We start from the raw sequence: 144,179 nt of genomic DNA, 5'->3' as shown, positions 1-144,179 counted from the left end.
CAGGAAGAGGTTAAGAGTCTACTAATGTAGGACGTACAGCACACAGTTATCCACAAAGGGGATTATATCCCTTCAGTCTGATTGCAATGGCTCTCAGAATAGAAGCTTCTTTAAGACACCGGTTACTCAAGATTCTGAATCTGTCATTAAGCTTGAACAAATATGTCAAAGTCATGCTTTCTGTCTTCTGATGGTGACTGTGATGATGTCGATGGTCAGGACCCAGGCTCCGGCAAGAACAACTGGACACCTGCAGAGTCTGATTTCTGTTAAGTAGACTTTTTAGTTCAGCATAAAAAGTCGTTCACTCCCTTGGGTTTTTTGGCATTCTGCTCAATTAGACTTCTTGAACGAAGTGCGAGCAGCAAGTGGAAACACAGAATCACAAACACACTTCAGGGGTCACCTTTTCACTCCAGTTCTCTCGCTTGAAATATTTATTTTATTCTGTGTGTGTGAATATTTTGCATGTATGTATACAGTCATGTGCGTCATGTATGTGTCTGGTGCCTGCAGAAGTAAAAAGAGAACATCAGATTTTCTGGAACCACAGTTTCAGATGGGTGTGGGTACTGGGAACTGAATCTGGGGCCTTTGCAAGGTCCGTCACTCCAAAATTCTGGTCATTTTTAATTAAAGGTTACAATGTCATCTGTACTTACAGTAAGATCAGAGAAGATATTTCTAAATATCAAGGTTAGAACTTACCACATGGAGGAACTAATTATGATCGGCCATAAAAAATGAATATTGAGGAGATGAACGCATCCATCCCTGTGGGTTCATTTCCAACTGCAAACATATTCTTCAAACTGTTGCGTCCCAGGACCTTGAAGAAATGTGGTCTCATTCCAGCTCTAGAATGATCCTGGTTGAGCAATGGGTTTGAAAACACCATGAGGGTAGACCATGCCAATGTCCTCATATTCTTTCCCAAATTTCAGGTTTAATATTTTTTATTTAAGTTCTCTTTGATTACTAAATATTAAGCATAGATATGTACCATAGGACAATATTTGGTCAATGACAGACCTCAAATATTGTGGTATTCCCATAGAATTATAATAACTGGAGTCCCCAAAGTTCAATGACATTGTGGACATGGCAACAGGTGTCACAACACATTCCTTAAGGCTGTAATGATGCAGAAGTAAGTGACCCACCCACTGGCAGCTGAATAGAAACACAGTAGTAGAATTACATATAGCAATGTCTGATAACAGTAACAATTTATTGTGCTTAGGGTTGTTGTATTTCCTATATATTGCTTTTCATCATTTCAGAGTATACTGTTTCTTCAAAAACAAAAGAAGTTAACTATAATATAGCCTTAGCTTATGTGGGTTCATGAATGCAAAAGCTGTGTCATGTCAGAAAACAGCATATAAAGCTCTCTCTCTCTCTCTCTCTCTCTCTCTCTCTCTCTCTCTCTCTCCTTTCTTAAGAAAGGGTTTCTGTGTAACTTTGGAGTCTGTCCTGTCACTTACTCTGTAGACCTGGCTGACCTTGAACTCACGAAGATTCGCCTGCCCCTACCTTCCCAAGTGCTGGGATTAATAGGCCTGCACCACCAATGTCCAGTGCTATTTATGTTTCTAAGACCCTTTTTTTTAGTCTTCTGAAAATGTTCATTAAGCCAATGAGTACATGTCGCACTGTAATAGATTTTTATTACAAAAACATCAAGAGAATTTGATGCATACGTTTGAGGATTTAAGATTTTTTCAAAATCCACAGTGAAAGCAACTGATCGGAATGTAACAGGGAGGAAGTTGTAAGTGCATGAGAAGAGGTGAATATATCTGAGACAATGTGTGGAAGAAGAGCCACCAAGCAGTAGAAACAGAAGACAATTTGTGGAATAGGCCGTCCGGGAAAGGGTCTTCAAATTGTCATTGCATCTCCGGCTTGGTATATATCCAAAGAAATCCTAACAGGGACATAAAAAATAGCAACACTCTTGTGGTTTTCATCCACAAAAGCTAAGATATGGAAGTGACCAAAGTGGCCACAGATAGATGAACAGACCCAGCAATATACTCAGTGGAAGTCCGTGTACTGAATTCAGCCATAAGGAAGAAATTGAATCATACACCCTACCATAAATACACATAGGGAAATAAGTAAAGGAAGAAGGCATATATCAGGTGAACCTACTTAAGCAAAAATCTACAATGCTGATCACAAGGATATGGAGTTGAAGATGACCAGGGGCATTGGAGTGGGGTAGAGGAAAAAGAATTTGACCAAAAAGCATAAAATCTAGCCTACCCAGTAAGTATAAGCTTTAGTGGTCTATTGTCCTGCATAACTACTGCCTAATTTCTACAAGGTAGTAAACATTTTACAGTGCTAGAAGAGTAGACCCTTAGCATTCACCAATAAATTAGTAAATAAGTAAGTGATGGATTGTTCAGGTGATATGTGTGTTATTTGGTCTTTATGTTAGTTTTCTTTATAAAACATACACATAAATCAATGCTTTTCCTTATAGCCCATAAACGTACATAATTGCTATTTATTGACTTAACAACAAATTTTTTAAACTGTCATTATGTGAATTAATGTGTAAGTTTATGTGTGATTAACCTGTGAATACAATGAATCACTGTCTCTTCTCACCAAGAGCGGGCACATTTAGGGCTGCATTTTCATCCTGTTCTCTTTCACCGGTTCACAGGCCTTATTACATGACCTTGTGAGTTGATTGATCAGATTCCTGGTCACCATGGATTGATGTTATCCCTGTTTTTTTTTAATTTCTTTATAGTAAATGACAGAATCTCTGTAAACATCCTTTGTTGTGGATTATATTTCCCGACAATTTTATTCATACCTCAATCTCACCTGGAGAATTTATAAATTCAGTGAAATGGACTCTCAAGAGGACAGAAGAATCAGACATGGCCCATCCAACTTGGTTTCTTTTATTCTTTATGACAGGTGGTTGAAATGAACATTAAGAGAATCTATGTGGCAGAGACCCAGAAGGAAGATCTCACAATGGTGTGGGAAGTCCTTCTGTATATGTGTTGCTTTTATTGGTAAATGAATAAAGAATCTGTTTCAGCCTGTAGTAGAATAGAACAGAGCTAGGTGAGAAAATTAAATGCTGGGAAAAAGAAAACAGAGTTTGGGAGATGTCATGAAGGCCCACCAGAGACAGACGCCAGATATGGAACTTTACCCGGTAAGCCACAGTCACATAGTGATACACAAAATAATGGAAATGGGTTAATTTAAAATGTAAAAGTAAACCAGAAATATGCTTAAGCTATTGGCCAAACAGTATTGCAAATAATATAGTTTTGTTTCTTTATTGTGGGACTAGGCAAACAGAAAGCTATGCCAATATCACAAAGTCCCCCAAATCACCAAGACAGTGGCCTGTTTCTTTAGTGCAAAGGAACACATGGTGTCCTTTCTATCTTCTTTCCCTGAGCTTGTCTTATCTGCAAAACAGTCAAACGATGGGCACCTGCCTACACTAAATTTACAGCCATGAACTTGTCAATCTTGTCCCCCTAGACAGAACACAGGAGCCTAGGTTACTGAATGGAAATAAGGATATGTACAAGCCAAGGCACAGTGCAGACTGTCATCGCTTCTGCTGTGGGATTTTTGCAATGGGAATCAGGAGAAATCAAACAACTTCAATGTGACCCACATTCATCACCCTCTCCTTCTTAGCCAGCTCTCTCTACAATAACTTCAACGGACAAATTGATGCTATATGTAAGCCATTGCTTACATTTTTGTTTTTCCCAAGCACACCTTGTTTCTAACCCTTTACCTGTCTAAGAAACAGGATGGCAGAATGGCCACCAACCTACTAGACCATTGGTTCTACCTTCTTCATTAGCTCACCAAAAGGTTGGCAGTAACTCACTCCCAATATCCTCTTTCAGGAATTCAAGGAAGGAACATTCCACCACTTTCAAAGAAAGGCGATTTTCCTGTGATTTCAAATATATGAAAAGAAAAATCTTTCCTGCAACATTGGCAGTAAACTGTACAAACAATAAATTGTTCTGAAGATTGATTTTGCTCCCAAGTGCTCCCATGGCCATTAATCAACGGCATCAGCAACTTACTACATTACCTGTCATAAGCAAGTAAATGGAAAAAAAGAAAGAAAGAACAACAAACACAGCTAAATTTGCTGGTAATTCTTTCAGGCAGTCTAAGGAATTCCCTGAAAATGGAAAGCAAAGCAGGTCCTAGATAAAACAGAAACCTGGGCTCTCCCAGTCGTGTTTTTATTAAGGCATCAGCAGAACTTGATTTTCAATTGTAAATTTTATGATAGACTTTGAGTCCCAATGTGTTCCAGTTTTAAAAGATGTAGGATTTGCTATGTGCAAGCCCAGTCTGTGGTTGCTATCATCCTCCACTACTGTTATGTGTCTTTGAGAAAAAAATATACCTTATTTCTCTATTTTTCTACACCATCTTTCTGGTTATAGGAATAAATTTAAGCTGAATATGTAATCTAGTCTCTTTAGCAAGCCACTTCAATCATTACAAAGTTGATATGAGAGTAGTTGAATGTAACATGAGAAAACAAAATGTTTCAGTATAGTCAAATAAAGCTGGTCTCTCTCTAGCCAGAGGTTGTCCTTGCTCTCTGCTGCCTGTCTTCACAGGTTCTTGGACTTTCCAAAGTTCAATAGCAATGAGTATTTCTTCATTATGCAGATGAGATGCAGTAACTTGTATTTTGTCATTTCCCTCTAAAATCATGGTCTCTGGGGAGGTTAGAAGCTATCCAGCTTCTTGAGATTATGCCACAAAAACTGGACTTGCTGAAAGAAATGTCAATTGGCCATTTGTAAGATCAAAATGCTTTAAAATGCGAAACCTGTTCAATGGCTGAAATTTAAAAAAAAAAGAGCCTCTGAAAAAGGAATACAGCACAGCAAAAGAAACACTGGTTATTTCCTTTTATTAAACTTAGCCTATTGAAATATTCTTCTATAAACAAATGAATGTGAGAAGTAAAAGTCTTTAATAATAGCTTTTAATAGTTATTTAGCAATAATTAAAATAATATCGTGGTGAAATAAGATATCTTATTTGAGTCCTTGAATAAGTTCTCATCTTTTCCCACAATCTTTGTCCCACTTTCTTGCAGTAATAGTATCTTTGCGACAAGAACACATTTGTGCAAGTGTATGATGTGGAATGTCCTTCGGTATATGCATTGCTTTTGTTGGCTGATGAATAAAGCTGTTTTGACCAATGGCTTATCAGAGTAAAGCCAGGAAAGAAATTAAAACAGATTTATAGAGAGAGAATAGGCAGATTCAAGGAGACACCATGCCAGAAACATCACAGGTAAAGATGCCAGAACATTACAAGTAAGTCACAGCCTTGTGGCAATATATAGATTAATAGAATGGGCTAATTTAAGATGTAAGACCTAGCTAGGAATACATCCGAGCCATTGGCCAAACAGTGTCATAATCAATATAGTTTCTGTGTGATTATTCGAGTCTGGGCAGCCAGGAAATGAAAGCACATTCTCTATCTACAAATGGTGCCCTAACATTTGGTAAGAATTTCTACATAAAACCTGAGATAGCTTAAAAAAAAAAAAAAGAAGGATTCTAGAGAGAAAAGAACAAAGTCAAGCACAGCTTCTTGATAGCAGCATTGTCTTTGGTGAGCTCTGTCTGGGAGAGGCAAGCAGAGGCTTATCTTCTTTAAGAGAGGCTTCCTGAGTCAGTGTTAGTGACAGAAACATTGCAGCTTTCTTCTAAAGCTCTGCCACCAAACACTTAAATGATGTTTATGAACATCCAGCAGCAGGCTTCTTGGTGGTGGCATGGACCTTGAAACTTCACAGAGTTGTGTCGATAAACACGGCTCTCATCAGTACCTCCACAATGAAGCTAGACTCTCAGAAAGCTAAGGAATAGGTGAAGCCAGCTGCCAAACCATGCTGTTTAGCAGATTAAAAACTCATGTGCTCAGAAAAAAAAATAAAGATGTACAGTAAAGACAGATTCAGATGGAAATAAAGAAATAAAAATAAAATTTAAAATGCCCTCTAAATAGTTTACAGTGTGTTTAAAAATATACATAGGTTTGGGAGGAAAGAAAAAAGATAGTGAAAGCCCTTTAAAAAAGAGAACTAGGGTAACCAGGTGTGTTGGCACACACCTTTAATCCCAGCACTTGGGAGGCAGAGGCAGGTGGATCTTTGTGAGTTTGAGACCAGCCTGGTGTACAAGAGCTAGTTCCAGGACAGGCTCCAAAGCTATAGGGAAACCCTGTCTCGAAAAAACAAAAACAAAACAAAACAAAAGCTAAAGAGTGGGATCTAAGACAGCAAAAGATACACAGAGAAAACTTGTCTTAAAATTAAAAAATAAAAGTAAAAGAAATAGAGTTAAAAGAAAAGCCTCATAAAGGTAGAAAATGCAGAGTCTGGATTATGTATGTTATTGTATTTTCTTTTAACTTTTTGACTGTGAATGACCTAACTACAGAGAGATATTTCATTATACAGGCTGCTAAACTAAGCCAACATACATATTTTTAAAGTACCTTGGCTTCAAAATTTGAGTCTAAGGCTAGGTTACTTTCAAAAGGAAGTTCTGCTTTTGTTTCCATAGAAGATGAGAACGTGTGGATTCCTTACAGGATAACGTGGCTTGATCGAACAAGACCCCCCAAAAGGTCTCCATGAACCCTAAAAATACTTTGCCCAAAAAACAGCAGGAGAAAACTATGCTCAAATTTCCAAAATGAATGTTTACTTTCATTTAAAAGAGGTAGATTATAAGTGGTTAATGGTTAGATCAATCTCTTTCCAAACAAGAGAGGGAATGATATGATATAGAAATGAATACATTGGTATGGACTTTGGTTTCTTGATACAAATTTAAGGTAAGTTTTGTTATATGTATATTTTCACTCTTGTTTAAGGTATTATGTTTATACAACTCATTTTAAAATGAAATGTATAATTAAAATTATGGATTAATAGATAGTCATCTATAGTAGTCAAACTTTTAGTCATATTAATTAGGTTTTCTAGATGTATAGATATCTATTTCAAATGGATGGGTATTCTTCAAATCTTTCAAAGACTATAGAATGTGGCATTTAACATGTTTTAAGAACTTAGACTTTTCTTGACAGTGAGACATGTCAGCTTCTGCAACACCAAATACTTCAGAGAGGTTGATGGGCATTGAAGAAACTCATTATGGAATTTTCCTTCAGTGAGACAAGGATAGCCATTTGGGCAAGAAACTGTTCCTGCCTGGACTCTTAATGGTTTGCTGTATGAACTGGACATCCAGGATTCACAAAAAAAAATGACTGCTGAACTTTCTAAAAGACAGGATGGTCCTTCAGGGTTCCTGTTTCACAGAATAGACTGCCAGACATTCTCCAGGATACAGAAGAAGGCAACTGGCAAATTTTGTCATTACAAGGAAGAACAGATCTTCAAATTTCCTGCTTCACTGAAAAGTCTGCCAGATATTATTGGGCACTAGGCTTAATATGGATGCCCCAATATTACAAATGAACTTCGGATGAATGTCCAGACAGCGAGATATCTGTCATTTCTAAAACTTTAGAAGTTGCTTACAATGCACTTCCTGTTTACTTAGGTAATATATCGTTCTGGAGTCTTGATGGAGTTGAAGACTAGATAGCTATGATTATAGTTTTTCTTAGTTATGACAAAAGGTAAATTATACATAAAACTTTAGGTGCACAAAGGTAGGATAGATGATAGAGTATTTTCCTTAATTTGTCAAATGTAAATAGACTAAATATTGTAAATATAATTCTTGTTTAATAACTGTTTTGCATATGGAATTTTAGTACGTTAAGGTTAAAGTCTTCCTCTTTAATTAGACAGAAATGGGAAGATAATGTGGGATGTCCTTCTATCTATGTGTTGCATTTTTTGGTTGATGAATAAAGCTGTTTTGACCAATGGCTTAGCAGAGTAAAGCCAGGAGGGAAATCCAAACAGAGCTTCATAAAGAGTAAGCAGAGTCAAGGAGATGTCATGTAGCTGCTGAAGGAAAAATACACCAGAACATTACCAGTAAGCCACAGTCTCATAGCAATACATAGATTAATAGAATGTGTTAATTTAAGATGTAAGAACTTGCTAGGAACATTCCTGAGCCATTGGCCAAACATTGTTAAAATTAATATAGTTTCTGTCTGATTATTCAGGTCTGGGAATTCGAGAAATGAAAGCACTGTTTCCAGTTACAAGTGTGGGCTTCTGCTTCAAGTCCTATGCATGCCAGGGTTCCTCCCTGTACAGAACACCACCTATGCATGAATGATTCTTCACAATTATTTCTCTCGTCTCAAAACTTTCCAGACCTTGACTTTCACAGTGGCCCCACTTTTATTGTAGTCTAATTTCACTTAGAAGTTCTCTTTTATGCCTGCAGAATTATAGTGGCACTTTTGCTAAAACCTGGCAGTACGATAGCCTTAAATAGCAAATTGACCCTCAATTACTTTCAATCTTTTGAGCTTCACTTTAGTCTGAACTTCCACAATAAACTAGACAAATATAGCATTGCTGCCAATCTATACATCTATTCTTCTCCAGAAAAAAAAATGCCAAAGTCTCAAACCCTGCCTTTTTTTTTGGAGGGGGGGGGGCAAGGTGGATGAGATATATTTATCCTGTCAATAAGAAAATAGAATTTTAGGAGAAAGAGACATGTTTCAGGGTTACTAAACATGTCTACTAAAACTATTCCAGAAGAAGGAAAGAAGACAGAGAAAATGATTGGCAGGTAACTGCCCAGGACTCACAAGGGATTTTCAAATCCAGTCTTTGTCTCCTAGGAAAATTTATATTCAAACACAGAAAGTAATTAAAAAAAAAAGCTGCACAGTAGGAAGGGAAGAAGATTCCACTATACATATAAGTATACATATGAAATAGTTACAGATTAAAAATAAGCTGTGTTTTGACCATCCAAAAGTTAAGCAACACTGGAAGCATGCTTACTACTGGAGCTAGAGAAGACTTGACCAAGAATTCCCCTGAAAGGCAAGACCTAACCACTCTGTCCTGCTTCTCTGATTCACTTCAAAATGGTGCTGCCCTTCCACATGCTCACATGCAAACAACTGTCAACGATCATCTGCACTCTTTTTCATTCCCCCTTACTTTGTAAATCACATTTATTTCATAACGTTAAACTCAAGGCAGATGAAATCCCCTGACAGAAGAATCGAACAAGTCCAAATTGATCTCTTAAGTGGATCAATAGAAACTTAACTGAAATGGATTGGGGATTTTATCAAACTTGATGTAGTAGAACACTAATAAAATCACTTCCAATTCGCACATATGGAGTTAAATTCTCCACACAAATTGATCTGATTACTAAGGATGAATGGTCACCTTTAATAATGGATTAAGGTGGTAAAGAATTCTTTCTCAGCACACAAATGCTTTCCTTTTTTAAACTCAAGACAAAACCTTTCTCTTTTCAACTTCCATGAAACTGTATTCACATCTTACATGGTCAGATCTGGATTTAAAACCGTATCAACTTTTAAAATTTGGCTCAACTTGGAAGTGTTTTCAAGAGAGAATTTTGGAGCAGCTAAAGAAGCTATGGGACTTGTATTGTCTTAGGAAACCATGTTATCCCTAAAAGCTACTTGTAAAATAATATAAGTAATAAGAAATGTATTAATATAGCAGAAAACTACCTGTTGGAAGTGTTTGCTTTGCCTATTCTATTGATTAATTTGATAATTCATGCTTGCATTTTTGAACGTGTTATATATTACAATTTATCAGTATTCCCCCAAAAGCATTTATACAAGAAAAATTCCTGATTATTTTGACACTATGTTGGTGTAAAGATTTAACACAGTAATGAATTAAGTCTAAGGACTGCATTTCTTCAAGAAAGAAAGCCTCTATCTGCTTCCTCTCCCTTTGAAATATCAGAAGACTCCATCTCTTCAACATTCAACAACTATATCAAGTGCTGGCTTCAGTCTTACAAGCAAGCTTCACTTCTCCAATGGAGACCAAGAGTATTCTGGGCTATCTTCTCGCTCAGATTCTGGGATATCTTCTCGACCCTGGGCTAGTGAATGCATTTGAATGCAAGCCATTAAAAATCTTTTCTTTTCAGGAATCGTTCTCGGTGATGTCATTGTTTTCTGAGTCTCTGATTTTTCTCTTTCTTAATCTTACCTCTGTTAAGGAAATAAACCCCAAAGTTGAAGGCTCCTCTGTCCAAGGAAACATCTGAAATAAGAAGTCAAGGTTGAGCATAAGCCTGTGTTTCCAATGAAAGCAAGACCCTCCAAATCAACAAGGAACAATGCACATATGAGCTCACAGACACTGAGGCAGTATGTGCAGGCAGACAAGGGTCTGCAGTAGATGTGGTCCTAAAACTGAAAGATGCACACACATGCCTCCATCCTGAATGCAAAAGCAATCTCTTGTTGCAAATAACTGCTTGCAAATACAAATTTAGTTTTCTCGGAGGGAGTCTCTTGGGGAATGAAACTACTTTTAATTTAGGGTAGGCTACATACCCAGCAGTAGAAGACTACAGAAAATAGACTCAAGAGCACCTTGTTTTGTAATGTTGTAACAGGACTTTAAAAAATCTTATCTTTTAGTGTGTGTGTGTGTGTGTGTGTGTGTGTGTGTGTGTATGTATTTCTCTCTCTTTATACTACAGGTCCTTTGGGTATATATTATGGCTTCCAGATTAGTCATTTTATCGGATACCTGAGTGTGTGAATAAGTGGATCTATATCTGTTTCTTGTGCCTTCTTGGCTTCTTCCCTTCTGTTGGTTTGTTTTGTCATATTCCAACATGTTAGCTTTTATTTTCTCTTATTATATTTTAAATAACTATCCCACAGAAGTCTACTTGCTTTCTAATGATAGCTAGAAAGGAAGTAGATCCAAATGGAAGCCGAGGTAGAAAGAAACTAGGAGGAACAGAGAGAAGGAATACTATAACTGTCAGTAGTGCTTTGAATTAGAAATGTTTAAACACTGTTGTACCTTGTCAAAGGAAGAGCATAATAGGGCCATGTAGACTTGCTGATGTTGTTTGGAGTTTCGTGATAGAGGGCTATGTAGCCCTGGCTGTCCTGAATTCACTCTATACACAAGGTTGACTTCAAACTCAGAGATCCTCCTGCCTTTACCTCTAATATGCTGGGAATAAAGGCATGTTCCACCACTACTTAGACTCCCCTTCCCCACATATATTCAGTACTGTTTCCAAATGTTCCCCATTCTTTCAGCTCAGGGTGACTCTGGAATTTTTCCCCATAATGTGGTCTTTAGAAACAACTACAGCACTTTCTTTTGCATTTGTTTCTCTATTCATCTGCACAATAGAGTTGATTGGTTCAGCATAGATGCCAAACACCCTGACTCCATGGAACTAAATCACTAAATAGTTATGTGCATACCTTTCTACCTGAGAACCATGAGACACAAAAGTGATGAAGCTTTTCTACAGACTCTAAAATGGTTTCAAACTATTCCCAGCTTCAGTAAAAACTGTCTCTTCTAGTCAGTGTCTTCATTTTTTCTCTTGTTGTATTTTAAGTAACTACAGAAGTGGTTAAAAAAATTTACTGTAAAATAAGTATTTGGAAAACCTGGAAAGTCAGAAAAAATTAAGTAAAATCTCAAATTCTCAAACCCATTTTTAAATCTTCAAATATTATCACTCATATCTTTAAAAGTATGTAATCTTTGCCTAAGATAAACATTTGGAAATGGGGAGTTAAATAGGAAATCTTTAAGTTTTAAACTGAATCACAAATAATTGTCAAGTTTTTTTGGTTTATTTTTGCCTTTTTTTTTCTTTTTGACAATCAGAAATGGGAAAATAGGAGGTAAAAAACAAAACAAAAGCAGGCTAGAGAATACATTTAAGAAGTTCAAGGGAATGGGTCCTTAGTGGTTGCCTCAAAAGATAACTGGTTCTATTCTTAGTACAGGAAAGGATGGAGAAGAGAAAGCAGGTAAGCATAAATGGTCCTGGTATCTATGAGAAAGAGAATGGATGGTTCAGACTACAGCTACTGCCAGACCACACTAGCTCAGAGAATGCCTTTTAGACATGGTTCATGGGACATCTGCAACTTGGAACAATAGCTCCCAGATCTCATTCAAGTAAGGTGCCACCTTCTTCCTGAGGAAGAAGTCAGGAGATTTTGTAGGGAAATAATATGACCTCCTGAAAGAGGCAAAAATTATACTGCAAGATAACAGAATGGTGGACTAATTTCTGAACTTCAGGCACTGTAAGAGTACAGGAATGCACAAACATCTGGAGACGGGCATGGGGAAGTGGAGCCTTGGTGTGCACTACCCAGTGTGACCCAGGGGCGAATGAAAGCTGAAAGTGCTTGTTTATTTGAAGATCAAATACACTTACTTAGTTGGGTGGTGGCACATGGCTTTAATCCCAGCTCTTGGAAGGCAGAGGCAACTGGACCTCTGGGAGTTCGAGGCCAAACTGATCTACAGAATGGGTTTCAGGACAGCCAATACACAGAGAAACCCCGTCCTCAGAAAAAAAAAAAACACAGCAAAACAAAACAAAATATAATTAGTCCCCTATCTTTGGGACAAATGTTCTACATGATGCCCTGCAAAGTTTGGAAGTTCATGTCCAACATGTAAAAATGCAATGTGGATAAAATCCGAGTTTATAGAGGTGGGGGCTTTGAGCATTCATTTGGTCTATGTCTCTTCTGCAATGACAAAATTCCAGCTGTAATGGCTCCTTCTCTCGGAGAAAATACTGTAGGGACTAACCAAGGAGAAGAGCCAGAGCTAATTCCTGAGAACATTCATATGAGAGAAACACTTGTCATCATAAGTCAATATGATTTTAGGGCCTTTCACCCACAATGTGACAAAACCTGTTCAGCCAAATCTCCACTTGCCAAAATTTTCACCAAAGGATGGAACAAACTATGCCAACAAAAACTGCCTACTGGAGCTGCAAGGACCACACTATGAAAGAGAGTTGAGAGAGGTAGTTTGCTATGTGAGGTTGAAAGTTGAATATCAGGAAGCTATAATGCAGAAGCTCAGTCTGTTTTTTTCTCACCTGATTCATGTTTGAAACTTTGTAAATTATTATTTTAATAGCTTTGATGATTTATTATTTCTTATTATTTATCGTTGTACCACTGGCAAATAATATATCCCCTATTAAATTTTCCCTGTCAATGAAACTATAAAACTTAACTTTACTCTGATAATCAAGTTTTTGATGCATCATCTTAAAAGCTTAGATGGCTGTAAATTGACTGTTTTAAGGTGATATTTTTGTATCACCCTTTGAATTAGCTGGAAGCTTGAATATTTTCTGTTGATATTCTTCTGTATTTACTATGGTAGATTGCACGGAGCTAGTAATAATTATACTAGCCAACTGCAAGTGTCTCATAAATATATTTTCTCTGACTCTTAAAGTGGTAACTGACAGGAGACAGAATAAATTCTGAATGGTAATTGCATAAATATTTAGATTCTATCTATAAGAAATTTAAGTCTAGCATGTGCACTTCATTTTATTCTACATTTGACATATATGGCCAAGCTTTCTACAGAGTTCATTAGAAAACAGTGAAAGAAAATGTCAAGAGCCAATATTTTAATATACCCAAATTCATTCCTTACTTTCATATCCAAGAAAGAAAGCTATTAAGTGTGATATGATCTTAGAAGTCAAGATTATGACTGAACATCGTAGACATTGTCCTATTGCTGCAAAGAGACAACATGACCATGGCAACTAGTAAAAAAAAAAAAATTTGTTTTGTGTCTTGCTTACAGTTTCAGAGGCGTAGTCAATTGCCATTAAGGCAGGAAGCATGTTGGCAGGCAGGGTATTAGAGTAGTAGTTGAGAACGACATCCTGCTCAGCAGGCAGAGGGAGACAGGGCCTGGCATGGACTTTTAGGACAGCAAAGCTCACCCCACAATGACACATTTCCTCCACCGGAGCCTCACCTCCTAATCTTTCTAGTCTCATCAATGATTTCCACTCTCTGGGGACTAACATATGAGCCTAAGTGTGCCTGTCTCGTTCAAAGCACCACACTGACTTAACTGTGAAAAATACTAGAAATTAAAGAAAAATAAAAGCATGCATACTTCATCTATAGATGATAAATTATCATGCATTTTATCTAGAGAATTATGAAAATAGGTACAGGGAGAAATCTTAACCATCACAATGGTCTTCTCTGCAATATAGCTAAATTCCAAATTTACAAATGATTATATATGTATAGAGTTGGAGGGTAGTTAAGAAAATAGCCAAATTCTGGCTTGAGCAATGAGATAAATACTCATATGATTCTAGAGAGAGAGAGAGAACAGTAGAGAGACTTGAACAGAAAGGGGAGAGTCTCATAGAAAGATGGAAGCCAGAAGGAAAATCAGACGTGGGAGCTGACATGTATATATTTGTTTGTGTGTCTGTAAGTGCAGGGGTAATGTCCTACACTTACCAAGTCAGTCGGAGCAGTGCTAATACCATTTATTAACTTGTTCCATTCTGTGATTTAAATTTCCGAGAGAAGAGAAAAGCAAAGGAGAAATCGGAAAATGTTTTACCAAGACAGTGAAGTAGTGAAAATAAATGCTTACACAATAACATGCTTTAACTCATTTGGAGGAAGTGCCGGCCATTAAATATAGTCAAAACAGACACCGTGCTGAGAATTACAAGGTCGTAAACATCCCTTTAACTGGTATTTGACTTGCTAGAGTGTAATGGTGGGTGGAGAGAAGTATCACAATAAATAATAGAAGACAAATTCTGGGCCTGTCAGCAAGGATTTCTTATGTGTTATTTTCACTTAAACATGGAAGGAAATGACAAAGGCCTAGATAGAGTGAAAGTCAGCTTAATGAAGTTGTTATACAGCTCAGAAATAGTGAATCTAACCCGTTTTCCACACAAGACAAATTTAAGTAAAATCTCAGCCCTGTGTTTTTGGGATGAAAACTTAGTCAGAGATCTTTCTTGCATAGTATTTGTTCTATTAAAAGGTTCAAAATCTTCATGTCATGAACTTTTTGCATTTTTCTCAATGCCAGAGTTGTCTGCAAAGTCCCTTAATATTTGTTGGATTTGCTCCGTGGTGAAGATGTGCTGGGGGTTAACATTGACTTAGTCATGCTGAAGTTTTGAGTGCAGCAATAAATCTAAAGCAAATAAACACTATGAACTTCTGAAGCTTGGGAGGCCTTCAGACGAGGTAACCTGCCTTTACCTTCTAAAGATGAAGCTATTAGAATTGGAGTTGATCCAAATTTATGCTGTCACTGTAAAATCAAAGCATGTCAAAGACGGTCTTACATTCATTTCTACAGCGCAATGGCTGTCTGTGAATGAACACGCTTTAAGAAATTCTGTTGTTAATGGATTAATACCTCTTACCATATAACTCATACACTAATAGCCCAAAAATTCAAATTCATCTTTCCTGTACATCTTATGGGCATAGCTATATGGCTTGAGTTGCAAATCCTAAAACAGAAAAAAATGCCAATTGTTATTCCACCATTGGTGTAATCCCAAAGACTTGCTAGATCTATGTCATCAATTCTTGCAGATGCATTCAAAATAATTGTTTATTGGGAAATGAACACACTCCCTACACATCTTTGCCAATTCTCTAGTTTAGGAATGCTGTTGAATGTATATATTCACATAAATGAAATATTTGGGCAAGATGTCCAGCTTTTCCCCATTTCTTACAGTCTCTGTGTCTCTGTGTATTCTACCCTTCTCCTCTCCTGTATTCATCCTCCTTTCTCAGGATCAAACAAATTGCTTTCTTACTTTCATATCTGACATCTCTGCCATATTTCACTAGAATGCTCTAACTGGAAATAAAGTCTTTCTTCTAGTTTGCAGCACCTGGGGCAAGCTCTAATCTCTAGGACAGGAGTTTTCAACAGCAGCTTCTGAGATAACTAAATGATCTATATTCCTCTCATGCACACAACAGACACAAGGCATGTGTGGTACCTGAGCATTTGAAATGTGGGCTAGGGCAATGAAACTCTGAATTTTTAACAATTTAAATTTAAAGACATTATTGAAGACATCCCAAGTGGTCAGCCATAAATATATGTACATATGGGCAACACTAAAGGAACTCAGCAGATGTATTTATAAACTATATATATATATATATATATATATATGTATATATATATGAACACAATATTAATTAAAGAATAAAAGGCTATGAATATGAGAGGAAGGGGCAATGTATGTGGAGTTGGAGGAGGAAAGGAATGAGAAATCATGCAAATATAGTACTAATGTATAAAATTCTCAAAATAAATAGACATAAATGTAGAAGGGAGGCTACTAGTCAGAAAATGAAAAGGATTAATGGCAGTGGATAAGAAATGATAATGGGGTGAATGTGGTACATATAAAACAAAGTCACTGCCCCTGAAGATAAAGTACTTCCCCTCTACTAAGTACTAAGTACTTACCTAATAGCCAGAGCTTATTTGCAATCAAACCATTAAACATACCTCCGTAGGATTCATTTTCTCCGTATGAATTATGAAACCACGCACGATCACACCATTTCTGTCGTATCTATTTAAAGTATTTCATAGGTAAACTTCTGCTTTTCTACATAGAATCGCTGTTATTTCTCAATAAGTCAATAAGTAAGAGGTTTATCTTGATAAGAAGTCTTGAAAAATCTCACTTGTGCCCACCCCCCGGAGGTATTTCATAGATAAAGAATGAGAAGTGAATTGAGGACCTGGTGTTTGACTATTTTCTTGACGTGAGAAACCACGTTCACAGATGTTAGGTTGAAGCAACCACTATTAGACTATAATGTTTCTGACTGTCATTCAAGATAGAGCTCACTGTTTTGTTGAAATAAGGAGCGGCGGGCTGCATCCCCAGCATCCGGCCGCCCCCATGGCTAGCTTTACCCAAAATAATTACACGGAAACTGTATTCTTTTAAACACCACTTGGCCCATTTCTATCTAGCCTCTTCTAGGCTAGCTCTCGCACCTGGACTAGCCCATTTCTAATAATCTGCTGTAGCCCACGAGCTGGCTTACCAGGAATGATCTTAACCTGCCTCTGTCTGCAGTGTGAGAATCATGGCGACTCTCTGACTCAGCTTCTTTCTCCCAGCCTTCTGTTCTGTTTACTCCTCCCACCTATGCTTTAACCTATGAGGACCAAGCAGTTTCTTTATTGCTTAACCAATGAAATCAACAGATTGATATATGACACTCCCACATCACTGTTTGGTCCAAGTCCACCCATCAAAAAGGAGACCTTAAAGTGAAATCTTAATATTCAATACAAATAATCTATGTTATAGAGTTCTGCAGTTTTAATGTTGCAAAGATTATCCTTGTATGTATAAACTATATATCATATCCCCAAGGCAGAATGTAAGACAATTTTTTCCTTACAGACTATATAATGAGACAATGTTTTAGATATTGTCTTAGTTTGATTTCTATTACTATGGGGGGTGGGTCCCTGTAGATGCTTTGATCTATAGGGAAAGATTCGTGGAAATTAAGAAGGAAATTCTGTTCAGCATGACTTAGTTAGCCAATGCTGATTCAAACTTCTAGAGTCTAACCCAGAGTAGTTTATTTTTGACATGCTTAAGCATAATACAGCTTTGAAAAGAGTTTCCTCATGCCAATTATCACAACAAAGCTTTAGGCATGACTACATCAGATCTTTAGCCAAGAACCTGCAGTCTCCTCCATAATAATAGGTTCTATTGACTGACAATGCTTAGGATAAGCGTTAAAGGAGGGAAAACTGGAATAAGCCTGATAGTAGACTTTTTGCAAAAGTACATGAGACCTCTTTCATAAGAATGAGTTCTATTTACTGAGAAACAGTGCTCAAAAGTCTGAGGGATTCAGATGAGGCAAGAGATCACCAGGTTATTAACAACATCCACTCCTAAGGTTCTAAGTGGAAAACAGGTGTGAATTCCTTCTGTTGATGAGAAAAGCCTGTTTAGCATTCCTGGTTTCTCCAGTGTTTATCTGTTTGCATGAGGACCTGATGGCCTCTACATATTGCTGTGATAAACACATGACCTCATGCAACTTGGGAAAGAATCAGTTTATTCCATCTTACAGATTATAGTCTATTATGAAGGGAAACCAGGGCAGGAACTCAAAGCAAGACCCCAAAGGCAGGAACTGAAGCAGAGGCCATGGAGGAATGCTATCTACTGGCTTGCTCCTATGGCTTGCTCCCTCTTATTTTTATACGTGCCAGAGCCACACACCCTATCTATGGAGGGCTGGGCCCACCCACCTCACACCCACATCAATCATCAATCAAGAAAATGCCCCCAGGCCGGGCGGTGGTGGCGCACGCATTTAATCCCAGCACTCAGGAGGCAGAGGCAGGCAGGCGGATCTCTGTGAGTTCGAGGCCAGCCTGGTCTACAAGAGCCAGTTCCAGGACTGGAACCAAAAGCGGAGAAACCCTGTCTCGAAAATCCAAAAAACAAAAAAAAAGAAAGAAAGAAAGAAAGAAAGAAAGGAAGAAAGAAAATGCCCCCATAGACTTATCAATAGCCCAATGTGATGGAGGCAATTGATATTTCTCAATTGATATTCATTCACTCTTCAAATATATGTCTAGGTTTGTATAAATTGACAAAACCAACCAGCACAGTAATATTGTATTAAATTAAAATTTTCTTAAATTAATTGTCATCCATTTATTTTGATTTTAAATGTGATTGGCAGAACACTTAAAGTGTATGCTTGGTTTATATTTTGTGGGTCACTTAGAACAGTAGAGCAACTGTTCTAGATTTTCTTTCAAAGACTCATCATACAAGCCAGTTGAATATCTCTTTATGGTTTATTTCAATTCCTAGCTATTCTATTTTTATGGAATATTTTTCAGATATCTGCTCTTTATACACACAACCTTGGTTTTGTTTCAGCTCAACTAAAACCTCAGAAATCTTGACTGGGAGGATAGCTCAGTGGGTTAAGTGCTGTCTACACAATGGATCCAGAACCCAGGTAGCGTTAGGTGTGTCATGCTCATCTGCAATTTTCTGCTTTTGTTGCATGCTGAGAAGAGGTGGAAACAGCAGGATTGCTGGCCAGCTAGCCTAATGGTTACAGGGTGGAAGATAAAGACTGGTGGCAGGATTTGTCCTCTAACCTCCACGTGTGTGTTCAGGTCCATGTGTGCTCTAATCCATTTGCATCTGCACTCACACATCACAGATGCACACACACACACACACACATGCAAGACTTTAAAAAATTATCATAGATGTGTTTGCCATTGACAGTGAATAGAAGTCAGAGTCATGAAAGCTTCTTCCTCTTTGATTGCCATTCTCCCTCTACCTCCCACTCCTCAGGAATGTACCATCCTTCCTCCCACACAGTAGCTTACTAAACTCCCTCTGTGAGCCTCTGGTTGACAACTGCCTCTCTCTTCGGAAGACAGACAGTTTTTTCTTTGTAAGAGAGTCTGATGAATAAAATTTCCCTTGCATTTTTATGCTTGTGATACAATGATGAAAACTTTGAAACATGTTCAGGGTCTAGAGAAGTGAAAACCCAAATGAACAAGGAATACCACGGCAGTGAAGTGGGTGCTCGCCACTGAGGGTTGGGACTGTCCAGGGTCATCGGAAGCCCATCTTTGTATCCATGGTCACACTGTGCTGTAGCTCAGAGAGAAGGAACATTTGTCTCTCGTTCCACATCAAATTGCCTGAACAAGAAGTTTCCAAAATGTAAATATAGTTTGGGTAGAAAATGCAGCAATTAGACAGAGTGCCATAAAATTACATACTGATCACACAAAACAGAGCATCTTTCACGTTTGTAAGTGATTGCTCTGATTCTTCTCTGTTAGCAAATGTAGTTATCCCAAAGGGGACTTTGGGAAGCCTGGCATCAAATCACTTCCCTGGCCTTACCTGTTTAGCTCCTCACTCCCTACTGCCCCAATATCACAGTCCTCAGCTGTAAAAGAATTTTTCCACGCATTGTGATCATTGGATGGCACCACCATTTTTGATGTCAGTGAAATTAAATACCAGAAAGTGATTTTTGTTGCTTCATTTGGTTTTGGTTTTGTATTTACTTTCCATCTCAATCATGACGTATATAAAGTACTAATCCCTCCCAGATATTTTTTTCAGCTCATGCTTTTTGGTAGATATCATATTGGTCCATCAAAGATCTCTGCACTCTCATCCCCTAATACTATTAGTGTGTTGCCTTGAACAAGAGAAGGCTCTGCAGATGCAAATGATTGAGTTCAAGCTATTGAGATGAACTGTCTTTGAGGTCCAGGTGGTGAGCACAACTTAGGATGACTCCGACGGCCGTTGTAAGAGAGGAAGAAGAGTTAGTCAGTGAACGAGTTGCTACCACATAAGCAGGCCAGAGTATGCAAGAATGAGACCATGAGCCAAGAAATGGAGAAACTGGAAAAATAGCCAGCAAACAGAAGACACAAGTCCACTGAAACATTGATTCTAGCCCATGGACTTACTTCAGAATTCTAACCCCCAGAATTGCAAGAGAATAAATCTGTACTGTCTCAAGTCATTTGACAGATACTAATTTATTATCAAGGCAACAAGAAAGGAATATATTCTCTTATCTCAATTTCTGTGTCCATAGCCCTGGTTTATTCTGCCTTGCCCAGAACATCTGCCAGTCTTTTCATTGCAATGCTTCCTTTAAATGCTTGTATGTTTGTTTATTTTATGTGTCTGAGTGTTTTCCCTGCATGTGTGTCTGTGCTCCACGCACAGGCCAGGTGCCTGCAGAGAACAGAGAACATGAGAGAAGAGAACATGGTGAAAGACCCTCCAAGAGTGTCTTTCCTCTGGGGAGACCCTTCCCAAGGAACAGCGAGACCACTTGTAGGGATGCAAACAGCAAGAGGTTTATTCAGATACACAGGACTTGTGTGCCTCCAGGTCGGGGTAATGGGTTTATATATGTTTTGGGGAGCAAAAAGCGCGGTACAGAAGCGAGAAGCGTAGTTACAGGGTTTTTATTGGTTAGTTTGAATGTGGCCAAGTTCAGGTCGGGACAAGGTCCCTAGTTCCCGAGAATTCAGATATAGGCTGCCTTGGCTCTTATCTAGGGCAGACAGGGTGTCTTTCTCGGTATTCACCGTTCCTCCCCGCCTGGGACAGACGATGCCCAGCCACATTCTCGGTATTCCCCGTTCCTCCCCCGGCCCAGCCACAGGTGTCTCTATCTTGTTTTGGCAGCTTTTAAACTGCCCTTTGTTCAAACCCTGAATATTCAGTACAAGCCTTGTAAAATGGTGTTACCGGTGCTAAGTTGTTTAACAAGCTGGGCGGGGGGGTCTTTCATCTGGTGCTAAGCTGCTTAGCAAGCTGGATGGGGGTCTTTCAATGGAAATTACAGATGGCTGTAAACTGTCATGTCGATACTAGGAATCGAACCCAGAACCTCTGGTAAAAAAAAATGTTTTCAGCCACTGATAGATCTCTCTAGCCCCACTGTAAACATTCTTAGCATTAACAGTGATTTCTCTATAATCAATGGTCTCAGTAAATACTTTCTGAATACTTTCTCGTGTATCCCACCCCGAGAAATCACACAAGGATTCCTCATGACCTCCCTTTGCCTGCCTCAGCAAACTGTATCTTCCCTTTTTGCTTGCGAGCCCATTATACGTTCCTGTTTGATTTTCCAAGTGGGGCTAGGATTTTTTCACAATACAACCCTTCATACTCCTTTGCACAGTGAGTCGCCAAGGCCTTGATGAATAATCACCCCTCCAGGGTCCCATGTCTTGGTTTCTTAGATGCCATGAGGTATGAACAGGTGTTCCCACGTATGCCGCTCTAGAGCCTTCACCATGTATACATATACATAAGGGTCTGTCTTTTGTCGTTACTTAAGACATGATGAAACCATTACTGTAAGGGGGGGATGCAGTTTATCTGCAATTGCATGGCATACATCTTGACACATAACAGTTGTTTTTTATTTGTTGAAATGAGTTAAATTATTGAATTAAACTTTATAGGATTGCGCATCCCTTACAAGATTAGTTTTTAGCAAAGGAGGGGGTATTACTTAACAGTTAATTGAAATAATACTGAGAAACTGTGATAGACTTATCTGTCGCCAGGGAAATGAATTTTAATGTGTGTTATAAAATGCCACAATTCATTCTGGCATTTATATCCTGGTAAACCTCCGCAGGACGAGAGGTGGTGGGAAAGAAATCAGGATTCAGTGTCAGATTTTTGAGCTCAAAAAATATAAATTAATAGGCTGGGGAGATGGCTCAGTGAATAAAAGGTTTGCTACACAGGGATAAGGACTGAGTTCAGATGCCAAGCATCCTTGTAAAAGCTGAAGGTGGCAGTGAAAACCTGTTTCTCAAACCTTGGGTGATGACAGACGAAAGACGATCCACGGAGGTCAAAGGCCAGGTAATCTAGCCAAAATAACAAGCCTCATGTTCAGTTAGAAAAAAAAAATCCCTATCGCTTTTGCACATATATGCACAGGTATACATATACACGTGCACACAATACATATCACACACATACATACACACACACACACACACAGAGACTGAGGCAGAGACAGAGAGGTTTTGTCTGACGCTGGTAAGATTGATTTAGCAAATGAAGGGGAAAGATGTTGCAGGATAATGCATAGTTTAAAATCTGCATTCATATTGAAATTCAATGAAACTTTCCATAATGATCGCCCATTGCCACACTCATTGTATTATACGGCTAAAAGGTTAATAGGAGCTTCTAGAGCCTTATTTTTGTTGCTTCATTTACTGCAGAGCTAGAAATAAATTGTGGGTGATATCTTACTTGAAAATTACTCTACCTGGGCACTGTAGATTATTAGGCCATAGATTCTACCAGAAAAAGCTGGGAAGTGAGCAGGGCTAAGCTTTTCTCTATAGCCCAGAAAACACTAGCAAATTCCCTGAACAGGGAGGGAGGGACTGGCAGTGTTCCACTGGTGAGATGGACTTTTTGCTAAAACAGCGGACTAAGCATCTTGGTTCTCTTTTCCTTTATGGCCCCCTCTTTCCTTTTTAGCCCTGAGATGCACAGACAACTGAGGTGGTCAGGTCTTTTACAAGGTTTTTGAGGATGTTTCCACTAGCATGCACACACTTCTAAGGGCCTAGTGCTATTCTCTTTTCCTGTTAAATTCTCTCCCTTCCTGCCCAAAACCTGGCATTAATGCAGTGCACTCTTAATGCACTTAGCTCAGTTCCTTCCAGACAATTGCCTTTAAAGTATTAAAAATACTACCTAGCGGTCCCTTGGCCCGTAACCGTTCTTCTTGATGAACTCACTCAGTCTTTACGGTGTTGTCACCATTGTTCTTTACCCCATAGCCACGCCTCCCTCTCTATGCCTTCCAAATTTCTCTGTGCAAACAGTTCTAATTATAGCTTAAACATGGAAGGTTGCCATTTTCTTCATTGTTTTCTACTTCTAAATATTTTAAGGGTTCATATGCCCCCTATGACTTTCTTAACATTTATTTATAAACGTATAGAAAAGCAAAACTTTAAGCCATCCTTTTAAACATATTTATAATTCTGCTATATTTTTGCCATCGTCTCTATAATATCAGATCAATGGCACTGAATATCAAACCTCCAGCACAATTCTTGTACATGCTTCCGGTTTAGATAGTAACCTGCCTGCTAGATTCCTGTCTTGACAGTTAGCCTGAATTGTCAACTTAGCTAGATTTAGAATCACACATGAGGTGAGATACATCTATGAAGGTGTTTCCAGAGAGGTTTAATGCTGTGGGCGGTACCACCCCGTGGGCTAGGATCCTGGGCTGCAATAAAGGAAAATGATAATAATTTAAGTGTTCAACTTAGTCTGCTTCCTGACTATGGTTTCACAGTGACCAGTCACCCTACACTCCAGCTGCTATGTTTGTCTTGCTGTGACGGATGCATGCTCTCAAACCAGGCACCAAAATTACCCCTTCCTTCCTTCAGCTGCTTGGTCGGGTATTTTGTCATAGCAACAAGAAAAACAGCCAACACACCTAAGTACCCATGGGAAACACACACACACACACACACACACACATTTTTTATAACTGGCCTATGGATACTTAAGTTAAATTTATTTGGGTATTAACTATACAGACTGTGTATTGGTAAACTTAATTAAATATGTGCAGACACGCAGTTAAACATTTTGTACTTTTGTGCTTTGTCAGTTTTATCCAAATAATTTCTGGAAGTGCTAGAAGCTCTAGTTCCGATGGGTAATGCATGCCAAACTCCCCACTATTCTGGCCTCTTCTCCCTCCTACTTGTTCTTACCATCAAAGGAAAAGAGAAACCAAAGCCATTATAATTGCTCATTAGAAATTAAATCATTTTTGTAAGCTACAGTTTCTTGGTTGGGGAATAAAAATAAAAACTGTAATTTGATCTCAATGTCCTGATGTGAGAAAACTTCCCAAATTACAAATCTATCTTCCATATCGCCCAGAGTTCCATGAGCTGAGGTCCCAGTAAACACTGACATGCCCTGGGACCAGTTCAGGGCTATACAGCCAAGAGGTCACCATCAATCTTATCATTTAATAAAGTTCTTTCTGCTCTTCCACACTAGTAAAAACTTCCAATATTTATGAATAAAATGAAAATTAAACGTTTATGTGTAAGAGAACAAAATTTAAAATCTTCTAAACCATTTACCCAGCTATTTGTATAGCAACTTTAGAGGCTATACTTTGGGGATTCAAATTAAGTACTTGTAATTATAACTGTAAAATTTGATTTTTGAGTCATTTTTTCAATTAGAAAAAATACATAGCCTCAGGCACTGTGTAGAGAAAGTAGAACCTGTGTTGTAGAATATTATTTTAAGATGTGTTGCATTTGGTTATACTGTGAAACATTTGTTTAAAAGTGCAAAGTTGTGTTTCATTCTTTTATGATTTATTTAGCTCTGTGAAACTGTTACTTTGTCTAAAACAACTGATTGGTCTAATAAATGCTGAACGGCCAATAGCAAGGCAGGAGAAAGAATAGGTGGGGCTCGCAAGCAGAGAGAATAAATAGGAGAATAAATAGGAGAAAAAATAGGGAAAAAAGAGATTGAGGAATGAGAGAAAGAGAATGAGAGGAGGACCCCAGAGGCCAGCCACCCAGATACACAACCAGCAACAGAGTAAGAAGGAAAGAAAGGTATACAGAAATAAAGATAAAAGCCCAGGGGCAAAAGATAGATGGGATAACTTAAAAGCTGGCTAGAAATAAGCCAAACAAAGGCCAGGCATTCGTAAGAAAACATAAGCCTCTGTGTGATTTATTTAGGAGCTGGGCGGTTGCCCCCCAACCCAAAGAAAAAAAAAAGAGTCAAAAGAATTTAAAATATAAACAAACAAACTTGTGAGAATGGAGTGTAATAATCACACAGACACATAAAGGTATGTAGAGAAAGAGACTGTGGCCTGGTTTCTATTTCTGTATTTGGAGCCCTTTCCCAGGCCAGCCTGCATTGCTTCTCAAGTCATTAGTGTCCTCCAGCTCCATACTTGAATTAGGTTGGGCATACAATGGGCAAAAGACACATTTGGAAGCTAAATTCACTTCTATACAGGGGTACTCGTAAGTATGATAAGGTAGGGAAAGGAAAAGATGGTGTTGTGTGTAGTATCGACTTTCATGTAGAAAGAGGTGCATTAAGGGAAATCCCATGACTTCTTTCTAGAAGAACATCAGCTTAACTGTGTTAGTGACTTTGGAAGAAAGCAAAACAAACTATCTAAGTGGTTTCTGCTCCCCAAAGCAGCCCTGATCCTTTGTTTCACTCGGATTGAACATAGCATAAGGTTTATAGGGTTGGGAATCTGTGATGGAAAAGTCCTGAGATGTTAATCCTAGAATTCACTGTTAGGATCCTTGCTTGCCCAAGACATTGATTGTCACGTTCTCCTGTCTTCTGTATCAGCAATAAAGGTAGCGTGTTTTTTCTCCTGCTTGCCAAGCAATGTTGACATATGTCTTAATTGATTTATAATTTGAACCAGAAGGAGAATACTAATGAGAGCTGACTGAAGAATATTGCCAACGCATATGTCAAGCCCTGCCCTCTTGCCCGAGACCTTGCCCTGTCATCTAATAACAAGAACGTGCATCTTGTGGACTAATAATCACTACCTCCAGTTCAGCACTTCACAAATAAGAGTATCCTCTAGTAACCAACTTCTGCATGAAAGACAAAAGGAAGTTTGCTCCAAGTATTTCTGGGGTAGCCAAAAGGTATCATTTCTCCGATGTTTTAGGTTGGTGCCTGACTATAATTAGTCACTGATGACACTGTCTCATCTCTCCACACTGTCATATTAGTTTTCAACTTAGACTTCTGCATGCCACACCCACTCCCATCTTTCAAGCTGGAGATTTGCAGATTCCAGACGCCAGTTTGACTACTCCATTCCCTTCCAAATTGCTTTCAGTGGCTGCCCTCTCCAAGTCTAATCCTTTTTCCTGATATGAAAACACATCTGGACGTGGAAATAAACCTTGTTTCCTCTGAACAGAACATTCCCTCCAGAGCGGGAGCTTCTGAAGATCCAGGATTGAAACTTCTTAAAATTAGAAGTGAATGAAACCTAAAAGGCCTGGAAAGCAAACATAAGTCACAGGTCTCAAACTGTTCTCAAAAGCTGCAAAATTTGCAGGTCTTTCCCAAAACGTACACAAGTAATAACCCTTACTTGGGAGAGGAGACACTCCCAACTGCTGAGCAGCCTGGAAATGAGACATGGAGCTCCAGAGCTATAGCTTTCCCGAGCCATCTCTCATGCTGGGCTGGGCATTTTAATTATGTAGTTGCCTTGAGCGTCCTGCAAGTAACTTCTTGCCCATATGCCTAAAAGGAACCTTAGCGAGCCCACCGGCCCGGTAAGATAAGCTCAGGTGGAATCATTTCTTTGGCTGGTTATCAGTACTCTGACTGGGATAAGATGTTTGTTCCCACTGTCATAGGAAAGTTCACCCAGTATTTTCCTATTCTGCTGTATCTGTTATCCTTTGCACTTCATCTTAACCAAAGACAGAGGCGCGATTAGCCCTGTTCTACAGACTGAACTATTTACGAAGCCATGTTTCTCCTATATGGCTTTGCTCAAGTTGTAATCCACCCACACATCATCACCCCAAAGCAGCCTCTCCACTCTGCCTCACTCCTCCAACTATTGAAGGGCAGATGGGAAGCCCAGCATTCTATGCTTAATGTTCCTTTTATAGCTGCAATGCAGGTTTTCAGTTAATCACACACTATATGAAATTGAGTGTTCCTGTGGTTTATTACAGCATCATCGTCACCCAGGATGTAGTAATGAGAGTTTCTGTGGCTGAAGACTCAAAGCCTGCATCCCACATCATAAAATTTGCTGATGATCACACAGTGGCTGTAAAAAAATTTAATGATTAATTGACTTATAAATAAAAACAAAGTAACTGTCTTCACCAAAAATGATGGCTTGGTTCAGAACTCTGAAATTTCAGAGTAATTTAATCATCAGTATTTCTACTCTGACCTCTTTGACTTTCTCTATTGCTCCGGGCAGGCCATTTTAGTGATTTTGTATTCATTTTCTTAATCCAAAAGTGAAAGTAAGGCCCGTCATCTGTCTTATTCGTAGAGAGTGGTGAGGAGTGTCCTAGTCGATGCAAGGCACATGGCTAATACAAAGTTTAATAAAAATGATAAATAACATCCATTATAAAATTGAACCATTGTTCAATTTCTACTGCCCTTTCTGTGCTTTGATTCAATCCTCCCTCACTGAAATTTGAGAACTTTAATCTGATGAAATGTTTTACTAATAACCATCGGCTTCTTGCATTAACCTTTTCTTATCATTAGGTACACCTGGATGGCATGAAATTTTTCTTTTAAAGAAATCAATACATCACTGGAAGTGCATAGAAAACAGCTGGCAATGAGCTTCGGGTGAGAGAAATCTGTTTTAACACAAAATGGAAGAAAATCTGAAAACTTTAATCAGATGGAATGAGCTTCATGGAGTAACACTTTAAGTAATCTCAAATAGTATTTTTCTTTAAATATTTCTATAATTCCTTTAGGCAAAATTCTTGTTTTCTTGCCAGAGAAGTTAGTTTTCTTTTTCTGTGAATTTCAGAGTGCAAAACCAAAAACAGATCATGCTTTTTATATTTTTACAAAAAAAGCAAAAAATAACTTCTATTAGATGACTTTATTACCTTTAAACTGTTTATTGAAAAGCACTGGTCAAGTAACAATCTCTTGTGATAAATCAAAAGACCCAAGACGGAGTAGATTTTGGAAGTTAGGATGAGACTTAACAAGGCACCAGATGATTCTTTCTAGAGAGAATAGTTGGCAAGTACTCAATAAAATCAATTAAACATCACCTAGCCTGAAAGGAAGAAAGCAAATGTGTCAACAGAGACAGCTGTAAACATCTGGGGAGCAGATCCCCTACAGTTGTTGGTTATGTAATTCTTTGGGTTACATCCTCTTTCAAATGTATATCTTAAAGCCTATTTCAGTTTATAAACATTTTTGACAGTGTGAACTAATTAAGCAAAACATGGGAGTAATTAAAAAATGAAGCCTCAAATCTTTTTTTAAAAAGAAATAATTCTATTTAGAGGCATTGGGAAAGAGAAAGATGTGAAGTTTGTTGTTGCCGTTGTTGTTGAAAATAGATTCTTTTCTCATGTAATATATCCTGATTGTAGTTTCCTCTCCCTCCATTCCTCCCCACCTACCTTTCCTTCTGGATCCACACTCCCTTCCTGTCTCTCGTCATAAAACAACAGTGACAGCAACCAAATATAACAAAAATGAAATGTCATAAGATGAAGCAAAAAACCCATCATATTGAAGTTGGACACAGCAGTTCAACAGGAAGAGTCCCCAAAGCAGGGACTCTTTGTAAGAATCATAAATCATAAGAATCAGAGATCCACTCATACTCACAGTCAAAAGTCCCATAGAAATATTAAACTAATGGGTATAATATATACCTAGGGGACCTGGTGCAGACCAATGTAGGCCCTGTGCTGTAATGTCTGGCTATGGATCTCTTCATCTGCTCTCCTCTGATGATGGCTGAATAAGGTACCAATCTATGAGTATAGCAGAAAGTTGTTAGGAGTCAATTTAAAGATTATGTGTGTATATGTGTGTATGTGTGTGTATTGTGTTTATGTGTGTGTGTGTGTGTGTGTGTGTGTGTGTATAAATTTTTGGTTTTAACCTAGGTCTCTGTGCTGTCTAGTCTCTGGTTCTTATTATCCAAGAAATGTCAGGCATGTGTTCCTTCGTGTGGAATGGGCCTTAAGTTAAATCAGATATTGGCTGGCTATGCCCACAAGTTCTGTGCCACCGTTACCCCAGCACATCTTGCAGGCGGGACAGATTGTAGGTCAAAGACTGTTGTTGCTTGGTTGGTTTCCATGTTTCCCTTTGGTAGCCAATGGAGTACCTTCCCTGACTAAAGAGTCTAGGATGTAGTGGGGGAGACTCCATGTAGGCACCACCTTGACTTCTTCTAGTTCAATGAATTGTGTGAAGGCCATTCTCAGCAATGGGGACACGCTGTCAGTTTGTGGAATGTGACCTTTTGTCTTAGCGATGACCAGGGTTATTTGTTTGAGTATTTTTATGGAAAACGCTTGACCAACAATTCCATTGAATGCAACCTATCCCACCAAAGAAGCCTCACCTGGTGATAAGAGATGACCATTTGAGGTTCCATCCCCCGTTACTAGGAGTCCTCATCAGGATCACATTCATGGAAGATGCCGGGAAGTTTCTACTGCACTAGGTTTCCACACACCCCCAAAGGCCTCTCAAGTCTGTCTCTCCCCACACTCTTTCCCTCTACCCACCCCAACCACATCTGATCCCCCATCTCTCGTCTCCACCTGCCCCAACCTGCCTGTGAAGTTTTGAGACAGTTCAGCATCTCTATCGTATGTGAATTTCATTCTCCCTGGCTTCTCTCCCTTATGCTGGATGCAGGCTCGAGTCTAGAGCATCTTCTCATGAGTCCTCCATGATTGTTCGTCTTCTAGGCACATCTATCCCTTGTCCCAGGACTCTGGCTGCCCTGGGATTGCAGTTATTTCTTGGTAGAAAGGATAACACAGTCTGATCCATATTGGTTTGTAACTTTTTTCTCTATGACTTTCTTGTATTGTTTGTTTTCTGGAGCCCTGGGGTTCACACCCAGAGCCTTGAGCGTGCTAGGCAAAGGCTTTATCACTGAGCCCACCCTCCCTAAACAGTCTTTGCTTTCTCTGGCACACAGCCTTTGCCACACACTTTGCTGGTAACAACCCTCCCTAACCTCCTGCTTGTTATCTGGCGACGGGGACCCACCCTTCACTGTCAACTCAGCTTCTCCCAACTCCAAGACCAAGTCATTTCCACCTAGTTACACTGACTGAAAGCACCCAAGACTCACTCTAATTCACAACAATGCCAATTATTTTCATTAAGAAACATTGTTTCCCCAAATATTTATATTCATGAGCAGAAAAAGTATCTCAGCTGTTAAGTACTGAGCTCTGGTAGCCATTGTGGACTAAAGGTCAGGGACTTGGTGATTTGCGTTAAATCAAAAACATACACAGCTCACTAAGTAAAAAAATTATAAAGGTAACCTAGCAGTGTGGGAATAAAAAATAACCATAAGTGAGTTTAAAGCAGAATTCAGACATGAAAAAATAGAATGGTTTTAGAATTTAGGAAATTAAAAACACACAAAAATTACATTATGTAAATACTATGCTAATTATTATGATAAAATAAGATTAATACCCTTACTAAGAAATATTCAACACGGGAGCACCGGACAGAAATCTCAAGGTCCAAATCAGGAGCAGAAGGAGACGGAGCACGAGCAAGGAACTCAGGACCACGAGGGGTGCACCCACACACTAAGACAATGGGGATGTTCTATTGGGATCTCACCAAGGCCAGCTGGCCTAGGTCTGAAAAAGCATGGGATAAATCCAGACTAGCTGAACATAGCGGACAATGAGGAATACTGAGAACTCAAGAACAATTGCAGTGGGTTTTTGATCCTACTGCACGTACTGGCTTTGTGGGAGCCTAGGCAGTTTGAATGCTCACCTTAGGAGAACTGGATAGAGGTGGGCAGTCCTTGGGCTTCCCACAGGTCAGGGAACCCTGATTGCTCTTCGAGCAGATGAGGGGGGGGGGACTTGATCGGGGGAGGGGGAGGGAAATGGGAAGCGGTTGTGGGGACGAGGCAGAAATTCTTAATAAATAAATAAATTAAAATAAAAAAAAAACAAAAAAAAAAAAAAAAAAAGAAACATTATAAAAAAAAAAAAAAAAAAAAAAAAAAAAAGAAATATTCAATAGGGGGAAATCACTAGTATTCTTATATTATACAGAATAATAATAATTTATTAAGTTTTTATTATAGCTGGAATGTATTTCAACTTTTATAGTGTTTAGCCTGCATTAGAAAATCCTCTTTCATGCCTTTCTGAATTAATAAAATTCAAAGGACCTTGAATCCTAATTATGTTTGATTTCAGAATTCTTTAAGCCCCAAACATTTCTTAGACCATAGTTTTAGTCACTGCCAGCTGGTGACCAGGTATTCTTAAAATTAGGACTGTAAAAACCAATAAAAGGAGACAGAGACAGAGACCCACACGGGAGCACCGGACAGAAATCTCAAGGTCCAAATCAGGAGCAGAAGGAGACGGAGCACGAGCAAGGAACTCAGGACCACGAGGGGTGCACCCACACACTAAGACAATGGGGATGTTCTATTGGGATCTCACCAAGGCCAGCTGGCCTAGGTCTGAAAAAGCATGGGATAAATCCGGACTAGCTGAACATAGCGGACAATGAGGAATACTGAGAATTCAAGAACAATTGCAGTGGGTTTTTGATCCTACTGCACGTACTGGCTTTGTGGGAGCCTAGGCAGTTTGAATGCTCACCTTACGAGACCTGGATAGAGGTGGGCAGTCCTTGGGCTTCCCACAGGTCAGGGAACCCTGATTGCTCTTCGAGCAGATGAGGGGGGGGACTTGATCGGGGCAGGGGGAGGGAAATGGGAAGCGGTTGTGGGGACGAGGCAGAAATCCTTAATAAATAAATAAATTAAAAAAAAAAGAGGGTTGTGAGGTTTCGACCTTCAAAATCAGAGTTCTGGCAAAGCTGAAAATGTAATTTAAGATGTGAAAACAGAAGGAAGGGTACATTTACTTACTCAACACCTGCCCACACATGATTGGCTCAAGCCCTTCCTCCTTAGATGTAGCCTAGACTTCAAGTTGAAGACTGTGAACCTGAAACAGCATATTCAAAAGCTACCTGAGAGTTCCCAAACAGAACGTTGGCCATTGGGAATTTTCATTAGACACACATTCAGTCATATTCACTGTTTTTTGGTTTTTTTCGAGACAGGGTTTCTCTGTGGTTTTGGAGCCTGTCCTGGAACTAGCTCTTGTAGACCAAGCTAGTTTCGAACTCACAGAGATCCGCCTGCCTCTGCCTCCCAATTGCTGGGATTAAAGGCGTGCGCCACCACCGCCTGGCCATATTCACTGTTTTTAAAGTCAGAATAGACTGTTGCCACAGCATCAAAGGGATTACTTAACATTAGATGTGCATAAAAATATTGCACAACCTCATTCATGTTTTCATCATCTTATTAATTAAATTCGGTTTTTTGATGGTTTCAGAAACACATACACACTAACCTGTAGTGATATTTTGTTTTTGCTTTAACAAATAAAGCTTATCTGAATATCAGAGTATGAAGCTAGCCACACTAGTCAGCCATGGAGTTCAAACAGTGGTGGCATACACATTTAATCCTAGAACTTGCCTCCTACTCCCCTCTCCTCTCTTTTCTGGCCTTCCCTTCTGTCTCTTCCCTTTCTTTCTCTGTCCCTATCCTTTCCCTTCCTCTCTTTCTCCCTTTTTTTTTCCTTCTGTAGGAACGAAGAAATTCTCATCCAAGAATACACTATGAATTTTTTTCTGTGAATATAAAATCAGGCTGTCTTTGGGTATTCTGTCCATGTATGTAATAGAATAATATATTTTAATCACAATAACTTGAAAATGTTATAATCTGAAGTGTAGAACAGAAGAAAGCCTAAACTGTGGATGATCAGACTTCATTATGAAGAAGATGTAAGACACAAAATAGAAGTTCCCTTGCTTGTTAATGGAAAATAATGCTGAAGGAATCTAATAATTTTGGCACCTATAAGATTTATGGAATTTTACATTTTAAAAATAAATGCGTACGCACTATGTGATCTCAGTGATGTAGGTAGGGAGTGGTATGAGAGTGGTTGGTATTGCTTGAATCTAATTGGTCTTAATAATAATAAAAACCCAGAGTCAGATATTAGGGGGTGAAAGCTGAAAGATCAGAGAAGCAGAACAGCCAGTCACTAAAGTTCTTACTTCTACAAAACTTTCAGACTGAAAAGGACAAGATGCTGTCTTTACAAAACCTTAAGATTGAATGCTGTCTCTACAAAACCTCAGGCTGAATCCTGAACTCCTGTCTCCTCCCACCTTATACTCCTCTCTCCAGCCATATCATCTCCCATCTCTGCCTCCCTAGTGCTGGAATTAAAGGTGTGAGCCACTAACCCCTTGGTTCTGTTTATCTTTTAGACTGAGTCAATCTTGGGTAACCCAGGTGGCCTTGAACTTACAATTGTATACACTTACAAAATACATACTGACTACTCTCAACTCTCGTCCTCTTTCATCTTTCTGCTGCACCTTTGTATGCCTTCTTCCCTACAGATACCTTCCTTACATTCATGTCTCTGATCAAGGCTGAGAGTGGCCTGTATCCACTCTAATGAAAAATGTTTATCTACTCTAAGAGTTTTCCTCGGGAATCCTAATATCTTTTCATGTGGATATCTTTGCTTCTTCTTTTCCTATCTATATTCTTCTTATTTCCACCTCTTGTCGAGTTGTTCTCCATAAGACTTCAGGCAATTTAGTGAACAGGAGAGGCAAGTGGGCATCGTTGCCTTCTTCATAACCTTAGGGGAAATGCCACTCCACATGAAGCTGGTTATAGGCTTATTGCACACAACTTTCGCTATACTGAAATACACTCTCTATCCATAGTATATCTCCATGAAATTAAGTATGTTAATTTTTAAGTATTACATTATTGATTTGTGTATGTTGAACTATCCTCGACTCATTATTCTTTTATTTTTACATATTAATTAAACTCAACTGAGTTATTATTTTTTTTTATTTTGCAGTTTTTCAAGACAGGGTTTCTCAGTAGCTTTAAGCTGTCCTGGAACAAGCTCTTGTAGACCAGACTGGCATCAAATTCACAGAGATCTACCTGTCTCTGCCTCCTGAGTGCTGGGATTAAAGGCGTACACCACCACCACCTGGCTCCACCCCAGTTTCTTAAACTGTGGTTGCAATTCCATATAAGGTCATATATCAGATGTTATGATTATGGGAAAATCTGGCCAGAGTAAAAGTTTTCTGAGTGCATTACAACCAACAAATGATTCAAAATCAAATGTGTAATGAACCCATTCAATTGTGGTTTGGGCAGTATCCCCATTCTGCCTCACACAGCTTCCCTACAGCTTTGGTTATGAACACACAGCACATGCACCTTGCACTGGGCATTGTCCTGCCACGTAATGCCAGCTCCTCCTCTATGAAACAACTCAGCTCAGAATTGTGATTGCTCTGTGTTATGAAATGCAGTGCTTTTGCTATCTATACAAGACTTTGATTTGGGAGAAACATAATGGCCTAATTATAGAAGTTTAAATTTGTATTGTGTTAAAAATGTTTGGCTTTTAAAATTGCAGACTTGATGCAAAATTCGAGAAGTCATTGTTTTTTACCGCAGCGTAGTACTCTAGCGTGTATATATTCCATACTTTCTTCATCCATTCTTCCATTGAAGGGCATCTAGGTTGTTTCCAGGTTCTGGCTATTACAAATAATACTGCTATGAACATAGTTGAACAAATGCTTTTGTCATATGATAGAGCATCTCTTGGGTATATTCCCAGGAGTGGTATTGCTGGGTCCAGGGGTAAGTTGATCCCGAATTTCCTGAGAAACCGAAACACTGACTTCCACAGTGGTTGCACAAGATTGCATTCCCACCAGCAATGGATGAGGGTACCCGTTCCTCCACAGCCTCTCCAGCAAAGGTTATCCTTGGTGTTTTTGACTTTAGCCATTCTGGACTGTGACCGAAAAAGCATGGGATAAAACCGGACTCTCTGAACATGGCGAACAATGAGGGCTGATGAGACGCCAAGGACAATGGCACGGGGTTTTGATCCTACTTAATGTGCTGGCTTTGTGGAAGCCTAGCCAGTTTGGATGTTCACCTTCCTAGATATGGACGGAGGGGGGAGGACCTAGGACTTACCACAGGGCAGGGAACCCGGACTGCTCTGTGGACTGGAGAGGGAGGGGGAGAGGAGTGGGGGGAGGGGGAGAAGGGTGGGAGGAGGGGGAGAAGGGTGGGAGGAGGGGGAGAAGGGTGGGAGGAGGGGGAGGGAAATGGGAGGCTGGAAGGAGGTGGAAACTTGTTTTTTGTTTGTTTTTTTTTTCTTCTTTTCTTAATAAAAAAATTGTATCAGTAAAAAAAATTGTAGACTTGAAATTTTATTTTTAAAAAACTCAGTGATATCTGCTTGGGATTAAGCTAGAATTTCTAATGTGTTCTTAAACTCATTTATATCATGTAGTTATATGTATTTATGTAAAATGGCATTTTCAGCACTGGTGTTTATAAAGTCAAACTATCAGTCAACTCTGAAAACATTAAAGATCCTCTAAATTCTGCAATATCAAATATTTAGGAAAGATTAAATTCTTTATGAAAACATAAACAAGCATGTCTACCTTATTAGTATGCAAGTTTGCTTTCACATTTAATAAGTAGTAAAATCATACATGTGCCTAATTATTTTTGAATTTTATTATTAACAGTAAATATTTACTTAATATACATATTTCATTCACCTTTATACTTAGAATTATGTAAGACTTCATTGCAAGGAATGTAGCTTTGAGTAGAAAAAGATGAAGCCCTACTTTAGTCCATGAAAGACAAAGTAGACAAATCCAGCCAGAGAGAAAGTATCCAATCAAACAATTTGAGTAGTATACAGTGAGTTCTAAAGAGAGACATCCAGGATGATGACAATCAGAACCAGAGTCCTGAACCTACTTCGTGAGCGTTTCTGAATCAAATCATTTTTTTAACTCACTCTGTAATGTTGACTAGAAGTTTGCTCTGTATGAAAAAGAATATAGGTGTTGGGAAGTAGCATATAGTTTCTGTAAGAGTTTGCATTGCATTAAGAAATAATAATATTGATATCTGCTCTTCATTGAACCTCTGAGAAGATGTTTAATATGGTTAGAGATTGTAGGAGGTGGAGTAAGAACAGACTCTGGAAAGTCCTATACACTACAGAAAGCCCAGCCATCTATGGAAAACTGTATATACTGTGGAAAAAATCTATACACTATGGAAAGCTCTATACACTATGGAAAGGCCTACACATTATAGAAAGCCCTACACATTGTGGAAAACCCTGTATTCATGAAAAAATCCTACAGACTATGGGTAAAACTATGTAATATGGTAAACCCTATACACTATGGAAAAACATATATGTTATGGAAAACCCTATACACTATGGGAAAACCTACATACTGTGGATAGCCCTACATCCTATATGAAGGAGTTAATAGTTCATTGAGAAACAAGTAGTTAATTGTTTTGAAAATGTGACCTGATTTCAGTTTCACACAGAATATTCTAGTGAAACACATGATTCTGAATAAGAAGGAAATGAGAGACAACACTCTTGTCAAAGGAAACAAATAAAGACACTTTGTCCCACATGTGAACATCAGACATGAGGTCAGAGAAAAGGTCAGACATGGACCATGAAAATGTTGCGGAGATAGGATCTTTCATTGTTATTTTACATGCAGAGAATTAATGTCAAGATACGGTTCAACACATGCACATAATCAGTGGGACAAATTGAATAAAAAAAACCCAGAAACTTCGGTTTAAAGCAGTATTTATTGTTGAAAAGAAAGCAAAACATAATGTTTAATGTGTAAACTATCAAATAGCTATTAAAATGTCCATTTAAAGTATTTTCAAGTAAAAATATGTACAAGACAGACATACAAAGATATAATCAGCCAAAAGCACAAGTGGGCAGCTCCACAAATACAAACTGAAATAAAATTCAATAATGTGAATTGGAGTGACATCATATTGCACCAAAATGCATTCCATGTGAAAAGATGAACAAGAAGCATTTCCATCAGAAGGCACACTTATTCTGCTGCGCTTTCCCACTTACACAACTATCCCACAAAGAGCATCTAGCAAACTTAACTACTGCAGAACTCTCCCTAGAGGGAAATCATTTAGCTGTAGAAGAACCCACTTTATTTCACATACCACATGTTGTTACAACACCAGCGCCAAGGAATTCGAAGACACAACACGATCCACAAACAACAGTTTCTCTGCACTACTCACAGCTCATTATTCAGCGTTTCTGTAGCAAAGCCATCTTCCCCTTTAAGCAAGTATTCACCACTCAACATCAGACATTGTGTGTAGTTTGTGCAAACTATGGCCATCACCTGGCCAAGGTTCATCATCACAACGCCAGGGTAAAGAACGCTGCCAGAGACGAGGAGTGCAGAGAGCACAGGGTATCACTCTGACTCAGCAGCATGCTCTTAATCCTGTACTGAGATCACCAGAACAAAGCTGCCTTGCTCCTTCCATGTGGACAGTGCTCCAAGGTCATGAGGATCACAGTCTAGATCCAACTTGGGTCTTAGCATGTTTGTAAATGACATCTGGAGCACAGATCAGATGACATTTGTCACTCGGCTCAAGGGATTCCCCCAGAACTACTTAATGACGTCTGCAGAAGAATGCAAGAAAGTTAAATATGTTTATCCACAGTGCCTGATACGCTAAATGAACAAACCAACACGCAGAAGAATTTTTCTACTCCTTGACGAAAGAAGAAAAACTTAGTATGTCAAGTATCTCGATAAAATTGACAAACCCATATTTTAGCAAAGTAAATCCAGATATACTAAAATAAAGATGCATGTAAGTGACTAAACTGATGGAATTCTGAATTAGTAACTCCAACTTCCCCTTCCCAGTGCATGACTACCAAGTATGTCCCACTACAATAAGAACGACTCACTATGAAACTCAGGGTTATAGTCTTATCTGAGAGGGAAGACAATTACGTTCTCCAAGAACCCCGCACAAGGGGCCAGTTGTAGTGCGTTCTCTGGAATGTGCTTAATATAAAACCACAGGCCACCTGCTCAGCATTCAGTAATGGCATACTTTTTCATCCTGTTGGCACAGGTAGAAGACATGCCTGATGTTTATGCTTGCAAAATTCCTACATGTTGAAAAATACTACTAACCTTCATTACTATGGTGCTGAAACCCACTGACAGAAACAGAAACTCAGGGCCAGTGTCTGCCTTCAAAGTATACATGCTGCTATTGCACTAATCCCAGGACATTCCTAAGGGTGAAGCTCTCTGGACATGGGTCATATCAAGAAGAACCTAGTTAAAAATGTCTTTGCAGATTTTACAGCAGCAGCGATGAAATTCTCAGAGAAAAGGGCTGGCTAGTAATCCTTTAAGATGGTCAGGTGACTCAACATAAGGGAATTCAGGTGGTTTTTCAAATAATCACTGTCCTATATCTACATAGATATAGGAAAATATAGGTTTAATGATACAGGACTTTTTTGTTTTCAGAGTGATAAAAAGTGATATTGACAAGTACCTGAAATAATCAGAACGCAAAGTAATTCAATGTAAGTGATCTCTCCTGCTATCAACTTTCATTCATTGCAAATAAAGTGGTTGGCTGTGTTTTTATTCTCCACAGTACTTTTCTACTTTAAGATAATATTCGATTATATTGCTTAGTAAGTAGAATAATAGAGAACTTCTAGGAAAAGATTAATTTGTAAATTCTTTGAAACAAGACCGTTCAATGCAGGGACTCATACTGTCTCGTCATAAGGTATGGCTATAGTTCTGAGTCTGCGGTTCCTAAGAGTCATTAGCAAGAATGTGTAAAATCTGTCTTCAAAATACACCTTCTAACCAGACCACGCACAACCCACTTAGAGCTGTGACATCCAAAGACCTAACTCATTTTCCCACAAGACGCTGTGAAAGCACCCCACAGGAAGTGCTCAAAACACAGTTATTGCTACAAAAGAGGTAACTGTGCATTAGTCTTCTCGTTCTCGCCCTGGCCTTGAACACTGACGTCAGAGGTAACAGGGACATAGCAAGCAGGTCTTCGAAGCAATGATTACTTCAGTTCAAAACTCAGTAGTGTGCATGCTAAAGTGGGCGAGCGTGTTTACTTTTGAATTACTGCAGCCATCCCCGTGACTCTCAGATGCTTAATGCGTCTCTATTTCTTTGAAAGTATCATCTATAAACCTGTGTGGGCAGGGATTGATACTATAAAAGTACCTTTGATCCAAACTGAAATACACACGTGTAGCCGGTAGCTACTTAGAGGCTGAAACCACCTTCTGCATTTAAAGCCAAGTGGAAAAAAAAAAAAAAGAGTAGTGGGTGATCCCAATAAAATGAATAAAAGTGGAAGATTTTCCCCTACTGAGAAAATCTTGGGACCTGAGTTTTTCTATAGTTATCATCTTAAAGGCATAGTGTCAAAAACTGAAACAGAAACCCAGGGAATTGCTACTATGTAAATTAGGCAGAAATGGTTTTAAAAACAGAAGAAAAGAAAAAAATAACACTAACAGTATTGTCATGAGTCGGTAAGAAGGACAATGTCTCGGGATATAATAAAATGGTGAACTATGTGGCCATAAGTCATGCTTTTGCACCAATATGTGACATAAAAACAGACAAAGTATTTATATTTAGATACCTAGTGATTTTAAAATTCAATAACATAAAAGATTACATATAAAAACGGGCTGTTAAATCATCTGTTTTAGAGAACAGTACTAGCAATCAGTAACCTACCTTGCCATCACACTTTTAGCTATGAAATATATTGAAATAGACTTTGGAAATACTATTTATGGGAAAATTTAGCTAAACTATATGTGCAGGCAATAACTCCTTTACCCACATGTAATGTAAACAGAAGCTATGCAAATGACTCATTATTGCTCTAAATTATATCCTCCATGAGCTTCTTCCCATTACACCATGCCATGACTTAATGCCTGCCTTGATGGATTAGGGACATAAAACATCATCCTGCACTCTATGAGCACTGACACACAGAACGTTTTGAAGCAAATGATATTCAAATCAAGTAAGGTTCTTGAGTCATCTTCATTGGAAGCTCAAATCTATTTCTTTCCAAAGTAAGAGATGGAGCTACAAATAAAGGTTCATTAATCGCCTTTCTGTTACTCACAACCTAGCACAATGGAAACCATTGCTTTCTGAATCACATAGACCTTATGAAAAAGCCACCAATAATAGTTTTTATGTGTACATTTCAACTAATATAGCATTTTAAAGTATTTTAAAATATGTTTACAAATAGTCTATGATTACTTTCAATGGAAAAATAATAGAAACTCTTTTTATCTTATTTACAAAAATGTAGCTATCATAGTATGTATTGTATATGCAATTTTCTTGGTCTTTAGAAAATTGCATACACTTATTTTATATATATATATGTGTGTGTGGTGTGTGTGTGTGTGTGTGTGTGTGTTTTGTCTGCATGTATGTGTGTGCACCGTGTGCATGCCTTGTGCACACAGACGTCAGAAGAGAAACTGTAGTCACCCATGGTTGTGAGTTACCCTTTGGGTTGATGGGAATTGAACTCAGGTCCTCTGCAGGAGCAGTCAGTGTTCTCAGAAGCTGAGCCATCCCTCCAGCCCCAATTCTGGGTCTTTTTTTCAATAACACAGTTTCCCTAAAGGAGAGTTAGGACCTTGGAAGGAGCTTGGGTGCACAGGAGACACCAAAGCCACTTAATCAGCTTCTCAAGGTACCATTCGCAGACAACAGACATGCTTTGTTGTAAGACAGTCAAATTGCCACCTTCTGTTATCCTGACCCTGGGTTGTCTTTGCACATCTCACTTATAAGATATCCACACAAGCCAGAGATGCTCGCTTTCTTTGCATCCCATTCACCTGTAAATTGAGATGAAACAGGGAGTTTGCCAAAGGCTGATCCCAGCTTATGAGGACTCCTGCTATGTTATTGTCTTCATGAAAACCATCTGTTGCTGTTCACATGGCAATTGTGGAAACAAGTTAAGCAGATGCATAAGTGGAACTGGACCCAGCCATGTTTGCTAGGACAACTGTTCAATCTTCTGAAGAAGGAGAAGTGCTGGTCCTGCTGCCAGCTAAGCAAACCCACCATTTATAAGAGCCACTTGGAATCAAAGGGGAGAATCCAGTGCTTTAAAAGAAGAGACAAAATAGCACTGTTAGAATGCCAATCAGTGGAAAACTTATAATTCTGTGAGAAAAAGAAAATTGCACCTAAATTTTGGAAATCTTTAAAAGTTGCATGTTCATGGCTTTGTGTACTAAACAAAAAATATCTGAAAATAGAGTATTACATGTATTTCTTAAACTGTTTAGGTTTCACAAGCTTTGTGTTATAGTAATCAAATCATATTTTATGTAAACATTCAAATATGTACACCAGCACAAACATTAACACATGTAATCACATGTGTATATATACACACATTAATCTACAAAAAGATAAAAGAATTTACTTTGTATAAAAACACACAAGTGTGCAACACTATTTCTAAATAAAAAGATATGATTTACAAGCTCTTGCTAGAACAATTAGGGACATGAATTCCATGACTAAAAAAAAAATGCTGTGCTCTCTTGAGATATAATTTCAAAGTAAGTGGAAATGCAACTCCGTGAATTGTATTTTAAAGAAATACTGATTGGTTATTTTTTTCCTGTGCTTGGTTAAAATAGTATTACAATGCCATTATAAATCTAACACTATCAAAAAGTCTTTGAAAAGAGAGGACGGGCAATAAAGTGTACTCTGATCAGCTTGCACAAGGAAAGATACATAGCACAATGAGACCAAGCAGCCAGGGAGCACAAGAGCCTCAGAAAGAACCAAGACCTGTGGGACTCTATCCATGGCTTCACTCATTTCGTAGGTAAGAAGACGCCACCATGTTAAATCTGTGGGTCTAGCATAAAAATAGCAATATAAAAATATGCACTCCCCCCAGTGGCATCTGCTAGAAATAGGTGTATTTTGGTAACACTTTTAATTCTAGAGACCAGACATATGGTTAGTATATCCATGTTAGTAAAAACAGAAGGAATTGTTACTGACTCACTTAAGAAAATAAACACTTAATTTGGTCTTTTTTTTTAAAAAAAAAAAGTCAACTTTCGATATACATAAAATGTCATTAAGGCTTTAAAAAACTGAACTGGTGAATTGTTCTGGATTAAAATAATCATTGGTACTTTGGGCAATTAACTATAAATGCAACGGTTTTATTACAATAATCTTTTAAACGTCTCATTTTTAAACAGTCAGAATGCAAGAGATGAAAGTTACTGTGGCCATGCTGAGAATCTACTCTTTGGATGTTAGAAATAAGGGTTTTAAAAAATCCCACCATTACCTTCATCCCATTTGAAAATTGACCAGTGTTCTCTGACTCTGACCTAGCACCACCTCGCTGAACACACATACCGAAGACGCTCCTTCCAATACGTTTGCCTGCAGTTAGCCCTTTTGCAAGTTGAATCATAACTCAAGTGAGGAAATGACTGGAAAAGCCTAGATTTAGAAGTAAAAACTTTTTAAAAGCTAAGTTGAAAGTTGAACTATGCAGTGGCATTTCTTCCATAGTTTTTATGTAAGTCTGTGTTTTTCCTAGTTGATGCAGATAGTTTTGTCCAGAGACATATCTCAACAGAACTGTAAAGGAAATGTAGACACTGTCAAAAGTCATCACCATGGAAAAATAGCCACAAAGGAAAAGGAAAAGTGATTAGAATTACTAACACTAAGTATAACTGTGGTTATAGAGATAAAGCCCGACATTTAGAGTTTCGTGGGCAATTCCTCCCATGTTGATGTTGTGCCGTAGTGACTAAAATTTAGTTTTATTCGTGAAGAAGTAAAGAACCAAAGAGGTGGTCCATCAATGGGTGTCAGAGCAAAAATTACACATTTTCCAGAACTCGGGGACCAGGATGAAAACGAAGTGACATTCCAAACCTCCTCACAATAAGTGAGATCATATTTCACCTAACACAGTCTCCATGATCTTTATTCAAACATAAATCCTAGGATTGCCTCTTAATAACAGCCTCAAGGAATGCTTCTTTAATGCGTTCAAGAAAAGTAAGGCATGTGGATGTAGCTTGATGGTAGAGTGCTTGCTTGGCTTTTGCAAAGCCCTGAGTTTGATCTCAAGCTACATACACACACACACACACACACACACACACACACACACACACTACTCCCCCCATCTTTTGTTCTGATGCTCTCTGAGTACAAGCCATTGAAAGATAAGTAACAGTCATGTTGGTCACTAGAGGAAAACAATCCAAGGTCTATGTAAATTAAAGTTATTTCTGGACCCTTTGCCACAATAATGACATTTTTCTCCAGTAAGACAGAAAACACTTTTCACAGTATAGATGTCCCAGTAGTAAAGCTATGTTTACAGACCTCCCTTATATACAGAAAACACTTTGGTCTTCTATTTGAAGGTTCTCAGTCAGGATAAGAAATGTTGCAGAGAATGATACCCCAGTTGTCAGTGCCCTTTCTTTCTTACCTCGATGGGTAAGCACCAGGCTCAAGAGCTGAGCTTGCCTCACTGTACGACTTGCATCTTTGCTTTCTACAAATACATTGAGTTACCAGTAAACTGTTCAGAGACTACTCTGAATACACTAGAGGATATGGATAGAAATAATCACTTCCTTTAGTCCGTCACCAAAGCCGTGTCTTCTTGAAATAAAGATCCACTTTGTATCTTGGTCCTGGGCAGATGGCCAGGATTTTGATGCATTAAGTTCACAATTCTTTAGAGTCTTCCGGTACAACTTCTAGTATTATCTGCAATGTTCTGGTTATTCTGTCTATAAAGAGATAAGAAGGGATTAAAATGCATGAAAATAAGAACGGCATAAAAAGAGCAAAATGTGAATTATTTGGGGAGGGAGACTGAGATGCACAGCCACCTTCTTTGTAGTGCACTTTCGAGAATTATTTACTTCATTATAAACCTATCATGCTCAATTAATTTACTTGTCACTTCTACAACTTCCCATGATGCCTCTTCAGTAAGAATATATTAATGTTTTGCATTCAAATGGGAACATTTATTTATGAACCGGGAGGCTGAAAATATTTTGAGACAATGGAACCAAGATATAAATAAATGTTTACAAATATGCTCCTTGTTCAGCTCAAGATGGGTTTGTTCTTTTCTCACATAGGGGATGACAACCAATTTCTCAGACAGTCAGGAGAAGAATATTATTTCCAGTGTCTAATGTGTAGTATTGTTGAGCAAATTACCATATTTATCAAGGCCTCGGCTGTCTCATAAATAGAGGCAGAACTTGGACTAATCTGGGTCATTGAGGTCTGGTCCTTAGACCGGTTACATTCAGCATCGTCCACAACTCTGAATTTGCTTCAAATTCAACCTTTAGTCTCTTAATTTAGAAGCTGAGGGTTTAACACAGCAAGAGGCAACTGTAACACACTAAGATAGAAGAACCCCTGAGCTGTATCACTTCTAATGATGCTTCCTAGCCACAGCCGTAGAGTGCAGAGCTCTGTGGAGATGGTTCCAGGGACATTCTTGCTTTCTCATTGTCACTAACGCCCATAGAACATCTTCAGAAGTCTCCTAATCCTAGAGAACCCCAAGTTCTATCCTCTTAAAGGTTTAAGAACCAAATCATCTCTCCTCCAGGTATGCTTTCTCTTTTCTGATGATTCATCCTAATAGGTCCTTGCAAATAATATTTAACTACATTTTTTTAATGTATTTTCATCTTTGGCTCTCTGATCCTTGTAGCTTCAATGCTAAATGTCCCCCAGAGACGCATGCATTTGAACACTTGGTCACCATCTGTTGGTGCTGCTTATTTAGGAAAACTCTGGAAGGTTTAATGACTGCGGAATGTGAGCTAACCATGGCTGGCATGGAGACTATAGCCCAGCCTCACTTCCTATGGAGTCTCTATGTGGTTTTGGCTCCCTCATTGCAGATGGTATGACCCCTGCAGTCACGCCTTTTTCTGCCACGATGGGCTGTAGTCACTCAAACTATGAGCCAGAACAATCTCTTCTCCCTTAAGATGCCTCGTCCCAGGTATGTCGTCACAGTACAAAGAAAAGTAACAAATATAATCATATTCCCTGAGGGAATTTCCTGGGCACGTTTTTATTTAATTCTGTATTTATTGTAAGGGGTCTTATGTATACAATTGTCAAGTAAATTAAACCTTCTATGATTTTTAAATAAATTGTATTTTGTAACCGTCCACTCTGCCATGAAAGCAACAATCAAACAAGCACTGTAAAGAAAAGCAATGCAAATGAAGAAACAATAACGCAAGCCCATCTCTAAAAGGTACCCTGTGTAGTTCCCTAAGCTAAACCCTAGTTTCTTGTCTTCTCGCTTAGCCCCGGTCCTCCACACCTGACATCAAAGTTTGTCCTAGTGTCTTCCCGTAATGTGGGATCCCAACTGTTGTCTTCTTAGATCTCTTGATGGTATGGGAACTTTACAGCCACTCCAGATACACGGGAGCCTCTGGGATGCTCATGTTTGCATGTGTCTTTTATTTATGTATTTATTTATTTATTTATTTTTGGTTTTTTGGAGATAGGGTTTCTCTGTGGCTTTGGAGGCTGTCCTGGAACTAGCTTTTGTAGACCAGGCTGGCTTCAAACTCACAGAGATCCGCTGCCTCTGCCTCCCGAGTGTTAGGATTAAAAGCGTGCGCCACCACCCCCCAGCTGCATGTGTCCTTCTGAAAGCACAGTTTGGATTCTCCTTTCAGCAGAGAGGCGAGGAAGCTTCTAGAAACGCTGCAGAACACGTGACTTTGCAGTGCCATATATTCTATTTACATTCGCAGTAAGATTAGTGGCCAGACAATGATCCATCAATAACGGTGAGCCAATGACTGACAATTGGAAGTTTCCATAATTGAAACCTATGGGACTTTACAGGAATGCAGTGTTTTCAGTTTTGTTTTTCATGTTCCCTGGTTATTCTTGAAAGAATCTGGAACAGCCGACTTTGCAAAATCTCACTCACCCCATCACACCTGGTATCCACAGGGGAGCAACAGCCAAGACTGAGTGAGCTTGGGAAACAGGGCAAAGTCACTCTTACCCCAGAAGCTATATTAAAAATAATAATATGTTCTCTTAAAGCACTTTCATATGCATGATATTTATCTAGTGGAACATCTTCTGAGCTCCTACGAATATAGGCAAACTTAGTGGATTAAATAAGTACACTCTAATCTTTGGGGAAAGACTGCAAATGCATTAGTCAGCTTTCAGTGGCCCATGCCAGATGAAGCTATCCTGATACATTTTGGCCAACGTATGCTTCCAGGCTCTCAACTTTCTAGCTTGCGTTCTAGAAAGATGGATTTTAGGCATTCTGCTCATATCAGCCAGAATGGGTTTTTGTTTGTTAATTTTTACAATCAAAGATTATATTTAAATAGAGCTGCCTTCCTATCTCCACCTGAGCAAGGGGGGCCGGCTGCTGGCCATCCCACTGCCTCTCAGGTGAGCTAAGGTTGGATAGGTAACTATCAAGTTCAATGGCTGTCACTAGCCAGCCTGTGTTTCCAGGGTCTGTTACCTCCGTGTCTCTGTACACATCAGCGTGGAACCTGCCCTCTTTTCCTCCCCTGGGAAGTTTGCCTGTCTGTAGATAAATAAATCATATAAACAACCAAGCAGAAGAATGAACTGCCCTCTTAGAGACGTGGAGAAAGCTGTCGGCATATCTGACTACCCCCTTAAGAGAGTGCTCTCTTGCATCTCTGGAAATACTATAACATAAAAAGTGGTTCAATACTGGCATCCTGTGGCCAGAGGTATTCATCAGAGCTCTAGAAATCTCACATCCTTGGGCTAAGAGACTAGGAGCACCCCCTGGCTGTCTGTACCAACTAGCGTTACACCGGTTTCTGAATGGTGTCTAGATACAACTTCTAGGAACAGCCCCTGCGAGGGGCATTTTGCTAGACTGTCACTGTCACATTTTCCCAGGGTGGATCCATTCATACATACTGAGATTTAAAAAAAAAATCAAACAGCATAACATAAAAACTAAACAATTTACCAAGCAAACATGATATTAAACTCCTGAACAAACTGCTGGAAGCAAGGCTCTCCTGCCTCCACGCTCACGTGGAGTTTCCTCTCTAACAGAAAGTACATCTTTGGGGGAAGGGCCCAGTACTGCTTGCTGTAGGAGGCTTTTGCTTCATCTCTGTGTGTTTTGTTTTGGCCAAAGGCTACAAAAATACTTCCTACTGCAGCAATAAATACTATGAATTTTCTTTATTTTACTACAAGAATGCTGCCTAAGAGGAAAATCAAACAGAATTACAGAGGACTGTTGTTTTCCCTAGTCCCTTTCACAGCGTCTATAAAGATAAAGAGTTGTGATGATCACAGTATAAAGCAGAGTGGCTGGGGCCCTGGTAAGATGGCAGAGCGTCCCCGAGAACCAAACCACCGTCGTGGGTCTCGGCCACCACAGTTCGTTTCACAAAAGACTAACACTAAATTCAGCCGCCTTGAATATGTTCAAAACATCATTAGAGGCAGAAAAATAGCAAAACCTCCAAAATTACAAGAGCACAGAAGGGCAACAAAAAAAGATCGTGTATGAAAATTCCTGATCTGAACTGACTGAGCGGCTTCAAGCGCGCCTGTGGTAGTGAGACGAGAGACCAGCTAGAACTGGCTGCACAGGGAAGGACAGAAAACCTTCTGGAGGGGATAAAATAATTTTTCACTCCAGGCTCCTCCCAAAGGCTGTTGGCTCTTTCTTCTAGGCCTTGGGCAAGACATAAAGCCCTAGTCTCAGGGATGACTCCCCAACTCAGTCCTAAATGGTAGCAAGAAGCCAAGCGACATTAATCCCAATTTTTTTTTAATTTGGTTTTTTATGACAGGGTTTTTCTGTAGCTTTGGATCCTGACCTGGAACTAGCTCTTGTGGACCAGGCTGGCCTTGAACTCAGAGATCCACCTGCCTCTGCCTCCAGAGTGCTGGGATTAAAAGTGTGCACCACTACTGTCCAGCTAATCCTAAATATTTTAACAAAAGTTCTCCTCCCTTCAGAAGACCTATAGTCAGTGTCTCCAACATAGAAAACCCTAACTAAATATGGGTTTGCTTGGAAGAATTAGCTGATGGAGGACTGCATTTATAAGGCATTTGTTATGCCTAGTCCCTCATTCTGTGCAGTTCTCTGCATTCTGGTTACAGCTTCGCCTCATCAGATACTCCCTGGTCGCTAAAAGCAATAGCCATCACCATCAGAGTGACGTGAATCCTCTGGGGCCATAATTCAGCATCTATGTAGTAGGGACAATGGCTTCTACTCCTTCAAATGGTTGTCAGAACTGAAAGCGGTCTCACGTGTGCAAGCATATAGAAAACATAAAAGAAATCCAAGTTCTCATCCTCCTCATGGCTTGTGCTGTCACCAGAGCCTTCTGCAGCGCCCTTTCCTAACAAGGTGGTGCTGTAGCCTTGCTGCTTAAGACATTTGCAGGCTTCCACCTCACTCACCAAGAAATCTCACGTCATTGGTCGATTTAATGCTATGATAGTCACTTGACTTTGTTCCACCCAGGAGAACAAGCATTATGTCACTAAGGGATTCCAACGAGCAGTGAGGCCATTTGCAGCACCGGAAAGACTCTGCCTAAAGAAGCTATTCTCTAAAATGCCAGTGGCTACAACCACCCAAATGAAATGCCCAACTGGATGCAACGGGGCTGCACTCTAAATGCCCTTTGCTGCCTCTCTCCTCACAACTGCAATTAAAATGCAGTAATTTAATGACAATGGTACCACACGTTGTTTTAAAGTTTAAGAGATGCATACTGGATGTGTGTACCTTTATGGGTTCTCTATAGCAATTTATTGCCAGGTCCAAGGGGCTTAAAAGTCTTACCTGATAATTGTCTGAACCACTTGGGTTTCTTATCCCACACAATGAAGAGATAATATGCAGGGACTCCAGTCAGTGTGATGAGGAAGCCGATCCCGGTGCTAAATGGGTCCGAGTAAAGGGAGAGAATGACCATGAAGAGGCAGGTGAAGGAGAACAAGGCCGGGATGAACAGAGGCACCTGGAACATGGCCAAAAGAAAACAGCATCACTCAAGTTCAAGAGACCAGGGGCAGAGGGTACCAGTCATGTGACCAGGCCATGGGCCTCCACCCATGTGAGCAGCAAAATCTCTCCAAGCAGCACAGAGCCTGTATTAGGTGCAGTTTCTTAACTTTACCTCGTTTTTAGGATATCTGAACCAAGTCTAGGGCTAGTAGATGATCTCTTAGGGCTAGTCAATGATCTCTTCAAATTCTTTCACTTGCAAAGGATCATTAGGATTTATGTTTTTCATCTGAAAAGATTGCCTACTTGGTAATCGTGATTAGAACCCACTCTCACAGGGAGTCAAGAGCACCAGTGGCTTTGCTATGTGTTAACACCTGTCAGTGAACATTGATTTCCTGCTGAGAGTCACACTCCGACCCCACGGGAATAAAGCAGGCCGACTCCTAGTCAACAGCTAATAAAGATGCTGCAGGCATGCGGCCGCGAATACTATCAGAAACAAACCCTGATGACATGAGTGCAACGTTATCAGTGCTTTTGTCTTAAGAGCAAATAAATCGGGACATGGCATTGACCCGTGGACAGCTGAGGCTGAGGAGACGACAAGCCGGCTCTCCAGCCCTCCCAAAGGGAAATGCTGGGCACGGTAAATGGCCCTCCCGCCTGGTGGCAAGCTCTTCCTATTTCATGTTTCTTTAGAGCAGTCGTTCTCAACCTTCTGAATGCTGCGGCCCTTAAGACATTTCCTCAGGCTGTGGTGACCCCCCCCCCAACATAAGATTATATATAATTTTGCTAGCGCTAAGAATCAAAATGTAAATATCTGTGTTTTCCAATGGTTTTAGGAGACTCATGTGAAAGGGTCATTCAACCTCCTAGTATCCCAGGTTGAGAGCCATTGCTTTAGCATGTTAATGTTATAATATAATATATAATATAACATAAAGATTATGATGTTAACAAGTTAAAACTCTTCCTAACCCTTAAAGCTGTTCCTCTTTCCAAGTTATAATTAATGAAGTACTCTTTCTTTCCTAGCCCAGCTGTGTCAACAAATGGGCATGAAGACAAATGAGGGAATTCCACCCTCTGAAACGCACCAAGTCATGCATGAAAACCCAACACAAAAAGTATCTTTTAACACTATCTGTTCTCAACAGGTAAAATCTGCGATGAATTCACTATATCTTACTTAAAATATATATTTATATATATAATATATATTTATATGCTTTCCCTAAGTAAAACATATTAGAAAGCGCTCCCTGCCAGAGTTACATCTTTTACACTTCAGGACGCTGTCCTCCCAACCTCCCCATCATCAAGTTATGACAAAAGAGGCCTAGGTATTAGGAGAGAGATTTATGCAAACCCATCAAGCTTGTCCAGGCTACCTTGAAAGGACGATGCATATCTGGGCGTTTGTATCGAAGATAAATCAACCCGGCAACTACCAGTCCCATAAAAAGCCACCTGGCAAAACTGAGGAAGTTCAGAAGACTGTAGAGGTCTCCGGAGAAGAGCATGATCATCGTCAGAGGATGCTGCGGTGGGGGAGAGGAGACAAGGTTAACGCAGCGAACTGAGAGGGGGCAGGCAATACCAAACAACAACACTGTCTCATTTCACATGTGGCTTTCCAATGGCTTATTTTATAACAAGAGACCATCATCCTGACCGAAGCCTACATTCCACACACTTCTTTTCCATATTCTAAGCCTCAGTTGGGGGATGCGGTCATCACCCCGGGTTCAGCTGGAATTTTATGCGAATTTGCTGTTTTGTTAATTTGTCCATTCCTTTTCTTCACTGGAGAGGAGACAATGTGTTTTCTGTGGCTGTTCTGTGCTGTGTGCACGTGTGTCCATCTACATGTGTATAAATGCAGGGGTGTTTATAAATGCATGTGGAGGCCAGGGGACAAACTTAGCTGCTGTTCTCAGTCTGTCAATTCTTCAGGTCACTTCTACCTTGTCTCTCATTGGCCTAGAACTGGCCAGGTAGGCTAGGCCGACAGGCCAGTGAGTTCCAGGGATCTCCCTATCTCTGCCTCCCCAGCACTGGGATTATGAACCCAAGCATCGATGCCAGCACTTTATAAATATGGTTCTGAGGGACTAAACTTTCCAGTCCTTATGCTTTCAAGACTAGCAGTGTACCAGGGTCACCCTGCCCTAGACAATGTGTTCCAAAAAAAAAAAAAAAAAGCATCCAATCACTCAAAATCAATGGGGCTTCAATTATTAGTAAGTGCCAATCATAAATATTAAACGCGGCTCCACTAGAAACCTCAAAGGCTGCTCTGAGGTGATTTCTGAGATGCTCCTGGAGCCCACACACAGGAAGTCACCAGGAGGAGGTGAACCTTTTGGCTCCTGACTGTAAAACATGGACCTCTTCTTGCTCCAGGTCCGCTCTCCTCGTGTGCTAACTGCACGTGCCCCTCAAGAAGAGGAGAGAATGGAGCCTCAGAACAGCAAGCAGCAGGTCAGGCCTCTGCCGCGGAGAAAGCCAAGGACGATGTGACTGATGGCAGAGGCTCCAAATGAAAGCCCTCTTCATGGAATAATAATACTTCCTGTTCCCACAAGGGATGTTAGCTTCTAGAATCCTCACAGAGTGTGTGCGTACTTTAAAAAGAAATTTCAAGGATGCATTCGGAAACAAATTAAATGCACGGAGAAGAAAAAATGTCCAGTGCTTCCTAGGGCACTCTCAAAAGCACATTTCAGTTGAGGGGAAAATGGTACTCAAATAAAAAAGGCTAGAACATGGCCAAGGCGTATTTGAGGGCTCCTACACCTTTTACAGTCTTTCGTACCCCACTTTTCACAAAGAGTGTCCCTGGCATAGAGAACTCCACAGCTTCAGTTTACATGTGGGCTTTTCCTTTCTTCTCCGTAAGGTTGGCTCTCGCAGGTCTTAGTTACAACTGGAGAAACATTTCACTGCTTAGTGCTATATCTACGCTTTGGATGGGGTTGGGGGGTTTCATTATGATGGGGGCCAGGAGGAGAGACAACGGGTAATGTTTGCACAGCCTGCTTTCAGCTGAACTCGGAGTCAGTAGTCGAAACTCTGTCCTTGTGGTTTTTCCTTTTCTCTCCTTTGAGGTTCTCTGCCAAGCAAAGAAACCGCAGCCCTTACTTCCCATTATACCTTACAAATGTTCTCAAAGGTGAAACAGAAACGGGGCGGGACATACCCAGGGCGTTCCATACACACCAGAAACACAGAGTCAAAAGAAGTCTGTTCTGACTCCGCCTTTTGCTAAACCTTTTGTGAGGGTATATATATATAATCTACATATACTTGTTAATGTGCGTTACCAAAACAATAACAGCTGGCAGAGGAGTGTGCTTGTGGACATGAATCATGGAAAGGATTTCCGGAAGGTGCCCTTCTCGAGACGCAACGTAAAACAACCTGGTGGGAGAAAAACGTGGGTGGAGTTCACTATAGAATCAATCATTCGAATGGGAAAAATCCTGAAATCCCCAAAGCAACATGTGTGCATCTTTCTCACACTCAGCATGTTACCGTTTCTTAGATGGTCATTTTAGCTGTGCCTTGCAGACAAAGGGCAGACTTCATCATAAGTCTCATGTCAAGACTTATGATATCTGGGACATATCTTATTATGCTTTGAGGAAAAGCAAAAGCAACGTCTCACTGAGTGGAGCTTTACCTACACACGAAGAGCTTGTAGCAAAGTCAACTCTATATTGCTAGTGTCAATCCAGTCTAGCACACAAACATTAAACACATGTACATACATGTAGCATTCATATGACTTAAATTGTAACATAAGGAAATGAGATTTCCCGTGCCATCAAACAAAGCAAAAGGGTTACAGATGGTGGGGTGGTTATTTCTGCTTTCTACTTTACTCTTTTTCGTGGCACCTTCAGGAAAACAAAAGACTTTATCGCCAGAAATAAAAGCTGTTATTAGGCCCTGTAGACAGACTCTAAAAAATGCGGCATGGCCGGCTCAGAGCGGGCTATGTGTAGACACGCAGCGCCCTCTACTGGAGAGAATCAAACATGCTGCACTAGAATCTACTACAAACTTGCATAACGCTTTAAAAACAACAGGGTCGGAGGCACTATTGATTTTCTGTTTAAAAGTTATCCTTATCACATCCAATCTCTAAAACAGAAATGTGTTTCTGAAAATACATGAACCCGCTCACCTGGAGACAGCGAACACGCCACCGTTCATGGAGCCGAAGCAGGAGAGGGCAACAAAGATCGGGACTGCTAATGAGAAATTTCCCAGCAGCCGCTCAGAGAAGGTCTGGGGAAAGAGAGAATGAAGCAAATTAATGCTTTCCCAGAAAGTGGAATAAAATGAAGCAATTTAGGCCAAACTTGCTCTTTGGCTTTCTGTTAGCCTGGTGCTATGTGAATGTTTTATAACCCTTCTTTTTGGTTAGGGTCAAACGGACTCCTCAGACAATCATCGGAAGCGGGTACCATGGCATTGCTTGTCTCAGACCTGTGAGCAAAGGTCTCAACAGTCACCTTCTCTCTCTCTTCAAAGCGATGATCCATTTACTGAATCTTTATCAACCATGATGTATATCATCTCTGCCTCTGATCAGAAAAAGAGGCTCAACTCAGAAATTCTGCTTTTAGAGACAGAAATGGTTCGGTACACTACCTGCTCTTTAGCCCAGAAAGCCACCTTTGTATGATGGGGTACAGACACGCATTCACAAGAGTTACAGCTAGACAATAGGACAAGACAACAGACAAGATGATCATTTAAGTCCTACTACCAACGGGCCAGTCTACAGGGCTCCTTCCCCCAGTACAGTCATACCAGCTGAACCAGTTCATGGAGTTAACCCTCCCCCACCCTAGGAAGCTGCCATTTTCTTCCAGGGTTTCCTGTAAAAAGCTAGAACACAACCCCAGTCCTGACAAGTGGCAGGGAATAGAGAAGGTAGACGAAGTTCTGAGATTTCCTCCATGAGCAGCCCTGCACATTTCTGTGAAAGATAAACTTATTTTTAATGTAGGATTGTTTTTTTCATTGTACTTGATGCAGCTGGGGCGAAGCAATCAACAGATCCCATTTTGGTCTCCAAAATTTAGTGTTACCCTTTACATAGAAAGGTGAGGCAACTGACCAGACACCTGGAAACTTTATACACGTCACTGCCTGATAGCATGCCCAGCAGTGGACAAAGCCCTTTACATACAGTGAACTCATACGCTGGTTCAGTCAAACCGAGATGTTTATCCTGTGTGTGGCATTGATAGGAAGCAATACTGTTTTAAAAGGAATTGGCATTCATGGACGGGACGGTCACTTGACGTTTTTGAGTTTTTCACCCTTCCTGTTTTTGAATTAATGCATGGATTCTTTCTTATAAGCTAAAACATTTGAGCAAAAAAAATAAAAGTCTGTGTTGCATAGAAACAGTCATATAGCATGGTCTTTGGAAACAAGTGTGATCCCAGTGTCAATTAAACTTAGGGAAATGCTTTAGATTTGTATGCTTGTATTTCTTAGGGAGTTACAATGCACACTGGCATCTTCAAGTATTACAACAACATCTCTTTAACATTTAATTGCCTAGTTGTTCTCAAATTTATGAATACCCCAACACTACTGTTCCAAGGTTATGCTGGAAATAAATAGACTTGGTCCTCCTCAATGTTCTGGAATGATCCTTCGGAGAAAGGATTCAAGTCAACATTTGTTAAGTTTATAACCAGAAACCAGCAGAGTGGGTTGTACTTTTGCAAATCAAAACCTACATTTATTTACATTCAGTAGCTGTCCACCTGTCCTTAGAGCCATGCTGGGAAAGTAATTTCTCCTTCTAAGAAAGCCTTGGAGGCGTTTTCAGCAGCTATATGTGGAAATGTTTTCTAGGAGATTAATAAAAACAAAGCGAATCTATGGAAGAACTTAGCTGTATCATATTAGTAAGGTGTGCTAAAAATTTTCAAACTATTAGCATTCAGGATGGGAAAAGATTACTGTCTTCCAAAACCCGTTCTCCTGGAGGGAATCACTATAAAGGTCCATCAGCTCGTTAGCTTAAAGCCAAACTGGCATGATTTTAATGTGGACTTACCACCGCCACAGCATTGGATAGCAGCAACTCCTCGGCACTGATGGTCGTAAAATAGGCCACGTTTGTTAGCACATAGCCGACTGTGATGATGGCCATGGAAATGCAGATTGCCAGGGGGATGTTTCTGGAATACACAAAGACATCACTTATGAGTCATTATGTGTTCTCTGCTACCAAAGAATGGAGAAGACTAATTCCAGTAAAGGATGTCACAGTTTGGCCATGACTGAAGGCTCTGTTGGCACATGGAAGGACATTTTATCAGAACAAAGTTATCGTTGCAGTTTAATGAGATTCATGGAGGCGGGTATTTTGTATAACTCGTCTATTATTTCATTCCCAAATACAAAGGTCAGTCTCTTTCCTTATTTCATGAATGTTATTGCCATGCTTCTACTAACCTCACAGTCACTCGACAGGCTTGTTAAAGCGCAGGCCACTGAGCCCCTCCCTGTGTTTCTGATTCAATGGGATCAGCATCCCTCCTATTTTCCTAAGCGCCCCTGATGCTGCTCACTGGTGACCACATACCTTTCTGCTATTAATCCACTGTACTGGCAGCTTTTTAAGGGGAGTCCTCCAAAGCATCTTTCCTATTCAGTGTTTTCCCCTTGGGCAGCTTGTGGTGCAAACCAGCAAAGACTTTGCAAGCAGGGGAGTGGGCTGCATCTATCTTCGCAAAACGAAGGCAATAAGAATCTTGTATGGAAGAGAAGTGTTCACAATAACGACTCTGCATGGCCCTGCTGTGAGTTCAAAGGACTCTCAAGATCAGGAGCATCTAATAAAGCAGCCGTGCAGATAATCCCACGAAATTAGAGGAGACACGCTGTGAAGTATGGACGACCGGACAGCGCTGACACTGTGTGGCCTCAAGAAGTACCCGGCACAAATGCAATATTATGTCTTCATTTAATGCGGTGGGAAAGCCAGGAAGCCACTGACCCTCATAATTTGATTCCATGTTACCGATACACATTACTTGCTTAACATAATCGCCTCTTCAGACCCTTTCCAGTTCAAGCAACTTTAAACCTTCAACTTCCTGCACAAAAGCTGGTCATTTTTTTTTTCTCTCTAGCATTCGGCTATCAGCCCTCATACAGGCTTCCCCCTGCTGGGTGCCATTAATGAAGACCTCAACGTAATTTCTTCCCGGATGAAAATGCAGTTCAGAGCCAGGAGGGGAAAGGCATAGCCAGCCTCACTGACCAAGCTAGATGTGTTTAACACCCTGAGTCCCGGCTCATTATGCTGAACAGCAATATTCCTTGTTGAGCACAGGCAACACGAGCTAGTCAGCAGCTGCCCTTCATTATGCTGCTTGCAGCCTGACACTCGCCCTGATCCCCAAAGCCTTCAGCCTTGACCTCTAAATCCTGGCATCCAAACATGAAAGGAGCAGATGTTCTCCCTTCCCCGATGTGAAAAGGGTCCCATGGAATTTCCCCTGAGCACCATGGCAGACCTTGCTAGCTGTAATTGATAGACGCTAAATTTAAGGCAAAAGGAAAATAAAACAAAAATCACCAGGCCAATGAAAGACAAGGGAGTGAAGCAATTAAGACGAATTCTGTTTCTCTGAAAGACTAGGTGGCACTGCAAAGGGATAACAGGAAGAGATGAGGTGTAGATCCCCCTTCTCATGGGTTCTTTCAACTGGAATATAGCTTCTGACCTGGAAACTACATGCTTTGGGTAAAGGAAGATGGAGATACAGAGAAGGGGAGAAACAGACCCTCCATGCCTTCCAAACACATGATTGATTAAGGTAGTATATCAAGGTTCTAGCCATAAAAATTGAGGTGGCATTGCTCAATGAATTGGGGTGACTAACTTGCAGAAGAGAGGGAACTTGGTTACACCATATAATGCTGAAAACTACAGAAAAAAACACATCTGACGCTTGGGACTATGGTCCTCCCAGGCAAGAACTGAGTTCTCTAGCCTTGTACCTGGAAACCAGAACCTGCTTGGTCCCTTCTTGGTATGTCTTTCAGTAAGGCTTTCCATACCCATCTTATCAGAGGACAGGCTTAGCTAACCCAGGCTTCTAGGTTAGCATCCCTTCTTTCTCAGTTTCCTACTAAAGAACCTAGCAACAGCAGTTCTGGCCATTGGGCTGATATCAGTCCCAGCATCTATGAAGCTTCTGTGTATCTGCCTCATTTTATCTTGGAATTTCCTGAATGCTGGAAACATCAGTACTTTTTTTTTTATTTATAAAGAAATGGAATTTTTGAACTTTAAAAAAACTATCCAAGGACACCCAGCTGGTGAATAGAATTCAGGATTTGGCTGTGAGCATGGCCTAATTTGAAATCAGGGCATTTTTAACCCTGAGAGTGTACTCTCTCACACAAGTGTGGCTCCCTCAACTCTATTGCTGTTCATGGAAATGAAACTGTAGAATATTGAGTTGGGGAAGTCTCGTCAAGATTACATTTCTCACAAGTTCCAGTTAAAGGAGGAGGAGCATTCAGAGCTTCTTGTCATGTTTCTGTAGAGCACAGACTGTAGTGTTGGGAGTGTTCTCAGACATCTTACCATTTTATGGAACAGATTATTATTATTATATTATTATTATTATTTAAAAGAAAAGATGTTCACTTGATGAATCTCCCCAGACATGTTTGTATACAAAAGAAAGAAGAGTCAACATGTTTGTCAAATAAGTTATAATGTTGTTCTCAAATGTGCTGTGGAGCCAAATATGCTAGGTAGCTATTGGGAGGGGCAACCAACCCTAAAGTAAGGGTCCAAAGAGTGAGAGGGTAGGCTGTGGTATACAATAATCCACAATTCGCTCCGATTGGATCTAATGAAACCATTGGAATTAGAGACACTGTGGCTACAGAGCCACTAGCATTACTGAGCATCCTTAGGTTCCATTCCACTTGGAAGGAAGGGAAGGAAGTGGGGCAGATTTTGTGGTTGTTTTGCCATAAACAGCATCAGTTCACAATGGTGACGAGCTGGCCTGATCAGGGCTGAGCGCCATGTGGTTAAGTCCTGGTTACAAGGATCAAAGCCTATGAACTGATAAAAGCCAGATCGATCTTTCAGATGATTTAGATGCAAAGGACAGATAATCACAGTTAGGGGCCCAAGAGGAAGGCCAGTGGCACGGGAAATGAAAAAAAATAGAGGAAGGAGCAGAGAGGCCATGGGTATTTCAAAGCCTCTGAATTGCTGAGAGGTGGACGCCCATCCCAAATGGCAACAGAATCATTAGCTTCGTGATGAATGCAAATGGCACACACCTGTAAACCCTCCTCTTTCTCGGGTGTTTGAGCATGTTTGTGATGATAAACAAAACCCAAAGTTAGTGAGAAGAGCTCCTTCATCCCCAAGAGCCTTCCATGATTGCATGTGCTTTTTCTGATTAACGGGCAATGAGTGTGTGTATGATAATTGTATTAGCTGAAAACTGTCTTCAAAACTGTCATAGGTAGTCCTCCTACTTCTTCATTTAAATTGGCATCTCTAGCCATCCTGGCACACTTTGAAACTATTAAACTGGAAATTGCCTGTTCAGGAGTTCCTTTTCCATTTCTTTTTGTTATGGGTGATGGCTTCTTTTCAGAAAGTGATGGATGGATATTTGTCTTTGAAGAATCTGCATGGGCCCCACAAAGATACTTGATACTGAAGTAGATGCACTACATTTCAGACCATTGTGGAACAATACAGAAGATAAATACATGAAACACACAATCATATGTTTACGTAGTAGGTAGCTCCCATATTCTTTTAAGCAGAAAAGCCAAGGCTGGCAGAGGTTTGTGATATGGATCAAGGTCCCAGAAGCAGCGAGTGGAGAGCTGGAACTCAAACCTAGGCCCCCCCCCCCCCGTCCCCCAGTGCTTCCGAGTCCCAGAATGTCTGTTGCAATGGCATCTTGACTGTATAGTGCTGACTTTTATCTCAAGTTCAAGATCCACAATTGTTTCTCTACACATCTTGTGCCATGCATGTGTGACTATGAACCCAACAGTCACTGAAAGTGGAGAGTCTGTTAAACATGTTATTATAAAGTACCAGAGATACGGTTTCTAGAATTCCATTTGGGCCACAAGGAGCTACTGCTGTAAACTCAGCTGGATGCCGTGATCCTTCAAGGACACATCAAAGTGGAAGGGAGTCGTGTTTCTCAGGTGGCCAGAGTAATGCCTTAATTATTTGAATTTAGGATAGTCCAAGCTTGTTTCATAACCTGAACAAAATCTCCCAAGACTGTTGCAACCTAAGTCTGTTAATCTCCCCAGTCACCATGAGGACCTAGAGCTCACTGACCCCTGTGTTATCTCCTCGGTCACCATGATAACCTAGAACTCACCCCATAGGTGCTCTTATGTTTGTGATAAGGGCCAGGACACAGTGGCAGACATTTAAGTTATAAAAAAAAGAAAGAAAGAAAGAAATAAAGAAAGATGAAACATACACAAAAAAACCCTACTCTCATATGCTCTGGAACCTTCTAAGTGGTTCTTGTTCCAACTTTCTACTTAGATGCATTAATATTTTAATGCATGTATTTGACATTCAGAGAAAGTAAGGATCATGACAAAAAAAGTCATGATCAAGAAGAGCAAAAGAAGGACAAACTTCTTAAGGTAAAAAGCAAAAAAGGGGAGGTGAATGAATGAATGAATAAATAAATAAATGAAAACTAGCATTTTTCAAGGATTTTTAAAAGTCTGCTGGGAAACAAAGGATTTGCGCTTTGTACTTAAAATGCAGCCATGCTTCATTGCAACATAAAGTATTTATAATTATATTAAGTACCTTCTAATCCTAACCATTTATTTTAGAGACATACTTGTTTCAGATTTCTTCTATAGTGACCCTGCAGGGACTTTGAAAGATTTATATAATTTTTTTCCTACAGATTTGACCAAGAAATAATTCAGACATCATTACCTCTCTCTTTGGATTTACCGGCTTGCTTTTTGTAGAGTTATATTTCTTTTGTTATCACTGCTATTGACTTTTTAAATTCTTAAAACTTCAGTTGTGCATGACAGACAAGATACTAATAAGCTTATTTCAAGGATAAGCTTCCCCCACATGTTTCATGCATGTGATTTTATGTCCACATATACTACTCATGTTTCCTTAGTTTTGTTCAAAGGAGCCCCGGGACGTTGGACTGTCCCATGTGGTCTTCAGGAGCCCCTGGACGTTGGACTGTCCCATGCGGTCTTCAGGAGCCCCTGGACCTTGGACTGTCCCATGTGGCCATGTATGCACTCACACTTAACAAAAGGCCAATTATAACTGTTACTGACAGTTTTTCATGGTTGAGTTCATATGCATTTTCTTCTGTTTTTTTTTTCAGGGATTTTTGCCTCATTGTCATCTAGGGTAGTGTTGCTATGCTTCTAGCTATCCATTAAGAGTGGGAATGAGATATTAAAATGTATAAAAGAACACATTGGAAGAGATGCAGAAACCAACGAAGGAGAAGGTGTAGTTTGACATGGAAAAAAATCATATTATGAGGAAGGAAATACCAGATGAACCTGTTTAAGGTTCCCAAAGGATTTGTGTTCACGCCTAATGACTGTTCTGGAGCACAGTGCAACAACCCGACACAACAAGCGCATTGTAACCTGAGTGCACACAACGATGCTACTGAGCTCAGTCCTATCTGCCCACCCCGACTCCCCATGGAACTCAGCAAGACTATGGGTAGTTGTGTTGACACATTCCAAATCTGGTAGCATTGTTTCATTTACATCCCACCATTCTCTGTATCCGTGGATGAAGAGGTCCAGAAACAGAAAGAGAAGACAGACAGACCTGAAAGGAGATGTGAGAAATTAGTAGAGACAGGGTGAGATCAGAGGCCACAAGAGGCTCGGGGGAGAACACATAGATGGGAAAGCATAAAGGAGAGCATGGAAAAACAACAGAGAAAAGGTGCAAGAAAGGATCAAGTTTCCCCCCAAACTTCACAGGACAAATGAAGAGAAACACAAACTTATAACTCAGAAACACGGGGCAATACGCAATCACAAACATAAACATAAGCATTTTATCCTGCAAACACTTTGGTGTTTTTTTTTTTGTCCTACTCCCAGAATAAATTCATGACTAAATAAAATCATGCAGCAAAATGTAGCATGGGCATAAATTTTCATTTGCTTCCACTTTATACAAACTCAAAAACTTTGCATTGTGTGCATCCCATTTTTTCTCATTTTCTGAAGATTTAGTGTGTGTCCCCTGGATGCATTATAGTTATCTATATTTATCATGAACAAACACAAGCATATTTTAGGTGAGTTCTAGTTTATAAAGACAAAACTGGCTTTAGATTAAATGCTGGCAATTAAATCATAGAATGAAATATCTTAATAGTAATAAATTAAGTCCCACAGTGGTGGTTAGTTTTGTTATGACATGCAGATAATATTTCTCTTAAAATTTCATTATTTTCCTCATGCACTGACCCAAAGTACACTGAGGTCTCATCGAACCACTTTTTACAGTGGTGTTTCTGAAGTTCAGATTTATGAACAAGTCACATAACTACACATGAGTTTGTGTTCCTCTTTCAAAACTACGTTCTTCCTGAGAATGAGCCACCCAGAAGACAGCCCAGGCTTCCTCATCTGTAGGAGGGAATGTGACTCATTCTTACAAACAGGATTTGGGTAGATGAGTGAGTTAGAAGCTAAGATGGCTACCACCCCTGCCCTAGCAGGGGATCTGGTTTCTATGTTAGTCAGTGCCCTCCAGAGAAACAGTATCTGAAGAGATGAGCATCGTGTATGAGATATCAGTGTATGATGACCTGACCCTGCTGCCTGAGACAGTGGCAAGGACACACTACATGGCAGGAGTCTGTAACAGGATAAAACCTTTCCTCTCACGTCATGGCCAAAAAGCAAAACTGAGGCAAAAGAAGGAAACAAGTTCACAAAATCTCCTTCAAAGGTAAACCTTCATTGACCCAAAGACCTCCCAGGAGCCTATGTGTAGCAGGTTTTTTTCCAGATAAAGAGTTTGTCTTGAAGTGAACCTCCAGTAAGACTCTAAAAAGAGATGAAAATTCCATCCTTCAGGAAAGATCACTAAAACTCACAAAGAAAACAACTCGAAGCTTCAGGAAGTCCCTCCTTCTCCAAATGTATTCAATAAAGCCTGCTAGGAGACAAGAGACCAGCTGAGCTGCCCGAAAGAGATTCTCGCCAACTGTTGGCTGCCTGCAAATTCTGCAGTGTGCTCCAGGTTCCCAGCTTTTGTGAAAACCCTGAATTAGAGTGGGCTTTTGGTGACACAGATGTCTTGAGTCATTTTTGCTCCTGTAAGTAACCGCTCACCCATATTCTTATAAGCAACCTCAGGAAGTTTATTGGCTCATCAAGTTGCACTCTGGCGCTATCCGTACTTTAGTCTCTTGTCAGCTCCCTACATCTGTTCACTTCTACCCAGGAATAGTGTCACACAATAAGGCCACACCTCTTAATGATTATATCACCTCCTAATATATACCACATTTGGACTAATTCTTTACTTCCTGGCCCTCGGTGGGAGGCATTTATCCTGAAAACTGAAGCAAAACTCTTTCCTGAAGAAGCCAGACCATAGGAGGAACTCTGAATTGCAGAAGTAAAATAGACCAAAGCCTACCAGGGAACCAGATATACCCAAAATGGTATAATATTTAAGAAGTAGCCTTTTGGTGGTTGAAAGCTATAGGCATTCTGTGGATTGACTGTTAGTTCAAGAAGAATTAACCTAATAACTAAAGAATAAAGGCCTTTCTTTGTATGAATCGACTTCTTTATAGTTATAGATTTTAATTAGGGTTGATAAGACTGAAAACATGACTTCATTAAGTAGTATTATATACTATATTATTTAACTTGCAAAAGATGAGCAATTGATATAAGATTCTTAAAGGCTTCAATGACAATGTCAAATCAAAATAGGTATTTGTCTAAAGCAACTAGAATAGAAAGAATGAATCATTATTCAAACTTCCCCAGAAACAGTAGACGCCTCTTATTATTTGCTATTTTGAAGCAATGCAATAATCTTGAACTCCTGAAAATTCCTACCAGTCTAACAAAGAGAAAAACACAATTACCCACTTTTCCCCCAAGGATGAACATTAAATAAACTCCAATGATGAAAGCACGGTGGTGTGCACTGAGTCTACCCACCGTGGATGCTAAATGCATACTGACGTCAAAGATCCTTCAAGCTGTAAAGGTACACTTAGTAGGAACTGCCAATAGTCTACACACATAGGCTGATTTCTCATTAGACAATGAGAAATGGCGCAGAGAGGCACGTAGCCACTCAAAATTTTGACGAACAAATTATTGCCAAAGTTGCCTCCAATATCTGATGTCAGATCATTTGAATGACATCTTTTTAAATTTCATATCTGGTAGTCAAGTAGACAACTGGTTTTCAAACTGGATCCCTAGGAATCGAATAGAAGGAAGACAGTGGGCAAAATGATAGGGTACTCTTGAGTCACTTCAACCAGTTAAACCAGATTTTGTTGCTTTTACGTAGCCAAATCCTCTTTAAAGGAAAGATGCAATACAGAATTCTAAGGCAATTTTACAATGATGGCTCTAAAACGTTCTTTTATGCCTTAGTTAACATTTGGGGTTCAACTGTGGCTTTCTTAAGTACACCTTAAAAATAAAAACTACTTTAAAAAAGTGCCCATATATGAATAACTACATAATTTGTATATGACTGACCCTGTAAAGTTGAAAATAATTTTAATACTATAATAACTGAGGAAAATAGTAAATAAAGTAAATCTTAGCAAAAGAAAGTATAAAGTAGATTAAGAAACCAATAGTTATGGTCTGACTTCAGTCAAAGTGACAAACCCCACGTTGCAGGGCACATGACAAAGCAGTTTAGGAAAAGGTAGGAAAGAAAAAAAAAGAGAGAGTTGATGGGCTAAGCACCCCGCCAGTCTGGAGAGATAATATGTCATTGTCGAGAAAGTGAGGATAGAGACGCCTGGCTAGAACAGTTGACAGCTGCCTGAAAAGGTCACAGAGACCCACAGAAAGGCAGCGCCTGGTCAAGCCCTCCCTTTCCTCTTCTCAAGCTGTCGAGCTATCAAGATTCATGTTCCCACAGGAAGTAGAATGCTATGATCTCTTGCCTTTCAGCAAAAAGCAAAACCTTTTGAAAACTACACTTTCGTGCATTCCTCTTATATTTACTTATATTTATCTTTTCCTAGACCACAGTTTCACAGGCAAACCTCTCTCTGAAGGGAAAATATTATCAAGGCAAGCACACTGTCTGCTGACTCAGTGACACGTGATCCACGGGAAACGAAGGGGGTGCACAAAAGTATTGATCCCTCATGTCCTTTCCCTTCCATAATTCCCTTTGCCTTCTTTCTCCCAACTCAGAATTAAAACTTTCCATATATACAATCTCAGTGTAAAGAGTTTGTGGGAGGTTTAAATGTCACTCTCTGACTGACATTTATTCTAACTTGACTTCATGGAACCATTAGAAAGAAAGTCTCTACATTCCAGTCTGAGAGCTGGGCCTCACCCACATGTCCATCACTAGGAGAAATACAGGATTGATAGGTCACTCTCTAGAATGTTCGTTTCTCCACAATTCTTGAAAAAAGCATCCCAGAAAATTCCCTGAAGCAGTGAGGTTCTTGTTCGTAGGCCAGAGCACCAGAGAAGTTTTGCCTGTTTCTTCTGTCTCTCAGAAGACAGAACAGGCACCGACTTTACAATCTCCTCTGTCCTCTAAAGATATGTTGCTGTCATCTGCAGGAACACAGCACATCAGAGCACCTTCCATCATTACTATCTAAACGTGCCAGCCTGACTAAAAGAAGAACGATCATCACAGAAGATAATTTAGTGAATAAGTGAGTTATCCACCCTCGTGATTCCACACAGACTGTCTGTGATCAAATCAGACCTCCATGGACCGCACCACCATAAACACTCATAGGTGGGGGGGAGGGCTTCATAAGTCATTGCATTTTATTACTTTGGCATTGTCAGAACTTAATTGTGTCCATCATTATCATCCGAATTTCAAGAGAATATGCACAGAGATACTATAAAGACAGCTGCCAATTGTGTCTAGCAAGTTAACCAAGCTCATGGATATGACCAACACTTGCCAAATATCTTCTATTTGCTAATTATTATAAGTAGAGTGATTAAAATATAAAATGTACAGATATTCTCTCCTAGTGGAACCTAAACTTCAAAGAGAACCAGGGGACTATCTTTTAGGAGACTGCTCATTCCAGTTGGTCTTAGATCAAAGTGTCCCCCCTTAGAGAACCTTTTCCTCATTTTCTAAATTAGCCTCAGAACAGTGTTTCTAAGACTTTCTTTATGTGTTAACATGCAACAAATTCGGCAAAGTAAATTAGTGTTCCCTAAGTATTCTAAAGCACCCCGAGGATTTCCTCCAAGTCTCTAATGAAAACAACTCTGAAGAGCATTTTTAGGGTTGTTTGACCCTTTCAAGTAAAACTGATTTTTTTTGCTCCTATGTCTGTGTGTTTGGGAGTGTGTGTGGGTGTGTATATGTGTGTGTATGTGTGTAGATGTGTGTAGAGACCAGAGGACAACCTTGGGTATAGTTTCACAGGTATATTCTGCCTTTGTTTGATATGGAGTCTCTCACAGCCTGGAACTTCTCCGAGTAGCCTGCCAACGAACTGCCTGAGGTCTACTTGCCTCTCACCATCTACAAGAGCAGTTACTATCCTGTTTTGTTTCATTTGGGGGTTTGGGGATTTTTTTATGTTTGTTTAGTTGGTTGGTTGGATGGGTTGTTTTTGTTTGTTTGTTTGTTTGATTGGTTGGTTGGTTGGTTGGTTGGATGGATGTCTTGTTTTATTTGTTTGTTTGGATAACCTGACTGATACAAACTAGAGTTATATGTGAAGGTGAACCTCAATTAAGAAACCATCTCTATTAAATTGCTTTTAGATAGACAAGCTTATGTACTGTGTAACAATCTTTGCACCCTGTAAATATGTATTGCTCTCATTATTATTAAAAAAAATGATTTGCCAATGGCTAGGCAGGATTGGGGGACAGAGTGCATGCTGGGAAGAAAAAGGGTGGAGTCAGAGGAATGGTCATCTGGCAGCTAGATGAAAAGAACGCAGGACATGCAGGGGAGGTAAAAGTCACGAGCTTTGGGGCATCACATAGATTAATAGAAATGAGTTAATTTAAGTTGTAAGAGCTGAGTAATTTAAGTGATAAGCCTGAGCTATCAGCCAAGTCATTTATAATTAATAAGTCTCTGAATGGTTATTTGGGCAGCAACTGATAGAACAGAGCTTATCACTGTCACGACAAAAAACTCCACCTACCCCTGTGGGGCATTTTATTGACTGCTGAATGATGTGGGAGAGCCTAGACAGTTGTGGTTGGTTCTACCACTTGTCATGTAGTTTGGGGCTGTATAAGAAAGCAAGCTGAGCAAGCCATAAGGAACAAGCCAATAGGCGGCATTCCCATGGCCTCTGCTTCCATTCTTGAATTCCTGCCCTGACTTTCCTCAGTGATGGAGTGTGACCTAGGAGCTGTAAGATGAAATAAGCCCTTTCCTCTCCACGTTGCTTTTGGTCATATGTCCATCACAGCAATAGAAACCTAACAAGGACAGTCATTATGACCAACTCACACACCATGGGTTCTAGGAATGAAATTAAGTTCTCACATTTGGAAATCAAGTGCTTAAGGACTGAGCCATTTCTTCAACCCAACATATAACTTACCTTTGTGGCACCTCTAGTCACACATGGAAAGAGCTTTTGGATTCTTTGGTTTCTGGTAATTTAAAAAAAAATATTCTATGTATATAGGTGCCCCCCCCCCAATATATATCTGTGCACCATGTGTCTGCAGTGCCTAAGGAGGCCAGAAGAGGGTTTTGGATCACCTGGGAACAGGAGTCACTAATAATGGTTTTGAGTCTCCGATGTAGGGAATAGAAATTTAACACAGGTTCTCTCTAAGAGTGACCAGTGCTCTTAACCGTTTAAGTAATCTCTCCAGTTCTGGTCTCTGTTAAATTTTAAACTTTGTATGTACTTTCTTTCTAGCACATTTCATATAAGAAAAAAAATCTTATTAAAACAGGAAGAGATCATTAGAGGCTAAAACTTAGATTTTTTTTAAATCAATTAAAGTAAAAACTAAGTTTTATGGCTGGAAGAAGACATAAAAGAGAGCAAATTTAGGTTACTTCAAACTACACCATTCCTTTCATAACTGTGTGAGAAGTCAGTGAAGCTACCAAAAGAAGATTCCAGAAAAGTATATGGAAGCACTGAGGGAGCTTTACTAGAGAAGGAAACATTCGTTCTACCAAAGTGTTGTGTGCATCCCAAATTAAAAAATCTCTCAGAACACCTGATTTATGGACATGATAATGCTACACCTAGCCAAAATCATTTTTAATAAAAAGGAGGAATCTCCTGGATTCATGCATCAGTCACACACAAACAGTTCTCATTAATACACAGACTGACCGGAAACCCAGGCTGGACCAGAAGAAGCACAAGGCTATGTCACATCACTGCAAGGCTTCCCATGAAACCAGTGCGTGACTGGATACACATCACAACTCTGCTTGTGTGTGTTTAATCTTGTGCTGATGTGTAATTTAAATATAACAAGTACCCCGGAACCATCATGGGAAACAGGCTGGTGATGAAATAAGCCAATATTACCATAACTACTTTGTAAGAAAAGTAGTAAACATGTAAGAAAGCCAGAAAAATATGATTTCCATATTTTTTGATAGATACATTCCTTCAAAAGAGAAGAAAGATGCCAAGAAGAAAAGTATGTGTTATTCCTTTTTAATGTAGAGTGGAATCTATGTAATTGTTTAGGAAATATGCTTATTACTTTTCCAACATATGATCAAAGATTTGTTCTCATGATTATAAACCCAAAGAGTTGAGATGTATTTATACATACATAACAAACTTAACTAATATTTAATCCTCAATGGGCAAAAAAAAATGTTGGCAATTTCAAATATCATAAGCAATATTTCTCCATGATACCATTGGTACTTCTGTTAATATTTTGGCATGTTGTCTTGTAAAAAGTATCCTGAAAATAGAAAACATTATTTTAAAAGTGTATAATAGTGTTTTCAGGGGGTTAAGAAGGCCAGAAAAAATATTAATGCCATCTACAGCTGCCTTCATTCATTAATTTTCTTTTAACCAGAGACAGCAAAAAGAAGCAAACCTAATAACTAAGCATGCCACATGGAGAAAGAAATGTATGGATAGAATATCTGCCACACGAATTATACAGTGGGGGCATTATTATAAGAGATAATGCCTTCAAGATAACTTGAAAAGGCCATGGACTTTAAATTTCAAAGCACTCTTCATATTATTTCCATATATAGGAAAAGCTGAAGAGAAATTCCTCCATGCACACAGAAGTTGTACCCAATAAGAGCTTGTTTAGAGTAATAGAGTAATAATTGAAGCAGCTTTTTCCTCCAGAGTAGAAAGAGATTTAGAAATTTTTTAATAAGAAAATTATATAGTAATTGGCTGCTATATCAATAGAATGATAAATGAAGTGGAATAAATTACCTGAAAATATCTTAGTATAGAACATAAAATTTAATGTATATTATCATATCTTGACAATTGCCATAATTTATGAGCTTCATAAACTTAGGGGTATTATCACTTTATGTGTGTGTGTATACTCTATATTTTCACCAAAAATAAAATGTGTGTGAAAGAGAGATTTAAATGTTCTATACAAAAAAAAAAAAGACGATGACCACAAAAGCAATACACATAAATGAAAATGCTTATTAAATGCAGAAGTTCGGCAAGCTGGCCTCTCAAACAAACAAACAAAACAAGAGTGACCTGGGGGGGGGGGGTGGAAACGACAAAATGACTGCACCACGAGACTGTGTGCCCAGGCCCTAGAACCTCAGAGGAAGAACAGTGGAACCAACAACAGAAGGTAGTGATGCCCAGGGCTGGTAACAGGGGAGCAATAATTCTTCTTCAAAAGGCAACACAAACAGTGACCTTTCAATGCTCAGTGCACACTAAAAAGTAGACACAACCTGGTATTCAATCCTAAGGGAATAATTAGACATACAGACATACAGGTAGTCTATAACCTAGCATCATGGCATCAAGGAAAAATTGAAATGTTTTCAACATCCAACAAGATAGAAACTAGAGATGTACTGTCCAGCATTAAAATGGTGTTCACTGAGAATGAAGAATACTGAAACCCAAATGGAATAGTGTGAGGTGAAGGGGAAGATCTGTAGCCACATCAGGAGAAGAAGCTGACTGTGAGACACAGCAGGGCTATGAGGTAAGGCTGGGAATGGGGCATTGATGAGGTAGACAATAAATAAGCAAAACATAAATAGCAGAATGCCCAAGATGTAAAGAGAAATACATATGTATCTTTAGCCCAAGCCAAACAATCCAGTACATATGAACACACACACGAACACACGAACACACACACACACACACACACACACAGGGATAGGGAAGCTAAGGACCAAAATTATTCAAGTGAGTACTACTTTGATTCATGAACTCCTAGTGGCTATACATTTCTCTTTCATGATTTGTTGGAATTTTCTAATTTGGCCATCTGTTACTTTAAAGAGAAAGAGTGCATATCACCATATTGGAAATCCAATGAAAATCATTTCCATTGCTATTGAAAATGTTACTTTCACTCTTCTAGTCGAGTATAAAATATATGGAAAATTGTTCATCTTCTGACTAAATGGATTATTAGATGCCAAATGCTATTTTTTGAGTTCCAGCTACTTTAAAATGAGATAAATAATATGTGCTTATTAGGAGAATTCAGAAACAAGATGATAGGGGGATTTGGGTATTTAAGAGTCTCTGCTCAGAAGGGCAGAGTGGGCAGGAAATGTTTAGAGTCCTGGAAATTCCACCCATCTGTCTCTATAGAAATGGCAGTAATAAGAGCTTCATTTGACACCATGTTTAGAGAAGAGGGAGTCTAGCTACTCTGCTGAGTCATAGATTTGTGTCATAAACCTGAGGGTTAGAAAGCACCTAGACACCCTGAGTGGAGCTGGCTCCATGTGGACCCGCAGCTCAGCTTGTGGTTTAGTACAACAGAGGAAAGCCCCAGTGACTCAGAACATCCCTGAGTTCAGGGCATACGTGCTTTCTCCCGACACTGTCGCTTGGTCATCTTCCCAATGACAGGGTACTGTATCAGGAGGATCAAGTAAATAAACACTTGCGTACACTCCGGACAGGTTTAACCTTGCCTGCCTAAAGCCCTACACAGCTATAAAACACCATCTCAGATCTCTGACCACCACTCCCCATCAAGTTCATTATTGCTTTTCTCATTTTCAGACAGACAACAAAAGTTAACCATGTCTTCTGTATCAATTTCTCTGTTTCTTCCCCCAGTACAAAATACAGAAAGTGGGAGACTGATTGTTTGATGGAATCAATAACAGAAAAATTAAATACAGCTGTTCAGAGATACCAAATATCGAAGAGCCAGTGCACATGTGAAGATACCAGCGATAAAAGCAGCTAGCTATTCCTTTATAATATTCTGAACTTCAGCCTCTCCTCTTCATAATATTTCCCTTTTGATTTTAGAATCTCATGATCTTTGCTGAACAACCTGGAATCGATTACTTACTTCTTCTAATCTAGAAACCACATCCATTTTCTGCTTGCAGAATAATTTTAGAAATCTGCATTTCACTGTTTTAGGGGCAGTTTTATTAAATGCCACACAGGACGTGTCTAATGGTGACATTTCCCTACCAGCTAATTTCAAGGCTAAAATCTTGCCATAGTCACATTATAGACTTGTGTGATTTATTTTCTCAAGTCAAATTTATCGTGGTCGAACCACGAGAAGAGCCTATTCCATAAACTAAGGCATGCAGGACCTGCCAATGGAAGATAATGCTAAGACATATAAAGGAAGATAAATAAGAATAAAACTGTTAGTACAGGGTGATAATATGAAAAAATTGAGACATTACTGTTTGTTCCAGAGAATGGCAATAGATTAACAGCAGAATCAGAAGTAAAATGGAATCATGAAAAGCCAACAGAGCTGTCACTTTGGAAAGGCAGAACCTGGGACAGCTACAAAAGTCCAGTGATACACAGCTATCACAAGCCTTAAAAAGCCACTTCACTTACAGCATCATGCATTCCAACATGCCCCCTTCATTTTGTAGAAGATACATCAGTTAAGTTTCAACTCTTCATATATGAATGTGTATTTGAATGCTGTGTTTTAAAATTAAACTCATAAACAATTTTCCATATGGTACAGTGTGACCTCTGCAAAATATGAAGGTATTTGATTATAGCATTCACAACTCATATATACCAAGGCTGAAAGCTGGTAGGCCCTTCCCATGGGTAGAACTATATACTCTATCTACTTCTATAAAGAGAAAATGAATATAAGAAAAAGAAAGAAAATACAACACTCCAGCAAAGAGCCAACAAACTCAAAAAGCCATAAGCCTATTTCCTTAAAAATCCAAGTACAAAAATATTTCTAGGATTTTTTGTAAAAGAGCTTCCAAGTCAAATATTGCAAATGATTAACTGAAAATGAGATAAACTCTGCTCCCTAGAGAGTGGTGTTTCCAACAAGGGCGGCATTTACCTTGAGATAATGAGCAAATTGAACACTAAGTTAAGGCAAAGAAAAAGAAAGAAAGAAATGACTCACTGCATACACAAACCCTGACCTAGTAATTCCTGAAGGCGGCAGATAGCTAATAGCATCATGTTGTTAAGAAAAATCTCAAGCCTGGTAGGTAGTGCACATCTTTGACCCTAGCATTTGGAAGGCAGAGGCAAGTGGATCTCTGTGAGTTTGAGGACAGCCAGGTTTACAAAGTGAGTTCCAGGACATCTTGTGCCATCTACACAAGGTACGCTATAGTTAAAAGAACAGTAACAGTCAGCTACCAAGCATCCTCCCTAATAAACAAAATGGTGAGAAAGGACAAGGAACATAGATATCTAAGCCACAAAGCAGAGTATTGTCAGAAGCAGAAATGGTATCTTGGCTGGTATGGTGGCCCAGTGTCTATAATCCCAGTGCTGGGGAGGCTGAAGCAGCTACATTGCAAGATCAAAACCATCCTGGGGTACATGCTGAAACCTAACCCTCCCCCAAAAGAAAACAAAAAAGGCTGAAAGATCTAGAACCCTGGCCATCTGATCCACATGGATCTCTGAACGCAGCACTGTGAAGTTCACTGTCCTGTAGTACCAATGGCCCACCAGCCTGTCCCCCTATCCTGTGCTCACAGTACTTTTTTTCTTTGCCTATGCCCACCTTTTCCCTTGAATAGCAAAAAAATAAAAATCCTTAAAGGATTTTGTTTGAAATGTTTCTACACTCTAACCTAAGATTCTTAATTGATAGTAAAAGTCTTCTTTTCCCAAAGGCTTTCAAAATTGAGTGTGTGGGGTGTGTGTGTGCGTGTGTGTGTGTGTGTGTGTGTGTGCGCGCGCGCTTGTCGTTATGGCCTTCTGTGTGCGTATATTCAACTGTGTGCAGGTGCCCATGAAAGGCAGAAGAGGGCAGAGGATACCTTGGAGCTGGAGATGTATGTGATTGTGATTCACTTGACATTCCTGCTAGGAACTGAACTTGAATCCTTTGAAACAGCAGCAAGCACTCTTAACCACTGAGCCATCTTTCCAGCCTTAGGGTTTTATCTATCTCACTGGATTGTGATACCTCCCTATTTCCAGTAACACAAGCCATCAGCATGACTATTGACTTCTCTATATTCACTCATCTAAAAGTAGAACTAGAATATCATAGACCTCAAAGCAACTTAGATGTGAGCATGTCCCATTTTCCCAACCATAATGTCTAAAGAATGTCACCAAACAAGAGTCCTTTCCATTTATATTTTGAACGTTTCCATGGCTAGCCAAAGTCTCTTGCTTGGATACTTCTGAGTTATAAATTTTCTTTACAAATGAACTATCTCCTGTTAGCTCGTTTGCCCTTGCAGTGGCAGAGAGAATAGAAGGATGAAGCTTTCTCACTAAATAAAGAAGCATCCTCAGCCCTGCATTTGTGAAGAACACACAGGGACACTGTGCTGATTCATCTTGTTGACTAAGTAGGTGATGGCTCTTTATTTTAGGGCAGAGATAGAGTGGCGACTATCTATGTTGCTCTGCCACCTTCAATGTCACTCTGTCTCACATAGCAATGAGACAAGTATAAAACAATGATGCTGTTTTATTTCGATCGAACATGCAAAAGAAGGTTGAAGAATGTCCCATCACGGCAACTCCATTTAAACTCTGGTGTCACAGAAGAAAACCCTCAGGACTTGCCAATGAGTTAATATTGCTCAAGCACTAATTCCCATTGCCCCCAAAGACTTTCCTACCTGCCAGTCTCATTGGCTGCTAGATAAGGTCCCAAGGCCTCACGATGGAAAGCTAATGCTTACTGCAGCCCAACACCCATCCTCCTACACAGTGTCTTACACATTATTCTCTGAAACCAGTCACTCTTCTATAGTCTTGTGCATGCCAGTCACTGCCTCAGACACCTCCATTTCTCTCTTCTGCTTTTCACTTCCTCTTCTTCAGCAAAGATGCCCACTTAATTAGAACCGATGGACAAGGATCACGTCTGCCTTTCTTCCCCCCTCCCCCCCACAGATTTGCAGTGTGTTAGAAAGACTCTGAGCTCTGGAGCTAGAAAAATGTGGATGACTGCCCTAGTCTTCTCACTGGCCAACTTCATGACCATAAGAATGCATGCCACTCCTTTGAGTTCCAGCTTTCTTCCCTGCACAGGTCACATACCAAGCTATGAAAAAAAAAATTCATCTGAGTTCCAAACCCTGCAACCCATCTATAAGACAGATAAAATGCTGTTTATGTATTTAATAAAGAACTAATTTTTAAGCTAGGTATGGTAGCACACACCTCTTATCCCTAATCTTGAAAGGTGGAGGCAGGAGTATTGCCCTGAATTCAAGACCAACCTGGGCTACCAAGAGAATGCAAGACCAGCCTGGAAGATTTAATGAAACCTGTATCAAAATTCATATATATATACAAAACAAGATTTTTTTATCTTTGAATTATATAAAAATTCATGACTTTAGCTTACATTCTCATGCAGTGTACTAGCTAGCTTCTTTATTGAAAAAAGTAAGAATAAAATCTTTAAAATACATGGACTAGGCCCCTCAGACCAAGACCTTATTTCACAGATTTCATAAAAGTATTTCTTGATAAAAGTCAATCTAAAAATAGGTAACTCTAGTCAAAATACAAGCAGTCCGCCCATTCTATCAGCATCATCAATCAAATGTGTGACAATAACTATCCAGGTATAAGCACAGCACATTTATTACAAAAGAAAAAGAATGTCTTCCAAGAAATTCCTTCTGACTCAGATGGGTGAGCCTGGTATCGCCATCCCCTCAACCTTCTAACTATAATAAGTAGATGATTTACTGATAGCACAGACAACATTCCAAGCTGATTATTAGGTCATGTGAGCAGAAAAGGCACCCCCTGTTCATGAAACAATTATGTTAATCCTTTAATTTTTTCAGAGCTTATGCTTAAAAAGCATTCTAATCCTCTAAGAATATAGGTTTGGGTTGCGGCCGCTGTTTGTATACTACTTTTGAGATCATTAACATTTTCAAATTTCACATATGTTTCTCCACAACCCTGAGAAAAGCAAAACAGAGGATTATTACTTCCATATTAAAGTGGCAAACAGAGGCTTGTCCAGCAATGTGAGGTGTGTATGAGGTCAACAGCCCGTTCAGGCCAGACAGGGCTTGAATTTTGATTGTCTGAACCAGCACTATTTACAATGACTCTAGAGTAAATATAGTTCATAAAAGTGAAGGAATTCCTCTTCCCCACTGGAAAGTCTTAACTTCCTTTGGTTTCTTTCAAGTTTATCCCGGGATTAGGTTATAATTGTGCCCATACAAACACAAGGTCGTTTCTTTTCCTGAGTAGAATGATAAATGGAGTCAGTGTTTGAACAACTGGAAGAAATTATCAAAATAGTTTTGAGGCATGGTGTGTGTGTGTGGACATAATGACTTTCTTATGTCATGACCTGGAGACGCAATGACATATCTGGCCTCTGCCCATAAAGAATTACATGAAAAGTTGTTCTATTCTAGTGAGACTCTTAAGCAGAAGTGGGCCAATGTGATTGTCTAAGCAGCAACAGACCATAGGCTGGAGAGTTCTTCATGGATTAAAACCCAGACAGTAAAACATATTTCTGAAACACAGTTTGGGCACAGTTGCTTGACTTTCAAATGCAGCCATAACAAAGAGTGGAGGTAGAAAATCTGTATAAATGAGAACATGGATGAGGGGGGTTGTGAACATGTGACCTCAAAAATGGGAGACACGCTAATGGCTGACTTGGTACTTCCAAATATGGAGGGAATGTCCATGTAGACAGTAGATGAAAACCAGAGTGGATGGGTGACTGTCACTATAGTTTGAGTGTCTAGATTCCAGAGACCCTGGCTGCAGAACCCCAAGTGCGAGATATTTTGTTCCTCTCTTGGGTAGTAGCTACTGCAGTCAAGACATCAACAACCACCCTACTTATATCGTTCAAACAATAATTTATCCAAACTAGAAACAGTCCTAAGTTACAAAGTGGCTGGTCAGTGCACACACACACACACACACACACGTAAAACAAAAAGGCATGAGTGTGATGGGCCCAGAGCTTTCCCACTGCACTCCCTAAACAGGGACAGATGGGTCTCTGTGACTTCACAGCCATCCTGGGGTACATAATGAGCGCCCCACTCCCACAGCTACATAGTGAGACTCCCCAACTCTAACAATAGCAGATATTATTAAGGTAGACTGATTCAAAGACAGCTCGTTTTGCTATGCCTGTCAGTCACTCTATCCACTCTACCAGTTGTGCTCTCTTATTTCCTCCTAGAAAAGAAACAGAAATTGGGTAAAGATAAATTAACCACTGTTATTGATCCTAAAACATCCTCTTCTGGATGTCAAATATAAACTTCAATGAGATTAAAAATAGAACTCAGAAATGACTGAACTGAAAGGAAGTGAGAACATTCAAAAGCCTTCCCCTTCAAAACTCTGCTTTTTGATGTGGTTGGAATCCAAAAAAAAAAAAAAAAAAAAAAAAGGACTGGGCCTCCCACAAAGTACTTGAAGGATTAATATATGTTCTTTGATTATGTCATGAAAAAAATATAATAATATAATCCTATAATTTCTGCACCACTTGTTTGATGCTTAAGCCTTATATGAACAAAGGGTCTTGGAGCCCAATGTAATTTTTATGCATATGTGAAGCTGAGAAATGCAGGTTTTAATCCCAAGGTACATCAACCCCATGCTCCACTGGGAGAGGCTTCAGAGTTAGCAACAGCTAATGAAGGTACAGCCATCTCTTCTTCCAATGTGGTCACACGCTGACCTCTCTCTGCCTCAGTGGCCCCAATGATGACATTATCTTTCTATTGTGAAACACATTGGAACTAGAGCTACCAAACTTTGTGTTTATTCCCAGAGAAGCACAATATGGAAATATTTTAATTTAGGTAATAGTTATTTCGAAACTGAAGGACAGCATTCTCCTTATTTAAGATAAATCTAATTATGCATATTGATATTAATAGAGAAAAAATTTCATTTTTCCAAAGGGATGACCTTTTTGGACCTGAATGTAAATTCAGATTTACAATATGTATTACTTTTTAGGCTTATTACAATTTAAATTTTCTTGTATTTACTATTTATGAGAACTGTAGCGTTGAGATAATTACCATCCATTTAAAAGTAGTAAACAAAGGTTCAAAAGTGATTTGCCTCATTATGGGGTTGAATCCTTAAAATCCTCTATTCAGAAATTCAGTTTTTAAGAGATTCACTTGGAAAATATGTTTGTAAGTTAAATTGGTGTAATAAATGTTTTTCTATAAATTTATATTAAATGAGTCAGTTTTCTATAAAAGCACTTTAGAAACCCAAAGAACACCAAACATGAGGATATATAATAAAATTTGAATATATTATAGGATTATAAAATTACAATATTTTGAATAAACAATTTCACAAACATTACCATAGCACACACACACAGAAAACACACTGCTATTTTCTAATGAGTTGTAATCTTCTACTTGAGCACATGAAGAGGAAGACTTAGCTCATATAAGGCTGGATCCTAAAAGTGCCAAAATAAAAGATAAAAAGAACTCCAATTTTATGTTCAGACTTTTCTCATGCAATTTATACAAAACATGAAGATTTTTTTTTTTTTTGCTTTCTTGCTTGTTTTGCTTTGTTAACTTAAATCAAATTAGTGGTTTTATACACCTTGAACTTACAGGTCATATAAAACATTATAAGAAGAAATAAAGCAGTCGGTAAGAAATTAAATGCCTATCTTAAAATTTTAAGAGTGTAACATCTGAAGCAATTACAAACATCAAGATTGTTTGGGGGACCACTGTGGGCCAATCAAAGGGATTATTCTGCATCACTGATCTTAGACTACTTTTCCCAAAGCAAGTTGCTCTTCTAAGTTATCATTGGTACAAGAAGTGATGACTTTGAGGTACCAATTAATATAAATTGGGAGCGGGAGAGATATTAATTAAATGTGACACTCTGATTATTTAAACCTTCTATTTAAGTTGATCATTCAGAGCACGGTGATGGCTTGTTCTTCAAAAATGATGGATGGTATCAAGCTTTAGTGACTGCCTCTATATCTGTGGTTTCCCATACTTCAGAAGAGAGGGATAAATGATGTGAGAAGAACAGGAGAACAAGTCTAATAGACAGACTGAGTAATCTCAGACCCCCAAGGTCAAAGCAAAGCAATCCATTTCTTAGCTTTCATCAACACAAGACATGATTTATCAATCGATGAACAGGATTTCAAACATTATACATCTAAATGATCTGTTCTTTGTACTGTGTAACTTTTTGAACAATGATAGATTGTGTGATATATTCCCTACAAAAGTAATATCATGAGGCAAAACTCATTATATTCCCCAAAACACATTTAAAAAACAAAAAGCGAATATGTCATCTGTCATTATTATTCCACATACCATATGGGGAGATCATATTTCCAAACTAGATTCCTTGGGGTTCTATGCCCTTCATAGTCCAAACATTACACATTAATGTCCTTGAAAATAGTATTCTTATTCTAATACATTTATTATGTGGAGTTGGTCAACGAGTTACAGATAATTACAAAAGATAGTATAAAACACCTCCTGATATTTCTGGTTTTGTTATAAAATTTAATGGAGTTTGAGAGATGGCTCAGTTGGTCAAGTACCTGCCACTCAAGCCCGAGGATCTGAGTCAGATCCCAGCATCTGTGTAGAATTCAGGTGTGGTGCTGCTGATGACAAGTCACTGAGACAAATGTGCCCCCGAAGCTCACCAGCTAGTCAGGCTAGCCAACCTGAGCCCCAGGTTCAGTGAGAGACTCTGTCTCAGAAAAACGAGGAGACGAGGGATTAGGGAAGACGTTCAGTAGGGAAGGACCTCTGGTGTCCATGGGCACGCATACACGCATCTGCACATGCCTCCGCACTGATCTTTATAGAGAGAGAAGTATTGTTAACAAGAAAAAGTGCTATGAGAACATTTCTGAACCGTAACATAATGTAAACGCAAGGATAAATACTAGGGTCGAGCTGTTCTCTCCCTCGTTACCGCACCTAAGGACTGTTCTATGAGGCATGCCTAGGAGAGTTCAGAAATGAGCTCACAGGGTCATGTCAGGTATCTGGGAGATGTCTCAAAATGAGATTATGTGAGAAGACTAGTCAGTGACATCATGCAACTTCACTCTTCATTGTACCTCCCTAGAACCGCATGGCTTGTTTTCACTGACTTAGCTTAGTTACTGCCTTTCCCCCACTAGTTTGTGGAAGATCTGATTGCTCACACGGAGGAGATAGTAAAAGGGCTATACCCTTGGCTGATGATTCATTGCACCAGCTGCCAGCAAGTTGCATGTCTCGGCACACCTGGACGCATGCAGCAGTGACTGATTAGGAAACACATTTATCTTGGCACATCGCAAAGGAGACGCAACTGTAATTACTCTCCCTTGTAATGAAAGGCATTCTGGAACCTGTGTCCACCTCCCAAATAATAGAAAGTACTCTTTTGGACCAGATCCATATAATTGTGCCATCTGCTCTTGATACTTGGATCTAAATATTTCCCAAATCATCCCGGTATTCTAAAAATAAAATGCAGTTTGAAAAGACTTATTCTAACTGTTAAAATGGTCACACGAAGTCATTTTAAAACTGAACACTAATGAAAATGATCAAAACTCTTGAGTTTCTTTGGCTGATTAATACAGAACATTTCATTAACCTTCACTGTGTAGTTGGAAATTTTTGTGGATTTATTGTTTTTTTTTTTTTAATTTAAAGAAAATGACTATTCTGGCTAAGTTTTTCAGAGTCCTCTGATTGAGAACTGACTTAACTAGGTATCCTGTGCAAAAGAAGAAAAAGGAATCAAAGCTTTTGTTCTTCAACTTGTCTCATTATTATGACCCCAAAATTCTGGAGACTCTTAACCTGGGGTGTAAGATGTGTTGCTTTCATTGGTTGAATAAAGAGACTGCCTTGGCCTTTTGATAGGGCAGAAACTTAGGTAGGCAGGAAAGATAGAACTGGATGCTGGGAAGAAGAGAGAGCCGCCTGCCATGAAGCTGCCAAGTCAGACATGCTGAATCTTTCCCGGTAAGCCACGACCTCGTGGTGACATACAGATTATTAGAAATGGGTTGAATCAAGATGTGAGAGTTAGCCAAGAAGAGGCTAGATATAATGGGCCAGGCAGTGATTTAATTAATACAATTTCTATGTAATTATTTCAGGGGCTAAGCTACCTGGGCTGTGGGACACGGCACCCTCCTCCTTCATACTACAAGCCTGTACTGAGAAATCCCGTATATTAAGACCTTAAAGTGAGATGCTATATTAGGAGACTAGAGAGATTTTATAGCAGTTAAAAGTCGGTATCACTATCTGAAACTGAGAGATGAAATACAGTTGAGGAAGAGGAGTGGCTCTTCACCCAAGAGCCACCTCAGGGCCATGCGTCAGAAACACATAACAGCAGTATGAAGTTCTTAAAGACAGATAATGATACATACACATAGAATAGCAACAAGTATCTAGCAAACACATCTGTCTAAATTGTCAAATAACGACACGTAGAACATGAACTGTGTCCATAACACTGATACTGGGATCTAGAACATGTCTACAAACCATAACTTGCTTGCTATTTTTTCATAATAAATATTCTCTTACATTAGATTTAGCAATCAGTCTCTTTAAAAATGTTTTAGCTTTAAATGCCGTACTAAGTCCGAGTTCTTTGTTTCATATAATCAGAATTCAATAAATACTGCTCATAAACTCTAATACAAGCTGTCCTTTCTCTGGGTTGCAACATACACACTAACAAGCCCACAAAACTAAAAGGACAGGCCCACCTATTAATCTCTATAATCTGTTTGTTTATAGTCACAAGATAGCTTGCTTATCATCTCCAAGAAATGTAAGAACTTCCTCCTGGTAAATATTTACTCTACTTTTAATTTCAGTGATAAATGAAAGTAGTCTTATAAATTGACCATATTTCTTAATGAACTGGTCTTCTTCATGCTGCAATTACATATTGGTTTACACAGCAGTTGAATCGCATACTATGAGGCATCATATTAACTTCCATTGTGGGCCTGTGTGTTCTAAACTCTGATATCTCTGATACTTTGCCAAATGCAACCAGCTAACCATCTCCCAAGACACCCAGGGTCATAACTTGATTTCATCTTACTTTGAATGGTCAACCCGTAGGCAAACTCTCTGATTCCAACCTGTTCCACAATGGTATACTTTCTTACCACCATACTTCTCCTTTTTCCAACAGGCCAAGAGTGTGCTCCCTCGCTCGCTCTCTCGTTCTCTCGCTCGCTCGCGCTCTCTCTCCCCCTCTCTCCCACCTTCCTTCCTTCTCTCTGTAACTGTCTGTCCCTCTCTCCTCTTTCTCTCTTCTCTCCTCCCACCCCAAACTCTGTTTACCTAGGGACACTTACTTGAGACTCTTGATGAGCAACATGTCCTAGAATGAAGCTAAGAACATCTCATTTTCTCTTTGCTAGCTAACACTCTGCTGTGTTGTCAGCCACACCGTCACACTTTTGTTTCCACACTTCCATTCATGAAGAACACAGTAAAATGCTTGACGCTAAGCCTCATTCATCCTGAAGGAGGCACTTAGTACAATGATTAGTAGATAGCCTATGGGGGCTGGAGAGATGGCTCAGAGGTTAAGAGCATTGCCTGCTCTTCCAAAGGTCCTGAGTTCAATTCCCAGCAACCACATGGTGGCTCACAACCATCTGTAATGGGGTCTGGTGCCCTCTGCTGGCCTGCAGGCATACACACAGACAGAATATTGTATACATAATAAATAAATAAATAAATAAATAAATAAATAAATAAATATTTAAAAAAAAAGAAGTAGATAGCCTATGCTGAATAAAAGCAAGATGAGTTAAATATCATTATATTTTATATTTTTTAAATTTTCCTTCTTTAATTCAGAGATATATATTTTTTCTATACAACGCCCAATGTTTATTCACCAATCATGAAAATAATTTTGCAGCCTATTTTGACATATTGTTTGATTAACATCAAATCATCTATCATTTTTTAAGGAAGAAAAGGTAAAAAGTGGATAAATGAAATCACTGAGCTCCCAGTTTTACAAGTTCCTAGACTATCTTTCAGTTACTTCACAAAGTTTCCATTCATCGTGTTATTCTCTCTAATTACATGGATATTTTTAAGGAACATGTAGAAGTAATCAACTCTTTTAATTCAAATTATACTTATAAAGAGCTCACATTAAATTATGTGTATATATGTTTACATAAAATAGGTTTTTTTTAAAAAAATGCCTTTCTTCTTTGCTACATTCAGATTATTAGGCAATTTAGCATTGAATATTGTATATGATCATATATAATGTATTTATTATATTAATATTGATATATAATATGTATTTGTGGGAGGATAATTTATTGTGAAAATTTAAGTCAGTTTATCTAAAAGAACAATGACAGCAACGACGGTGAAATTAACCAATCCACACTGGGTTTCCTCCTCAAGCCTATGACTCAATTAGAAAACTCAAATTTTATTTCTAACAAAAGTCTTATAGTAAATGAAGTAACTTACTTTTCAGGATTTTCGACCTCTTCAGTAATAAAGTTGAGGTAAAACCTGCATTATAAGTAAAGAAATAACTATTAGTACATTTTACCACCATAATCCAAAGATTCACATGTTAAACTATTTAAAATCAAACCAAGAATCATGAAAATTACATAGAAATGTATGCAGAAAGAGGCAACTATAAAACCAGTCAGTACACCTATAGAACACTTTCTACTAAATCATGGAGGAGGCATTAAAACGTGTAAGACACAATGGTGACGACAGGGGAAAGGCTGTATGTAATCTGTATGACACGCTTCACAGGACAGCTCAGAACAGCCTGACACAATGTCAGGAAAGGGCACCAGAGCTAGAAGAGCAAGGCCAGCTGTGAACTAAGGTTGAGGAGGAAGCATTTCCGAAGGAAGTTCCTCCCAAGCTGAACCTTCAAGAATGCGTATCATTTACTCTACTGAAGTGTTATGAGGCCATTCCAGGCCAAGGTTGACCCGAAGCATGGAGTATACCATAATGATTATGCAAAGGGGAAGGAGGAATGCTATAGTATTCAGTCATACAAGTAGGTAAGAAAGCCTGGGGGGACAAATTAAGGATTAGGTGGCCTGTGCTTCCTGTAAATCTAAATTTTGAGTTAGAAACAAGAGGGTCCAAATTATATGAGAGTAGACTTGTAGGAAACTGCTATTGACTTCCTACACAGAGAACAGCATACAAGTTAGGGACCAAAATTTCTAGAAATGATAGTGTATTATATGCCTCAAATTTTCTAGAAGAGAATATTCCAAATATTCTACCACAGAAAATTAAAAACTATATTTTGTAATTGAAATGTTAATTACTTGATTAATTATTTCATGTTCCATTCCTAAACCATAACCTAATTTCTTTGTACCTCAGAACTGCATACTATTTGCCAATTTATAATTCTAAATTAAAATAAGAAGATTAAAACTTCCATTCATACTTCTTCCTTTAGAGCCACTGCTAGTGTTTGCCCTATATAACTAGATTCATAAGCCTAAAGAGGGAGGTCAGTCTCTGGTCTGTTCAGATAGTTAATGTAGATACATTGTTACTTACTACACTGTCCATCAAGGAAAGAAAAGCAGAGAATTTTGAACACTTCTCATGTCCATGGTACTTTTCTTGGAAGTACATGTGAAAAGAAACATTTTAGGCACAAAATATTTTGCTTTCATTGTCAATGGGATCTCAAACTCTTACCCTAATGCCGGGCCTGAGAAATTCTGACTGTTTTCCTCTCTGTGAGTTTCTACCAGCTTACACAGATGTAGCTAATGCTGTCCATCCTTGATTTCATTTTCCAACTAAAAGGGACTGCTGGAGGCCCTTTAAGCCCTACTAAGTTCTTCCTAAGCCTCCTCAAAACAACACTGAAGAAAATTAAGAATCCTCATGAGAACATTTGAACGTAACAACAGAAACTTGCTATATCTGCTTTCCGTAAGCTCAGAGAACTTTTACAGAATAAAAGTCATGCATTCTACCGTCATTAGATGATGTGGGATTCCCCTCTGTATGCTGTGAATACCATCGGTTAATAAAGGAACTCTCTTGGGCCTCTGCAGAGAATAAAGGTAGGTGGGGGAAACTAAAGTGGATGCTGGGAGAAAGGAGGAGGAGTTAGGGAGATGTCATGTAGCCCTGCAGGAAATAGATGCCTGAACTTTACCCATTAAGTGGCAGCCATGTGGTGATACACAGAGTAATAGAAATGGGTTAAATTAATATGTAAGTGTTAGCCAATAAGAAGCTAGAGCTAATGGGCCAAGCAGTGATTTAAATAATATAGTTTCTGTGTGGTTATTTTAGGTCTGAGCTGCCGAGCAGCCGGAACCAACAAGCAGCCTCTCCCACAACAACACTTAGATGCTAAAATAGCCTCTTACATGACTCACGGGATTACAGGTCTGAAAGTCAAATTCTCTTCTCTCTAAAAACACCCAGAATATTAGCCCATCGCCTGCCACATGCTTAAAGCACCTCACAGAGTACAAGAAAGATGAGGAAGTGGGTTTTGTCCCATACTTGCAACAATCCTATCTGAATTCACTAGTCGGTTGAGGTTCAAGAACAGGATGGCTACAGACTTAATGACAGCTTCAACAAATCAGTATTAGAAATACATTGACTGAAGAGAAGGTAGCAATAAGGGTGATATAAAAGGGCACACATACACACATATAAAACTAATGATACTTTTTAACAACTAGAAAGTTAAATTTCTAGGAACAGCAGAGTGCATGTGTAGCAGAATGCATGCAACATTGTTAGTATAGGGAAAGTGACAGCCAGTGAGATCCTTACTATGTGCACACTCCATCTTTCCCCATGTAATGCAAGACTGGCTGGAAGAATTATAAGTGTGGATGAGCTACTATTCCTGCATTGAGTGTAGCAAAGATAGTTCTGTGGAATGTGCTGTTTGAGACAGATTTGACAAGTGCATTATAAGCCTGAGGCAACAGGAGGTAGGGGAAACAAATGCAAATCAATAAGCAAATATATAAATAACACCCCAAACTGAACAAATCACATGAATTAAGGAATAGAGCCGGGTTTTGCATGTCTGAGATAGCCAGTTGTTTATTAATAGTTGATCAACTGTTTTTTTCCCCCGCAATAATCTTAAGAAAAGAAGGGAACTATTTGTGAAAAAGAATGTGACTTCAAATATTTTTCCATGACTCTAGGGAACAGAGAAAAGGAAAGTGGTTAAGTGTAGCATGTAGGGAAGAGGAGGACAGCAATCACTTGAGTGCAGGGGTCCACGCACTGGGGGACGTATACCTTGATATCTGTCTGCTCACAGTATGGGCCACGGTAGTCCATTTCCCCTGGTTTATATCTCAAGGCCCTGGAGAATACTTACAAAGTCTATTGTCCCGGGTTTGCTAGGACTGGGCACAAACTACACTGTTGACCCTGCACTGCAGCACCCAGCCTTGTACATGAGTCTTTAAGGAAGCAGATTCTCGAGGTGAGATCTGATACAAAGGTATACAATAACCGTGCCCTGTGCTTCGGGGAGACTAAATCCATTGAGGATCTGATTAAAGAAGGCAACAAAAGACACTGAAAACCAATTTTCTATCACACAGTGAAAAGAGAGGAGAAAAATCTCACCACGCTGGGCTTAGCTTTGGACCCAGATACAGGAATGAAATTGGTTGACTTCCCCAAGGCCACAGGCGGACTGGCAGATGTATTTCTCTGAATACGGACATTGGCAATAATGGGAAAGTTGTTCTGACCCGACTCCGTGACCTGACTGAGTTAATGATTTCTTTTCCCCTAATCATGTTTCAGTGACGGGATTTTTTATCATTCTGGATAGGTTTTGTGCTCCTTAGATCCAAAACTTCACTCCGCTCATGGTCCCCAAGGGTTGGTGGTATCTTTTTCCTATTCAGCCTAACAGCTGGAGGTGACTGCTCTTAGAGCAAGGTATCCAGGACAACAGAGAGCTAGCATGCTGCCCATCCAAATAGGTAGCAGCCTGACTTGCAACTCCTGACTATAACTACTTTGCTTCTGTCTCACTACAAAGCCTCCACATTTGGTTTCTCTCTCTCTCTCTCTCTCTCTCTCTCTCTCTCTCTCTCTCTCTCCTTAGTCAAATACTGTTCTACAGCAATGCAGGGAGTGGTAGCCATTTGCAGTCCTAATTGATAAGTGTGCAAACCAGTTTTGCAATCATATGTCAAAAGATGGGAGAAATTCACTGGTCAGCGGTGGTGCACACCTTTAATCCCAGCACTAGGGAGGCAGAGGCAAGCAGATCTCTGTGAGTTTGAGGCCAGCCTGGTCTACAGAGTGAGTCCTAGAACAGCCAAGCCTAGCAACACTGAGAAACCCTGTATAGAAAAACCAAAATAAATAAATAATATGTAGAAATTCTAATAGCAAAGATTGTTCTTACAATGCTCCTGTCTTTGAGACCCATTTCAGACCCCACTTTGATCCATTTACATGGAAATAACATCTGTACCTCTGGAGTGCCAAACCCACAGACTCTTTTCCACTTCTGTTTTCTGAGACTGGGGGCCATAGATTAATAACCAGATCATTCCCCCTCTTCACAAAGCACCATTAAACCATTACAACAACCTATAAAGCTAAATCGTTCCCTGTCATCCTCTGGCTAAGCCACTTGGATCACATAACCTCTCATTTACAATTGTAGACTTACTTTCCAATACTGTGACTGAACCCTCAAGAACACACGCACACACACAATTGATGGTTCTTGGCTCTTCAAGCTTGGGTGAAGGCACAAGAATTATTCAGGGGGGACAAAGTATAAATCAAATTTCCTGTAAACCCCCATCATAGGTGAAAACAGTGGCACTTTGGACTTGGCATCAGTAAAATACAATATTAGTAAGATAAGTCAAGATGAAAAGACTCTTTTTTTTCCAGAGAAAAATCAACCGCCCCTCAAAAACCTCAGAAGTGGAGAAAATTGGCGGTACATGAAGCAGGTGACCTGAATATTCAGTGCCGGGTGGTGGTGGAGTGAGGGTAAAAATGTTTTAATATTCCGTGGGAACAGATGCATGGTGCTCACAGGAAAAAGAAACTCCATTCAACAGAATTAATCAAACCTGCCTTGTGAAGATCACCACATCCCACATTCTTGACAGAGTACAACAGGCTCCCAGCACCCAGCTGGAGCTGAAAGCTCTTGTTCCCTCTCCTACTTTGCTCTGGGGCTCCCAGGGACCCTCGCTGTGGCTTGGCTGCTGCCCCAGGGCATGGAGCCCTGAACCAGGCTCAAAAGACATAGAAGAGTTGATTTTGCTTCTAACACTGTGATCACACTCGGTTCTTTTCTCTGCTTAGCACCACATTGTGCTTTGAACAAAAGTGAAAAGACTTCAAAACCACTGGGATTCGACACTAAAGCGTGCACACAATGGCTGCAAAAAATCTTCTTCGGGTATACAAATAGTTTACACTGATCTTCTTATGCTATAACCTAACAACCTTCAAACACATTTCACTTCAAAGCTATGCTAAACCTATGTAGCTATACTCTGCTGATTGGCTTCTAATGCCATATTTTCACAATTTCTGAGATTACTAGAGTACATATGCTATTTATTTTGGAATGCATTTGTATATTCCCTAAAAGGTAAGATACAAAAACAAAAATAATAATAAAAAAGGAGGCAGAAAGAAGAGAAAATTGTATTCATGTTAGATACATATTTACATAATTTTTGAGATAGCAAAGTTTCCTTTTGGTATGCTTAGGTTCAGAGAGTGTTATCACATCTTTTTTTTTTAATTTATTTATTTATTAAAGATTTCTGTCTCTTCCCAGCCACCGCCTCCCATTTCCCTCCCTCTCCCCTAATTAAGTCCCCCGCCCCTCAGCCCGAAAAGCAATCAGGGTTATCACATCTTTAACTACCTGTTTTATAAATATGGAAAAAAGAACCATTACAATTATTTACTCCAAAACTACGAAAATTAATCTTCCTGCAATGATTCTAGTGTTTTGACAATATTGTTGTACCTAGTGGGGTTTCTGGAAATAGTCATTTTAACTAAAGCTTTCAAGGTCAATAAAATTTAGTCGCAGGAGGTTCCTTTTGGACATTTGGTCACTGTGACTCACGGAACTCAACAGAACACTGCTGCCCCAGGGTGGGGGAAACACAGCAGACAGGCGTGAAGGACGTAAGCACATCCATGGCATCATGCTGCCAAGCGTCTCTGCTTCCTGTTTGTGCTTTCAGCTACTGGAAACATTGTAATGAAATGTGTCTGGGCCCTTGAATATGCCACATATTTGACCAGCTGACTTCATTATTGTGATTTCTCCTTCCCTGTCTTTATCATAACAAACCATTTTGATCTTCTGAGACCATCTCATCTCTACATCTGAATTGTTTCTTCCTCGTGATAGGGTAGACAAAAAAAAAAAATCATTAACTGCTGTCTATAAATATCCTTGGTGCGCTTGCACCAAAGCCTTTTGACAGGGCAGGTACTAACCCTGAGTTCCCATGGCACTGTCTCGTCCTCACTGATGAATAATTAGAAGTAATGCATACTGGCTGCTAAAACCCAGCATCTGTTTGTTCGTTTTTCTGCCACTGAACTAAATCTAATAGCAACCTTGACTGTCTGGGGTCTCATAAAATGACACCGTAAGTTAAAGGCTTTGCCACACTAAAGGAAATTGGAAGGACTGCTGAAGAAGAATCTCTTTCTAGTATTCTCTTATCTTTTCTTCATGCTTCTCTTTCTTCCCTCCCAGAGTAAGCTGCAGAAGCTAGAATCTGTGTTCCCTAAATGCTCATAGAAACTAGAAACCTCTCTCCGCAAAGCCAATAGTAAAACCTAGAACTCTGTCTTTCTCTTGCTCCTGACTTTCCGCAGAAAGCAGCTGCACAGTTCTCTGCTCCATCTTGTCTCATAATACATCCTAAGAGTCTTGGTTGAGAGAGGAAATGTTATACAAAGAAGTCAAAGAGAATCTAAACAAACACGCCTCACTCTCCCTCCAGTTTGTTACCATTGCATTATGTCCTTTGGTCATAAAAAATATTTTTCCTGACCTTTTAGGTCTTCACTTGTGAGAATCCCATGTTATTTGAAACTTTGACTAAATAATCACTGTGCACATGATATAATGAAAACCTAGTTGGGAGGAAATGTCTGATGGTTTCATCACTCATCACTAGGGTCAAAGCTGACACTCCTATGATAACAGACAGATTAACAAGAGAAAAGACAAGTGAAATAATTTAATAAAGTATCTGGAGATATCAACTTACCAACCAGCATATGCATACATCCCATAATAAAAGGCCAAGGGCAACCCCATCAGATTTGTATCTCTTCCTGAAAATGCATTTTCAAAGTGCTGTGTGTGCCCTGGAATTAGAATACAAGGATTTTTAGAGCTTTGCAAAGAATTTGGTTATTATTTATTACAACCCTATACACAGTTGGGAGATGAACTACCCTCTTCTGACTCTCTGTTCATGGCCAACTCTATCTATTAATATCACACCCAAGGTAGAACAGAAATCTCAAATACATACTTGTCATCTAGACCATTTTTAAGTTTTTTTGCATGTGACCAACTGGATTTAATGGGGCACTTAAATAGGTAACTCCATTTCCCTTGCTTGAGTGTCCTCTGTTTTAACCATGACAACTGACTAAAGCATCTTCCATTAAATTAAAGTTTTGAGGATTTGGCAAAATTCTTAGAAGATAACAATGTGTCGTGGTAGAAAAGAAGAAATCTTGAGTAAGCAGACATCAAGAAATGCCTGCACTGTCTCCTACATCACATCACTTAGCCTCCGGCCTTTATCCCCAAAGTCTGTTTATTCGACACACCTGCCTTCTAAAGTAGGGAAGGCTGCAGACAAAATCCATCATCAAAACCAACAAAGCTTATTCATATAAAGGTTCCCTGCAGCATAGCCCTTCCCAGTCACATAAGAGTGTCTGTTCCCAGCAGCATAGTATAACTAACTGTGATAAGCCATTCTACCCAAAGGGCTTTCTTTATAGAAATAACTTATTGATATTGTTTTGGTCCAAGCCACCATTTTCTTCTAGAAAAACGAATAAGAAACTATACCAAACCCCAAACCATGTTTTACCAATTTTGGCATCAACATGGAGACTTTCTCCCCCTATTTTGTGAACAGTAAGTACCTTTTTCTTTTAATCTTTTGGGTAGTTTAAGAGATTTAAAAAAAATCAGATTTGGGTTAGTAAGTACAGATTCAAAATTAGTACCAAAAAGTATCTGTGGCATCCAGCACCCCCAAAGAAAAACAGCAAATGGTATTATTTAGATAGTAAATGATCCTGCTTAAAAAATGACTTTTAATAAGTAACAAAAGGGGGCCATGAGGGCAGAAGGTGGACGATATATATACAACATTCTCTTGTAAGTCAAATATCAGCTAATGCTCACATCATGAGACCGAGAATTCATAGTGACAGAATGTGAGTATGGGGGCCAAGATGAACAAGTTTGTGTGACACGAAGTGTGATATTTTTCTCAAAGCAACCAACTTCTAAATGTAGTTTTATGAAAACTTGACAGGGTAAATCAGAAATACCCATTTTACTGAAATATTTCCGTGCCTTAATAGAAGGAAATTGTACACACTGAGTGAGATTCGGAAGAAGAAAAACAAACATCTGTCGGGACTTAAGAAGTTGCTCAGCTCCTAAAAGCATGTGCTACTCTTGTAGAGGATCTGAGTGCCCAGCATCCACAACAGGTGGTCACAGTCACCTGCTGCTCTGGCTTCAGGGCATCTGATGCCCTCGTCTGGCCTTTGCAGGCACTTGTGCTCATGTGTACATGAACATTTGTAGACACACAAACATGTACACACACAATTACAAATAAAATATTTTTTAAAAGAAAGAAATATCTGTTGGGTATTCGTTTATGGTCTGTGGTCTCCTTAGCCTAAGAAGAGAATATTTTTCAGAGTTTGGCAATTAGTAATTAATGAGAGGAAATATCTAAACTGTAAAGACTGGGCCACAGTTCTTTGAATGAGCCTCTTCGAGAGTTTTGCAACCAGGCACATTGTTTCTGAACTTCGGGAATGTTTTGGATGCAAAACACAGGCCTTGGGAAGATGAAAGCGGCATTCAAAGGGAAGCTCCAGGCCTCATAAGTGAATGTCCAGGCTACTTTCAGAATCTGGTTCGAGTAGAAATAAATACACCACACTTATCAGTGATCTTTTTCTTCCTGGGGTCTCAGAAATGTGGAAAAACTAAATAACTGGGATACGAATTCTAAAATCTCAATTTCATAAAATTTCGTAGGAAAATATGTCTGGTCTCCAAAGTCCTAAAATATGCTTCAATGCAGTAACATCCTCGGGGAATTTCTCTGGTGTGGGAGAAGCAAGAATTAGTGCGGGCCTATGTTCTGGATGCTATAGCAATAATTAAAATATCACTGTATTGTAACAGGCAGGAAAGACTCAGGAGTTTCATCTGGCCTCTGTACTCAAGGAAATGGCAATGCCGTAGCAATTGCTAAGCATGCCCCACTTTTTACACATACATAAATGAGGGGTCAGAGCCAACTGCAGAGTGTAACTACCTGTCATTCCTGGCATTACACCAAAAAGGAAAACCCAGAAATCAGCTATATGTAGAAGGCCTAGGGACTCTTCCTTCGTCTGCTTTCCAGAATCTGAAAGGCTCTCTGCAGAAGACTAGAAAGTCAGCTCAGGAGATGAAAGCACCCGGAGTGTGGACCATTTTGCCTCCATTCATAGTGGTTGTGAGCTGGCCAGCTCCACAGAGACCGTGGAGAACTGGGACCACGAGCCCACATCTTCTCCCACACCAGCCCTGCTGTTCAAAGGATTCATTGTGTTTACTCTGGGGCTGAAGTTTTGGGATTCGATGAAAGCATTTTCCGGGCAGGATTCTGAGATCGCCCACCAGGCTGGTTAAATGGACAAGAACAGTTCCCTCTCCCAGCTAGAGTGAGCAAGTTCTTGGTGTTCGGTGCCTCCACCGATGGCAATGATTTTAGCTGAACTTTGCCGCTTCCTTGTGTGTTGTGGCAATTCCTCCTGCAGGCTCATTAAATTTCTCTGTAACTTCCTTTCTTTGGAATGTAGACAATACTTAACATGCCCACATGATACATCACGTCTTTCCCATTGATTTGCTCTAATCATCTCTTGCTATTTACTGATTCAGACTCTTTTTCTCTTTCAGTCATCTCCACCTAATCTAAGCAAATGTACATACCATCATTACTAGGCCAACCCTAACTCCGTGATAGCGTTCCTCAAATTCTTATCTTATTAAGTAGGAAGTTTCATGACAAATAAATCCAGAAGTTGCCTCATTTCTTCAGAAATACAAATTTACAGAGAAAATAATGTAATAATAAGAATTAAGTTTTGTTTCCATCAGTTGCTGGATGAAGGTTCTATGGTGATATTTAAGATATTCATCAGTCTTACAGGGCAAGGCCAGTTCTGGCACTCTCTCCTCTACTGCTTAGGGTCTTAGCTGGGGTCATCTTTGTGGATTCCTGGGAATATCTCTAGTGCCAGGTTTCTTGCTAGCCCCATAATGGCTCCCTCAATCAAAATATCTCTTTCCTTGCTCTCATCTCTGTTCTTCCTCCATCTCTACTATACTGTTCCCTCAAGTTCTCCTCCCCGATTCCCTTCTCCCCTTGTCTTCCCCTTCCATCCTCCTTACTCCTCCTACCCTATGCTCCCAGGATTTAATCCCTACTGCTTGGACTGGCTGTTTTTGGAACCTGTTCTCTTTGCATGGATACCTTGCTCAGCCTAGATATAGTAGGGAGGGCCTTGGACCTTCCCCAAAGCAATGTGCCTTGCCCTCTGTGAGGAGTGGATGGGGTGGATAGGTGGAGAGAATGGGAGGAGGGGAGGTAGTAGGAACTGGAACTGGAATGTAAAATGAAAAAAGATAGTTTGTTTTCTTTTTCAAAAAATAAGGCCGGGTGGTGGTGGCGCACGCCTTTAATCCCAGCACTCGGGAGGCAGAGGCTGGCGTATCTCTGTGAGTTCGAGACCAGCCTGGTCTACAGAGCTAGTTCCAGGACAGGCTCCAAAGCCACAGAGAAACCCTGTCTCGAAAAAACAAAAATAAATAAATAAATAAATAAATAAATAAATAAATAAATAAAAAATAAGAAAATAAATAAATAAGTTTGAAAAAAATCCTAAATTTTGCAACCCCCTTTTTTTTTTTTTTTTTTTTTTTGTCACATAGGATCTTGTTTTTAGAGATGTCAGTCCTAAGCCTCACTGCTCTTCTGTGGACACGCATCTCAGAACAAGGAAATACAAATGAGAAAATAATTATTGGTCATCTTCCATCATGTTCCAGAAATATATTTGTTGCCATTTTTGCAAAGTTCTACAATGCAAACAAAGGGTATGTTGATCTGCACTTAAAGCGATAAAGCAAATTCTTTTTTTTTTTATTCTTTTTTTTTTTCCTGTGTTTTTTGGGGGAGGGAGGTGGGTTTTTTTTTTTTTTTCTCTTTGGGTTTTCGTTCCAAGCAATTTTAATTTATACCAAAAGAATTCTCCGACCCCTTTATTTTTGTTGCTTGGTCTACTCTTAATCCTCTGGCTGCCATCCAGCTATAAATACTAACTTACCCTCCGTGCAGCCTTTCAAATCAATTAGTTGACAGTACAGAGTTTAAGTTCCACAAGCGAAGACTAATTAAGGATTCTGCTAGACAAGAGAAAGCCAGTGTTGGAAGAGACCAGAAGCAGAGACGCAGTTTAAAACGCATTTACTTTTCAGTCCATACCTTTAATTAGCTGTATCACTCCGGGGACTATAATTATCAGAATCGCTGTGAGCTTGCAAAAGGTTAGGAAAATCTGGATCCGGGCGCTCCAGCTGACACTCATGCTATTTAGGACCATCACCACAGCTGCAAACAAATGGACAATGTCACAAAAGGCGAACCCCCATGAGCACATGGATGTCTCAGGTCCTTGACAGTAGAAATGTGATCTATAAGCCTGGAGTGCTGGCATGAACTACCAGAACCTAGGAAGTTCAGAATCGCAGGCTCTGCACCAGATCTAGTCTCTCCTCTATTAAAACACTTCCTTGATATACATTCAAGCCTGAAAAGTTTAGATAAAACTCCTGCACAGTCAGAGAACCTGTTTTGGTTTTTGCGCTTTTACATTGCCATGTGATAACAATAAAGTAATGAAGAATAAAATATCTTCACTCTAAAGTTATCCCGTGCATCATGGTAGCGTTGCATTTCATCCTGAGGTCATCCAGTGGGCCATGAGAAGGTGGAATTTCATCCTGAGTCTTCCATCAGGTCATGAGAATGCTGACTTTGACTCAGGAAAGGGTAAGAAGTGCTATGTATCAGGTCTTGTTCTTCAACATCAGGACCAGCCCCATCAGTACTCTTGTTGAACTTCCTCCCTGCTGTCCAAATAGATAATGAGGGGTGAGCTTTAACTACCCTACAAGTGTTGACTATTTGATCAAAAAAATTTTGGGGGATTTTTTCAACGTAGGATGCACAGTGGGTCTGAAGCCAGGAGACTTTCTTCTTCTTAATGATAATGTTGACAGTTTCCCAAGAAGCCACCCCTGTCCACACCAAGGACAGAACAATGGCTGTTCATTCAGACACTGCCAGCAATCAGCTCTATCCCTGGCCCTGGTAGATAGCTAACATATTTTTGTTGTATGAATAAATGAATGAATGAGTAAACTGGGTTATCAAAAATGTTAAGGAACAGTTTTAATAGTGATGTTCTAGATTTTCCTTTTCTTATCTGATGGAAAGTCTAGGGCTACTCTACACAGTGAATTTCAACTTTATGTTATTGCAAAAAAGGTAGTAGGCACAGTGCAGCCGAAAGCAGTTGGCAGCCATTTCATTCTGGACACATATGTTTTTCATCAATAAACCTTTTTTCTTTTTTTGTAAAGGTATATTCTCCCTTAGCAAAGATTTTAAAAATGAATGGAATTATTTCTCAGGAATTTAAAAAAAAAAAAAACACTACCAAAATTCTTACCATTCAAATTGGAATGTGTACAGTCAGGAGTTGTTAACATGCTTCCCTTATATAAAATAATCATTTCCTCAGTTCCCTAATTAGAAATTGCTGCAGTATTAGCAATACACAATGACTAATGGGAAAATTAAAACAATCTATACCCAAATAGAACCTAATTAATGCACATTCTTTCAATGGTTTTGGGCAGCTATCTAAAATCAGCATCCAATCAATTAAGTATTACATGCAAAGGTGTTGATAGCAGCTACTGACCCACAGAATAGGGTAAAGAGCCATTGATGTGTGCACGGGGAGATGACAAAGTCAGAGACCGGAAAACAGGATGTCTGAGGATTATTTATAAAAATAATATCAAGTATCTAAAGATGACAAAACATCAAAAATTTTCAAACTTGAAATTTAGTTTACAGCAACATTTCAACAAATTTTGTGGAGAAAAGAACGAGCAAACTATGTACATAAATGTGCATACACAACCAAAGCTAAAGAGGTGATGGGGGTGAGGTAAAAGAAAGACGAACAGACTTTCACTAGGAAACGGTTCACATGGTATAGGCAGATTACTACCACACTATACATACTAAATTAATACAATTTGCTTTGCAAAACATATCCCTAGAGTAAGGGTAGACATTTTAATGAGTAAATGAAGTAGTGAATTAAGTCTTACTGAGAAAAAGACAAATTCAGGGGGCTCAGAAGAGTCCACTGAAAGTGAAACGGGGTGTAGTAATGTAGTATTTCAAAGTAATAATGACAGCAAATGGTCAAAAGGGCCTCAGGTAGGGGGCATCATATTTAAGCTATTTTTGAAGCTGAATATTTGAGGGAATAAATAGATCCACTGTCAGTGATCAAAGGCATTATTTCATCAGGAATGATTAAAAATAAAATAATTTATCTGTCTCTAATACGTACAGAGAAGTGACATATCAAAAACAATGAAAGGCAATCCTGCTTTTTTCATATTGAATGAGTATCTATTTCCTTATGTCAACCTTGTGTAATTAATGGCTCATCACATGAGAAGGGGGTCCAACTTTGACATGAAGGTGGAAAAAAAAAAACTTGTCCTTGGTTGTCCCCAGCAACAAAGGAGCCCTGTGCTTGCCTTTCTCAGGTGGTCCTAAATAAAAAAGATGCCCTGGGAGAAAGAGAAAAGGAGAAAAAGAGGGAAATGAAGATGTGGACACACTGGGCAAGAAGAAATATTCTCATTTGAAGAACACCTGATCACATGCACATTTGGGAAAAGAAGGTCCGCTGCCTCTTAAATACTTTATGTTCATTGAAATACAAAAACCAATGAGGATCTGGGACATTATTTTCTATTTTCTAAACTTTCCCCAAACAAATGGAAGACACAAATCAATCACCAGGAATTGATCCTTTCACCTTGCTTCCTTCCCCTTAGCTGAGGAAAGAATTCTTAAAAGATTGACGTCCCTCAAGCTTTCCTCCAAGGTCGGCTTTATCTGAGCAGCTAACATTGTACTCATCGGTAGCTACATCATCTTCCAGGAGGTGCCCCTCAATGACCTGGAGGTACAGTCTAGTAAGGGACAAGGCCACCTATGGGGCAGCCAGAAGAGGCTCTCGGGCTGCTATAACCACTGTTTCATCCTGTGTTACACAGCAGGATTTAAGGCTGCATGTGCTATGTATCCAACAGTATTGAGTAGGGATTTGGGATTCAGTAAACACAGCAGTGGGCTGAGTTTCTGAAGTTAACCACATCTGCCTTTGAAATGCACGCCATCTACGCATATTGTATAAGAAAACAAGTCTGAGCCAATACTCTGGCCTGGGTTTTACTCCCTTAAAGTAACAGTTAATTTCACACATGAGGAAATTTGGGGGGGGGGGGGGGGCTTATTTCAGATTTTTACCAAAACGAAAATTCAGCAAGCAACACATGGCCGTTATTTACTTATTTATGATGCAGTTTCCTAGAAATCAAAATGTAGCAGAAAAAGCTATATCCATAAATCTTAGAGATAAGGAACCCATTTTTGAAAGGAGTTGTATTTAAAAAGGATGTTTAGGGAAATCTTAGGGGCTGGCGCTCTGATTGAAGGACTAGCAAGTATTTCTTCCAGCACACTCCATCACTCGCCTCTGTCTTTCATTTTGAAAAGAGAGGTTACAGATTGTTGTCTCTCAAAGCCATATTCTTTCGGGCTTCCGCCTTTGGAGCACTCCATGCTAAACTGCTAACACATACAGATGCTATATATGAATGCTACATGATGAGATGAAGTGGGTGCCTCCACTGTTTCCTGCAGCAGCTGCTGGGTTCCTTTATCTCTCAGCATCCATTTCCCGGATGCACGGATCTCAGAAAGTACCTTTAGACCGCAGACGGCCAACTCTGTATCTATGATCTCACTGTTGGGAATAAACAGAGCCAGCAGCACAGAAATGTAAACTAGTATCTTTTATCAGAGATGGTGCAAAGACTTCCATGGGTAGTGTTTGTCAATCTTCACATCTCTACGACATGGCTGCGAGTATCAGTTGTGTATTTCTTATGAGCAGGTGAAACTCTGGCTTCTGTTTAATTTGATTGTCTTCATAAATAGGCAGTACGTGTTAAGATAAGATTAGAAGGCAGGTTGGCAAACTCCTGAGCTGAAGCCTTTACCACGAGTTCACAGGTGACACAATGAGGAAATTGCTCAGAAGATATCTGTGAGCTCACTGATACAACCAGTTTTTTGTTTTGTTTTGTTTTTACAACTTCTGCCTCTCTTTCTCGTGGTTCTCTGGAAGGGTTCCTGTCTGTCTTAGGATCTCAGGGCACTTTGCGTCCACACTTTGCATATCATCCTCCTGAAAGATATGGCTGTTGTTCCTTAGTATATGTATATCTTGCTGTGCATATCTACTGAAAGGTCAGCTGTATTGGGTTGTAATTTAGCTCATGGAGAAGATGAGCAAGGATACCTAGGCTTCAGATTTAAAGAGATCCACAGACACGCACTGTGACTGGATTGTCAACACAGGCTAGTCATATATTTTCAATACAATCTGAAGGTGCCAGGAAAACAGAAATCGTCATAACATATGTGTAGCATTAGCTGGTTTGATTGTGTCTTTCTCTGTGTGTACATGTCCTCGTGTGTCCGCCTGAGTGTGACCACAAGGTAGGCACATGCGTATATACATTAAGAGGCCAGAGACAGATGTTGACCTAGCTCTCTACTCTATTGTGGAGATAGAATCTCTCATTGAAGTCGCGCTCACTGAATTAGCCCTGGAAGCTGTTCAGTCTCTTAATTCTTCAGTCCTGGAATTACAGGCTGGGGATGAAATTCAGGTCTTCATGCTTGCTTAGCAGACATTTTACCTACTGAACCATCTTCTCAGCCCTTAGCTATGATTCACAATGACAGACAAATGCCATTTTCTTGCCCACCCCAATTACATTCACAAGGTTTGAGCTATACAACATGACTCTTATCTATGAAGCAAACACGCAAAGCATGCGAGACTTAGAGATGTGGTAGGGTAGACGTGAGTACAACTCACAGCATAAGAAGAAAGTGGTACTGTAATATTATTCCACATGAGAATATGCTTCTTTAGGTCCAGCTTTAGCTACCAGAGGGATAGGCTCAATATTTTAAATCCTGAATAAACATGCCTGTTCCTTCAGACTATGAGAGAAGTGGAAATTGTGATCTTCCACAGAAAGTCGTTCATCATGTCAGAATCGGATTTATGGACATAAAAGTCAAAGTGAATTTACAAGATTTTCCACTTACACTTCAACATGCCTAACATTTTTGTAAAAATGGACGGCATTTTGTATAAACACAAGCATCTCATCTTCATTATTTGCTGGAAATGGGGTACTTTGAAGAAAATGTGGGTAAATTAGCATTTAGATAAATCCCTCCCTTGCTCTGCTATTATTTTGCAAATGATGGTTAAAATTTCACAAAAGTTGAAACTCTTTTGAAGTTTGACCTTTTTCTATACTTAACTAGAGATTTAAATTCCTCATTTCCCGCTAGGAACTCAGGAAGTAATTCGTGCAATTAAACTCCATTTTCTTCATCTCCTCAACCTTCCCCCTATATCAGGCAGAACATCACCTATATTCACTTTGAAAAATAAAGTATTTGAAAGATTTGCCCCAGGTAAATTACTCTTTATTTTTGTTTCCACCCCCTGTTGCTCCATTAAAAGCTAAATTCCTCTTAAAGGCAGTTTGACTTTTCCAATTAAGTCATTGACTTAAATTACTTCCTGCAGACTCAAGAGAAAATTCTGGTTTTTCTTTCAGTACTTTTGAGTTTAAGAACTTGTCCCTGATCAGCATCTGTAGTTTATGTCACAATTGACAAACTAATACTATAGCTAGTGACAAAAATAAAGTGAAATATCGAGGTTCCATCAACCCATCAGGCTCTTCTCTAGTGACTGATTCCTCTACCAAACTCTACTACAAATACAGGAGCCCAAGCAGAGCTTGCTGATCCTTTCTTGCAATTGTTTTTAATTTGGGGGAGAAGTTTGAAATTTTAAATTCCCTACAATATGAAAGTCGCCTTTAAAAAAGGTTAGCAAAGTTGGAATTCATAACAGAGACATTTAGACTTATAAAAATACAAACACATCAGCACTATTTATCTAATTTCATGGCCAAAGCACGAAAACGTTGTGGATCTGTAAATATTTGTCCATCAGGATTTACTTTAAGATTTCTGCTTCTGTTTTTAAATTAATAACACGTATTAATAATAGTCTAAAGAGTTCTTTAAGATATTTTCCTTGAGATCCTTTCTCTTCTCAGTCTTCATGAAACAACTGTGATGGGATTCGGTCTCATTCAGGGAAAGAGAATACGATAGATGGAAAAATGGCTGTTAGTCTAACCCTTTAGTGCAACATCAGAGTCATCAAGAACCTTCCATGTGTAAGGAACACTTCAATCTTTAGTCTCTGATAAAATTTTACATTTCTATAGTCAATCAAGATACATTGTTATTTCACAGGCATTTTATCAATCAATGAAACAAAAGCATAAATATGTTTAATAGACCAAGATCACATAACCAAGAAACCAGAACACTTTGTTCTAGATCCAAGTCGTTGGTCTATAGTAATTACAACCACTGTGTAAGATGATTCACCCCTAAAAGATCACGGTGCCAGATCTAATATCTTGTCTAGCAAACTGTTTCTCTCCACTAATCATCCTCAGAACTGAAACTTGCTAAAACTTAGGTTTAACAGGTCACAAACTACAGGTATTTCTGCCAAATTTAAAACAACAACAACAACAACAAAAAAAAAAACCTTAGAGCTCTTCTCATAAAGTCAATCAGTTAACAGATACCTCTGGAGCACAAACAGGCAACCTAAGTGCTGTTGAGGAGCTGAGAACATAGCATTGTAGAGGCCCCTGGTCCCAGGGGAATTCCAGTGACATTTCTCCACAAAAGTAGAACTACTCAGTGCTTGTCCTGCATTCTTAATAAGCTGCAGGAGTCATCACAAATACTCTACATATTGCTATGTCTTCACGGCCCCCACAACACAGGCATAAGCATCCGGAGACAATACTGAGGTGCAGAGCAGTGAGGTCAATGGTTCCTAGGTTTTCTATCTATGGTGTCTATAAAGGGAAGACTGTCATAGGCAGCTACATCTTAATTCGGAGAATTCCAAAACGTATACTTTTCAGTCATTTTCTTTGTCTTTCCAGAGATGTCACGGAACAACTGTGTGTTTAGGAGTAAGCTGTTTGTTGAGAAATCCATGTATATCATCCCAGAGATGTCACGGAACAACTGTGTGTTTAGGAATAAGCTGTTTTGTTGAGAAATCCATGTATATCATCCCAGAGATGTTTTTTACATAGGATCACTCACACTCTGTTACTGACTAGCCCTTAGGGAGTCTGCTGTCACAAGTGCATTGAGCTTTGTGTTATTCTACTTAGCCACTGTGGAGGGAGCGACCCTCTAAACAGTTTTCCCTGAGTGTGCAACTCAGCTACTCCTGTGTTCTGTTCTCTGGGTTTTTCAGCTTAGTCAACTACGATCTTAAAAATTCAGAAAACAACGATTCAATCAGCAACTTCTCTCCATGACTTTCTAGAATGTTACAGGAAAGGACCGTCAGATTTGGCTCTGGATGGCTAACTGATTTTTGTGCATGTTTCTCTTTTCATTTCATTTCTTTCTGCAATTTCTAAATGCCTATACCCATTGATTTAAAAAAAATGAACAACTTCCTAATTTGTAGCCCATAAACAATCTTCTAGCTGAGAAGGGCTACTAACTATCAAAACTTGAGAGAAAATTCTTATCATGGCCAAAAATAGGCTGAGAAAAAATAACCCTGAGGGTGACAGTCAATATCACCAGAAACAATACAAACACAACATACACACCCGACATATAAGCATAACCCCAGAATCATTCATGAGTAATGATTTCACATAGCACTGGCATAGGGTAATTTCCAGTTCAAAAACCACCCCTCAGAATAGTTCTTCATCTCTAAGAGTCTCCCGATTCACTGTCCGTTTAATATTTCATTGCAGAAGAAGTTTTTATTTGTCTGCTTTTGAAGATCATCTCCCACATCTGTTGATGCAGTAAACAGTTGGCATACATTATAACAGCAGAGGCCACTTCGAATCCTGTGTTTCTGCCTCTAGTTCCTGACACCCATTTGAAACGTTAAGCACAAAGAACCCAATTTTGGGGATACTATGCAAAAAAAAAAAAAAAAACGCTAAAGAAATTTGCCTCCAATCACTTGGTTATGTTGTTTTTTATTTTCGGTTACAGCTACAATACTCACTGATGCCCACAGCTGTTACGAGCTTGATTGCAAGTTCAGGGATTTCACATTGAACAAAAAACGGTTCCAGAATGTAGCGTCCAAAGGCCAAGGATATCACAGCCGTAGCTCCGGGGCTAAGAAGGAATATATGTAGGTTAACTACAGGCAGCAATGAGTATCAGTTTCACTAAAACATTTTTATCTTCAGGTCTTACTACCTAACATGTGGAACCTATCTACACAGACTGTTATGTGTAGTTATGTATCTAACACAGACGTCTATTATGCTTAGAACTTGGTCTTTTATTAAGTCACCATACTTTCCAAAGGAAATACTGTCTACTCCAGAAATGGTTAATTTCTAAAAGTCTTTTTGAAAATCAGCACTTGTAGGTGTTCATTGCCAAAATATGTCTAAATCTTGAGTGTTGACTCTTAATTTTCTAGTTCAAAAGAAATCCCAAAGTCAAGAAAATATTCTTAACTTCTTAAGAATATGTATAGAGAGAGAACCACAGAATAAGCAGACAAAATCCCAGCCTGAGGAGACAGAAACCAGACAATAAGTCATCGCTCTCTAGTTCTTCAAAGGGAAAAATGAATATTCCATTTCATCTTCAATATGCGTACATATTGTTGCCACACACAAGGAAATCACAGAATTGCTCAAGTAAGAGCCCCTTTCTGCTTCTCTTCCTTCTTGTGGTTACCTAATATCCAGGCTTGATCCCTGGATTACCAGAAAACAGCCACCATTATCTGTCTCCAACCTTGGTCTCCTCCCTATTTCCAGTCACCACCACAAACATTGTAATGTTCTTCTCTCCCTTCTCCAAGGCGGATGCTGTTCTTAGTTGTTTTTTTTTATCATTTATAAGTCTTTCATTTGCATGACATTTCAGTATCCTTAAAACATACTTAGGCCTTGGTCAGGTCTTGCCCATATACTCAGTCTAAACTTCTCCTGCCTCTTCCCTTGCCTTCTTCCCAGAATCAAGATGTGAATCACTTCCGTTCAGAGCCTTTTCAAATAACTACCTTTGCTCCTGCCATGAGTGGAACGTGTAGGGCAACTTGATTGTTCTGTGTGCATAATCAGCATCAAATAGCTGCTTTTTGTACTATCTGGGTTCAGTCTTGGTCCAGAGAAGTGTCCTCAACCCTCCGTCTGGGTCAGATCTGTCCAAGTGTCCTCTTACACAACGCCAAACCTGTCCCTTCCACCCTGCATATCACAGTAGGGTTTCGTTTTTTTGTTGTTGTTGTTGTTTTTTGTTTGTTGTTTTTTGTTTTTTCAAGACAGGGTTTCTCTGTGGCTTTGGAGCCTGTCCTGGAACTAGCTCTGTAGACCAGGCTGGTCTCGAACTCAGAGAGATCCGCCTGCCTCTGCCTCCCGAGTACTGGGATTAAAGGCGTGCGCCACCATCGCCCGGCTCACAGTAGGGTTTCTATTCTACTTCTTGTGACTCCCAGGTTGAAACTCTTGACTTTGAGTTCTATCAGAACAAGACTGTGTCCATTGCTAATCAGAACTTTATTCCAGCGCAGTGACTGTCACACAGTAGTCACTGAATATTTTGTAAATGAGTGAACCTAACTTTAAAGTCCCCATTGTGTTCTGTCGGGTGAGTGTGCCTGGATTCATTTTGCAGATTATTTCTAGCAGTACAGACTTAATTCTCTAGTATAACTTTAACATTAGAGATCACAGATATTACTATTTATATGTTATGAGTATTACTATTAGAAGAGAAGCATTTATGTACTGAGGGAACCATGTCCTTCTTCATGTCATTTGTTATTTCGTCTGTTTGAAAAATTACCCCAGCAGCACGAGTCCAGTGTGAAAAAGGGGAATACAAATGTATCTAAGAGCTTCCAGAATTTATTCCGGTAGTTGGACTACACACACACACACACACACACACACACACACTAAAGCAGTTGTTTCACAACTAAAGCAACATCTGATTATCACCTATTTAGGAGCAGGAACTGTGGTTCATTCCAATTTAGATCTCTTTATCTTGCCATTTGCCATTTGCAGCAATTTGTGGAAAGAATAAATTAACGAACCAGCACCATATCTGTCCACTGCGAATGGAGTGATCGTACCCACGGCAACACTGAGCAATTAGATAAAGTTACACAGCAAGCGCATGGATGAAGATGCAGTGAAGTCGAAGGACATCAGGCTGGGAGGCCCAACAGCCTGACAGGCCAGCATTCTAAATGTTCTTATTTCAGTGCTGAGCATGTTACACTCAAAATAACATAATCTTGGACTTCCTGACGCTTGTTAAGAAAGGATTCATAGCCAGGATTCACAGGCAGCTGATGTAAATGGTGGGAAAGTCATAAAGGTGTAAGACTGCCTAATGCAACATTGGTAGCTAACGTAGTAAATGAAAGACAGGGTGATGAGTTCAATGTTAGTGGGCTGCAGAGGCTACTTTCGTTTTTCAGAAGGATTAAGAGATGAAAGAAATGTCATAAGCTAGGGATGAACCAAAAACTGTTTTCTCTTTTTAAAAAAAATTAAAAGGTGTGTAAGGATAAACTTTGAAGAGTACATGACTCATATAAGTATACAGAATTACATCCCAGATAAGAGACCTTGGGGAAACAGAAAGGACGCTCTTTTATCTTCATTTAATTCTAGCAATTTCTAAGCAACAAAGAACTGTCATTACCAATGAAGTGTGCCCTACTCTGTAGTTTGTCATTAACGCCATAACAATCACTCCTGCTAATGAACACGTAAGAGCTCTGCCTTTGTCACGTGTGTTAAGAGCAGAATGAAAACTCACCTGAGATGTCAGCCCTGCGGGCCATAGGTTTACAGGGTGAGCAAAGTCCCCTGAGGATCCCTACTGAATTCTGCCATCAGAAAGTGCAAGTCACATCCTGTGGAGGAGTTAGCACAAAGCACCTGTGACACAAGCCACACACATAACATCACAGACTCCCCACAATGCTGAAGGAAATTTGCTGTTCAGAGTGACTTGGCGCTATTCCGTGCCAGGAGAACAAGGAAGGGGGACTGAGTCTTACAGCCGTACAATCAAAAGACTTTCGCAACTGCAGATTGCTTGTGTGTTTAATGTGAGGAAATGAATCACTCGGGCTGTGTAAACTCGATCTTGTTCTTACTTTTCGTGAAGCGTAAGACTTGATAATACACTCAGTTGTTTGGCACAGATGTTCCTTAGTCACAAAAGTAAAGATAAATGGCCTGATGACATCATCAACAATAAGAAAAAACTCAGAATGCTGGCACATTAAACTCTGTCTGGTCAGTCAAAGGGCCAGGGTGTCAGGGGGGATTTTGAAGATTCACCTCCTCTCTAATAAATACCTTTCCCATGAATTAAATTTGAAGTTTAAAGAAAACTGTTTTTATGCCTTAGGGTCTTCGTGCTTCCAACAAAGTCACATGACACATATTTGTCATTAGTTAAAAGTAGTAGAGATGAACCTGAAAAGCGATGAAATGAATAGGGTTATTCTCCCTGAATCGTTGCCACATCCTTACCGTATTATGAGCAGTTCCACCCAGACTCGGACAAAAGCTAGTAAAGGGCCGAAGACCTCCAGAATGTATGTGTAATGGCCACCAGATTTCTTTATGCTCGTCCCCAATTCAGCATAGGACAAGGCTCCTGCGAAAGGTTATAATAAAAAGTTATGAATTTGACGCATAACCAAGCAGTCTTGTGACCGAATCACACAGCAGCATTTGGGTTACATTCTTTTGGTCAGAATGACGTCCTTCACGAGAACAATCATCATCTCATAACCAAGACCCACCGAGTTTCTCTTTTAACTTCCTCACAATTGAGACCTGCCTCGTGGTAATAAAAAAAAAAAGAAGGAAGGAAGAAGAAAAAAAAAAGAAAGAGAGAAAGAAAGAAAGAAAGAAAGAGAAGGGAGAGAAGGAGGGAGGGAAAGAAGGAAGAAGGAAGGAAGGGAGGAAGGGAGGGAGGGAGGGAGGGAGGGAGGGGAGGGAGGGAGGGAGGGAGGGAAGGAAGGAAGGAAGGAAGGAAGGAAGGAAGGAAGGAAGAAGGAAAAGCCAAGGACTGGAAAGATGGCTCAGCACTTATGAGCACTGACTGCTCTTCCAGAAGACCCAAACTCTATTCTCAGCATCCACATGGTGACTCACAACTATCTGTGTCTCTAGGTCCAGGTGATGAAATGCCCTCCTCTGGCCTCCTCCAGCACCAAGCATGTACATTGTACATATATACGCACATAGGCAAAATAGCCATACACATAAAAACGAAATAAAATGAACTGAAAATAAATGTAAGGAAAAGAATTTTGTTCAAAATGGTTGACTACAAACATGGTTGAGAATTTGTGGTCAGAAACCAGAGGACAAAGGCAAAAGACAAGGCAGATGTCAATGATACTGACCTATTCTATGAATAACAACACCACTTCATGCTAAGACAAGCTATGCACTCAAACTGACCTAATTATGGCATTTAAAAAATTGTAAATAAACAATGTTTCTGTGGCACATCAAAATATGGGTTATCTGTTCTTTGGACCAGAATGGACCGCACACCTTGTGAGATTTCCGTTAATTGATTTTTCAGCAAATTGAATCTTGATTCAGTTGCTTGGTTCCTGCAAATGGTTATTGTGGATGTTTTCAAGATGTACATACAGGAAGTTGAAAGGACAACTGCTTTTACAATGAGATTCCATATGTATAGTCACATATGAAATGTAAAATCAATTATAAATTAAGTTATGGGTACAAACAATACTCAGATGAGACTGGAGAAGCTATTTTAACTCCTCAAATACTAATTTTCATCCCCTTTGAGGTGAAAAAAATGCATTTCATCTCATAAAAGACTTGTGCATATTAAGATTGTAAAGCATAGCACAGGTAGGCCTGATTCTGTGAACAACACACAAAAACACAATACTTACCAACTAACTCATAGTCAATTACAAAGGACAAAAAAAATAAATTCTAATTTGAGCCAAAAAAATATAAAAAGCACTGAATACATTGCTTAGTGCTCAAAGGTAACAGAGTTCTGCCCAGGAACCTAATGACATTCCATGTGGAAAGTAATTCCTGATCAGTAGTGTCTCCTATAGAACGCCCAAAATAAATATAATTTGGAAATGTAGTGAGGTTTGAGTGTGACCTTACCTGGTTCCCACACATAGCATTATCTCAGAGTCACTTGGAGAATTATTTTAAAGAGGAAAGGAATCAGGAAAGACTTTAAGACCACACCCTCGACTTATTCTCAGAGTCCAGACTCCACCCCAAAGAACACTCCAAGCAGTTCTGGCGTTTCTTAATGCCCAGGGATGCTAAAGTGTTGAGTCTGCATGTCATTATTTAAGAATTTTAGAGTAGTTCACTAATTTGGAACTAAAGGTTAACTAGCTACAGTAAGCTTCTTTTGAAAAAGTCATTACCATGTTGGTAGGTTGTCCAGAAAAGCAACCAATATAACCTAGTCATTGGAAAGAGTCTTGAGCGCCTTGGAATTTACTGTGAGGGAATCAATACCCAGACCTCTGTACACTTTGCCCCGGGTTTAAATTGAGTTCTTGGAGAATGGAATTTTCATTTAAAGGTCTCAAACTCCATAACTATGTGCCCAGATGAAAAGAAGTTCAAAGCAGGCTATAAAAGTCCATGTGTTGACCTCAGTGCTCAAAAAGTAGTAAACCAAATACAGATGTTGCTCCCCTTAGAGAGGGTGACTTTGTCCCCCAACATATTCAGAGCACTAGTCAGTGGGAACTTCATGGGCAACATATAGCCTAGGGATCACTCTACACATTTGCTTTGAGCTAGACAGAAATCATTCTACACAAACTTCATTTTATAAGTGCTAAAATATCTCAAGGAATTAATTGAATGACAAATTCTTATCACCTCTTACTGGAAGGTTAAAAAAAAAATCACATGCTGAACCCAGTGTTGGGGGCTCTCCTAGTCCACATTCTTGATTTGTATTCCCTGGGTTCTAGAGCTTCAAGGAGAAGAGCTCTCTTTTTGTATCTCACTTGTTTCCTACTTGTAAAGACTTTATCACCAAAAAGCTCCCAGTAATTGAAGTGGAAACAATGTAAGAGTTCATCTCTGAAGTCAGTGCCCAAACATCCACTTCAGCTCACAGTACCCGCTCAGGTGTTCTCTACTGTTTCCTGAGTTTCCTCTAAAGATGGCAGACTAATATACACAAGCATATTTTTACTGTGCAAGTCAACTAGCCCAGCCTTCAAAGTAATTCATTTTACCGTGTCTGAATAACCATTGATTGTGTGTGGAAATCAACTCGCACAATGGGAGATGCCTATATGAAAGTCTGCAAAGTCCAAGAAACTGGTTGTAGTTTCTCTGATTAGATATTGATTTATTCTAAATATATCAAGTACTGGAAGGCGCTGAAAGCCTGAGGGGACGCTGTCATTTAAGATCAACAATTGAGTTTCTCTTTGTTTCTCTGGGCCTGCATATGCCAGAACCACTTTAATATTAATAATGTAAGGATCCTGCTGGAGATTGGGACAACTGTATTACTGCAAAGAATGAAGAGAACTGGAAAGGGACCACACACAGCTGTCACCAAACATTTCATAAGGCATAATCTAGTCACATAAATGATGTCACCAAGGTTTCCAGGTTCTTAATTGAGCCATAGATCTTTCTATAGGAAGTCTACTTTTAAAAGTAATTGAAATGCCTCCATCCTAAAAACAGATATTTGGGTTCCCTCTGTAAGTAGCTCTCCCCAAACAGCGATTTAAAATATCATAAGACCTTAGCAGAAAGAATGAGTGGAGCCCAAGTTAGCACTCAGTCCCAGAGTAACTTGGTCCCAGAGTAACAGGTTAACAGAATAACTTAAAAGTATGAGCTACTTTGGGACCAAAGTATAAATCAAATCAAATAAATTGACCATTCACCACTTTCTGTCACCTTTACAATGAACTCGGGGAGTTTTCTGCTGATTCGCCCTCCTGATCAAAAGTCAATTATTTCCTCTACAGTATTAAGCCTCAAACCAATCAAAGAAACAGAACTTTTGAAGAGAAAAAAAAATAATAGCCAGTGAACGGGTAGAGAAATTATGTTTCCCTAGAGACGGAGTAAATCACAGATGAAGAAAACAGATCCAGGCAAAGCAGGGAAGACACATCCAGTGAAGCCTGGAGGCTCATGCTGAGAAATTATGAGAACTTTTCTCATTTAAAGCTATTAAAAAGGGGGGGGGGAAGAAGTTCAAGTCATTGCCATTCAAGAGACTGAGTCACAACAAACACCTATCTTTCCAAGGACTTTTGAAAGCATAATATTAGGAATGAACAAGTCTATGAATTAAAAGTATCAAAAAGGCAAAGAGAACCACCCATTTGTTAAGCTAATAAAACGTCTGTGCCAGTGTTCTGAACATCCAGTTCTGCATGTAAATAGGCCATGCGGGCTGCACCTCACAGGTGTTTCAGCCAGAGAGCCAGCTGCCACAGCGCCCTAAGCATGCCTGCCTCACAGACTCCGCAGAGAAAGCTTGCTCGGCTTTCTGGGTCATCAAAGTTAGTTTTTGCCCTCCTCACACCAGAGAAAAGTCAGAGAAGTCTGTCTCAGACAGGAAAAGAAAGGAGTGTAGCCTGAAGGAAAGAATCCAAGAGGATTCAGTCTATGCCAACAGCAGTGTGTTTGGGTAGTGCACATACCTGAACAACAACAACAAAAATTCATAATATTTCCGGTAATATTCGCCATTCATTTCCTCCTCAGAAATAACCCTTTGCTCTCCTGGAGAGCCCCACAGCCACACCCCCCAGAGAAGAAACACACTCACCAAAAAGTGACAGTACTCCACAGGCCGACCAGAAAACCAGGGACATGCCCACGCTGCCCGTGCTCTGGAGTATGCCCTTGGGGGAGATGAAGATGCCCGATCCGATGACAGTGCCGATGATGATGGAGACCCCCCTCAACAAAGTGATCTTCTTTTTCAGAACCACCTTCTCCTGCCCAGGTGGCTCTTGGTCCCCCATGGAGGGCAGCCTCCCACTCACATTGCCAGGCAGGTAACCTCCTTTGGAGATGGTGGCCACAACTGGCTTTCTGACCATGATAGTGTCACACCAGGGGAGGGGAGTGAAGAAAAAAGAAAAAGAAAAAAAAAAAACACAAACAAACTTTCAACTTTGGTTTCTCTAGATGTGACTGGTCCCTGCTTCCTCTTTGCTTTCACTGACTGGCTCGGCACTGTGATGTCCACAGGTGAAAACACAGAGGTGTGTAAGAGCCTTCGTGGCGATCTAATTACTCCCTTGCCCCTCCGGAGCACCTGTGTGTGGCACGGGCTCCAGGAGCGTCAGTTTGCTGCAGCCGCGGCGGCTGCCCTATCATTACACACCAGCTCAGCTTCCTCGTGGGCTTGTATTTATGCTACCGCCTGTCACACCAACTTACTGGGCTACAATGATGATGCAAATTCTCCAGGTTTGCATCAGCCACATGAGAAAGCTCCAGCTTGAGAAAGCGCCAACATTACTCAGCTTTTTTTTTTTTTTTAACAGTAGCGGGTGTGTTGCTCAACTGACCTAAAGCATTTCCCTGAACTAAGCATACTCTTAAAGAGGGGCTTAACCAATCCAAAAGAAGTAAACTGAGAACAGACTTTGTCCTAGCGGTGGCTTTAAGCAACTCAGCTCGCACAGAGAAGAGAATATGGAAAATGAAACAGGAAACGATTACTTCATTTTAAGGAGTTGCTTCTTAACTTTTAACGCGTGCATAAAAACGTTGTACGCACAACTGTTTTGACAATAGAAAAGTGCCTTAGGGCTGCTTCGTTTGCAGCAGCAAAGTTTAGACTTTATAATTTGTATTCTACTTACTTCCCCGGGTGTGTTTCCTAGCAACACTGTCAAATCTAATATTTACAAAGCTAGAAAGTTTCTGCACACCAGAGCCGTGGCCACGCACAGCTCCACATGAAGAGACGCAATTATTTCTTAAGACCTCTAATGCGCTGGTGTTTAAGATCGCCATCTGAGTTCGAGAAGCTGAACCACCGGTGACTGGAGAAAATCGTCTCTTTGGGATTCTCGTCAGCACAGCGCGATTGCCTGAACTAAGTAGAGGACTCCTTCATTTGCATGTGGCTCCGTCAAATTAGAAAAGACTCTACTGTGAATCTTAGGCAATACTTACAATTGCAGGAAGGCACACCTAGAGCAAACGCTTGAGAAGGAATTCACAGCATAATAGTTGGAGAAAGGAAGGGGATTAAAGGGCCTCTTTTTGGATCTGTAAGCCATTATGATTAAAATGTGAAGTGTATTCAAATCAACAAGTGCTAAGTTTTAGCTAGCTCGAAGTCCTAAGTTCTCGGTGACTATTAATAGAAGTACAGTGTCCATTTCATAAAACTAAAAAGATTTTTTTTACATTAGGAAATACTGAAATTTTGAGGAGATGGAAGTATTTAATCTGATTTAGTGTTCTACAATGTGCACATGTACTGAAACCTAACACCCTATTATAATATACACAGCTTTTATTTTTGTCTGTCAGCTAAAAAGAAATTTAAACAGATAAAAGTGCATTGAGATTGCAAACTAGAGTTAAAATGTTTACATTGAAAAGATCAAAAGTAAACATTTAAACTTGGAACTTTCTCCTTCTACCCAAGTGTCTTATAAAAGCCAAATAAATACCAAGAGAAAAGGAATCTCAACTATATCAGCTTTGGCTCTGGTTCGCTGCGGTTTGAATTTAATGAGAAGAATCCGATGCCATCATTATCCTGAAGCTACGTTCAGACCCATGATCAAATATGCTTTAGAATCTCAGAACAGAAACAACAAACAAAAACTCTCTGGAAGGAAGGTTGAGCTGAGGGGAGAGAGGGGAGGGAAGAGAGGGATGGAGAGATGACAGAGGCAGGAAATAACCTGGCAGGAGGGACTTGCAGGGACGGGTGAGATTGGGGGTTGTGGGGGTGACAGAAGCAGGTAGCAACCATTGGAAAGGAATCCTGGAAAATCAAAGAAAATGTCTATGACATGATTGCCTCATCGCACCAATAACTGAGGCCACACCATGGCCCTTTTACATGACCTACTCAAAGTCTGTATAATTTGCTTTGGATATACCAATCCGCGTTCTTATAAAGCCAAAATTAATACTTTTCATCAGCTGTTATTTATTTCAAAAAATAATAAATGGAAAATGGTCCTCATTAAATCTTGTCCAAATTCCTCAGAAAGGAAAACAAAGGCTCTCCTGCCCTCTGTTCTATTTCTCTTGCTTTTGGCCTGAATTACCACTCACATAATCCTCCTGATGAATGAACAGAAGCAGGGAGGGGAAGTTGTGGTCTCCTCAAAAGGAGACGTTAATTCTGAAGAAGTAAGAGTTTAAAATAAAACACTAAGCCCCAGGCAACTGTGTCCTCTCCTTGCCAAGGCTTCATATTTGATGACTAGATTATAAATGGGTGGACTAGTAAGACTAGGGTGCTATTCAGGCAGGATGCTGGAAATATTCTAAAGGAGAAAAAGTGTTCTTCCAGTTTTAAATAACATTCTCCTCCTTAACAATTTTAATAGGCATTTATGGGGAAAAATTCTGAAATTATACTAATAGCCAAGAAGTGGGACTCCCCTGTAGGGAACTAAGTCGGAAACTTTTTTAGTACTGCACACAGCTAATAAAAGCCTTACTATATCTCTTTGAACCACCCACAAATTTTCAAAAAATACAGGTTTCAAAGTGTTGAACTACCTCTAAGGTTAACAAGACTTTATAATCACCAGTGTTAACCTTATAATCTAAGAATTTGGTTGATGTTCAGGTATGTATGTTATAAAAATAAATTCAAAGTAAATAAGCTTATTGCCTTCCTCCTGCTTTTGGTGTTATTTTGAGCATTTTAGAGATTGTTCATGAACACTTACTTAATGTTTTCTATGCTCAAGGATGGTCCCAGTTCCCTAAAATCATCTCATGTGTTGTGGTAGCTAACATGTTGTGCTAAAGATGTTAGCTCCATGTGCATAAATATAGTTTATGATTTAGGTGGGGCCAACCACATAATTATTTTTCAAGTTGCAATGCATTGGAATGTGATCTGAGCTAACAGATTTCTAATAGAATTAGAATTACCCTTTCTTTTTTTTTTTTTGGTTTTTCGAGACAGGGTTTCTCTGTGTCTTTGGAGCCTGTCCTGGAACTAGCTCTTGTAGACCAGGCTGGTCTCGAACTCACAGAGATCCGCCTGCCTCTGCCTCCCAAGTGCTGGGATTAAAGGCGTGTGCCACCACCGCCCGGCAGAATTACCCTTTCTTATTTGTTGACAGTTATAACGACAAGGACGTAAAACAACTGGCCGACATATCTCTAGCCATCTTGAAAAGATCCCCATGGAGATATTTAAGAGTCCCAGTATCACAGCACTATGTCCTCACGGTTGAGAAGCCAGATTGGTTGGTTCTGCACCCTGAAGATCTTCCATTAAGCCTATCAACTACTGGGGTTTCTTACTAGGAATGCTGACTGGTACCCCGTGCAAATATCAGTCACACATGGGCGGTGGGGATGAATTTGAGGCCCCTCATTAGAGCTTCTAGGAGCAGATTGGACCATGTGATATCCATTAGCCAGGTGTGGTTCTCAGTTCTGGAAATCATTTGCAATTTCAAGTTCCATAAAAATGACTTCCATAAAAAATAGATTGTATATTTGGTGAAAGTTTGGGGAGTCTTCAAGATAAAATAGATGAGACATGATTTGATTTTTTATGTTTGAAACAAAATCATTCTTTTTTTTTTTTTTTTTTTTTAGTTTTTCGAGACAGGGTTTCTCTGTAGCTTTGGAGCGTGTCCTGGCACTAGCTCTTGTAGACCAGGCTGGCCTCGAACTCACAGAGATCCGCCTGCCTCTGCCTCCCAAGTGCTGGGATTAAAGGCGTGTGCCACCACCGCCCGGCTACAAAATCATTCTTGATCCTTCAAAGAATCAACTCTGAGTGTGATGACCAGAGAAAAAAGCTCAACTAATTATTGTGCATCTCACTTTCGCGCAGAAACTGACTGTTTTTCCCCGGTGTATAGCCAAGAAACAACTATTTTAGGCTTCATGTCTGCTCTTCGTCTCTGTATATTGTTCTCCACTCATGTATGGAAGTGTGTGTGCACGTGTGTCACAACCTTTTAAAAAGGTAAAACTCATTCTTAGCTTCTGTACAGTTCTCAGCTGTCTGTCCAGCGGCATCTTGACTGCAGTCAGGATGAAACAAGGCAAAGCCACTGCAATGGCTTGCAGGAGGGGTTTTATCAACATACACCCATAGACATTCACTAATGGTTTCCTAAAGCTGGTTTCACGTCTCAACAGCTGGCCCATTGTGAAAGAGTGGAGTGGACTCCGACGTGAAAATGGTTACTTGCCTCTAGCTGAAGAACACACACATGAACTCACACATGAACACACACATGAACTCATCAGGCTTAACTTCCTGTCTTCTAATGCCTGTCCTTCTCTGTTCATTGCTCAGTAGTCCTAAAAGGAAGGTATGTCCTGATTTGATCATCCACTCTGTCTGAAATTCCATTATTTAACATACTTAATTTGCTAACTTAGACACCTTAGCAGTTATAATAAATTAATATTTGTCAATTTTTTCTGAGCTTCATTAGATTGGCTATTCCCTGTTTTGGAACTGAATTCACAGTCCTGAAATGTTTAGTGTGCTGTGGAGTAGAAATCACTGAGCATACCTTGTAATCATTCATTCCAATACTATAAGCAACACTAAGATAATGAGAAAGGAAAAGGTGGGGCTCTGGGGCAGGGTGGGGGAAGTTAAAGAGCTAAGTCATGATTGATTGTGCTAAAAGGTTGATGTGTAACATACAGAAATGAAAACTATAACTACGGCAGGATATTATTTAGAGATTTGGAGACAAACAACAGAGGAAAAAAAATCACAGTAGGAAGAAAAACTGCTTTCCCTGAGCAAGAAGAAAGAGCACTTCCGGGGGGGGGGGTGATAAAAAGCAAGGACATCTGTTCATTTCTTAATCCTTTAGAATACCATGTCCTTACTGATTGATAACAAATAACCCAAAAGTGGTATTTTGGAAAGTAAGACAAAAATAATGCAAAACGAAAAGGTGATCAAAGTGATTTCTAAGGCCCTTTTATTTGGGGGAAAAGAGAGGTGAGACATTATTTCCTTAGATAGGGTAGTTATTTATATGTGTTAACAGTGGAAGAAAAATCACCAAATGGAAAAATGCAAGAGAGGACAGAGGGATAGAAGATGAGGATGAAGGAAGGAGAAAGAAGTAGAAGGAGGAAGAAGGGAAGAAAGGGGAGAAGAATGAGGAAAGACAAAAGAATGAGAGAAAGGGGAAAGAGGGAGAGAAAGTATATGAAAGAAAAAGAAAGAATGGAGAGAGGAAAAGAGGGGAGGAGATGGGAAGGAAAGAGAGAAAAAGGGGAAAAGGAGGAAGGAAAGTAAGAGGGAGAAGAGGAAAAGGAAGGAGGAAAGAAGAAAAAGAAACAACCAAACAAAGAAATTAATGACTCCCAAGCCATAAAAAAAATATACTAAAAACCTCAATAAATCTAAATTATAATCAGCAAAGTTAATAAAAGAGGTTAGGAAAAAGGCAAAGCAAGTTTTGAAATGGTTAAAATAAGTATACAAACATATAAATCATATGCTAGCATAATTCAGTGGGTTAAATTTACCCATTATAAGGCATAATCTACATAGGTCTTCTTAAAAAACAACATCCATCAAGGGTCCAGTTTTAAAAAAATACATGAAATTAAACAAGATAACTTTGTCAAAAAATTGTCAGGGAGGAAAAAAGCCATTGGTCAGGTAACAAAATCTTTATGCATCGAGGAACACAGACTCAAGAGGTCTGGAAACAAACACGACCAAATTACAAGGAACGTGGATTCATAATTACTGCTGCAGCGTTCCTTACGTTTCCCTCAAACCCTTTAAACCAAAGAGACAAACAATCATGGAGTCTAATAAAGTTCTTGTTTGACCACATCTGTTCTCCCACCGCCCACCATTTTCCTCTTATTCTCTAATTTATGGTCTGCTTTGCACTGGTATATGTATTTTAGATCTTCTCTGAGGATGAACTTGGACTATTGGGGCCACTATTCCATCCCAGCACTTGGGAGGCAGAGGCAGGCGGATCTCTGTGAGTTCGAGACCAGCCTGGTCTACAAGAGCTAGTTCCAGGACAGGCTCCAAAACCACAGAGAAACCCTGTCTCGAAAAACCAAAAAAAAAAAAAAAAAAAAAAAAGCAGTAGAACTTTAAAATAGCTCAGAGCAGACAGCCCTAGAAGAACACTAGCCACTGAGCTCCTGATCTGAGACTGTAAAAGTCTAACACTCTCGAATGAAGCTAAAACTTAAGGCATACTTTACCTTATGAGTTCATCTTGGAGGATCACACTGCTGAAGTTAGACATTTGTTCTTGTCTGTTCCCACCCACTCCATCCTCACTCATGCCCCTCCTGACTGGTGGTCCTGGAAGTATTTCTACCGATGGCCATGTCAGAGGAACAGCATGTGGTGGCCAATTGAGGTTCAGGATGTCGGTCCACCAGGAGGCAACCCCTTATTAGATAATTCTCTGGTAGGCAAGGCCGGCAAGACCAGACCCCAGAAAGCCTCTTGCTTCTGCTGTGGCCTTCACACAATTGCTGTTGCTATCCTTCTCTAAGATCTGGCATAGTTGAAGTGGGTGTGGGGAGATTCCCCACTGCTTGTAAGGTAATAAATGTGTTTATCTCATGGACACACCCTGTCCTACTGGGGCACTTTTACCTATGGATTATTATGAGTTTCTCCCTAAGCTGTATCATCTAATTGATAATAATGTTAGCTTACCCAGAGCTTTGATGAATAAAAACATATACAATGATACATTTCACAGTGAAGGCCTATGCCTTATGCCTAAATTCTAACTTAGATCACAGTCCAGGTTAGTGATTAAGGAGAACAATTGAACAATTGAATTAGGAGCCAGACTGGCCTTAATTCTCTTAATGCTCAAAAGATATTAACCCCTTGTACCAGTGGAGGAATATCCGCCCTCATTCTCCTAAAATAAGAAACTAGCAATAAATGGGTACACATCCTAATGATCTAAAGTAGAGCCAGCGGATTGTCTTTCCTGTACAAAGAGTTTAGGCTTGGGATTCCTTGTAAGATTAGCAGTCTAGATAGACAGCAGAATGTTTGATTCTTTCTTAGCAGCCATGGTGTGCAGTCTGCTGGGAAGAGAGTGGCTTTGAAAAGGCGCTTTTAGTCTGCTCCTGTCCTGTTAACTCGCAATAAGTTACTTAGACCTATGTGTGTATAAGGGATGTGGGGGCGACTTTGTTTTCAATCATGCAAGGGCAATGAAGACCATGTTACTTATACTCTGCAGGAACTTAGCAAAATCACTGTTTAGGATAGAGATTAGAATGAGCAGAGAATTTAGCAGGACCTTGACCTTGGAGAATCCTTGGGAAAACAGTGATTCTCTTACTGAGGGACCTCACGGCTGTACCGTGGCTTTGGTCACAAGACATCTCAGAAAATCCTGTATTATTGTGTGTTGAACACAATGCGTAATGAAGGACTAGAGTCAGGGAAGCATGTGTTGCTGCCCTTCAGTAAGACATGGAAATTAAGGCTGGGGACCTTGGTATGAGGAAACACTTTAAGCAACAATCTGTAAATATGCTTGGCTCTTCTGGTGGAAGCCAAGCCAATCAAGTCCGGCCCTGTCAGTCCATCAGAAGAGGTTGGCGAATTTAAAGGGAAAGCATCAAGGGTGTGTGTGTCTGTTCCTTAACCCCCCTCAGATAGAAAAATCTTAGCTTATGCCGACTTCCGTGGATTCCTACCAAAGCCCTGTGCTGCAGGAGGCTGGTCCCCCAGAGAGCAGTGCATTTCCTTAGCACGTCTTTCACAGGTGATTCCTCATCTTATCGTCCTTTCCTAGAGGACCCTGCTCAGGGTGATCCCTACTGAGGTTGTCTCAAAGGCATCCTCAAAGGAAAGGAACCCGGGTTCACTCACGCGCTGGTCACAATGATGCCCAACTCACAAAGGATTGCTGCCAGTTCTTACTAGACTGTGGTGTGACTATTTCTAAGACTTTCACCTGGAAAGAATGACAGGCTAGATTTACAAAGGGATGCATTCCTCGGTGTCGTCTCTTTATTTGGGAGTATTAAAGGCAATCCCTTTAATATTAGCAGACAAATCCACAGTCAATACTTCCCTTAAAGTAGTATATGTATGCACTGACTAGCCATTTGATTAGACAAAAAATAAAACTAAAGCATGGAAATGTGATGATGTGGAGAAACATGGATGAGCTTTGCTGTAAAAATAAAATTGAATCAATGTATATGCCATACAATAGGCATAAAATCATGGTAGACCAATTTAAAAATGAATTAGAAAACATTCTTTTATAAAACAGGGTGGCGTCCCACTAGAATATAGAGTGCAGAAGATTTATCTAAAACACTCTCAGAAAAATTTTACCATGTTTTATTCCAAATCCACATAGCAAAAACACAAGGCAGAAATAATACAGGAGCGATACACTTAGCCACACAGTCAAAAATCCTCTAATCTCTGAATTTAACATTGTCACACAATGTGTTCTCATTCCATTCTGCTGCTGTGACAAATACCACGGTCAAAAGTAGTTTAGAGGAGGAAACATCTTAGTTCAGCTGACTAGAAATAGTTCACCACTGAAGGAAGTCGAGGCAGGAGCTAGAAGCAGAAACCACGGGGGATTGCTGCTTGCTGGTTTGCGTAAAGCTTCATGCTTAGATAGATGGCTTTCTTATATAGTCCAGGACCACCCATTCAGGGAGTGATGCTGCCCACACCGGGTTGGGCATACTCTATCAATTAAGAATCCAGACATCCCTCATTGGCATGCCATATTCAGACGTAAACTAGGCAATTCCTCAACTGAGTTTGAGTTTGCCTTCTCAGATGACTCTAGACTGTGTCAAGTTGACAGTTAAAACTGAGACACAAGGCAATAAGCAAACAGCCAACAACTCTATACAAAACGTACTCGACCTTATCCATACTGAGAGAAACATTAATTCCACAGTTATGTACATCCTCAGTCACCCATGAATGTGGCCATAGAGATGTCCTCTTGAAGCTGGATCTATCTGCCAGACATCATGAGCGGAGCATCTATAAGACAGGGACTGAAATAAATTCTTACACGTTACATATTTTTAATGATGGCTAAAATTTACTTAGGGGAGAGAGTAAGGAGAGAAGGAAAGTTTTCCAAAGGACCACAGTTTATACACTTAAACTGAACTAGAGAAACCATGTGTGGTGGCTTACCATATCAACCAGGGACTCTAGGGGCTGATATAGAAGAACTTCACCCAGTTCAAGACTAGCTGATGTTATATAGCAAGGTTGTCCTGGGCAACAGAGAGAAAACAAATAAGCAAAAGAGTGAAAGGATTAGAAAATGCATAACTTTTTATATCAATGCAATCACTGATTCAGGTAAAAAAAAAAGTCATCATGAACATCACAGCCCACTGGGTAAAACTTAGTTGAAAAAGAATATTTATGTAATTATAAATATCTGTGCAGAGATTATCCGTAAGTTTTCAAAGAGAAAACTCAACTTTACAACAGAGAGACCTACTTATTTGTCTCAGGTAACTGAAGAAATTAGTTGACACTGATAGTTGACATAAAAATACAAAAAACAAGTAACATCTATATACAATTTTGTCAAAAATGTTGTGCCTGAATCAATGAAAGAAAGCAATAGAAGAAACTCAGAACACAAGGAAATTTTGCTAACAGACTGTATAGCATTTCAAAATACTCATTATAGAGACGCACAGAGGCGGCGCGGCGGACAAACGCAAAATACTCATTATAATGAAATACGAAAGGGGAAAGATAATCTAGATTAAAAAAACAAAGCTGGCAAAACAAAAACGAACTTCAGAAAACTTAAACTTCAAATATTAAAAATATAGGCCTGAGGAAATATTGAATAAGAATTATAAAATCAGATTATATGTGGAAAGTACTATGAGTTTTCCTACATGATCATAAAATTGCAATTTCGTAGGAAAACACTGTTTCAGATGTACAGATGTACCTATAAAATAAGTACAGCATATACAATTTACTAACAAATGCCTTTCTTAACCCAATGTGTAAGTGCAGAAGAGTCAAATGTCATACACTATTATAGTTTCTACAAAGGTTTGTAAATAGTGCTAATCATAATCCAAAAACAAAAGATTTATTGTCAAAAGTACAATGAAGTTCTAAGCAGTTTATTTAAAAACTTAAAGATCTAAGAAAATAAAAAAATAAAAAAAAACTTAAAGATCACTAACTTATAACTAAAGGTAAATTTGTGAAACATAATGTGCACTAATACTAACTAATAAGAGAAGGGTAAAAATGGCATGTATGCATGAGCATGACTGTGTATGATCTCTGCTTAGATGGGGTATTATGTAGATACTTCCTGTAAGTTGAAACATTGCCTTCTGTAAAAAAAAAAAAACTCACAAGACTCAGGAAGCTAACAAAATTTACAAGACTCAGAAAGCTCAGAAAGTTGCAAGGTTTACAAAGGCCCTCCCCAAGTCAGTAAAACGTTGCTGAGAAGAAGCAGTGTTCAAGCGGGGCCCGTCTCCCAGTCCTGCAGAGACTTCTAGGAATGGAGCTTCCATGAGTCATCAGCCTGGCTGGAGTGTCCTTTTCCTGGACAGAGCGGCTTTTGAACCATCAAGCTCCTGTGCATAACATTTTAACAATCCTATAAGTCACCCCAATAAATTCAGGGGCTCACTGATGATGGAGGAAGGTCATTGGTTAAATAAAAAGAAACTGCTTGGCCCTCATTGGTTAGACGATAGGTAGGAGGAGTAAACAGAACAGAACGCTGGGAGGAAGAGGAAGTGAGCTCAGATTCCACAGCTCTCCTCTTGGGAGCAGAGGCCTCAGAGAGACGCCATGCTCCCGGCTCCCAGGCAGAGGCATGCGATGAAGCTCTGACCCAGGATGGACATAGGCTAGAATCTTCCCAGTAAGCGCACCTAGGTGCGCTACACAGATGGTTAGAAATGGGCTAAATTAATATGTGAGAATTAGCCTAGAAGAGGCTAGATAGAAATGGGCCAAACAGTGATTAAATGAATACAGTTTGTGTGTTGTTATTTCAGGCATAAGCTAGCCAGGCAGCCGGGGTGCTGGGGACACAGCCCCGCTGCTCCTATTACTACACACTGAGTCAGGCTTGAGGGAAGCACTTCTTTGGTCTGTCATCAGCCGTATCTTGGGTGTGAGTAGGTGGTTGCCCAACATCCCAAGGAAAAGTCACACAACATGGGGATAAGAAGAGAAAGCTTTTGACTTGATACAGTATTTGTTCTATCTGATATGTAGCCATTCATAAATGGCTAAATTAATAATTATTTTTAGCAACAAGAAATAATTTTGAAGAGAGCAAAGAAAAGTGAAAAGAACAAAGGAAAAAGGGGATAGGATAAACACAAAGACAGTATAAATATAGTCAGGAGAAATCACAAGAGCAGCAGCTCCCTTTCTGAAGGCCAGCAAATCAGTCATGTGTTGGGCAGGGTAAATCAAAGCAGAAGGAGACAAAGCACAGCAAGTTTTAAACAAAAAATGCACATAATAACTAGCAACAAAGTATAGATTTGAAAGTATAATTGCTACAAATGCTACAAAACTTATTAGAAAACCAATTTAAAATAATTTTTAAACCTATCATTACTAATATGAGCCAGAATAAATAGAAAAATTGAGTGACTTTCCTTACTGGTTAGAATTAATCAATAGTTCAAAATCACATTTCACAGCAAACGAAGATTGGGAACTTTCACAGGGTCTCTACAAACACTTCAAGGATATATAATTCTTAATTTATGCAAACTGCTACTCCAATAATACACCAAAAAAGACTCCTTTTAATACAGGCATGTTTAGTTAACTATCAAAAGGTAGAAAGCTAGTAAAAGCAGGGTCAATGAGAACCCAACTTTATTTAAAATAAACACAAATGTATGCTATTCTGCTAATAATAAATAATTTTCACATTAAAGAGAAAGTCATGAAGTCTGTAGTATAAAGACATATGTGCAAAAATGTAAGGAAAGTGACTCAGGTGAAAACAAAGGAAGGATTATTCACAGATTAGTCACCAAAAGGAAACATAAAAACCACCTTCAGGTATAAACCACTAGGCCACATTTCTCAATAATAAATGTTGCCTGAAAGAACAGCGTGAAAATCAAACGGATGGACCTACCTGAAGCACGGAGAAAGGAACAAGCACAGTCAAGATGCCCCTCAGCTCTGTCAGCCACAACCTTCAGGTTCTCCTGTCAGAGACTCTAACCCATGGAGATGAGTAAGGTCCGTGGGAATTCTTTTAATATACCATGCTCTTACCAGATCTAACCTGACAAAAAGAATGTTGAAGCAATCTGTGTACAAGCTAGGTCTGGGCATACGCCAGCCAGCCAGCGACTGCCCTTCCACGGGCTTATCTCATCCACCCCAGACTCCTGATTACAAGGTGCAGTACTCTAGTCCTAGACACCAACAAAACAGCTCATCTTCTCTCTTCAGCCCTCTCCTGGCTAACATACTCCGACTGAAGACGGAACAGAGAAAAAGGGAGGTGTGGGAAGTTCCAAACATATGTAACATGTCACACGCAAGACAAGACCATATGGTATTAACTAAGACATATCCATCAGAAAATATTTCAGGGGAGAAATATTGAGATCATGTTCTCTGATTACACCACCACCAGAAAACTAGAAGGAAGAAAATTAGAGTCCCCATTCAATCTCAGGTCAAAAATACATGGTGATTGATTTAATAATTCTTAGAGGCGAAGGAAAAGTAACAATATTACATCTCAATTTGTGAGCACTAGTTACGGGCATTTTACAAAACAAGAAAAACTAGTAAGGAAGGAAGGAAGAAAGGAATAAACTTCCAATGTAAAAACTTAGAAACAATGAGTGCGGTGATTGGAGTCAGTTAAGAAAGTGAAATGAAAAACGAAAACAAAATATAGAAGCTCAATAAATTCTAACTCTTTTAAAAATGACAAAATAAAAGTAAACTTAAGCTATATTAGTATTACTGAAGAGACATATATTATCAATAATAAAGGAAACTTCATACTAATGTGATTAAATCAAGGGGTTGGGTAGATGACTCAGCAAATAAAGAGGCTTACACCAAGTCAGATGACCTGAGACTACTTGCTGGAAGGAGAGAACCAACTCCCAAATAGTCCTCTGTCTTCTGCACGTGGAGCATGGAAGGTACGTACCTGCAAGGTCTCTCTCTCTCTCTTTCTTACTCTCTCTCTCTTACACATACACACACACTAATAAAAATAATTAAATGTTATTAAAGTATTTAAAAAATAACAAGGAAATGCTGCTCGACCCAATCTTTTAATTTTTTGAAGCAGGCATGGGCAGCCCGTATATGGCAGTACTGTTGAACTTGTCCATATTGGGTTTCATGGTCTAAGCTGATGAGGGCGACTGACTCTTCCTCAAGAGGGCACCGGATCTCATTACAGATGGTTGTGAATCACCATGTGGTTGCTGGGAATTGAACTTAGGACCTTTGGAAGAACAGGCAGTGCTTTTAATCACTGAGAGAAGAGATAAATGTACCAACTGTTCAAATGTCACCAAATAAAACAGACTTATGAAGATGTCAAATGTTAAGATTAACCAGCTTTTCATTTTCCTTAATAAATGTAAAATTAACACAAGATCAAAAAGCTTCATAGCAGAGGTTTTTGTTGTTGTTGTTGTTGTTTGTTTGTTTGTTTGTTTTGGGTTTCGAGACCAAGTTTCTCTGTGTAGCAGCTTTGTAGCCTGTCCTGGAACGTAGCAGAGTTTTATAATGGTTCTTAAAGATCAGTATAATGACAATCTGCATACTCTACACTCTTAGTTGTAACTTCAATAAGAGAATGTCTTACAGGAAGGGATGCTTGCAGGAATGATCAAAAATGAATAGATCACAAACAACCCAAATCCCTCCCAACTGGAGGATGTGAATTGATTGTGCTTTATTCACACAGTGGAGGTGAAAACACAAACTACAGCTTCATAGAACACCATGACAAGTCTTACCATAATGTTGAGTGAAGTGCAACCACTATTCACTATGAAACGCTCTTCACCCAGCTGGTAAAATCAAGGTATTCAGAGAGACACATGAATAATTCCTAAAAAGAAAGGAAAATTACAGGGGACAGGGTACAAAAAGAGAGGACAAGTGGGTGTCAGTGACATTGTTTACAAATAGGAAAATAAATATATGGCTACCCATCTTGGACTAATCTTCCTTTTGCAATAAACCTAGAGATAGAATCCTCTGTGTCAGAGATTCTAGAAAAAAATAAAAGTGACTGCACTGTGTTGGTATTAGATACTTTTCTCATTGCCCTGGCAAAATTTCTGACAAAGGCAAGTTAGTAGGTAAGAGTTTGTATTGACCCAGCTTAAGGCAATGCAGTGTGTTATAATGGAGAAGGCAGGGCGGTGGAATGTGCGGTAAAGGGTCACAGTGCATCTATACTCAACTGGTGCTCTGCTCACTTCCTCTGTTCTTTCTATTTCATTTTTCTAGAATCCAGATCCATGGAGTCATGCTTCTGACATTAAAATTGGGACTTCCACCTAGGTTAAATCTCTTTATAAACAATATTCCTGACATGCTCAAATCCAATCAAGTTGGCAAACAAGATAAATCATGAAGTGTATCTTTTGGTTCCATAATTACTGAATTTTTTTTCAGTGCTAGACACAGACTTTAGGGTCTCACACATGCTACGCAAATACTTTAGCACCAAGCCACCACCCTAAACTCTAGCAACAAGTTTTAACCAGATATTTTACACAAGAAAAAGAAAAAAGCTAGGCTTTTCTTTTTTTTAATATTTATTTATTTATTATTTATTATACAATATTATGTCAGTGTATATGCCTGCAGGCCAGAAGAGGGCACCATACCCCATTAGAGATGGTTGTGAGCCACCATGTGGTTGCTGGGAATTGAACTCAGGACCTTTGGAAGAGCAGACAATGCTCTTAACCTCTGAGCCATCTCTCCAGCCCTTTCTTCTCACATGTTGACAAATGTTTAAGATGGATGATGTCCATGTATTTGTAAGAATATGGAGGAAAAAAAAATTTGAACATTGACCTAAGAGAATAAATTTAATACAAAGATTTTAGGAAGCCGTTTAGAAATATCCAGTAAAACTAAAGTTGTATATGTACTATAAATTAGAAATGTCATCAGAAAAGACCATTTAAAAGTTCTATATAGTTGTTCAGGGCACAAAAATCCTTGTAACAGCAAAAATAGGGAAACACCATAAAAGATTTGATGCACTATGATTTGCCCCTACTACCGAAGCCTATAAACTAAATTCACATGTGTTAATATCCCAAAAGAATCATGTCAAATAGAAAAGGCAAGTTACACTTGGCATGGCCCCATTTCTGTTAAAGGCAAAAGCACACAACTTTGCATGTTGTTTATGAATCCATAGTAAAAGGAAAAGGATTTTCATGAGGATTCATCAGCTCCCAAAGGATGCTTATCTTTGAGGGGGGACAAGACAAGAAGGTGACAGGAAAAGGTTTTGCAGTGATCTGTGTTTTTTTATTTCTTACAAGTGAAACGTACGTTTCACGTTGAAGGAAACGTGCACACTCACTGCTGTCAGTTAAAGCCACATCCTGTGTTGGCTACATTATCTGTAAATGTTTTTGTCTATGGTTTTTGATTACATCATCCTTAAACCTGAATTGGATGGGATTGTATGACAGTCTAGTGTGACATCTGCAACTCTGCTAACGTCCCAGCAAGTGTGTCTCCCTTCCCGGAAGGACCGTGCACACCAGCAGAGCAACCACTGGAATCCATGGAATGGCTCATGTGTCCAGTCTTGCCTGAAAATACCACCCTCACCTAAGCCTAAATTCCAAACTCTCAAGAGGAAAGGAGCTTGGAGGAAAACAGGCCCTTGGGGAAGCAAAGAATGGGCTCTTTTTTTGTAGTGGATTATTAAGATTATATTAAGCAAACCCAAACCATCCACAAGCAAGCATTTCAGAATCCCTTCAGCACATAAGGATGCTTCCTTAACATCTTGAAAGGCGAGTGCTATCATTTTAAAAGGTGTGTATACTCCACAAAAACATAAAAGAGTGATAAAGAAAACTATGAAGAGGAGTACGGATGAGAGCAGTGTGGATATTTGAATACCATAACTCCTGTGGTGTTCCTGTCTCACAGCTTCAGAAAGCTAAGGAAATGCGGGTCTTGATTTCCATCAAAACACTGAGTCATCCCACTGTAATCACAAGCAAGTCTCAACCGGGACCTGCAGTGCTTGTTCGTAGGCAGCAGGAAATCGTACAATCTCTGGAAGGGGCCCGCCCTGCATTGCTGTGAGCAGCAAATAGACGGTGTGACTAATGGGGTCATTTGTCAGGGCCTGGTGCTGCATACTTCCTGCAGGCAAGATGCTTTCCCAGGGAGTTAACTGGAGAGAATGGCTGCAAATAAAAGCATTACTGGAAGGGGAAGGATTGGGGATTGCAGTCTCTTAACACAGATTCCTACCTATTATCTATGAAATGGCACAAAACAACTCACATTCATTGTGAGCTACACGCAGACAACAACAACAACAACAAAAAAAAATCCCAACATGAAACTTAGGACTGGAATTCGCTAAAAGTGCTTAGTCATGTGGCAGGTGTTTTAAAGAAATACAAATCAATTCTTAAGCCTACAAAAAAAAAACTATCCATTTGTTTCTCTAACCTTGGATTATTTTAAATCTGCTTGTGTTAATAATTAATGGATGAATTAATTTGACTAAACAAAGTTTTGTCCAGCTTGAACATTCTTTGCATGGTATATAAAGTCCTAAGTACCCTTAGAGGGAGCACTCACTGTGGAAGAGCAGGATGAATCCGAGCACCTCTTCAGTCTGTGCTCCTCCCCTAAGCACCTGCCCGACTATTTTTTCCTTTGGCAAACATCTGATGCCTATTCAGGAATTATAACAGGCGGGATAAACAGTGGTGCCTAATAATGAGTCTGTGTCATATACCTGACACTACATGAGAACTTCACAGTTCCTATCTTCATGAACTTCGTATGTATTAGGAAAGACTCAAATGATAAATTTATTATAATTGTAAAGAAAACCTACTGGACTTGTAACAGCAGACTGAACGGCAGCACCACTGACCCTAATACTGGACAGGAACACAGTTTCCACAGATCTTCCTCATTTGCCCAATTCTGCTTCTCTCGAAAACCCAAGCTGATTTCTTGAGAGACTTGTTCAGTCTTTTATCTGCTCTCCACATGCTAATGGGCTTTTCTGTAAGGAAATTGGACTCGTGTTGTGTAAATGAAGATCATCCCATGCCTGTACCAAGATGCACCCAGGCACCGGCACACAGTTCTTCCCTACAGGGTTCCAAGAAGCAAAGAGAAAGCAGGCACTACAGAGTGCTCACCTCCAGACAATCCCAGTCTAGCTTCTGAACAGAAAAATTTAAACAGAAGGCAAGAAATGGGAAGGAGGGAAGAGAGAAAGAAGATAACGGAAACAAAAGAATGTGAAAGAAAAGAGAAACGGGGCGAACCTGCAGAACATTGATGGAGCGTTTCTCCCTTCTTTCTCACTCTCTGTGTTCCCCCTTAGCCCCTCACACTCATGAATGAACAATTAAAACTAATGTCATCAGAGTGTCTTGTAGATTACCTGAGATGCAAAGCAGGGCCCCCTGGGTGCTGAAAACACTGAGGCCATTATAAGTAAATCTAAGAAAGCTACAGGTTTGGTTTGGGAAGAGCATGGTACTTTCGTGTCTTCCAAGCACAACAGCCCTGGAGGCAGGGCAGCTTTGTTTCTGCAGTCATTGGATACCGGGGCCCCACCTCTGCTTCTTCCTTAGGCTCTGCCTGTCTTACCTTTCTTTTCTTCTTCTTCTTGCACAGCTTCAGCTCCCCTCCCCCCCACCTCTCTGTCTTTCATGCGCGCGCCCACACACACACACACACACACACACACTGAAAATTGTATAACTAAATGCCTAACACATTCACATAATTTTTTAAAAAATTTCATACCAGACTTTCCCACACACACAGGGAACAACTCAAAACTGAAAGTCAGATGTGTCTGCAAATTAGTCCATTATGTGTTGATATAATAAAATACCTGGTACTGGGTAACTTCTATACTAAAAACAACTTATTTTTCCCATAGTTTTGGTGTCTAAAGACTCCGAACACGTTGTAACAGCATCCTGAAAAGAGTTCCAAGCCTCCTTCACAGCACAGTAGAGAACTAGTTAGAAGCAGAAGGACCCTGAGCAAGCACAGAGTGGGGAGTAGGTGGGCGGAGTCAGAGAGTGGGAGGAGTTCCGGTTCCCCTGGTAAACCTGCTCAGAACCTGTCTACTCCTGACAAACCAGCATTAATTCTTTCTGAGCAGAACCTTCCCACGATCTACTCATCTTCTGCTAGGTCCCATCTCTTGGAGCTTGTTCCCACGGTGGGAACAAGCTCCCAGAACAAGATCTCTGGGGCACAAATCCTTCTAAGCCAGAACCTGTCTGCCCAGTCTTCCAGCCGCTCCCGATAGCAGAGACTTCCACCCAGAATAGCGAACTCTCTGTCTTTGCTCATTCCGTCCTCTTCTCCAAGGTCTGATCTTCCAGTCGGAAGAGTCAGTTTTCCTCTGCCTCGTACCTCGCCCAGCTTGTTCCACCACCGAGAGCCATCTTCCTGGCGACCAAATCACCCATCTTGGTACTCGTCTCAAGAAACACATTTGTTGCACCTTAGAAGCATTCTTTCCCTGTTCCCAAATTAACAGACTATTTTTCCCTCTTTATTACAATTTAGGAAGCATAATTGCAAAATGAAAATGCAAAAGTAAACAGAACAAAGTCTACAAGGAACATATTGAAAGGTAAAATACGCCATAATACAGTGTTTAAAAGTCCCACCCGGTGCCCTGTTCAAAGCTCTATTGAAACCATTAGACAGCTTTTTGTTATGGTTTCTCTGCAACTACCAACTCCTTAAAATAGTAACAAAAATCTAATAAATCAAAACTATTTTGTAATACAATACACGGACATGGGAAAAAGAATGCTAAGACTTTGGCCAATAGGCAGAGTGTAATAGGCATGCCAGAATGCAGGCATGATTGTCAGGACTCCTGAAAGTCTGGTAGATGGTGTTTGTCTGTGAGTGTGTGCCGGAGAGAAGGGGAGGACTGTGCTGGTAAGGCACCCACACTGAACCTGATTGGTAAAGACAGAATCTTTGGGCCACAGATAGTAACATTTGTGAAGTAGAAGCTGGAGGTTCAGAGTTTAAGGTTATGATTAGACTATATAATGAGTATTAAGCCAGCCTGGGCCACATTCTTTCAAAAACAAACAGTCAAAACATAAATGACACCAAAACCCAGGGCAGGGGAGATAGCCCAGGGAGTTTTTACCGTGACAGCAAGAGAAGCTGAAATTAAATTCTAGAGCCTGTGAAGAAGGAAAGAAAGAAAGAAAGAAAGAAAGAAAGAAAGAAAGAAGAAAGCCTATCAGAACTACATGTATCTATCCCCAGAAGCAGTGATAAATAGATGAATAAACAAATAAAAGGCAAGGATAATAGAGGATGGTTTATCTCTGAACTCTACATTCTTGCATGTGGGCATGTGCCCCAGACACGGACAGACAGACAGACAGACACACACACACACACACACACACACACACAAATCTCTCAAGAATACAGTTCCCAATTAGTTATTTTTCTTCCCCCGGATAAAAGAAGCAACTCAAGTGAGGAAGGAGGCCATCTTTTGGCCTGTGATTTGAGGAAAAGAATGTTGCCAGAAGGCAAAGTGGCCATACTGAGGGCTGTGTCTGCAAGAGTTTGCTCGCATATGGATAGATCAGGAAACAGGAAGCTAGCTAGTAGCAGGACCAAGGAAAAGCCGGGCTACACTCTCAATGTCTATTCCTCAGTAGCCCACTTCTGTCAGTGAAGCCCCATCCCTGAAGGTAAGACAAACTCTCAAAACATCTGAACCAGCTAGGGACCAAATATTTAAGCACATAGTCCATGGACCACATTTAAACCATAGCTGTGACCTTAGAATAGAGGCCTCACAGAACACCTGGGGGAAGGGACCAACAGACAGGAAATAGTACCTCATTAGACAGGAAACTGGTTAGTTCCTTGGTGATGCTCCTCTCTCATTCTGGAGCAGTGGAACAGGGAGGAGCTTACCATGTGTCAAATACTCAGGCTCTGGAACTTCCTTACAGCATCCCAAGCATCCAAGTATGATAACTCATGTTTCTATGACATGCTTTTACATATGAAAGAAAGACATGGGAGCCAGCCATTTTTATGCGTTTGATTGAATTGTTTTTTGTTTGTTTGTTTGTTTGTTTGTTTCAAAATATAAAGTATGGGCATCCATGTCATGTGAAGTCGTCATCCAAAGAGGAAATTTTCAGTCATATAGTTCCCAAAATGCCAAATTAGGAACGATTTCTTGCTGGCATTGATCTGCCATGCTCCTTCCCACTCTTCAGCTGAATCATGTTGTTCTGGTTTCTACCATCCAGTTTCCTCCTATAAATCCACTAAGGACCTCTTCATAACAAATAGCCAGTTCCTCAAAGAGAACACATTAACTTAACTTACCAAAATCAAAAGAGCAATTGTGTCAGAGAACTGCATGGGGAATGCTAAAGGCTCCCAAAGCCTTAATCTCAAAGGAGTCTTTTCTGCTAAAAATCAATTGTGGAACACGCAGGCTGGCTTGCTGTTTGTTTGGCTTGGCTTGTTTGTCTTTGCATGGAGCATTGGAAGCACACAGTGCTCACTGTGATAGAGGAGCCTTTCTTCCCAAGTGTTTTCAGAAGAATTACACAATTAGGCGGACCGTCTAGCAAGCTTCCAAACCTTGTTAAGACATGGATACTGCTCATCCCATTTGAAAGACAGCACCATCCTCTTGCCTTCCCACCTTCCTTCTCTCTTTCTGTATTTACTAGCATCTGAGAGATCATTTCTCTCAAGCCCCCCATTAGGTAACAACAAGGACAGGTAGTGAACTCCCAACCTCATGCAATCAAAGCTTGACTTACTAGAACTGTCCCCGTGGCAAGAGGCCGAGGTTACCCTCTTCATTTATATGCCAGCCCTATGATCACTAATTCTCTCCCCGCCACCCAGTGGCCCTATGCCTACGAAGATGTTATCGCTTGGGTTTATCCACACATCTCTCCTCTTGTGACTACTGTTTCAAGAAGTAGCCAAAGAAGCATGACTCTCCTGCTCCTTTCTTTCTGGTCTCTCTTGCCTCCCACTTCCCGGTGTCTCTGTGGTGACACCAGGCCCACGCAGGTAACCAACAGGAATCCTGTCATCTTAAGATCCTCAACCACAGCTGCAGAAAGAGAATGTTTACACCCTATGATCTTTTGTCGGAGTTTGACGCCATAATTGTTTGAAAGTCATTTGCATTGCACAGAGACTGTGCCTCAACTTGTCATCTGTTCCGAAGGTTGCGATGTGACATAGAATAGAATTATACTCTCCCAGAGTAGCAACGGGCAGTACCAGTGAGCCATAGCTCCAGGTGGGCCAGAAATCACAAGGATGAAAAACTGACACCCTAAAGTAGACTGTGTTGCTCAGCTTTGACCTTCACAGGAAAGGTGTGCTTAATCCATTTGCAATGGGGATCATTTCAATTTACTATGCATTTGTCAAGAAATTACCCTATCTATACAAGCTAACATAGCTACCAGTTTCAGGAATTGAAGTACAGACATCTCTGAATAGATATTTATTCATCTTACCACTGAGAGCAAGTGAAAAATGAACCTCTTTAAATGAAATGGATACAATTTTAAAAATCTAATCTGATGTCGAAAGGGAAAAGACACATTAGAAGTTAACTCTAATGTCAGATTTCTTCAGTGAGACTCCTAAATCTGGGGTCTTACACAAATTACTTAACTTCTATAAACTCATTGCCCCTATGCAAAATAGAGATAATACATGTAAGAACTCTTATACTAGTTGTAAAGAATAAATGAGATTATACAGTACCAAATCTGAGTAGGGATTGCCATGCATTCAAGCGCTCAATAAATGCACGTTATTGTTTGCTATGGCTTGACTGTATGTCTAGAAGGTAGGTATTTGGAAGCCGGCCTTTCCAGGAGTTACTTAGGTCATAAAGTCTAAGTTCATAAATACCAACTGCCATAAACTGATAAATACCAATTATAAAATATCTTCAGACTGCAATCTTCCTCTTTCACTCTATTCTATACGTGTAGTCTTTCTCTTCTTCCACCTTCATGGAATGATGCAGTTAGAAGTCCTTGGTCAGATTCAGATCTAGACCTATAGACAGCAAAGCCATACAAGTGGGATGCCCAAGGCCTCGAGAACACAGCCCACACCTCCTTGTGACCATAAAGCGGCAACAGAGGTTTAAGTAGGATTATTATAAAATTTAAGATTTAATATTGTTTCCTCTGTTGAGTTTTAGGCTTTTCTAGAACCGGTGACTTCTCTTTTCTTGCTTATTTCTTACTTTTGGATGGAAAGTGTCCTGTGTCTGTCCTGCATTGAATTTTATTTATTTATTTATTTTTTCGAGACAAGGTTTCTCTGTGGTTTTGGAGCCTGTCCTGGAACTAGCTCTTGTAGACCAGGCTGGTTTCGAACTCACAGAGATCTGCCTGCCTCTGCCTCCCAAGTGCTGGGATTAAAGGCGTGCGCCACCACCGCCCGGCCTGCATTGGATTTTAGAAGGAATAACTTGCTTTGTTCCAAAGCTCATAACTAGGGCGAACATGCCTTGAGATGAACCGGGCCTTTAAGATTACCCCTAAGTTAGACTAAACTTTCCACACTAAAACATGGTGTTATTACCAGGCTGTTTTGGAGCTTTAGAGTGAAATAAATGTATAATGCATTTTGCATGTGAGAAGGACTTTAATTTGAGCAGGAGGATCGAAGGCAGGAATAATACCAGGCTATAAAGTTTGAATGTGCCCTCCCCACCCTCAAGCAGGTGTTGGGAATTTAATCAACATTATAGTGTTTAGAGGCAGAGACTGATGAGGATTTAAGTTATCGGGGACCCAGGCTCATAAGTGGGTTAGTGACAATCTTGAAAGGCTTAAAGCTCTAAATTTATATCTTTATGGTATACATCTACCCTCTACTGGGGGTTGACTCAGCAGGGAGGCTCTGGCCAGACTCCAACTCCTCAACTTTGTCCTTCCTAGCCTTTAGAACTCCAAGAGACATCCTTTTTGCTCTTTACACACGACTCAGTCGTGGGTGTCCTGTCACGGGAGGGCAAGGTGGACCAGAGACAGCATTCTTACTGTTCACTGTTCAGCTGCACATCTGAAGGTTTCAAACCATCTTCCCTTTCATGTCTACAGATCACTAGACCTCACAGCATAGATGCCGGAATGAGTTTTCGTTTGAAACCCAGAGTCCTTTTAGCTTTCTCGTCAGCTTTCAAGTGCCCTAGAAGGTCCCTCAGTTCTCCTCTTGCCTCACCGCTCCGCTCCTCGAATGCCTCGGTGTGCCACCCGTGATGTCTATGCTGCTCTTGGTGGATGCTTCCTCCTTCCTGCCCCATCACACCCACTTTACGCTTTTGGTTTTGATCTAGAACACACGAGCATCAGAAATATGCTGGGTGCCTCTCTTTGCCTGGTTTCCAGTGTTAGGGATTGAACCAATGATGCCACACATCCTCTCCACCCCCTGAGGGATGACTCAACACCCAGCCAAGTCGTGAGCAATACAGCCATCCCTGCCCACTCGGAATAAGCCAGCCTTTACTCCATAGACAATCCCCAATGACTCTGCTTACATAGCTTCTCCAAAGCACTTTCTTACCTCCTGGGATGCTTTCCTGGGATGCTATTGTATACTTTCTGCATTTCCCCACCCAGATATACACTCTAAAAAGTCCGGCCATTTTGTTTTTTTTTTTTTTTCATTGCCATATCCCCTTTGCCTAGAACAGTGCCACAGAGATGTAAGTTATTCTAGCTCCCTTGTTTAAATTGATGCTTTTCCTTTATTTCTCCTAAGGGAGAGCCTAACCAGAGCCTATCAGTCACGGCAAATCTCTCCTCCTATCCTTCACACACCATATTCCCCACTGTCAGAAGCCAGTAGTTTATGAAACCTTCCTCCTAATATTTCTTAACACATCCCTAGCTCACACACTTAAGCTCATAATTTTCACAGGGAAAGGCCAAATATGGCTCGGAAATATACCGTAAAAGTAGCAGCTCTGAAATTTGATAAAATTCTCTCTGTTATAATAGGTCCTCTTCCTCTCCTGATGTTTTACTTTGCTCACCATACATCATCTCATTCAGGGTTTATGAGACTCCGATGGGGTGCACACCACAATCACATTTTACAGATGAAAGAACAGAGTATTGGGAAATTTAGGAACCTCATAGATGGCTACAAATCCTGTGAAGAGTCACTTGAACATTGAGCTGCCCAACCCCAGGAGGCTATGATCTTGCCCGTTCTTTCTGTCCAGGAAGAATGTGGCATCCATTACAAAGTTCTTGAAAGCTAAAAACCATACTCTCTTTTCCTATGATCCCTAGAGAAAAATTAGTAGCTGAAGTATATACGAAAATATTTCTGCTCTGTTTCTACTCCAATCAAGACAAATGCTTTCTTGAAACGCTTCTTATGTGCAAACTCCAAATATAACCCCACAGCAAAAGCTCCTCTGTGTCACAGTAGAAGGCAGCCATCGCTCCTGCAGAGGAAACAATGGCTTAGCAATCATCCAGATAGCCATTAAGATTTTAGTCAGACCCCAGAAGACACACATTCATAAAGTTGACTAAGTAATAGAAGCAAGTCATTCTCCAAAGAATGTAACATAAAAAAAGAAAAGGGATGAAACAACAAAAACATTTAAGTTACTCTAGGTTCTCTGTGCTAAGAAATTAAAGTAAAAACAGGGAAAACATTCTGTACTTGGCTTTTAAAAAGTTGTATCTTCTGGATGAGCAGTACCAGATGTCACATAACGCTCTCCATGTTGGAGTCAAGTTGCCATCACCAGGTCCTAGAGGGGCTCATGTTCCTGTTGCAGTGTACAGACTGCAGCTTCCTAAGCAATAAATGTTCATGACAAATGTTCATGCCCAAGGAGTGTCCCTCAGAGCCCAGTAAGGGATTACCAGTTTAGAGGAACATGGCCTATATCTCATTCCTGCCTCTCCTTGAGATCATTATTTGAGCTTCACAAACGCGTTTTTAAAAATCTATTTTCACCTCTGTTTTTCCTTTATCTGAGAAATGTCAAATAACCAAAGGTATCAGGTTGACGCCTTTATTTTTCCAATTCATATTTTGAGTTAACGTATATCTTTAACACTTAACACATGGAAATTCGGAACCTAATAAATAGAAAAATGTCATCTTGTTGAGTTGACATGGAAAGATAGATCACTTTTGGTGATTTTTCAAGGGTACTTTGTCCCTAGAATCCAGTGTCATCCTCCTTTTCCAAAAGCATCCATCTGTCTGTGCCACACTACCCAGAAAATACTTGATCTCTTCAAAGACAAGCAACTAACATTTATCCCTGAAGTTTGCCTACTTTAAGCTCTTGGAGAACAGTGATCATATGCCTGCCTGGCTGATCACTGCACTGTGCACTGCATGTTGCTCTTGTTGACTAATAAGTCTTTTAATTGACTACATTGTAATATGCTAATGAAATATTTGAAAACAACATTTAATGATCTTAAAGTATTAGATGAATCATAACCCATAACATTTAATAAAATGTAACTGTTTCTTATTTTATTGCCCAGAGTATATATTCAGAAGACGCCGATCTCGCTTTTGCCCTATTTCTAACTGACTCAGTTCCCATTTTAGGCTGCTCTTCCTGAGGCCCATTCACAGTGTAGCCAGGATGGAGAAGAGAGAGAAGGGGCAGGATTCTACAGTCCCCTTTGATTGCACAGCTCCAGGGACCTCATTCTACATGCCATGTCCCAGTGGACTTCAGAAGACATTTCAGATACAAAATTGTAAGCAGGGTAAGCAACAAAGAGCTCCCTGAAGACAGTGAATCAGTAATAGCTGGTTTCTAAAGGTAAGTCTTCATAATAAGTATGGCACGATTTACTTTTCTGGTCTTCAGATACTACTAAGACAAGGTTTAGATTCACAAACAATTCTAATGGTCACTATTCATTTGGTATCAACATTGATGACCTCACCACAAACCTACATGCAACTGGGTCTTGCTTAAATTTACATTCATTTAATTTGAAGTCATATCATTGAGATGATCCCAATTATTAACTTATGGAGGGCTTGCTATGTTCCCTTGAGCATTGCAGGCTCCATTTGTCATCAGAAGAGCATTAGAAGTTAACTTAGTGACATCCGATGAATTTTCTATATTTCTTCTATTTAAAGTGCTTGGTCCCTGTCCCATAGTAAGAATGTAAGGAATATTAAACAGGTATCAAGTGCCCACTCACAGTTCACAGAGAGTTACAGGTGGTCCATAGTCATGCCCTCATCTGCCATCCTCTGCATAACTGATACGACACTGGAAATGGTAAGTATAAGAGAAAGGGCGTCCTGTATTACTAGGTTCTTTTCCCATCAATTTCTTTCCCCTGCTCTCAGTTTTGTGACTCTTTCATCCAAACTGAAGCATTCACTCTTGGAACAAAAATGCTTCTAAGACTTAGAAAGGTAACTAAGAATTAGAAGATTCTAGAAGTTGTCGAAAGTTACAAATTGTGGAAGGCCTTACCTAGGCCATAAAAGTAGTAAAGTTTTGTTCAAGTTCTTCAGGGAGCATCAGGAAGGTATTTTGTGTAAGCTGGTCTCCATGTTTGGGCAGGCTTCCTCTGTAGTAATAGGCGGCGGGCTGTGTCCCGCCACCCGGCTAGCTTTACACCCGAAATAATTACACGGAAACTGTATTCTTTTAAACACTGTCTGGCCCATTAGTTTTAGCCTCTTATTGGCTAGCTCTTACATATTGAGCTAACCCATTTCTAATAATCTGTGTAGTCCACGAGGTGGCTTACCAGGAAAGATCTTAACCTGCATCTGTCTGGAGTGGGAGAATCATGGCGACTGTCTGACCCAGCTTCTTTCTCCCAGCATTCTGTTCTGTCTACTCTGCCTACCTAATTTTATGTCCTATTAAAGGACCAAGGCAGTCTCTTTATTTAACCAATGAAATTAACACAAAACAGAAGACTCTCCCCCCCCCCCCATCATTCCTCAAAATGCAGCTGCTCTTGGCTCACTGATCCTCCTGTAAAGAACTTCATAAACGCATTGGCTCACCCAGGTGGACTTGGGTAGAAGCATTTCATCAGCTTGCCCTAGGTGACTTATCTGGGATGAACAGATTTTTTTTTTCACATTTCTACAGAAAAAGTCACAGAGCTCTCTCCTCCCAAACCTCTACTTTGTGCTCTCTTGGGCATGTTGCCTAGTTTGAGACTGATCACTGGGTCTCAGTACAAGATTTGTCCTACCACTGGAACAATTTCAACTGGAATACATTGCCTCTGATATCTAATTGTTTGCTTCAAGGTCTATCATTTTTTTTGAAGCTTTCTTGAGTTTGTTCCATCTCTTTTCAATCTCTGACATGCCTATAAAATCCCTGACCTCTTAATATTCTGCTTGTTTGTCTTTTATATTGACAAGTATGCTTAGAAATACACCTGTCTCTCTCTTTATTGGATTCCAGGGAAACAGCAAGGTAAGTGGAAGTCTTAGGTGCTGCCCTGTAGCACAATTTACGGTAAGTCATAAGCTTTAGGGATATTTGTATCAGAGATTGCCAGCATGTGTGAAAAAAAAATAAGGATCCTATCACTCAAAACTATGTTTAAAAATTGATTATATGGTTCAAATTCTTAAGTAGACTGAGGATTGCATAATGGTGAAATATACCTCCAAGATTCAGAATTCTTCTATAATAGGAGTGAAGTTCAAGAATACAAACATACACTTCCACCTGCTTAATAAAGTTCACGTTGTGTTCAGTAGAATGTATAACTACTCAGGGAGCCCATGGTACTCAAATAATCAGTTACCTTGGGATTTAGAAAGCATTGTGCCACGATTCAAAACCTTTATTGGAATCATGAGGAGTTTTAATTATGCTACATCAGAAAGACTATGAAATGTTACATGGGCTTTCAGTACCAAGTAATATAAATTTAATATATAAATCTGCATTTCCAAACACTAGATTTTTACTGGAAAAAAAATGATAGCATAGTCTTACACTCTAGAAAGATCCTTACAGAAAAGTACAAATATGACAATCTAAAACCACTTAAGTCCAGCTCTCTCTGTCCATCTTATACTGCTTGTAAAAGGAACTCCAGGCAAATTATTTATCATGCCTAGGTCTCAATTTTACTATTTGAAAAATGAGTAATTTATTTCAATCTAGGCTTCATTTGAAATTTTATCATTTTTGCTAATATTTCATATAATTAGAGACTGAAAAATATACTACATATGAATTATTAGTTGAGTCATCACATCCTATATTTAATCCACATGACATTCAGACTTTATAATTAAAAATTAATGCTCCTATGTACATGACTGCTACAATCACTTTATAAGCTACACTTTGCTGAGCAGTGTTATGATTTATCACACTTAGGAAGGTTTCTGGAATAAGCATTCCCTTCACCTGTAAGTAAAAATATTCTCCATTATGCAAGCTTTAATAGGAAAACAAAATACACATACCTTTTAAGGTGTGAGTTTGTTTTAAATTAACAAATGATTTAAAAGAATTGTGAAAAGCAAATACCTATTCTGAGAGTCAGGAGTAAGGATGATGCCACGTTGGGGTCATTTGTTCCATTCTTAGGATATGAATGTTGCTGTCAAACTCTCCCTTCTCGACCTCTGTTCTGTTTTTAACCTAGAAATGCTAGGTGAACTCAGAGAAATGCCTGAGAGCAACCCCAGCACCTTGGTAAATCCCACCCATTTCCATGTGTGGATAACGGCACAGATTTCATGAGCGCCATGCTTCTTTGTGCTGATTTCTGCCCATATCACCTCTGCTATTTAATGGTTTGTGCAAAACATATCCGGACTAGAGAAATATCAGCACTGAGGACCAAGATGCCAGGGAAGAGTGCTGACTTATGATAGATAACTTATTTCAGATAATACCAGAAACTTGTTCAGCTGGTCCTGGTTTCTGATGCCTGTCAGCTGTGTGAGGGTGCAGACATGGTAGCTGCTTCTTCAGGAAGAGTCACAAATAAGAGCTTTGAACATTTTTTCCCCTTCAAATGACCCTTTGTAATGGGAAGCCAACTACCAGGGAGAGTGGAAATCAAATTATTTTGCTCCTCCCTGCTAGCCACTTAAAAACAGATGTAGAGTTTGTCTTGCCACGGAATTTCCTAGCAACTACAAGTAACTCCGTTTTTAAAGTAAAATGAATGTGGACAGTATCCCTATAAACATGTCAGCTCCTTTCTGGGTTTGTCCTGGTTTAGCTCAGCACCCAGCGTCTTTGCTTGGCACAAGCTGGAGGGGTCTTGTGAGAAAGTATTAAAGGAAACATTGCTTGATGAAAAAGTCAAAAGGCCCGAGACATAAGGATTGTAAAGAAAACCTACATGTGACCCCATTCTTCCCTTCTTTGGCTGCTGGACTCAGGTGTTTATAGGCAAATTCTTACTACTAGACAGGAAATGACATAATTCTCCATCTGAACTATTTCAAAGCAAAGGAATTTTTGTTTCGTGGCTGAAATGCGAATATCATCAGTGCACTAAAATAGTCCAGTAGTGTTCATTGAAAATTTCTAGATCCTATCTCTAATATTACTATTTATTCTTGAAAAAACTTTTCCAGGGAGGTAAAATTTTGAACTTGTGTGGTAACTGGGTCTTTTTTAAAAAATATATTTAAAGCAATGCTATCCAGTATTAAATCCCTAGACTTAAGGACACCTATATAATTTTTAGAAAAATTATCCAGTGGCCTGAGGACAGGACACAGTTCATCAAACTGGACGTAAACCAGGCCTGCTGAATCAATTAGAAGAGACATAAACTAAGATCTAGGCTGTGACTGGCAGGGATGGAAACTCGGATGCTGGGCCAGTTATTTAGTGTGGTGCACACCCTTGATCTTCAGCTGTCAGAGCAACTTGGGGCATTGTGGGTTTTTTTTTTTTTACATTTAACAAATATCAACAGGTATCAAAACCAAATTTTGAAAAGTACTTCTTCCAAGCTAAATGCCTTTACTCTCGTATTATTATCCCCGGGCTATCTCATCACAAAAGAGCCAAGCGGAAATCAGATATTTTGTGGTCATATGTCAAAAATAATATGCATGACTATAGTGTACATGGCAAGTCCCCAGTCATCTGCAGCACACGTATGTATGATGGTTCTAAACCATGCAGCTAAACATTACTACACAGTTTAGAATTTTATCTTTTTTTTTTTCAAAGTATGTGAACCGAGCACAAGGTTGGCAACTTGTGGGGTCATAAACCACAACCTTCTACGTTCAACAACCAGAAATAGAGGTAGGTTTTCCTCCTGCTTCTGGGATTAATTCTGGGGAACTTGAAACATCAAAGCAAGTCATGTTTAGAGAGAAAAGAGAGCCCGTAAGTGCTAACATCTGTGACCCGTGTCCCCATCACAACACGGGGTAGTCACAGCAAGGAAAGAAAGCACAAGTTCACGGTGCTCTCAGGCAGGTCTTCCTGTTAACGCCGATCCCCTGCGTGTAGTTAAGGCTGCAAGGAACGCATCTCCATTGGCCTCTGTGCTTGCTCCTCAATAATAACAACAAACTCTCCAAACATTACTTGCCAAGATATACATTTGTCCAAAGAAAATCATTGTTAGAAAATGGCATCCTATTCAGTGAGTACAATTAGAAGCACAAAGCGCCCAAGCCTTCTACAAATCCTCCTCCAATATTGTTGAAATGTTAAAATAGGAACTCCTGACATTCATGGATTATTGGGTCGCTGCGTCTAAATGGGAGAGAGAGAAATGGAAAAGGCAACGTAATTATGTTTGTCCACGGCATTTTCCATTCTCAGAAGTGTTTTAACTCGTTTCACTGTATTTAGCTATGGCAACAACGCCATATCATAACTTATTTATTAGCATACACACAAAGCCTTCTCTGCATAGCAATCTTCCCCCGCCCCTGCCCCCTCCCCTGCTTTCAACTTGTCTCTGTTTTTTACTTTCCACACACAGCAATGAGAACGCACTCAAGAGTGGCCACTCACAAGGAATTCACTTCTGTGCATCTCTGGTCCAAATCAAGGTTGACATGTCAGCAATTTAAATTGATCCCTACTGCTGATTATCCAAACACCCCAACATGTCCAGTCGCAGAGGAAGAGCACCCACCACAGGCTGAGCCCATACCGTGTCTGTTAAAATGGATCCTAGAAGACTTCTTCACATGCAAACTCGCATCCATAACACAAATCCATTTGTGTGTCCATGTGACCATTATTTATATTACAAACTCAAAAGCACCATATAAGCCGCATCAGGACTCAATGTGGCAAAAGGACATCTTATTCCCCTGATGGAAAAGAGGCCTTCCCAGCTAGGTGGTTTACCCTTAGTTAGGAAGACTTAAACAGGAATTCGAATCTGAAGTTTGTCTACTGCTGGCTTCATCTAAAACTAGAGGCATTAGCAGCTCATTCAAGGGCCTTTACAAATCTCCAGAAGTTCAAAAGTAATTTCAATATTTAATTCCTCATCTAAATGAATAAGCATGAAGTGAATATCAAACACACCCAGTTTTAAGGATTATTGCAGCCGAGAATTTTTCATAAGGACAGAGACTGCCCCAGGCATCCTTGTTCAAGGCATCTTGAAGTTTCTCTTGGCTCATCATGTATGTGGACCCTGGAGTGCAAGTATATGTCACATATAGGTATGTTCACCCCAAAAAACCTGGATGTACATGTTGATTTATACAGGGCTTGAGGTATGTTTTGGAGGGAAACATAAAACTTACAGAAGTCTTTCTAAGTACTGCCCGAGCCCTCTAGGTCTAAGTGAGAGAGCCAGGTGACCCTGAGGTTTTAGAGGCAAAGACAACTGGGCTAACAGAAAGACTTCCTGTCAAAAAAAAAAAAGAAAGAAAGAAAAGAAAAACAAACAAAAAACAAAACAATCCCCACCAAACTCACAGGCAGCCATGAGTGCTTTCCAGAGAAAAAGAGGGAAGAAGAATGCACCGTTTGTTATAAATGTAGACAACAACATTTGAGGCTCAGGGACACCCACTGAGCTAAAGAGGAACAAAGGAAAAATTACAGGGTCACAAGATTCTGGAAGTTTAGCAACTTACTGATGCTATCGCTCCCAACACTAAAGACTGCCCATCCCTTCCCACCAAACCAGTGCAGTGTTACTGTGAGTCATAAGACAAAGTTCAATGGGGGACAATGTTTACTAAACATCTCTATAGTTTTCAGTCGGTCATCTGTGCGACTGCCTTGTGAAACGCTGTGGCAGACTTTTAGGAGTCTACTCAATGGCTACTACCCTGTGATATGACACTTTGGTGGATCTGATGGCCCACTTACAATGCAAGCCAGTTTTGTGGTCTCTGGATCCAGAAACACGTAGTGGAGAAAAATGAAGGCAAATATGAAGTTTACAGAGGCAAAAGCTGGAATGCAGGAAAGTTTGCCAATCGTTAGACAAGCGTAGAAGTTGTGGTTCTCTTGAGGAACAGAACAGGCGGAATCAATATATGTTTGGGATTGATTATGGTGCTGCTAGTTCAACAATGACTGTGTCCCAAAGGAAAGTCTGAGAACCCAGGAACTGCTCAGTCCATGAGCCTGGATGTGTCAGCTGGTCTTCAGTATGTGATGGAGAAGTAGGCTCTATTGCCAGTGAGGGTGAGGTCAAGAAGGCAAAAGCAAAGGCTTCTTTCTTCCTTGTCCATTACATAGGCTGCCACAAGACGGTGTGACCTACACTTAGGGTGGGCCTTCTGATTGCCTATGGTCTGGATTTAAGGTAAGTCTTCCAACATCAAAAGATACCCATCTAAGGTAGGTCTCCTAACCTCAGGTGATCTGGATTTAAGGTGGGTCTTCCTACCTCCAGTGATTAACTAAACATCTCTCACAAGGATGCTCTTGGGTTTTTAATTAGTTCCTGGTGTAGTCAAGTTGACACCCAATAATAGCCATCACTTAGCTGCTGCTGCACAGCCCTCTTCCCATATCTGTCCCTGGCTCCAAAAGTCACTTCTTCCTCTGGTGCTTCAGGCTTGGATAGCAATAGCAGTGTGATACAAAGGCTCTGATTCAAGACTGTCCTATGCTTATATTCTTCCCACACTGGTTTAATTCCCTTCTAAAACATCTTAAATCTCTTTTC

The 144,179-nt window shown here is 39.8% G+C and overlaps 1 protein-coding gene and 1 long non-coding RNA gene across 2 annotated transcripts; both read right to left on the bottom strand.

The window, feature by feature from the left end:
- Positions 1-43,369: 43,369 nt before the first annotated feature.
- Slc7a11 (solute carrier family 7 member 11) lies at positions 43,370-110,673 on the bottom strand. The gene is made up of 12 exons (XM_041659352.1): positions 110,332-110,673; positions 106,020-106,146; positions 102,503-102,618; positions 94,429-94,554; positions 89,890-89,989; positions 83,078-83,122; positions 55,706-55,829; positions 53,807-53,910; positions 52,941-53,037; positions 51,006-51,155; positions 49,444-49,621; positions 43,370-44,344 (listed from the first exon to the last, which is right to left on the bottom strand). The coding sequence occupies exons 1-12, from the start codon at positions 110,606-110,608 to the stop codon at positions 44,280-44,282; spliced, it is 1,509 nt and encodes a 502-aa protein (XP_041515286.1). The 5' UTR covers positions 110,609-110,673; the 3' UTR covers positions 43,370-44,279.
- Positions 110,674-119,721: 9,048 nt separating this feature from the next.
- Positions 119,722-122,917, bottom strand: LOC121452794. The gene is made up of 3 exons (XR_005974921.1): positions 122,879-122,917; positions 119,908-119,990; positions 119,722-119,748 (listed from the first exon to the last, which is right to left on the bottom strand). It is a non-coding gene; the product is annotated as an uncharacterized LOC121452794 (long non-coding RNA).
- Positions 122,918-144,179: the final 21,262 nt, after the last annotated feature.

This window comes from Microtus oregoni, unplaced genomic scaffold (genome assembly GCF_018167655.1).
Source record: "Microtus oregoni isolate MIOR12 unplaced genomic scaffold, Mior012 000010F_ref0000083, whole genome shotgun sequence".
Lineage (NCBI taxonomy): Eukaryota > Metazoa > Chordata > Mammalia > Rodentia > Cricetidae > Microtus > Microtus oregoni.
Note: the sequence above shows the minus strand (reverse complement) of the source record. Positions and strands in the feature narration are given on the sequence as shown.

Bases quoted from the DNA above. Each gene is read 5' to 3' on its own strand.
- Slc7a11 (XM_041659352.1), bottom strand. From the start codon at position 110,608: ATGGTCAGAAAGCCAGTTGTGGCCACCATCTCCAAAGGAGGTTACCTG. The intron at 55,830-83,077 runs GTAAGTTACTTC...TGTGTATTCCAG, and splicing joins GAGGTCGAAAATCCTGAAAA to AAACATCCCCCTGGCAATCT. The intron at 53,911-55,705 runs GTAAGTCCACAT...CTCTTTCCCCAG, and splicing joins TATCCAATGCTGTGGCGGTG to ACCTTCTCTGAGCGGCTGCT.